The sequence below is a fragment of the Hyperolius riggenbachi genome, chromosome 5 (genome assembly GCF_040937935.1).
Source record: "Hyperolius riggenbachi isolate aHypRig1 chromosome 5, aHypRig1.pri, whole genome shotgun sequence".
Classification (NCBI taxonomy): Eukaryota; Metazoa; Chordata; class Amphibia; order Anura; family Hyperoliidae; genus Hyperolius; species Hyperolius riggenbachi.
In genome coordinates, this window is record NC_090650.1 from 376,350,760 (window position 1) to 376,494,938 (window position 144,179).

Sequence of the window (144,179 nt, forward strand, 5' to 3'; positions counted from 1 at the left end):
TTGACGTATTTCATTTAAAAAAATGGCTGACACCATAAGTACTTCCGGGGTCATGACCCTGCAGTGCCTCAGCTCTCTACTTCTCATCAGAGAGGTGGGAAAGTGGTGGGTAAAGTGCACGGAGAGGTGGGAAAAGGGCACAGAGAGGCAGGGAAAGGGCACCGGGAGGCAGAGAAGGGGCAGGGAAAGGGCACGGAGAGGCAGGGAAGCGGTGTTCCTAATTCCAGAGGGGGCATTATGCCGGAGTTCCTTTCCTGCAAAAGACGCTCCTTCCCATATTAGGCTACTGACAAGGTACTGTCGGTAGATTTGGGGGTGAAGAGGAGCAGAGAGAAGTGGGGCAGAGAGCGGTGACAAGAGGACACAAAGGCATGCCATGGAACAAGGAATGTACCTCTGTGTCTCCCTAAAATCCACCGCGGCCACACTTTCAAGTACAACTGAAGTCTAAAAAAAAGTTACATGCTTATCTCAATAGTGGGAAGACTCTGGATGGTCCAGACCCTACTGCAGCCCACCAATCCATCATGAGGTCCCTCAGTACAGGACAAATATCTTTCTTCCGGCTGTGCCTGGAGGAGTGCCTGTGGTGGAGAAAGCTCTGCGTTATTTTAATGGAAATCATCGCACCACAAACACGCCAGTGTGGAAGCGGCATTGGAATATAATTGCATCATAACTGCCTGTTGCACTGCAATGCTATGGATGTGATGTGAAGGGACCCTAACAATATGAAGCAAAGTCTTTAAAATAGTTGGAAATGCCGTCCTTATGCCTATAATTGTAGTGAGACAGGAGGACTCATGTGACCCATGAGGATTTTCTTACAAAGTCCAACCAAGCCATGCTGTCTTCCTGGACGAGGAGGCGTGGCCACACTGAGGCTCACCACTCATTCCAATGAGATTGCAGGAGGGAGGTGAGGCCAAGGTGCCAATCAACGCCTCTCTTGTACAGGTAAATGAAGGGGGTGGTGCAGCCAGGGGAAGGGGAGTAGTTTGGATTATGATTCACCCCTCCCCACAGAAATCAGCATGTTGGCTTAGAATTTGCTTGCCGTGACAAATAAGCTCACTTATTTTACTAGTATTTGTTCAAAACCAAACTTTACGAGAAGAAGATTCAGTACATGTGAGCAGCTCCCTGTCCAAACACTCAGTTAAGCAATCTTTCTGATCAATTTCCTATTGGTAATCAGTCAGACAGGATTGCCAAATCAAAGTGCACACACATTCAATGACTCTTCCGTCTGATCTTTCAATCCTGGGACGTTCCCTCAAATTTCTTGCTCCTGTAACATTACAATGATTGGTCATACACACATGAAGGATACTTGCAAGCATGTCCAATTTCTCAAGAAGCCAATAAAATGATAATTTATTGATCATTTCTGTTCTGTAATTAGGATAATTCACTTCTGGCCCTGGGTGGCATGGTGATGTAGAGGCTAAAACACCCATCTTGCAGGTCCCAGGTTTTAATCTAGGTCAGGACACTATCTGCATGGAGTCTGGGTTTCCTCCCACTTCCAAAAACCTTATTGGTAAGTTGATTGGTTCCCTAAAATTGGTTTTAAGGTACCCACTCTAACGATACAATGTTGATTGTACAATCTTACCACCTCTATGTAATATGAGGGACTACCTAAAGTATCTGTTCATAGTATATTCACCTAATTAATTATTCTACTACATAGATTTGGTAAGACTGTACAATCAAAATTGGGCAACTTTGAGGTACCCATACATTACTCGATTAACAGCACTGATATCTTGCGGATTCATCATAATGATTGAATCTGGCAGAGATCGATTGAATCTGGGCTGTGATTTATTTCTGGCCAGATCGATTGAAGCAATCGATCTGGCATGCTTGAATGATCTCGCTTGAAAAAGCTCGTTCGGGTGCGTGGCAGTGACAGCGTTTGATATTTCTATAATCGAGAGACCCAACGGACACCATGTCCTGGTCTCCCTCATTGTAGTGTGCCCCCCCCCCCCCCCCAGCCAAAAGTAAATTTGTAAAAAGCTCACCAAACCACTGTGTGTCTTCTTCGCGTTTTTTCTTCATTGCTGGGGATACCTGCACCCCATGAAATGCAGAGAAGACACTACAGGAGGCACGTGGCGGTTACGTGAGCTGCCTCCACACTTCGGGCCTGGGAGGGACACATTACATTCAAAAGGGCCTGGCAGGTGGAGGCGGTGGCGCTAGGGTGATTTCCGATAGATTTCATGCATGTTGGAAATTTGTCTGCAGTGTGTGGGCAGGCAATAATAGATACCTCTCTGAACAGGTTTGATCACAAAGGGACCTATCAGATGGTCGATCTGGGCATCCATGTAATAAAGGTGCCTGGAAAAAAGGGCGCAGGGGATTGCAACTAGTACAATATCAGTAAAATCACCGATATTGTACTACTTACAGTAATTCTCATAGTAAAATATTGGTAATCCTTATCGATATTTTCCTAAGAATTAGCTTAACCCTACTCTCACACAGAACCTTGCTTCTATCGATACCTAACCCCTAACTCTCCCAATACCTAAACTGTAACCACCCCCCTCTGCTGGTGACATCTAATCTTAAAGGAATACTGTGGGTGGGCCGAGGGAAAATGAGTTGAACTCACACTGGGCTCCTAATGGTCCCCCGCAGACATCCTGTGCCCGCGTAGCCACTCACCGATGCTCTGGCCCCACCTCCGGTTTACTTCTAGAATTTCAGACTTTAAAGTCTAAAAACCACTGCGCCTGCGTTGCCGTGCCCTCGCTCCTGCTGATGTCACCTGGAGACCATAAAAGGTGACATCAGCGGGAGCGAGGATACGGCAACGCAGGCGCAGGGGTTTTCAGACTTTCCAAAGTCCGAAATTCCAGAAGTGAACCGGAGGCGGGGCCAGAGCATCGATGAGTGGCTGCGCGAGCACAGGATGTCTGCGGGGGACCATTAGGAGCCCAGTGTGAGTTCAACTCATTTTCCCTCTCGCCCCTCCCCTCCGCGGCCGCCGCTCATGTTACCTTATGAGCGAGCGGCCGCTTCCGGATTCCCCCAGGCGCCTCTCTCCTTCATGCAGCATCTCCGCTAACAGCGCGTCTTGCGGAGGAGGGAAGGAGGCGGGGCAGCGGTTGCCATGGTAGCGGCGTAGCATATCGCCGCTACAGGAAGCCGCTGCCCCGCCTCCTTCCCTCCTCCGCAAGACGCGCTGCTGGTATCAGAGATGAGGCATGAAGGAGAGCAGCGCCTGGGGGAATCCGGAAGCGGCCGCCCGCTCGCTCATAAGGTAACAGGAGCGGGGGCACCACCTACCCATACTAGGGCACTTTACTGGGCACTATACTAGCCACGCTGGGCACTATACTAGCCACGCTGAGCACTATACTAGCCACGCTGGGCACTATACTAGCCACGCTGGGCACTATACTAACCACGCTGGGCACTATACTAGCCACGCTGGGCACTATACTTGCCATGCTGGGCACTATACTAGCCATACTGGGGTACTGTACTAGCCATGCTGGGCACTATACTAGCCATACTGGGGCACTATACTAGCCATGCTGGGCACTATACTAGCCATGCTGGGCACTATACTAGCCATGCTGGGCACTATACTAGCCATACTGGGGCACTATACTAGCCATGCTGGGCACTATACTAGCCATGCTTGGCACTATACTAGCCATACTGGGGCACTATACTAGCCATGCTGGGCACTATACTAGCCACGCTGGGCCCTATACTAGCCATACTGGGGCACTATACTAGCCATGCTGGGCACTATACTAGCCATGCTGGGCGCTATACTAGCCATACTGGGGCACAATACTAGCCATGCTGGGCACTATACTAGCCATGCTGGGCACTATACTAGCCATGCTGGGCACTATACTAGCTATATGGGCACTATACTAGCTATACTGGGCACTTTAATAGCTGTACTGGGGAACTACCTACCCATACTGGACACTATATTAGCTATACTGGGCACTATACTGGGGCACTACCTACCCATACTGGGACTATACTAGCTATACTGGTCACTATACTAGCTATACTGTGGCAACTAGCCATACTGGGGCAACTAAACTACCTATACTCGGGCAACTATGCTAGCAATGCAGCTGCACCCCAGAACCCCCCCCCCCTCCCCCCGTAACCCGCTGCGCACGACACTGTTCACTAAGTCGCGCACCCCACTCATCACCCCACAACCGCCATTCCCCCCCCCCCCCCCCAGAAAGCGGTCCCCGGGCCGGAAAAGGTTGGGGACCCCTGCTTTAAAGGAAAGGTCAAGGGAGCCTAAAAATAAAAAAATCCATTTACCTGGGGCTCCCTCCAGCCCCAGGCAGCCATACTGTGCCCTCGCCGCAGCTCCAGTGGCTCCCGGTCTCCTCCGGTGCAGGTTCCAATCTTGCCAGGTCGGCATCTACTTGCGCTCCAGCGTGCGGCTCACAGAACTACTGCGCATGCGCAGTACAGTCCAGATGACGTCAGCGCGACTACGTGAGACGCACGTTGGAGTGCAAGTAGGCCTCCTGTACCGGAGAGGACCTTGGGCCACCGCTGGGGACAGAACTGCGGTGAGGGCACAGGACGGCTGGCAGGGGCTGGAGGAAGCCCCAGGTATGAGGAGTTTTTATTTTTAAGCTCCTTTAACCACCCTCTTCCTGTCACCTAAACCATAACCTCCCACCCTGCTGCAAAGCTGCAATTTGTGGCAAAGTAAGAAAATTTGGGTTACCAGAGGTGAGTGAGCTGCAATTTGCACAGCAGGAAGACTCGGCTCCCACTATACATTTTTGCACCTATGGCGGCGCGCTTCTTTACAAATCGCCTGCAGCGCCCTTTTTATCTACTTCGCAATTTGGTGGCCATTGACTTTAGACTGTCTGTTAGTGATTAAAGATAGTTGATGAGATGTTAATAATTCTGGTTTGCATGCAAATTGCATGCAGCTTGGAATTGGTCCAATCAAAATTGTCATTAAAACCACGTGACTAGCCCAAGTCCAAGCCGAATATGATTTCACTAAACCTGCAAGTCTGAAAGATTTGCATATCAATGGCCATTTCTTTTAGGATCATTAACCACTTCCGGACGGCGGTGATTGATATTGCCGTTTTGATGCTGTTATTCCTGTCAGGGATTTCACCTCACCGCCGCCACACGTTCTCGCCACTCTCTGCCTGCCGCAGCTCACTCACCCTGCCATCTCTATGATGGCAAAGAACTAGTAGTGGCTGGATAGTGTACTGGTTAAGGGCTCTGCCTTTGACATGGGAGACCAGGGTTTGAATCCTGGCTAGGTCAAGTACCTATTCAGTAAGGAGTTCAAGGCAAGACTCCCTAACACTGCAGCGTGGCGTCCTAGTGGCTGCAGCTCTTGAGCGCTTTGAGTCCGACAGGAGAAAGCGCTATACAAATGTTCAGATTATTATTATTATTACTCTAAGCCGGTCAGGAACCGATTTCATTGGCTCCTGACCCTGTCATCAATGTAAGCAACTCCCATTGGCTCACATTGATCACACGGCCATGAGCTAATGAAAGCGTCTCCTGACCGGCTCACAGAGCTCTGCTTTCATAGAGCTGGCAGAGTGGGTGACCTGAGGCGAGGGTGTGCTGCGTGGATGGCGGTAGCGGGCGGTATGTGCGGCAATTGATCGTTATGCTCCAGTTTCTGGTACCAGCAATCTCTGGTTCTTAAGGGGCTGAAATTGGTCATATGTATTGTTCGGACATGAAGCAAGATGTCAGGCAGTCATGGTCTAATGGGTGCGTGGTGGTGAGGGCAAGCGATATTGGGACAAGTGACGAAACCCCAGCGCTATTCCCCTTAGTGTGTAAATGCAGGGCTGTGGAGTCGGTACAAAAATCTTCCGACTCCAACTCCGACTCCTCAGTTTATGAAACCACGACTCCGACTCCAACTCCGACTCCGGGTAACCAAAATGGCCCCGACTCCTTGACTCCTACTCCTTAGTCTAATATTTAACAGGGCTGTGGATTTTGTACAAAAATCACCCGACTCCGACTCCCGACTCCTCAGTTTATGAAACCACGATTCCGACTCCAACTCCGGGTGCCCAAAATTGCCCTGACTCCGACTCCAACTCCGACTCCGGGTGCCCAAAATTGCCCTGACTCCGACTCCTCGACTCCGACTCCAACTCCGACTCCACAGCCCTGTGTAAATGTGCACCCCGCTGCTCCATTAGCACTATACATGGCGCTGGTGTATAACACATGGCATGTGAAATTGATCGCCCAGTTTCAATCAGATAGAGATTTGTCTCTTGGTCGAATGTGCCCATCATTGCTAGATGTATGGCCACCTTTAGGCCTCGTTCACATCTAAAATCGTAATCGCAAACGCAAGCGTTTAGAGACTTTGTGCTGCGTTTTTTTCTCCCTTCCGGCGCTCCACTGCGCGCTGCGATTTTGGTAAAAGCGCTTTTCTAGTGTGGTTTTTAAATTCACTCCCTGTCGCAAGTCAGGAGGTGAACTCTTTGACGCGGAAAATAATAAATACAATGTATTTATTCTTAAAAACATGAATGCAATCGCTGCATAAAGCGATTTTGTGAGCGTGTGCGTTTTTCCTATACCTTCTATCGAGGCAAAATCGCCTCAAAAATGATACAGGCTTTGCTGAGCGGATCGGAAACGAACCTCTCAGATGTGAACTCTCTCATGGGGATTAATTGCACAAGCATTTTTAGGGCGATTTTGAAAAACGCCTGCGCTTGCAAAAAAAGTCAACAACGCCCTTAGTGTGAACGAGCCCTAAGACTTATTAGTATGGTAGGAATTAGATACTGAGCTCCTACCACAGACAAAATAGCTACTTGATGTATATAAGACATTATAATTGTATTCAGATCAATGGACAATCTGATAATTTTGGAAGTGAATAGGATGTACAAGTCCTGGCTCTTTAACAATCATAAAAAACAAACAAATAAGGCATGTAAACCGGAGATAAACCTGCAGCATTGTAATCTCACTGCTGCTGATTAGTGAATGGAAAAACAGCATAAAGTTTTAAAAGGTTAAAGTTTATCTGGTAATTACTTTTTTCCAGTCAGTCAGCAATCTCCAGCCATAAGACAGCAATCAGCCATCTAGGAAAATGAGCATGAGGTACCCGGTAACCTATAATTCATTCATAATTCCAACCTATTCTCACTTAAGGAGGGGGGACGGGACTCTTCTCAGATTTCGTGCCAAGATTCCTCGTCCTCCGTCCGCATGTCAGGCTGGGGGGAGCGGGCTGCGCAGAGATCTGCAGGGCTGGGGACAGAGGTGAAAGGAATCAAGGTGAGTTTTTTTAGCCATAAAAAGTGGCAGAAGAGGCGTGGCCTGCGCTGTGCAGTGGGCGGGCGCACGCTGCGCTGTATATAGACTGCAGGGCTCAGCTTCGCAACTTCAAGTCAATCAGGCGTTCAGCACCGAGGACAGCGGCAGCCGCAGCACTGTGACCATGGCAGAGACTCACCTCCAAGGAGTGGAAATTTCAGCCTCTCAGTTTCTGGAGATCTGGCGTCATTACGACACCGACGGTGAATATCTTGATTTACCTCTAAAACACTAAATCCCATTCAGTGTAACCCTTTCACTGCCGGAGAGATGCAATGCCCTGGCATGGAAAAGGTTAAAGCAATTTTTTTTCCTCTCTCCTTTCTTTTTGCTTATATTTTTTTAACACACCTCTCACTTTTTCTCATTCTTTTATTCAACTTTGATTCTGTGATGTGTAAAATTACGCAGTCCAGCTTCAGCCACTGGATTCTTTTTTTTTTTTCTTTTTTCTCTTTTTTTTCTTTTCTTCTTTTTTTTGCATTATTGTTTGGTGCCAATATTATCAGCGGAGATGATCTCATGTTGTGTTCTTGTTTGCAGGGAATGGTTTCATTGAAGGGAAAGAATTACAGAACTTTATTCAGGAGCTTCAGCAAGCTCGCAAGAAAGCAGGACTGGTATGTTGGTGCTTGACTTTTATCTCTTCTTCTCTGCAGTGGAGACTTTGCATCATGTCACTGGTGGTTACTGATCATTTTAGACAACTGCCTCTTCTTCTATCTACAGTCTTGGTGTGTTAGTAATAGTTTAGTCACTCCTTCCCCCCCCCCCCCCCCCCCCCAGGGGAGAAGATTCAGTCATGTCTTTTGTCACCCTCGATAGCAGTTTGCATTTAACTCCAAAATCGATTTCAACTGCAGCGTCTAATTAAAGTATCAAATGTCGGTGAAATCTGTCCCCCAGGGTCCGAAGTGGCAGCCAGTACTGTGGATGTGATAGCGATCCACATCATGTCCTCCCATTCTGGTTTCAGATTCTAAAGGATGGGTTTTTGGAAAGCCTTAATCCCTATTTGGGACAGACATTTTTATTATAATAGCACCTTATTATGAACGTGACAATTAGAGAGCATCCTAAGAGGACTTACAAGCCTTTCTGACTTTCTCTACTTTGCTGGTGACCTTAATGATGTCACCTTGTAAGATCTCTGTTTGAGCTCCTCCATAAGTAGTTAATTAGACTGCAGCGACAGCTGAGTAAAGTTACAGCATGCACATGCAGGTCTAGTAGCCCGAGTGAAAGGGGATCATGTGAATTATTGTGCATTTGTCAATTATTAGGCAATAATAATAAAACATAATAATAATAAAAAGATATTGGCCAAATTGGACACGGGATGTTTAGCGAATCAGTCATTAAACTGTCACTGACAAATAACCCATATATTTAGTGGTGTAACTGAGGAGCTTGGGGCCCCAGTGTGAGTTTTACATGGGGCCCCTAGCACAGTATTGATATGGAGCCCTAAAACCAACCAAGGACAGCTGCAGTGTCAGAGAGGTGTAATCAGAGGAAGGAAACGGTTTGTTAAGGGTTACCACTATGCAATGCACATATAGGGGGGTTCATTACCAGCATAGCACCAATGCAAAGCCAATGCGGGAGAGCCCCTAGCGGGCACCTCTAGTCCAGGGACCCCAGTGCGATCACAACCTCTACATCCCTACACAATTGCATCCATTTAATAACACAGAGACCTGATTTAGTAATGCATCTCGAGGGAACTCCAAGTATCTCAAGTAGGGACACCACGGCACATAGTGAATCAGCACTGTACGGATTACGCAATGTCAGCTTTTAAGTGGCTAGGATTTGCCTGCCTCACCTGCATCATATCAGATCATCATCAGGGTTGCTAAACACTTTGTGAGTGGAGAGGTTTGCAGCCGGAACAGCAGTAACTGTGTTTATTTTAAAAAGTCAGTTCTTGATGAGGGTGCCTGCATGACACTGCAGTCAGTTACACAACTGTTCACCTTTCGGCTTCCACCACTATGCTAAAGGGAGCCCCCATTGGCACTCCTATTGGCGTCACTTCCGCATCCCCTGAATGGAGGAGATGGGCGGATGTGGGCGGAATGTGGGCATGCGAGAATCTGCAGCATGCTGCAGATTCTTTGATCGCTCCGCACCGCTCCGGATAACCAGCAAGCAATGGAAACTGTTCGATTGCCGTGCTTTGGTTACAGTTTGGCCGCGGTGCATTCCGTGTAGTGGAAACGTGCCCTTAGTGTGGGAAGCAGGAAATTTGGGCGCATGAGGCAGGTGGACAAAAAGGGCGCTGCCATTCACTCCCATAATAAATATCGTTTAATGGGCGCCCAACAGGAAAAAAGGGCGCCGGAGAAAAATAACGTTTTAAAAGCGGCGCCCGGAGACTTTTAATGTTTTATAACTGCTTCTCATGATTACCCATTATTTAAAGGGACTCCGAGCTCAGAAAAAAAAGGAAAGTTGTACTCACCAGGGGCTTTTTCCAGCCCAGTGCTGGTCGGGAGGTCCCACGCCGGCGTCCTGGCTCGCGCATGCGCAGTACTTTCACGCCGGCCGCCGTGATGACGCGAGGCGGCCGGCGTGTGACGTAATCCGCGTCATATGCGGAAGAAGCAGCCCGACACTCAGGAGAGTGTCGCCCGGGCTGCGGCCTGCCAGCCATTCCGGAGCGGGGAGAAGGAGAGGAGCCAGGACGCCGGCGTGGGACCTCCCGACCAGCACTGGGCTGGAAAAAGCTCCTGGTGAATACAACTTTCCTTTTTTTTCTGAGCTCGGAGTCCCTTTAATGATTTATAATTTTTTAAACATTATTTTTAAACGAAAAACAGTACAATATGTTTTAAAACATTACTTTTAAACGAAAAACCGTACAATTTTTTTTTTAACATTTTTAAACGAAAAACCGCACCATATTTTTTTAAAAACGTTATTAATGCTTATCACTGGGGGGTCTTAGGTTTAGGCACCACCAGGGGGGTCTTAGGTTTAGGCACCAACAGGGGGGTCTTAGGTTTAGGCACCAACAGGGGGGTCTTAGGTTTAGGCACCACCAGGGGGGTCTTAGGTTTAGGCACCAACAGGGGGGTCTTAGGTTTAGGCACCAACAGGGGGGTCTTAGGTTTAGGCACCAACAGGGGGGGTCTTAGGTTTAGGCACCACCAGGGGGGTCTTAGGTTTAGGCACCAACAGGGGGGTCTTAGGTTTAGGCACCACCAGGGGGGTCTTAGGTTTAGGCACCAACAGGGGGGTCTTAGGTTTAGGCACCAACAGGGGGGTCTTAGGTTTAGGCACCACCAGGGGGGTCTTAGGTTTAGGCACCAACAGGGGGGTTTTAGGATTAGGCACCAACAGGGGGGTCTTAGGTTTAGGCACCAACAGGGGGGTCTAGGGGTTAGGGATAGGTACAGGGAGGGTTCTGTGTGAGAGTAGGGTTAGGTATAGCGTTAGTAAAATTCTTATTAATGTTTTATAAAACGTTATTATAAATTTCACTTTTTAAACAGGGAAGATTAACGTTTTTTTAAAATTGCCGATTTCATACACATTATTTAATGATTTATAACTTTATAAAACATTATTTTGAAACGAAATATAGCACAAATTTTTTTTAAACGTTATTCATGATTATCGTTTAAAACCCTGCACCCTTTTTTCCCGGCGCCCTTTTTTAACGTACGCCTTAGTGTGTACCAGACAAGGGGTTGATTCGCTAAAGAAAATAGCACGAGTAGCCTCATGTTACTCGCGCTATTTCCACAGCGTGCCTTAAAGAGAAACCGTAACTGAACTTTATCCCAATCAGTAGCTGATACCCCCTTTTACATGAGAAATCTATTCCTTTTCACAAACGGATCATCAGGGTTCTCTGTATGGCTGATATTGTGGTGAAACCCCTCCCACAGTGTGATGTCAGGACCATGGTCCTGACAGTTTCCTGTCTGTGAACCTCATTGCATTGTGGGAAATAACAGTTGTTTACAGCTGGGTCCGACTGCCAAAAAAGCAAGCAGCATATCCTTCCAGTGACATCACCTGCCTACAGTAAAAATGTCACCATGTGATAAATGTCAGAATGTAAATCAGGGAGAGAAAATATTTTACAATGGGCAAACACTGACTAAATCATTGATACGTAATTATTGTAAAAATGAAGCACTTTTCTTATTACATTATTTTCAATGGAGTTCCTCTTTAAATGTAATAAGCTGCACGCTACACGAGCTACTGGCCGTATAGTGCGCGTAATCACAGGAGTGCACGCTATGCTGCCGGTAGAGCAGCATAGCGAGTGCTAGTAACTTACGCTGCCTCCCTGCAAATGAGGAGCACTCCTCTCCCCTTAAAGAGAACCCGAGGTGTGTTTAAAGAATGTTATCTGCATACAGAGGCTGGATCTGCCTATACAGCCCAGCCTCTGTTGCTATCCCAAACCCCACTAAGGTCTTCCTGCACTCAGCCTCACAACACGGCTGTGATTTATGAGGGATTGCAGTGTTTACATCTGGAGTGTCAGTCTCAGCTGCTCCCCCGCCTCCTGCATAGCTCCAGTCCATGCCCCCGTCCCTTCCCTCCAATCAGCAGGGAGAGAAGGGATGCAGGCGGGGACTGGAGTTCTGCAGGAGGCGGGGAGAGCAGCAGACTGACACTATAGAGATAAACACAGCCAGCTCTGACAAGCTGTGTGTCAGCAGCATGGCTGTGATGTATGAGGGATTGCAGAGTGCAGGGGGACCTTAGAGGGGTTTGGGATAGCAACAGGGGCTGGGCTGTATAGGCAGATCCAGCCTCTGTATGCAGATAATATTCTTCAAACCCACCTCGGGTTCTCTTTCAGGTCCAATCACTGGAAATAGCGCTAGTAACAGTAGGTTAGTTGCACTATTTTCTTTAGTGAATCAACCCCAACTGCAATCTGTTATCACATCATGGCAGAAATTAAAAATGGACACCAGTTTTGCAGGATTACTTATGATATTACTGGAGATGCTCGGGAATCTCTGGAGATGTGTTAGTAAATCAGGACCAATGACTGTGTAGAACAGGCAGACTGCAATGACGTCCTCAGGCCACATTAGCAGTGGTGCGCTGCAGTGCGGCATAAAGGCCGCTTTGTAACATTGCTTTGCACACTGCAATGCACCACATATGCAGCATTTACAGTGTTGCGGTAAAACAGGTTGCGGTATGGTAATGCACTGCATGCAGTGTGTTACCGCTTAAAGAGACTCTGAAGTCTCCTAAAAACGAGGTTTTAACTTTAAAAACCTCTTTAACCTAATTGCCCCTCCTAAAACGTCACATCCCTGTGGCTGACAATGCCATAAATCACCCCTAATTCCCCTCGGCAAAATCTACGACTTTCTTGGTCGTGGATTTTTCTGCCCAGGGAGGCAGAGCTTTCAGTTTCAGCTCTGCCTCCATGCACGTCAATCAGCGCGTATCTCCACCTCTACCCCGCCCCTCTCAGGGGAAGACTGAAAGGTGGCGGGGAGAGGCGGCGATCCGCGCTGATAGACGCGTGTAGAGGCAGAGCTGCAGCTGAAAGCTCTGCCTCAATGCGGAAGGAGCCCCTCGATGTCCGCCCGGTAATTTGGCATTGTCAGCCACGGGGATGCAGCGTTTTAGGAGGGGCAATTAGGTTAAAGAAGTTTTTAAAGTAAAAACCTTGTTTTTAGGAGACTTCAGAGTATCTTTGACGCATACGTTAACAGGTACAGTAAAGCATACTTTTCATTGACTGTATGCGATGCAAGGCAGCCGTAACGAGCGGCACAACTTTTTTGTTCCACTGCCTTCCATTCCTGTTATACAGGGAACAGAGTGTAATGTCCCACTGTAAACGTGGCTTATATGTGTTTAGATACAAAGCAAGCTACAGCCTTATGGTGCCCATAGACTTTTCCTATTAGATTCCCTGCTGATTCGATATATCCACAAGGAATCGATTCCACCAAAATAATCGATTGATCAACTTCCGGACGATTTTGGCCAAACATCGATCAAATGTATTTTGCCTATAAAGGGCAACACTAGAAAACAGCTGTGCCCTTTTGCGCACGCACGCACACACACACACGCACGCACACACACACACACACACACACCTACAGCACAAAATATTCTGCACAGTCTTTGTGCCTTGTTTGTACCTTAGGGGTTGATTCACTAACGTAACTAAGTAACGGCCGATGGTTACAATAACCGCACGGTAATGATGTATCACTACCACAATACTTCACTAGTGCGGCAACTACTATGTTGATTAATATATATCACTACTGCATAGCTATTGTAAGCATTGGTCGTTGATTAGTTACGCCCGCTACGCTGCCACTAGCGCGTGTAGTATGCCCAGCAGGGACATTAAGTCGCGCTAGTTTATTAGCGCTCGGAAGGGGACATCATTTGCGCTGTTCCAGCATGGTAGGATTAGTGAATAAACAGTCTCTTTGTCCTACTCATAGCTGTTACTACACTAACCTCACAGTATACACCAAGATCAGATTATTTCCGGCTGGTTGCAGTCAGTTTCCTAGTTCTGTTATTGGTTGCAAGCCCAGGGCATGAGAAAGATGGCCTAGGCTGCTGTGTTGCTGAGGAAACGATGGAATCAGGAATAGGAAGTTTCATGGGAGCTTCTGGAGTAGCTGTATAAGCAGTAAGTAATAAGATGCTCTTAGGGTATGGTTAGTGTAGTACAGCGTTCGCAGAGTAAGGGAACGGGGGTTTCTACAGTGGGCCCATTCACATCAATGCATTGGGTCTGAGGTGCATCAAGTTCCGTCATAATATTGTAAGTCGAGCTGTGCGCAACCAGCCAACTATGTCCAAGACAGCGCGTCTGTGTTACAAATGAATGGTGACAAGGTACGTTACGACGCGCGCTGGAAGACCAACGCTTGGGTTACCTAATTTGGAAGACTTTTGAATCTGTAAGGATGCGCATGCTCAGCTCGAGTCATAACTATGGAACCTGATGCACCGTGGACGCAGCACGCAGATATGAATGCATCGACTGTGGGACCATTATAGCGTGTTACTGTGCAATTATAACTTATGTTAAAATGCCCCATAATGTGCATAGTGTGAACGTACCGTAAAAAGCTCTCTGTGAGAGTTGCTAGCTTTGTTAAGCCTGCAACATACTTTCAATTATGATTGGCCAATCAATGACCAATTTTAACAGCTCCATGTGGTATGAGAGTTTACCTACAAAATTTGCTCATCGTATTCAATATCTCTTGACCTTCATTTTACATGGAGGTGGTAAAATTGGTCAGTGATTGGCCAATCATAATTGAAAGTGTGTACCACGCTTTAATGAAAGGCTAAATGATTGAAGCTTGGAACACACCTTCAATTTTGATTGGCCAATGATCGGCCCATTTTACCACCTCCAAGTAGCATGAGGGCCAACAGATTTTGAATACTATGAACATATTGCACAGAAAAACTCTTACACGGAGGTGATAAAATTGGTCAGTTATTGGCCAATTAAAATTGGACATGTGTACCAGGCTTTTACAGTGCCCTATAGCAACCATATAAAAACATCCTTTATTAGACTATTGTCTATTGCTTTCACTTCTTTAACACCTGAGCTGTTATTGGTTGCTGTATACAGTAGTATAATGCAGTCTCACACACACTGCAGCACTTTTATTGCATTACAAACGATTGTGTTAAGCATTACTGGTGTACTTGTATCTCAGCTGAATGGAAATAGGAAAAGGAAATCTCTAAAAAAAATGTTTTTATATATACAGATCAGTTTAAACATCCATGCTATGCATGCAATTCATAGAGTGTAATTTTTGGACTAAAAGACTCTCTTTTTCTCCCCCAAAAGTGGGGGGAAAAGTCACTGCGTCTTACAGTCCAAATGCAGGGAACGCATATTGTGAACACCTTCCAATACAAACCTCCAACCTGCCGCAATGTGGAGGGCTCCCTGTACTGCACCCATGCAGAGGAGGACACAGGGGGAAATGTGAAGGACACAGGGGGGCACAAAGGGCATAGAGGGGGAAACAAGGAGGACAGAAGAGGACACAGGAGGACACAGGAGGGACAGAGAAGGACACAGGGAGACACAGGAGGACACAAGAGGGACAGAGAAGGACACAGGGAGACACAGGAGGACACAAGAGGGACAGAGAAGGACACATGGGGACACAAGAGGTGCAAGGGGGCATGAAGTACAAACAGGGCATAATCCACAAGATGCCCCTTCACCATGGATGCAGCAGGTTTAGTATATATTTTTCCCCTGGTATTTGTCCTCTAAACCTAGTTGCATCTTGTGGTCTTATAGTCCGAAAAATACGGTAAATAAAACACTGTGTTCACAGAAAAGGTAAAAAAAAAACCCAACATAGCTGCCTGATCGATCTTTCGATTGATTTCCATCCAAAATCAGTTGAAAGGATTAATCGGGCATGGCAGAAAACTTTAATAACAAGAGCTCAATCAGGTGCACTGCAGTAACAGCATTCAACTTCCCAAAGACTGACGGACCTCATTGGTGCCCCCTCCTCCTAAGTGTATGCGTGTCTCCCCTCCCCCCCATGCCAGTGTGCAGTGTTGAAGGCTCACCTGTGATGCCGGCTTGAATCCTGGCCTCCTCTGGTGTCTGGCATCACAGCGAGCGCCTGTACTATGTGACACTGGCGCATGCAGCAATGTCATGGTGCATGTAGCAATGTTACTGCATGCGCCGGTCTCACCTGGTACAGGCAATTGTGGTGACGCTGGACACTGGAGTAGGCTAGGATTCAAACTAGCGGACATATACACTGGAGGAAGGAAGGGCAGCAGTGGCGCTAGGATGATTTCCAATAGATTTCATGCTGAAATCTATTGGAAATCGGTGTGCAGTGTGTGGGCAGGCAATAGATCCCTCTCTGATAAGATTTGATCAATCAGAGAGGGATCTATCTAATGGTCGATCTATTGGCTGATTGAGTGGTGTATGGCCACCTGAAAGAGGAACTGTAACCAAGGATTGACTTTCATCCGTATCAATAGCTGATACCTTCTTTCCCATGAGAAATCTTTACCTTTTCTCGAATAGATTATCGAGGGTGGTCTGTTTGGCTGAAATTGTGGTGAAATCCCTCCCACAGTGTGACATCAGGACCATGGCCCTGACATTTTCAGTCTGTGAACCACGTTGCATTGTGGGAAATAACATCTGTTTCCAACTTCCAAGCATACAATATCTCCTTTGCAGAATATTAGTTTACTGAGAGTTCTATGTACAGATCACCTGGCAGAACTAAAGATGTCGCCACCAGTGATAGATTTCAGAATGTAAATCAGAAAGAGGAAAGGTTTTACAATGGCCAAACACTGAGTAAGTAATTTATAAATTAATATTGTAGAAAAATAGGCAATTACATTAATTACGTTATTTTCACTACAGTTCCTCTTTAAGTTATCATGCCTGCATAATCTTCAGCCAGCAAGTGTAACCTCTTTATGCTGCAAAGCCTATGTCAGGAATCAGTACTGATTACCAGCTGACATTCCTAATCCTGTAAAGTAACCCCAGCTGTGATCTCTGGCAGCTCTACTATCTCCATGATTTCCTCCTCAGCGCTCACACAACCTTGTATTACCCCCAATACACTTTAGCTTTGTGCCCTGATTTTTTTTTTTATTTGGATGTCAAAGTTATGTTCAAGCACATGTCATTGTGAAATTATCTGTGGATGTTTGCAGTGTTGGACTGGGAGCTTGAAAAGTTGAGGAAATCCATTTGCTGGCCAAGCAGCAGTAATCAGGTGTTGCTGCTCTCAAAGTGAAGACTTGCTGCAGATTCCTATTGGAAGTGATAACACAGGGTTACTGCTGCTTGGCCTGCAGGTGGATTTCCTTAGTTTTTCCACCTCCCAGTCCGACACTGGATGGTTGTAAAATGTTTCAAAATGTCTGCAAAGTCTTCCTGTATTTAGGAGCCGATGTTACAAGTCTCCTCCTCATTGACACCCCCCAGTCTCTCTCTGATCCCCTGACGCCCCAGCTTGTTCGTATGGTAGACTTTAACCTGTCGCACTTTACCATATGTTGTTATGTCATGTTGTTTTTGCACTATGTGGTTGTTACCTGCACTATGCTGTTGTTATTTGCACTACTTGCGCTATGTTAACTGCTGTGTGTACCACAAACAATTCAGGATGCGGTGTCTTTCAAACTTGGTAAATAAAACTGATTCTGGTTCTGTATTTCTGCTGTGGAGCGTTCACCGAGGGAGCCATTAAAATCTTAGCAGCATCATCCCCTAGGCAACATAGGCAGGTGCCTGGGGCTAGTGGGTGCCAAGAGGCCCACCTGCCACCTTCTCTGACCTCTCTCCACTTCAACTTACCAAAAGGACCACAAGGGGCCCCAAATCTACTACCTTGCCTAGGGCCAAATTACATCTTAATTCATCTCTGATTAAAATGCTTTGGGTTTGGGAAGTGTTACACTGGGGCCCATATAGATGGCACTCACTACGATCCTCAATGACAAGAGATCCTCTCACTAGTCCAGAATTTCGTAGCTGAATTTTTTTTTATCTCTAAGGCCCGGTTCACATTTGCGCTGAAGTGGCAGACAAATCCGTGAAAACGGATCTGATCACCGGTCGATCGGATATGTTTTCACTCCATTGCCACTCTGTTTCTGTTCCGCAGCTTCCGTTCTGTTTCCACACATTCCCTCCCACCACAAAGTGTATTTGTCTATTTAGAACAGTTCATTTCTTCACCAGTGTGAAGAAATGTTCCTTTTTCTCGTTGCTCCCAATGCAGGGCTTCCGTTTCCGTTCCGCTGGGCTCAGTGGTCCGGAAAAATTGGTGCAGCAGGTAACTTGCAGTCCGTTCAGCGGATTGTGTGGAACGAATCCGTTTGAACGGATGGATGTTAACGGATCCATAGGGTAACATTGGACCTATTCCCATCCATTCAGATCTGTTCCCTTCCGATCCGGGAACGTACCGTTTTTTAACTCTAATGTCATTTGGGCCTTAGGCAGAGGACACACTTGTCTTTCAGTTTTCTGCATGTGTTTTTCTGCATACATTTTCTGCACACCATGTATGTTTCTATGCAGAAAAACATTTTTTTCTTTCACAGTGGCTAATGTAATTGCTAGAGAAAACTGACAAAATGTGCAGAATGATCATGCAGAACGTCAGGTTTTTTTTCTACGTGTGAAAAACGCATTAAGTGTGAGCTAGCCCATTGGTTAACATGGGTTTTTCTGTGCAGAAAACGCGTACGAAAATAGACAAGTGTGTTCCCTGCCTCAGATATGTAAACTATAGATCTATAGATTCAATGCCATCTTCTCACACACATCCGCGGTATCAAGTGACACAAGTGGAGGACTTTTCCTGTCCCGATGGAGTGATACAATTTGTTCCCTATTTGCAGATTGCTTTGTCCCAGCGACGCTTAGAAGTCCATTATGTTATCATCCGTGACCTGTAAATCCGCTGCCTCTGTCTTTCCTGCTCTGGTCAGGTCACTCCTTGCCTGCTGTGATCTACTAATCTCTCAGTCAGTGTGTCCTTTCCTCATTTACCTCCTTCTCTCCTCCTCACCCACCTTCTCTCTCACTGTCCCTCGCTTCAGGTCCTAATGTCTTTTGTCTCTCTTAAATTATTATTTTCATCTCTACCTCCTCTTCCCCATCTCCTTCTCCCTTCCTTTTTTTTAAAGAACCACTACAGTGAAAAAAGAAAGTAGTATCTGAAAGAACTGACAGGTTTTGGACTAGTCCATCTGCTCATGGGCGATTCTCAGGGTTTTCAAAAGCATTTCCTGAATCCTGAATTGTAATTATCTCTCTGTGTTTTTTTCCCCTCTCCCCCTCTTCTTTTATTATAACCCCCTTCTCTCACTCACTTTGTTCCTCTTATTCCATCTCTTCTTCTTCCCTATCCTGTTCTTTGTCACTCTCCTTGTGTCACTCACTCTGTTCCTCTTATTCCACCTTTCTTTCTCTAGCCAGTTCCCTCTTTCCTTTCCATACTGCTAGCGCTGACTCTCTTCCTTTCCCTATCAATCTCTTGCTTCCTCTGTCTCTTTCTTTTTCTCTCTCCTGTCACTCCACCCTCCTCCTCATTTTTTCCTCACTGCCTTTCATTTTATTCCTTCCTCCTATTCTCTCCCTCCCTTTCCCTTTCGCTGGCTCTGACTTCCTCATATTCTCTCTCTCTCTCTCTCTCTCCCTCTCTCTCTCTTACCCTCCTGCTAGTTCTGACTTCCTCTTATTCTCTCTCTCTCTTTCCCTCTCGCTAGCTCAGACTTCCTCTTATTCTCTCTATCTTTCACTCTCCTTCTTTATCCCTTTCCCCCTTGCTAGCTCGGACTTCCTCTTATTCTCTCTCTCTCTCTCTCTCTCTCTCTCTCTCTCTCTCTCTCTCTTTCTTTCCTTCTTGCTAGCTCAGACTTCCTCTTATTCTCTCTATCTTTCACTCTCTCTCTTTCTCCCTTTCCCTCTTGCTAGCTCTGACTTCATCCTATTCTCTCTCTCTTTTTCTCTCTCCCTGTCTCTCTTGCTAGCTCTTACTTCCTCTCTCTCTCTCTCTCTCTCTCTCTCTCTCTCTCCCTCTCTCCCTTTCTCTCTTGCTAGCTCTGACTTCCTCACCCCCCCCCCCCCCTTTCCCTCTTGCTAGCTGACTTCCTCTTATTCTCTCTCTTGCTCTCTCTCTCTTTCCCCCTTGCTAGCTCTGACTTCCTTCTATTCTCTCTCTCTCTTGCTAGGTCTGACTTCCTTTTTTGCTCTCCCTCTCTCTTGCCAGCTCGATCTTCCTCTTATTCTTTCTCTCTCTTTCCCTCTTGCTAGCTCGGACTTCCTCTTATTCGCTTTTTCTCTCTTTCCCTAGCTCTGGCTTCCTCTTATACGCTCTCTCTCTCTTTCCCTAGCTCTGACTTCTTCTTATTCGCTCTCTCTCTCTCTTTCCCTAGCTCTGACTTCTTCTTATTCGCTCTCTCTCTCTCTTTCCCTAGCTCTGGCTTCCTCTTATACGCTCTCTCTCTCTTTCCCTAGCTCTGGCTTCCTCTTATACGCTCTCTTTCTCTTTCCCTAGCTCTGACTTCTTCTTATTCGCTCTCTCTCTCTCTTTTCCTAGCTCTGGCTTCCTCTTATTCGCTCTCTCTCTCTTTCCCTAGCTCTGGCTTCCTCTTATACGCTCTCTCTCTCTTTCCCTAGCTCTGACTTCTTCTTATTCGCTCTCTCTCTCTCTTTCCCTAGCTCTGGCTTCTTCTTATACGCTCTCTCTCTCTTTCCCTAGCTCTGACTTCTTCTTATTCTCTCTCTCTCTCTCTTTCCCTAGCTCAGACTTCCTCTTATTCGCTCTCTCTCTCTTTCCCTCTTGCCAGCTCTTCCTTCCATTTATCTTCTCTCGCTCTCTGATTGTTCAGTCCCATGCAGAATACATTGATAGTTTAGGCTTATTTCATTCCCTGTAAGCATCTACCATCATTTGAGCCGTTGTCTCCCCTGATCACTTGTATCCTCCTGGATGATTGAGGAGGGTAATAATTGCTATTACTTATGCTGGAGACTGGAATCTTCTAAGTTCCTCATTTAGATAACTGAACATAGTGTTTAACCTCAGAGCGCAGAGCTCAGGAAATGATTACTGCAGTCCAGAGAAAACAGGTGACTCTGATTATATCTGCAAAATATGCCATAACCAGCGTGTCTCAAGTTGTATCAAAACTTCATTAACATTCTAGGATTTCAATCATTTGCACTTTTCATCAGATATAACGAGATCATTTCAATCCAAAAAGATGCTCATTGGAATGTATTGTAGTGCAGCACAGCCTGGCGTGATTATAATAATTATTAAACAATAGTCTCTTTTTAATCTGCATTTTGCATTCTGGGAGATGAGACTTTTTCTAAATTGTACTGCTGCGGTACTATATAACTATAACAGTGCTACTGCATTATATAAAACGTACCAAAGGTATATTGCTCGTAAAGAGGACCTGTAGTGAAAATAGCGTCATTAATAAAATAGCTTATTTTGTTACAATATTAATTTATAGATTATTTAGTCAGTGTTTCTCCATTGTAAAATCTTTTCTTACCTTCTTGATTTACATTCCGAAATGTATCACTGGTGATGACCACTTTAGTCCTGTCAGGTGCAGCTCTGCGGAGTGTTTGTTTACTAAGCGTTCCAAAACCAGTGCTAATAATACCTGGTCTCCCAGAATGCTGGTTTCCCAGAATGGGAGGAGAATTCCACATAGCTAAACAGCCTAGGCTAAGCATCACTGGGAGGACGGGGCTACATGCCAATATACAGCAATATATAGATATAGGAAGTGTTTCTGATGCTGAATTACTGTAAAAGTGGGTATCCTGAATAATTTACTACAGTCTATTATCTGTGACTACAGAGCCTCCTTAAAGCAAATCTGAAGCAATGCTGAAAAAAAAAGTTAGATACTCACCTATGTAGAGGGAAGACTCTGGATCTCAGAGAGTCCTTCTGGTCCTCTTTCTTTCCATGCATTGGGTCCACCGCTGTCTCTGTTGAACTTCTGCACCTTTGGAACTCCTCAGCAAGATTCGGAAGCACTCGCCTCCTTCAGTGCTTCTACAGACGTGTGCATCCATACTGCATATGCGCAAGACTGGACTCACGTGTGCCGTATGGACCTGTTCGTCTTCAGAAGTACTCTAGGGTGCAAGAACATTCAAAGCCTTTACAAGAAGTTCCGAAGGTGTATTCGTCCAGTTGGTAAAATAACTTCAGATGGGGGATGGTGGTGGAATGAGGGCAGGAAGAGAGGACCAGGAAGGTTCTATGGATGTTACATAAGTGATGGACCTGTTGACCGTGCCACCGAGGTGAGAGTGTTCCAAGAGCATGGAGCCTAGGTGACCATGGGTCTTCATCAGAGCGCCCCACAAGGAATGATGAAACTTTGCTGCCTAGAGCCCACCAGGTCGCATTCAAGGTAACCCAAATAGTGGCTAAGAGAACAGGCAACACCACAATGTGGAGAGGTAAGTAGAATTAATCAGAATCCAGTAGACAGGCCAGGTCCAGAGGCAGGCTGATAGCTTCAGAATGATAAACAAGCTGGAATTGGGGCAAGAACTGGAGTTTTAGAGTATGTATTCAGGCCAGGGTCGGGGCAGGCAGCAGACAGTAAAACCACAACTAGCCGGGATCAAAACCAGGGAGGGAAGATCAAGGACAGTCCAAAGTCCAAGCTGGATCACAACGAGGAATCAGATCAGAAAAGGCCATGCACAGCACAAAGTCAGGCATTTCCACTTAAAGGACCTCTGTCGGGAAAATCTTAAAATTTAAAATATATGTAAACGTATACAATTAAGAAGCAGTGCTGCTCGGATACCCCTTTTCAAAATCCGGATCCGATTCGGATCCGGATACCCCGCTATCCGATCCGGGTCGGATATCCGAATTCAAAATTTTCCGATCCGAATCCGATTCGGATATCCGACCCTAGTATCCGATCGGATTCGGATATCCGTGTTTAATCCCGGAAGTGGCCTTTAAATTGCTTTAAAAAGGTTTTTTAGGGTATATGAGGCATGTAGCATCATAATTTTGAAAATGGAAACACTGATGATGTGGGGAGTGGACTTAAAATCCCCCCCCCCCTAAAAAAATGGCTGTCAATCAACATCAGAGTGGTATCAGGAAGCAGTCGTACTGACGCAGTTGGGGCCTCCCCACAACTCGGACAGCAGACACCTCCAAAAAAAATTACACAGCTATTGTGTTTACATAGTTGACCATGGCACTGTTGTAGGTACCACGGCACAGTAAAAAATTAGGAGAGGTTCCAGGAAGCGGTCGGTCGTACTGCCGCAGTTGGGGCCCCACAACTCGGACAGCACAGACACCTCCAAAAAAATTACACAGCTATTGTGTTTACATAGTTGACCATGGCACTGTTGTAGGTACCACGGCACAGTAAAAAATTAGGAGAGGTTCCAGGAAGCGGTCGGTCGTACTGCCGCAGTTGGGGCCCCACAACTCGGACAGCACAGACACCTCCAAAAAAATTACACAGCTATTGTGTTTACATAGTTGACCATGGCACTGTTGTAGGTACCACGGCACAGTAAAAAATTAGGAGAGGTTCCAGGAAGCGGTCGGTCGTACTGCCACAGTTGGGGCCCCACAACTCGGACAGCACAGACACCTCCAAAAAAATTACACAGCTATTGTGTTTACATAGTTGACCATGGCACTGTTGTAGGTACCACGGCACAGTAAAAAATTAGGAGAGGTTCCAGGAAGCGGTCGTACTGACGCAGTTGGGGCCTCCCCACAACTCGCACAGCACAGACACCTCCAAAAAAATTACACAGCTATTGTGTTTACATAGTTGACCATGGCAGGTACCACGGCACAGTTCAAAAAATAAGAACCTGGCTTCATGAAGATGGAGTCAGGAGGTTGTGGTGGTAAAGGGTGGTTAAGCAGCAAGCAGGCATAGTGATAACCACTCAGCCACTTCATTTCCCCCTCTTGCCAACAACAGGGGCCAGGAACTCACCAATTGCCCAAGCCTCGTTCATCTTTAAAAAAGTCAGTCTGTCCACAGACTGGCCTGACAGACAAGAGCGCTTCTCAGTGACCACGCCACCGGCCGCACTGAAGCACCTTTCCGACATAACGCTGGAAGGCGGGCAGGACAGCACTTCCAGGGCGTATTGCGCCAGCTCGCCCCAGATATCCAGGTGCTTCACCCAGTACTCCAAGGGGTCCACAGGGGTGTCGGTGTCAAGCCCGCTATAGGACCCCATATAGTCGGCCACCATCCGGGTCAGGTGCTGGTTCTGGCTTTGAGAGCCGGATGCTGCTGCAGGCACCTCCTCTGTAGGCAGCGGTACTGGTGTGGCATAGAGCGCCTTTGTCAGAGACAGCAGGTTTGTTGGGCGCCTGCTGATGCTGGATGCAGGCACCTGCTGCTGTGCTGGCTGGACTGAGACAGCAGGGGGGGTGGGAGTCCGGGGGAAGGCTTCCTCCAAGCGCCGAACCAGAATCCGCTGCAAGTCCCTGATTCGGCGCACAGGGTCTCCTCCTACAGGCAGGAACTGAGCCAGCTTCCCCTTCAGCCGTGGGTCCAGCATCAGGGTGATCCAGATGTCCTCCCGAGCACTCATCTCCTTCACCCTTGGGTCTTTGCGCAGGCACTGCAGCATGTGCACTGCCATGGGGAAGAGGGCTGCCATCTCTGCTGACCTATCATCTTCTGCACCGCTGACAGTGCTGTCGTCCTCCTCTGATTCCGGAGCCTCATCTTGCTCTCTCCACCCCCGCACTACTGCAGCTGCACTCCGCTGTGCCCCCTCCTCTTCAAGGTCAGGGACCTCCAACTCCTCAAAGTCCTCCTCCAACTCCTCCGAATCCTCCTCCTGCTGCACAGAGGTGGACTGTGAAGTGTGCTGCTGCTGCTCCTGCTGCTGGATCAAGGCTTCCTCTCCCACTTCCAGCAGAGCATCGAGGGCCTTGTCCAGCATGCACACAATGGTCAACCACTCACACAGCGACGCATGGTCCCGGCTGACCATGTTGGTGGCCTCCAGGAAGGGTGCCAGCACAAAGCACACCAGCTGCATTTTTCCCCACTCAGCAGGGCGGATGATGTCTGGGAGGTGGGTGGTGCCGGTCCCCAACAAGTTGGCATCCATGGTGGCTCTGGCCAGGTACAGGTTGACAGCCCGCCTCTGTTCAACCAGACGTTCCAACATCGCCAGGGTGGAATTCCAGCGTGTTGGAACGTCTATAATGAGGCGGTGCTGTGGGAGGTTCAGCTCCATCTGCACGGCTGTAAGGGTCGCTGTGGCACCACCCGAGCGGCGAAAATGACCCACCGTTTTCCTTGCCGCTCCCAAAAGAGTGTCCATCCCCTGGTAGGTGTGCAGGAATTTCTGCACCACTAGGTTCAGGACGTGGGCCAGACAGGGGATGTGGGTGAGGTTTCCCCGCTGGATGGCGGCAACCAAGTTTGCACCATTGTCGGCCACCACCTCTCCGACTCTGAGGCCTCTGGGGGTCAGCCAACTCCTCTCTTGCTCTCGGAGCTTGGCCAAGACGTGGTCTGCCGTCAGCTTGTTCTTGCCCACCGTGACCATCTGCAGCAGCGCTTGGCAGTGGTGGGCCTTCACGCTGCTGCTGAGGCGGGGTTGTTTGGCGGCGGATGGAACCGGATCAGAGCTGGAAGCTGCTGCACTTCCCCTGACCCTGCTGCGGGGTGGCACCACCCACCGTGGTGATGATGCTGCTGTCTCCTCTTCACCCCCTTCCACCAAACTGACCCAGTGCGCGGTGAAGGACAAATAGCGGCCTGTCCCGAACCGGCTGCTCCATGAGTCCATTGTCACATGGACGCGCGCACCAAGCGCATGATCCAGCCCACGCTCCACGTTGGCCTTTACAAAGCAGTGCAGTGCTGGGATGGCCTTGCGTGCGAAGTAGTGCCGGCTGGGGATTGGCCAATCCGGCGCTGCGCACTGCAGGAGCGCACGCATCCGGCTCCCCTCCTGCACAAACGAGTACGGGAGGAGCTGGGAGGACATGGCCCGTGTAAGCAAGCCGTTCAGCTGGCGTATGCGACGGCTGCCGGGAGGCTGAGCCCTGACCACAAAAGAGTCACTCAGCAGGGTCTGGTGGTGGGGGCGTTTTAGGCTTGCACGGGAAGCTGAGGAGGGAACAGAGGAGACCACTGAGGAGGACTGGCTGCCTGAACAGGCCTCAGTGTCAGCAGGAGTGGCAAAGCTGGTTATAGTGCTCTGACCTCTGCAAGGGCCAGCGCCAGCTTCCTTCAGCAGCTTGAATTCCTGATGCTCAGGTTTGTGCTTATTGCCCAGATGGTTGATGAAGCTGGAGGTGCCATAACTGGAGGGGTGAGACCCTCTGCTCAGCTTCACATGGCATAATTTGCACGTTACAAATTTGCTATCCAGTGAGGGCAGATGGAAAAACTGCCATATTGGGGATTGGAGTTTTCCCTTACGTGGCTCAGAACGGGATGCTGCTGTGGATTTTCTCCCGGTGGTGGTTGGGGCCTGGGGTTGAGTGGTGCGGCTGGTGGTAGTCGTGCCACTGACAGATGGAGCAGCAGCCTGCGGGTCACGTACTCCATGCCCACTGCTGCTCCTGCCAATCCCTGCAATGCTCAACCTGCGTGCCATACACACTGACTCCTCCTCCTCAGAGTCAGAGCTGACATGCCCCTCCGGTCGCTGGTAGTCCGGGTCCTTCACCTCATCATCAAACTCCCCTTCGTAAAACTGCTGGGATGATGAGCCCGCCTCAAACTCCTCTTCTGCTGACACATCATGGACGGGCTCCCCCCCAACAATTACTGTCAGCATCTCAGACTCTTCTGTAAAGCCAATTTTGCTGAGAATATTTTCTCTAGGGCTAGGGCTGGTGGTGGTGGCCTCACTGTCACTGGCTTGCTCCTCGTCATGCGCCATCTGCTGCATCACAGACGCGGCGTCCTTCTCCTCCAATCTGCGCCGCTGACCCTGCTTGAAAATTGACGCAACACGCTGCTGCGTCTCTGCAGCGTGACTGCCAGTGGGTAGCGGCGGAATGACTGATGCGGCAGAACTGCTGCCAGAGGCCGCAATGTTGCTCACTCTCCTTCTGGCCTTGCCCCTCCCCCGTCTCACACTGCCAGTGCCAGACATAGTACAAGACTCACTGTCACTGATGAGTCGACGTCACAGATGATGTGTGTGGGGTACTTGGTGCACTTTTATTATTGGCGGCGGGCTTGGAAATGATCAGCAGATTGACAGACAGGAGTACAACAACTAAACACACTGACACTGCTCACTCAGCAGCAGCACAGCAGCAATAATCTGTAGTACTAGCACTGTCTGCAACTACACAATATAAAACCACAGTAGCAGTAGTAATAGCAGCCCAGCCAGCAGCAAGGAGCCTGGAGTGTGTGCACACAGACACAGCACACACAAAGACACAGGACCTAGTAGCAGGCACAGGCAGCTGCTGCAGCTGAAAGACTGACTGACAAGACTGACTGACACTAACAAATTACACAGACTAGCTAAGCTAACTACAACACAGTAAAACAGTAAAACCAGAAGGTGTTTTAGTGTTAAAACGCTGGGTTATCACTGGGATAATGTACTTGCTTCAGCCAAACACACTGGACAAACTATCTCAGTGGCAGTCACAAAGCAAGGACGAGATTCTTAACATGCCCCCCTCCTTATATACAGGAGGGACTGGCCAAGGTTCCCCTCTGTGATTGGGTGCTTGGGCTTAGGCTGGGAGCGCTCTGATTGGCTGAATGACGTCATGGACATCATGTCCATGGTTACAGTACCCGGATTCGGATATCCGATCGGTATCCGCGGATATCCGGGTTATGCGACCAACTATCCGCATAGAGCTATCCGGATTTCCGTCCAGCTATCCGGAATCCGGATCCGATCGGATAGGCCTAAAAAGTTCGGATATCCGAGTCTATTCGGATATCCGGTATCCTGATGAGCAGCACTGTTAAGAAGTACGTTTCTCCAAGAGTAAAATGAGCCATAAATTACTTTTCTCCTATGTTGCTGTCGCTTACAGAAGGTAGTAGAAATCTGACAGAACCGACAGGTTTTGGACTACTCCATCTCCTCATACGGGGTTCACAGGGATTTCTTTATTTTCAAAGTGTAGTTAGTGAATGGCAGTTGCTCCCTCCAACTGACAAAAAAGTGTGCAGCAAGCAGGGAGGCTGGTCAGCATCTTTGTATAAATCTTTTTCAGGGAGTGTCTTTATAAAGAATAAAGGCCATGCTGAGAATCCCCTATGGAGAGTTGGACTAGCCCAAAATCGGTCAGATTTCTACTACTCACTGTAAATGCCAGCACCATAGGAGAAAAGTAATTGATGGCTCATTTTAGTCAGGAAGAAACATACTTCTTATTTGTATGTGTTTTAAATTTTAAGATTTTTGCGACAGTTCCTCTTTAAAGGGAAGGTTAAGGGACTGTTTAAAAAAAATAAAAATCCGCATCCACTTACCTGGGGCTTCCTCCAGCCCGTGAACTACTGAGCCTGCGCAGTAAAGCCCGGAGGACGTCCGATGACGTCAGCGCGCCACGGTGAGGGGCATTTTGGAACGCGGAAGGAGCCCGACCTGGCCACCGGCCTGGCCAGGTCGGGTCGGCCACCGGAGACCACCGGCAGCCTGCGGATCGGCGCCGAGGGCACCTCCTGCCTGCCACGGGCTGGAGGAAGCCCCAGGTAAGTGGATGCGGATTTTTATTTTTTTTAAACAGTCCCTGAACCTTCCCTTTAAGCTGAAAGAGGATGCAGCACTGAGCCAAAGGAGAAGCTGCCTATTATAGGCAGACCTGCTAATTGGCGTGAGTTTTCGCTCAGGCCCCACGCATGCACCTGCAGAAGCCTATGACGCACCACACATACGTGCGCACACTCCGGCCCCAGGTACACACCAACAGTTGATGATGCGCACGTGCGCTAACCCACCTGGAAGTTGCGGCTGGTGTGTGGCCAGGCAGAACTAATGGTCTGGCAGGATCACAAGCAGGTGAGACTGACAATGGGATCCAGAACCTTCCCTCAATAAAGGTTAGTATCAATTTTTTGCAGGGTCGCTTCAGATTTGCTTCAAATTATGATTCGGGCCATGCAACTTTCTAAATGTTGAGCTAATTAAGGTAAAGAAAAAAATGCACGTAGAAAAGCAGCTGGCACCATAATGTGCCTGGTCCTCTGTAACTTACCTAATATAATATCCCCAAAGCATGTCACTACTCCTGCCTGTCAATCCACTTCCTGGCTGTGTGCAGGAGGTGCTTTCCCTACATAGCATACATAACCCCACATAACCTGACTACTGGCATCATGGGACAATAGCCTGGTTATGTGGATTAACGTATGCTAGCTGAAGAATGTGGTTGTACTAGTGATGAAAGGCCTATAGAATATAGCTAGACTTAGGCCACCTAAACCCAAAATTCAACAAGGCAAATTTTAATGCCAATGGTTGTCAAATTTCACAGCTCTCATCTTTTCCCGTTGGTTGACACCAGCGGGCGGGCTAATTTAGTGTGAACATGAGACACCCCAGGTAGGAATAACATTAGATACCGGACTACATATCCCAGAAGCTCTGGATTTCAGTGGAAAATGTTTCATTTACATGATTTTAAGTCACAGGACGTAGGTTTTTGGCAACTAGAGGACCCGCCTACAGGAAACTACCCAGGCGCTAATTAGAGATGGCCCAAACATTGGGCCAGCAGTATTCTGCGAACATCAGCTGCTCGTATTGGCTGCAAATACCGAACATTTGGCCTGTTCGATTAACCCCCTATACATTATCATTTAGCTAAACTTTGACCCCTTATCTCACAGTCAGCAGACACATAGCAGCCAGTCAGCTAGCACCCACTGGCGTAACAATAGGGTCTGCAGCCCCTGCTCCCGCACGGGGCCGTTTTGTGGGGGCTGGAGGGGTGGCAGCATGAGGGGAAACCCGTGGCCACAGTCGGCGGGGAGAGGGGAAGTTCCTCCCCCTCTCCCTCACCTCGGGGCTCTCCCCTCTGCGCTCCCCTCCAGCTTAAATGTGTGTCCGTGGGCAGCGGCGAGCAGCGACGGGCAGGAAACATATGCATATCTTCTGTGCGTTCCAGCCTGCGTTCCTCTCGCTAGCCTCTGACGTGACTTCCTTTTATACCGGAAGTATAGAAGGGAGGGGGGCCCACTCTGAAAATCTGCAGGGGGCCCGGTGGGGCCTAGTTACGCTCCTGCTAGCACCCCTTCCTAAACCCCCACCTTCCTATCAAAAAGCAGTTGCAGTGTCCATATTGGATCAATTCTCTGCTGGCTGCTGACTGTTAGTGAGAGCAGGATCAGACTTGCTGCAGATAGGTAGGGAAAGCATTAGCTAGGCCTGTGTTCTTGTTCCTTACTTGCTGTAAAAGCACTTCAAACAGCCCTATTGAGGGCTAGCACATTGGTCTCCTGTGTTTTTTGTTTTTTTTTGCGTGTGTGACACTCCACAGTCCACTGACACCCAGAGCTGAGTGCACACTACTACTGTTGCTTCATTAAGTTACAGGCACAGAACCACTCCAGTGCATTATTATTTCACTGTATTCTGATAGTACTATTGCATTTCTCTTTTTGCAACACTCCACAGCCCACTGACACCCAGAGCTCTCTGCATAATGTGATTCCTGCCCTTTAGGGATTAAAACCCGACTTTGGGTCAACTCCGTAATATTTGGTGAGACTTTTGGCATGGATCCCCCTCTGGAATGCCCCTGTCCAGGTGTTAGACCCCTTGAAAAAACTTTTTCATCACTTTTGTGGACAGAAACAATCTTTGTAGGTTTTAAAATTCGCCTGCCCATTGAAGTCTATGGCGGTTTGCCAGATTTGCCTGTTCGGGAACAGTTTTTGGAAGTTCGCGTTCGCATTTCGCGAACAGAAAGTTCTATGTTCGCAACATATCTAGTGCTAATCATCTCAACTCTATGTGGATAGCTGCACAGCTGCTGTCAACCATTGCTACACAATGAAGTGCAGTTCTGTGTGGTAGTTAAATTGCATAGTGTTGCTTTGTGTTATAATTGAATATTTGCATACTTGACATTTGGTTAAGGAAGCTTTTGTAACAAGAGTAGAATGTAGATTGGCACGTGTTATACTGCTGTGATACTGTATGATTGCATGGGATCACTGTTCCAGACTTCTTCATTCCTGTTGCTGTACTGCTGTCTGTGTGTACTGCATAAAAAGCAAAGCATGGCGTGATGTTTACAGGAGTGCAGTAACTTGTAAATAAACCTAGTTCCAGTTATTCTGCATCAGTGATTACTGAACAGAACACGTTTTAAGTCCCAAAAGTAATATTTACAATACAATTAACTCAGTTGCTATGAGATTTTGATCATTTTTTGTGTTTAGTTAGGTTTTAAATAATACTTTCTTTGTTGCCTTCATTAGTGCCTCCTGTATCTTACCTTGAAGTGACAATTGTGCATCAGTAGCAGATTTTGTACATATAAAATTGCTTTATGGTCCATGCTTTGATCCAATACTCCCATTGTCTCTGTGGGTGTCCTATTTAGCTCAAAGTTCTCTCTGTGCGGATCTTTCTTCCTTATCTGAATTATACTGGATGATTGTTAAAGGGGCACTATAGAGAAAATTAGGCTACTAGGATAACCCTGGTAGCATGTAACTAATATTACAAACATCAGATACTAAGCAATTTTTTTTTTTTAAATGTGTGCTTAAAAGTTTATATAGAGAATATGCAGTGGTCCTGCCTGTCCTTCCCGTCTGACTCAGGCTGCGCAATAACAGCTCTCCTCTCCTCTCTCCCTGCTAAGCTGAACTGGAATGTGAGTGGTGTGGAAGACCAATAAGACTAATAAAGAAATTAGCAAGATAAATTACTTATCTACACCTCTTTTTCCACTGGATTGCAATGGAAACATGGAGGCACCAGCAGAGTAAAAATTGATCATAGGTAAAAACAGATACAAATTGGGGGGCAAGGGTGGACTTACCTCCCCAAAACCAAACACAACCACTATGTATGGTTTAAACACGATTTAATTCATTCTCCAAAACAAATGCATCGCGTTTCGCGGGTCTCTAGCCCGCTTCCTCAGGCAATAATACAGATAGGAGTAACTCAGAAGTTGTGTACAGAAGTCTTTTGACAGAGGCACTGTACCTGGCTACACAACTTCTGAGTTACTCCTATCTGTATTATTGGCTAAGGAAGCGGGCTAGAGACCCACGAAACGCGTTGCATTTGTTTTGGAGTACGAATTAAATCATGTTTAAACCATACATAGTGGTTGTGTTTGGTTTTGGGGAGGTAAGTCCACCCTTGCCCCCCAATTTTTATCTGTTTTACCTATGATCAATTTTTACTCTGCTGGCGCCTCTGTTTCCATTGCAATTATTGTTATCCACTTGGTGGATGGGTGAACACCCCTTCTTTCCTTCTACAGAGAGCGACTTTTTAGCCTGAGTGGGGACAGGCCTAATATCCCCATAAGAGCTTTAAGTGGTTGCCCGAACCCGGCAACCCATACTTGTGAGTATATTTCTATTTGCTGCTACCTTGGCATTCCTTTATCATCAATAATACACTATTGGGGGCTCTCGATTGTGTTTTTTCCTTTCTTTTACATCTTTTTCCACTGGGCTCGGCTCCTTCTGCTCCCAGTGCTACGATCTTCCCCAGCACACTCCGAGGACTTGCTGAGCAGCCTGCATCTCCCGAACAGTTTCAGCAGGGAGAGAGAAGATGAGAAATATGTTACAGCACAGCCTGAGTCAGCAGAGGGTTTAGTACATGTCGCATAGCTTGGAAAGCGATAGGTAGGATCAGGATCTCTGCATATACTCTCTAACCTTTCAAGTCCACATAGAAAACAAACAAAAAAACCACGTAGTAACTTATGCTCTTAACATGCTTAGTACATGCTACCAGGTTTATCCTAGTAGCCTAATTTTCGCTATACTGCCCCTTTAAATCTTGTTGCATTACCTAGATATAAAACATAACTGTCCTCTATTAGACATGAGATAGATGTAAAAAGGATCTGAGGGATATTTCTTTTGAAAAGGCAGGAAATGTTTCCTTTGTACCGTACATTCCTTATGTTTTGTGAAAAGAGGTGTGAATAAGTACTTCAGTTTCAGGCAGAAAAAGCCATTGCAGTTCTATTTCCAAGTCAAGTGGATTCGCATAACAGGTTGGAGAAAAAGGAGTCCTCTGTGAGCACAGCAATTACAACGCTACTTATTTGGGTTGTGGAATACAGCTTTCGCTTTGCTAAAGTGCCAGCGCTCAAAGGGAACCCGATATAAAAGTGATATGGAGGCTGCCATATTTATGTCCTTCTAAACAATGCAAGTTTCCTGGAATGTAGTGTCAGAATCAAACCACATTGGCAGCATGAATCCACTGACCCAACCTGCCTCATGTCAACAAGTGTCCAGGCTGGTGGTGGTCTTTTGAGAAATTCATAGCATGAACCTGTAGCTGACAAATTTGCAGAAACTGTGTGATGCTGTGGGCCACAATCTCAAAGGAATAATTCAAAAGCCAACATTTTGTGGAATCCATGCCAGGATGCAATGAGACTGCTTTGAGGGAAAAGGGAGGCCATATGCAGGGATGGTCGTAGTCAGCCAACTTCGCTACGCTGGAAATACGCGTAGTTTTACGTAATTACGCTTCGCCAAACTACGGCTTCGAAAACAAATATTCGCTTCGTATGCATTTCGTAGAATACGCGTTAAAATACGCAATTACGCGTAGTGGGAAGCGTAGTGTATGCGGATAGTTATGCCCGTATGCAGAAAATTGTACGCATTAATTTCTTTCGAAAGGCATATAATGGTAACCCTTCTATGCGTACATTCCCCTTTCCAATGCGTAAATTTGTATGCATACAATCGCATGCGGAAAATTAGACGCGAGTAACGCATTCGTAGTTCACTACGCAATACACATGTTAACTACGCATAGTGGGCGTAATCTACGCGTAGCGGTACTTCGCTACGCGTAAATTCGCAAGCGTAGGTTTGAAACTTCGCCTATGAACTACGATGCGTAGATGCGAACTACGATGCGTAAATTCGCATTGCCGTAGTTTCTGCTCATCCCTGGCCATATGCATTATTATTATAGTGTTCCAAATAAAAAATAAAGTGCTTGGTGAGGGTAACTACTGCCAGGGCCCACGCTTCCATAGAGACAAAGGGGGCAATTTCCCTAAGGCCCAAGAGCCTCCCAAGGTGCTCCACCTCCCCTCCAGGTATGGTGACCCATGACAGAGGGGATGCTGTGTGTTTACTCTGTATAGGAAAAGAAGAGGTGAATAATGGGAACCCCCAAAATGCTTTTTAGGGGACAGACAATGGACATCTAGTAATATGGAGGGAAGAATTGGATCAGGCCTGGCAGCTGGCTCAGGGTACCTGGGGGTGATTTGGCTGGAAGGGGGGGTGTTAGGAGGGTGTGAGAAAACGCGGAAAAGCCGCCGCGTGTGCTCAGAACAAGGCAGCTGATTCCGCATCCAACGCGGCGGTTTGCACGCGTAGGCCTACATCTGCCAGTATGGCTGAACGCGGAGAAACCGCCACATGCCCTGATAGCGGTGCGGCTGGTTCCGCGTCCAGCGCGGCGGGTGGTATGCAACACATGTCTGGTGTGGCTGGGACTGATAGTCCACACAGGTTCAGAAGGACGCGCATGCGCGCTGAGAGGCAGAACTTTTATGACAGCCAGAAGGGAGTCAGCTGACCAAGCCGGTCAGCTGACGATTCAGCCAGTTCCCATTGGTCCAGCACTTAGGGGAGGCGCTGGAGAGCGCTGTGATATATACCGGGTGCTGGTCATTCGCTGGTTGTCTGCCGTTGCGATCACTACGTGGAAGCACTCAGACCTTATTGTCAGAATCTGTGTTACCATTCTGTTATACTTCAGACTAGTTCCAGGGTGTTGATGATCAAGGACCTCACACCCAAGATTAGGGACTTGTGTTATCATTCTGTTATACTTCAGACTAGTTCCAGGGTGTTGATGATCAAGGACCTCACACCCAAGATTAGGGACTTGTGTTATCATTCTGTTATACTTCAGACTAGTTCCAGGGTGTTGATGATCAAGGACCTCACACCCAAGATTAGGGACTTGTGTTACCATTCTGTTATACTTCAGACTAGTTCCAGGATGTTGATGATCAAGGACCTCGCACCCAAGATTAGGGACTTGTGTTACCATTCTGTTATATGTCAGACTAGTTCCAGGGTTTTGATGATCACGGAGCTCACACCCAAGACTAGGCATTGTTTATTATCTGTTATGACTTACTGCTTTCCTGACCACTCTTCTGTTCACTGATTCAGTACTTCGCTATATCTGATACTCAGTTGCCAAACCCTGCGTGCCTTAGGATTACCAAATCAGCCTCCTGTGTTTGTACTTTGTATGTCCGTGTGTTGCCGACCTGGCTTGTCCGACCTTGAGAGCTATCTCCTCAGTTTAGAGATAGTTCACAGATCAGTCAGTGACACCCTCCTATTGGTGTCACTCTCGCTCTGGTCCTTTCCTCTCCCAGTCTGACTCCTCCCTGCGGGAGATTCTCAGGCGGCTGAAAGGTACTCATTCCCTAGTGCAGTATTCCTTACTGCCTTTGTACCTGTCCTCCTGATATTGTTCTCAAAGTATTACTGTTGCACCAAACACTCATATTACTCAGGTGTCCAGAGGTTAGTAATATATCTGATTATCGGTGATACTGCAGATCATCAATAATCAGGTATATATCTGTATTTTTGGTGATACTGCAGATCACCAATAATCAGACCCTCTCTGTGTTACACCGATCGTTACAGAAGGCCTTCGAAGTCATTTTTGCCCTAGGGCCACATCGTAGCTAGAGCCAACCCTGACTACTGTAGTGATGTGATTTGTGCGAAGGGACAGAGGCATAGACAGCACAAAAGCCTGAGTGCCCTCTGATTGAACATATACATTACAAATGGCCTCTTTGTTTTATTTTACAATTCAGATTGACTTTAACCAATTTTCCTCAGTGATGGAAATATACAGATAATGGGAATTCAAAATAGTCTGTTTTACTATAAACGATATGCATAACCAGTTGTATTTTTTGAAAAAAGATATACCATCAGTAATGCATATAATGATGATATTGCATTACTGATGAGTGCCTCAGTTTAACGGAATGACGACACAGTCTTATCTGCCAGACTCCTGTCCAGGTTGTCGGAATTTATATCTTCATGCAATGACATTTTCTTTAGGGGCAAAGAAGTTCTTTAACGACGTGAGGGCTGAATCATAACTTTTGTCTGATACCGTTAAAGTGTAGAATATACACTTCTCTTCTAGGTAGCGAATTGACTAAGTGCGCTTTTTAACATTGAAGCAAAACTGAAGCATTCGAAAAATAAAAAAACAGATACTTACCTAAGGAGGTAATGCTCTGGGTCCTATAGAGTCTTTCCGCTCCTCTCTTGGTCTCCTCATTCCAGAGCTGTCTACCCCCGTTCAAATCCCCTGCCGCGGGAGGCTTTGGGCTCCCAACGAGGGGTGGTTCTATACGGTGCATGCGAGAGAGAGAGAGAGAGCTTGCTCACGCATGTGCATTATGGAGCCGCCCATTTTCAGGAGCATTCCGGATCCTGAACATTTCCGAAGCCTCCTGCGGCGGAAGAGAGCACCCAGAGCCTTCCCCCTCCTTAGGTAAGTATCTATTTTCTATATTTTAAAAATGCATCAGATTTACTTTGAGTAAGACATTTTTGTTAGCAGCGTGTATGTAATTCTCAGATATCTGAAAACAAGCAGTAAAGTGCGTTTCAGGCTCACTTAGGTGTGGAAGTAAAGGTGCAGGCTACTGTAAGGACAGAAGAGCTCTTCGCCAATATGTTGTGTTCAGTAGTCACGGAGGCAGGATAAGTGAAACTAGGTTTATTTACAGGATCTACCAACTCTCTACATAAGCAGTGTCTTCACTCCATGTTGCTAGCCAGAGCATTACAGGAACCAACAACCCACAACAGTCCAGATATGCAGGCATACATGTAGAACAGTGCCATCTTCAGGCCAGGTGTATGAACTCCACAACTCTCATCGCTGGCTAGTCTTGTCATGTCATGGTAGCCTAAAGTTATTGGATTGATTGATTCATTCAAAATCATGCAAAGGAAAAATATATGATGTTTTCATAACAACTACTCAGATGGTAACCTTTATTTTCTTGGTCATAGTAAACCCCTAGCACAGCTTGATCTCCATGGAATGACAATTATTCATTGTTATGAAGTGATCCGTGCTGTCTATTATAAGATGAAGCCACTCTTCATATTGGAAACTAATGAACATGGATAGAAAGCTGTAATCATAATTTATTTATTTTTGCACTTGAAATACTCTAATTAGACATTCAATAAAAAAACAACCCTAAAACAATTATAAGGAGATGTACAGGGGAGAGAGAATGTGGAGAGCTTTGTAGGTTAGGGTTATGAGTTTGAACTGGATCCCCTGGTTAATTGGTAGCCAATGAAGAGCTTGACAGAGAGCAGAGGAAGAGTGAAAAGAAAGATACATTTGCGTCCGTAATGAAGGAAACATGAAATTTAGAAAATGTCGGCTCAACACTACAACTTGCCCATGCTTAAAACCGTTTCTGAGTGTTTGCATGAAAGCTTGGCCTTTAGCAGATGAAGTCTATAGTGGATGTGCCAGAAAATGATGTAGAAATGGCTGGAGGTATGCCGAGGTTGTAACTTTTTTTCTTTAAAATCAACCCATCTTTCTTTCTTAGATAGTTGTAAATACACAGTGGCGTAGCTAAGGAGCTTTGGGCCCTGATGCAAGTTTTACAATGGGGCCCCCAAGCACTCTATACATAAAAATTGATACGGTGCACCAAAACCTGCCAATGGCAACTACAGTGTCAGAGGTGCAAGAAAGGGATGGGGAACAGTTTGTTAATGATTACCACTACTGAAAGTATCTATAGAAGTGATTATTATGAGCACAGGACCAATAGAGAGCTAATACTGTAGTAGAGGGAGGGCCCTTCGGGGCCCCGATGCGGTGGCTACCTCTGCACCCCTATTGCTATGCCCCTGTAAATACGTGAGGTGACTCGGCCAAACTCGTTTTGTTTGATCCACTTTGCTCCTTTGCTCAATGAAGCTTTGCCATCAAGTAACTTCAGTTTGCTTTCTGATTGAGAATTGACTGGCAGGGATGGACAGAACCAGAAGCTAGGGAGGCTTCATCCTTAGGTGCTCCCAGTGAGGTTAGGAGGCTTATTTGAATCAGTGTCGCCGTGGTTAAGAACAACTGCACAGCAGAGAAATGCGCCACCCAGAATAGCCCAACCCTGCTCTCATCCAATTTGCTGTCACTGTGCGGATCAGAATAAACACGTGACCTGACAATCAGACCATCACTATATTCACTCTTAGTGTGGTTTGCCTTCTTAAAACGGAAGGTATTTGTGATAATTCAGCTTTAAGTGTGTAACGGTAGTTACCCACAATGCACCACTACTGAATATGCAAATTATCTCTTTATGCCACTGAAGCCAAGCTGCACATCCAGAACCGCTGGCGTATAGCAAACCTATAGCTCATAAATTTCAGAGAGCCACATCAACTCAACAGGCATACATCCTGTTTCATACTTATTGGCTCCCATTAGTGCATGTCAGGGATTGATGTGGCTCTATGGGATAGGGCTTAAAGCAATACTCTGTGATACTAATGGTGCTGTTAGAGGAGCAGGTGGTCATGTGGACTAAGAGGGGAGGGCTCTTTTTAGCATTTGATGGAGGCATACTTAAGCATCTCTGACTTGGGCACTGGTGAACCTTTATCCCAGTAATCACAGTGACAGTATCAGTGAATATGTATTGGTCTAGTGGTGGGACAGTCAGCAGTTGCACACTTTGCGTTCAGCATCATGCAGAGAAAAACAAACAGAAAGTTACTACGATTAATTATTGATCAGACCTCTGCAGTTGCTGCGTTACTACTTGCTCCATTATGATTCCTGATTCCATGATCCATCCAGATTGATCACTAGATCAGACTGCTGTCAGATTGGTAAAGGAGATCTTCGTGAAATGTAATTGAACTGTGAATTCAACAGGAATGGCAATTGTAATACATAACTTTTAAAATAAATTGTCCTGTAAAAATTATCATATACAGAGGTTTCATTTAGACCCTTTTGAATATACAGATGTATCAATCCCAGTATGTACAGTATAAGCTGTTACACTGCTTATACTATCGTAAACAAGCTGCAGTCTGTGCTGGTCTCTGCTTAAAGGGTACATGAAGTGAAACTTAACATAATGGTAGAAACATTGGTACATATAGTAGCACATATAGTAGTAGTCCTACTAAGAAATTGAGGTTCCTTTTTGCTTTCCTGCACAGCAAGTGCAAATCAAATATATTCCGCTGCCCTTAAAAGCAGAAGGAAAAATGCTTGTATCAGGGTGAGGAAGTTTAATTTTGTTAAGGTTTTTAATAATGTGCATTCAAGCTGTTTCCACTGCTCATGCAGAGGAGACCGGCGGCAAGTGATCTGCGATTGGAATGGCAGGAAGGTGAGTTGCTCTATTGAACGCGATAACGCTGCAGCGGAGGGGGGAGCACTCAGGGCGGCCGCACAACCTGCACACCTCTAGAAACAGGGCTGTATACCTTTAATTTTCTTCCTTTTCTATACAAAACTGAGTGATATGTAATAACTGGATTTTATAGTGTTTATATTGAAAACAATTTCACTCAATAAAAAGAGTTAAAAACAAGGTAAAAAGAGTTAAAAACAAGGGGAGAGGGGGAAAAGTAATATATACACAAATCTTACATACTTCAAACTATGATGACCGCACTGGTCAATTTAGGAGTACAGCAATAAGAAGCTTTTACACTGCTAGTTGATAAATCACTTGTCTGTGCTTAGTTTGAGGGGAAAAAAGTGCCAGATTGTCTTGGCCAAGCACAGGCCAAACTCATTGTTGCAGTTCTTACCTTTCTCACTCTGTTATACACCGCGATATCGTTCCTCTGCCCCCCCCCCCCCCCCCATAGCAACAGAATGAGTTGTTAGCCTCTAGGTTAGCAATGATGGAGCAAAGCGTTTTCTACACGCAGATAGGTGCCCAGTATAACAAGTTTGAACTCTTTACTGAGGAAAAACATGCAGAGATTAATCATACACCACCATCAGGTAATGCAGCTTACTTAGAACAGAGAGGTACATAGAATGAATACAGGAAATATCAATGCCATAGAGATCATCATTACATTTTACACACAGTGACATCTTGTGGTTGTTTTACTATACTGCAGCTTAGGAAATAAACCTGTTGATGCTTCCAACAAGCAACACGTCTGTACAAAGCTCGGCCCCTAATTGTGGGGGACCAGTCCTCCTTCCTCTCCCCAATTTTATGCAAAGTAGCGCAGCGGAATATATTAACCTGCTCTTGTCATGTCTCCTCCTCCTCCTACTCTCCTTGCTCTATGCTGCCCCCTCTGGCTCCTGATTACATGACATGCATTGGGAGGCAGGCATGCGCCAGAGCGAGAATGCCAGGACTCGGGATCAGAAGAGGAGACCCGACAGAACAGGGTCAAGTAAATATTTTCTTAACACAGCGATCCACTGCGCTCATTCTGCCTCTACAGGGGGGAAGGGGGTGGAAGTGGACCTAGGGGAAGGGGGGTGCAGTGCTCTCGGAGGACCCGGGATAATCTGTTTGCTGAGGAGTGTTGTTACGCACCTGATTCAGGCCCATTTCATACTACTAACCTGCATTTTGGTTGTGGTGCGATCACATGATTGCACCGCAACGCTAACCTCGTAGACACTGACATTAATGCACGCTGATGTCACTTTTGTCAGTAATACAATCTATACGAGTAAGTGGGGCTCTCTAGAGCTCACTTCCTGTGACTTAAATACGAAGTGCAGGAAGTGTATTGACCAAATATGCTTCTGCGCATGTGCAATGCGAACACGAAACAGTTTAAAATATCAGGGTGCCATTGACTTACATGACTTCCGGTCACCACACATCGCAGCGGATGTCGAGCAGTATCATGCTGATGCTTTTCCGTCAGATCGGACGCTTCCGGCGCATCGCACCGTGGCAGGTGTGAAATGCCCCATAGGTTTTCATTGCTTAGCGTTACCCTGCGGTAAAAAAGGGTAACGCAACGCAATGAAATGTCCCAGTGTGAAAAGAACCTCAAAGAATAATGGCGACACCCGATGCAATACAACGTAGGGCAATACTTCAGTTTAAACCATGCTGAAGTTCTATACAGTAATTCAGCACAGAACTATTTGGGAGTGATAATGACCTATCATTTTAGATCTCACCTGCAGCTCTGTTGATTCTGAGACATGGTATTACAGCCTAACTGCTCCACTATAATGATACTCGTAGGAGTAGCTACCCGGGGTACAGCAGCTTCTGGGTCCATAAGGTCGAGAGACCCCACTGTGCTGGCCAATTCCTGTTATTTACTTGCCATATGCTCCAAATACATCATGAGCAAAATACATCAACATTCTTCTTCTCTTCAGACCTCTTTATTTGCTTTCGTAACTGCTGTTTTGCTCTGTAAGATCACATTCTGGCTTGTTCTACTTCTGTAAATATATGTTGTTTGAGAATCAAGGGAACAGCTATTAAAGCTCAAGCCACAGATATACAGTAGTTGCTATAATATATGTAATAGCCTTTTGGAGCACCAGTACCTCTACACCTCTAGATCAAAAATAACAGATTTCACACCTGTAGGGCAAAAGCTCCAGCACATCCACACCTCTAGGGCAAAAGCTCCAGCACATCCACACCTCTAGGGCAAAAACTCCAGCACCTCCACACCTCTAGGGCAAAAGCTCCAGCATCTCCACACCTCTAGGGCAAAAGCTCCAGTACCTCCACACCTGTAGGGCAAAAACTCCAGCACCTCCACACCTCTAGGGCAAAAGCTCCAGCACATCCACACCTCTAGGGCAAACACACCAGCACCTCTACACCTCTAGGGTAAAAGCTCCAGCACCTCCACATCTGTAGGGCAAAAGCTCCAGCACCTCCACACCTCCAGGGCAAAAGCTCCAGCACCTCCACACCTCTAGGGCAAAAGCTCCAGCACCTCCACACCTCTAAGGCAAAAGCTTCAGCACCTCCACATCTGTAAGGCAAAAGCTCCAGCACCTCCACACCTCTAGGGCAAAAGCTCCAGCACCTCCACACCTCTAGGGCAAAAGCTCCAGCACCTCCACACCTCTAGGGCAAAAGCTCCAGCACCTCCACATCTGTAAGGCAAAAGCTCCAGCACCTCCACACCTCTAGGGCAAAAGCTCCAGCACCTCCACACCTCTAGGGCAAAAGCTCCAGCACCTCCACACCTGTAAGGCAAAAGCTCCAGCACCTCCACACCTCTAGGGCAAAAGCTCCAGCACCTCCACACCTCTAGGGCAAAAGCTCCAGCACCTCCACACCTCTAGGGCAAAAGCTCCAGCACCTCCACACCTCTAGAGCAAAAGCTCCAGCACATCCACACCTCTAGGGCAAACACTCCAGCACCTCTACACCTCTAGGGTAAAAGCTCCAGCACCTCCACATCTGTAGGGCAAAAGCTCCAGCACCTCCACACCTCCAGGGCAAAAGCTCCAGCACCTCCACACCTCTAGGGCAAAAGCTCCAGCACCTCCACACCTCTAGGGCAAAAGCTCCAGCACCTCCACACCTGTAAGGCAAACGCTCCAGCACCTCCACACCTCTAGGGCAAAAGCTCCAGCACCTCCACACCTCTAGGGCGAAAGCTCCAGCACCTCCACACCTGTAGGGCAAAAGCTCCAGCACCTCCACACCTGTAGGGCAAAAGCTCCAGCACATCCACACCTCTAGGGCAAAAACTCCAGCACCTCCACACCTCTAGGGCAAAAGCTCCAGCATCTCCACACCTCTAGGGCAAAAGCTCCAGCACCTCCACACCTGTAGGGCAAAAACTCCAGCACCTCCACACCTCTAGGGCAAAAGCTCCAGCACATCCACACCTCTAGGGCAAACACTCCAGCACCTCCACACCTCTAGGGTAAAAGCTCCAGCACCTCCACACCTGTAGGGCAAAAGCTCCAGCACCTCCACACCTCCAGGGCAAAAGCTCCAGCACCTCCACACCTCTAGGGCAAAAGCTCCAGCACCTCCACACCTCTAGGGCAAAAGCTCCAGCACCTCCACACCTGTAAGGCAAAAGCTCCAGCACCTCCACACCTCTAGGGCAAAAGCTCCAGCACCTCCACACCTCTAGGGCAAAAGCTCCAGCACTTCCACACCTCTAGGGCAAAAGCTCCACACCTCTAGGGCAAAAGCTCCAGCACCTCCACACCTCTAGGGCAAAAGCTCCAGCACCTCCACACCTCTAGGGCAAAAACTCCAGCACCTCCACACCTGTAGGGCAAAAGCTCCAGCACCTCTAGAGAAAAAACTGCAACACCTCCACCACCTTCTCCCACCTCCCAGCTTTACCCACCTGCACATGTCATCTGCTGTGTGCAGGATGTTTTCTCAAAAATTCAATTCTGAGTGTCGCTACGGGACAGTGGCAATTAGTGGTGCTCGGATATCCCCAATCACGGATTCGAGTAAATCCGCCCATGGCAGTACCAAAATCCGGATAGGCCATGATCGTGATCCGAAATTTGAAACGGGATTCCGAATTCGATTCGGATTTTAGCCATGATTGCATGTAGAATCCATGATCACGGATTAGACTTTAACGTTAATAGCACAGCCCCCATACATGCTACAACTTAAAAAAAAAGAAATTCAAAAAGAACTTTTAGTTTTTGAGAAAATCGATTTTAAAATTTCAAACAAAAAAAGTATTCGTGATTAAAAACCCGCCAAAACCCGCCAAATTTAGCGGTTAATAGCAAACCCCCTTACATGGTAGAAACACCAAATTGATTTTAAGCCTTCCCCTCCCACCCTAACTACCCCCCACCCCCACTCCCAGGAGCCCTTGTCCAATCCATGGACAAGGGGCTCTTCCCCACCTCCGGTGCCCCAGTAGGAGGTGGGGCGACGACTCCCTGGGGGGTGGAGGCCAGCGGAGATCTTCAATCAACTTCAGAAAATCACAAGATAGAGGATATTGGCATGGGAACATTTTTTTAAAGGTACAGGTAAGTATTTCTGGTTAATTAAGAATACTAAAATACTTTTCTCATTGTTGTGTTTTTATTTCATTTAACCCTTTGTGGAAATGGGTAAGGGCTACTTAGTACCCCTATACTCATTTCTCCTGGGAGGGGAACGGCATCTGGAGTCCCCTTCTTAAAGAGGTCTCCCAGATGCCACCATGCAGTGAAAGGCTTGGCGGCCCCTCTCCCCCGGAGCCCCCCCATACCATGGACCATGCGGGCTGGTATAGCTCAGGGTGCGAAGCCCCACTCAGCCGGGGGCGGCGTTCTGGCTATCCCAGCCTGGGTGGGGTTAAGGGGTTAAATATGCTCGGTAGGGGGGACCCCACCTCATTTTTATTATTTTATTTTTATTTCACACCCTCTGAACATTAAAAAAAAAAAAGTTAAAAAAATTGGAAAAGATTATATTTTTCCACTGTTCTTTTTAACATATCCTGCAAATTTGGTGTTTCTAGCATGTAAGGGGGCTTTGCTATTAAACGCTAAAGTCGGTGGGGATCCGTGATCACGATTCGGATTTGGACCACGATCACAGGTGAATTCGGAACTGAATCCGTGATCGAGAGGCGATCACAAATTCAGAATCCGACCTTGTGATCAGGAAAAACTGGTTGCCCGTGATTCCGAGGTCGTGATGAGCAACACTATTGGCAATTATTCAATTCACTTTTTCCCATACGTTCTCTCATAGGAGATCATTTTTCATCCTTTGTCTAAAATAACTTTTCAGCACTCTGCAGTTGAAAAAGTACCAAAAAATGGTGAAGAATTACTGTCAAAATTTTGAGCATGTTCTTGCTTGCTGGTGTCTTAAAGTAAGTCTGAACCAAAAAGCCCTGAAAATTTACTGGATAAACTCTCAGGGAGCAAAGGAAGGGTTAAAGCGGACCTGAACTCAGAACTTCCTCTCTGCTCTAAAAAACTTTTAAAGGAAAACAATTTCTTTGCTACAGCTGATACAAATCCTAAAATAAATCTGTGTCTACTTCCTGCTTTAATGGAAGCAGACATATTGTTAACATCCTGTGCTGTCAAATGAGCTTATCTGCCATCTCTGCCATGGCAGTCATGGGACACAGGGAGAGATCAAATTACAACTTGTGATTAGACACAAATGAGGGGGAATGTAACAGGCTAATCTCTCTAAATACATACTGGGTGCATTTCTGTATTTTTTTCTTCTGTCCTGTGCAAAAGTTCAGCTCCACTTTAAAGCATCTGTCTTTTCGTGTACAGCCAGCACTGCCAGTGCAGAGGCGCTGTGAGTCATGCCTACTGATTACAGTACACACTTGTTACACTCAACTTTAGCTAAATAAACAAACACAGCTCAGTGCAGCTGATTTCTACAGCATTTCTATGTGGAATGAACACTTTTCAGTCTGTTCTTTTCAAGAGCTCATTTTATGATCACTTATTTTTGTATTTTTTTAGGATTTGTCAGAGAAAATGAAAGCCTTTGTAGAAGAATATGGCCAGAACAGTGATGGGAAGATTGGAATAGTCGAGGTAAGGTTTACCTGCTGCATTGAAAACACATGTATTTGTTTAATGAGGTTGGCGTCACTGCCAGACTGATGATTAAAGTCAGAGAGATATTTCTACTGCTCTGCCAAGTTGGAGAATCTGTTGTTTTTCTAGATGGGTGAAGTTCAGCAATTTGGACTTTTCTCTCTGAGTATGGAGGAGGGACCCTGCAACAAAGCCTACTGATATAGGGCCTCAATTACACCTTCAGAGCCAGTAATATGGGCATGTGATGAACCTGTACAATGATTCTTCATGACAAAGGGGTTCCTGGAGGACCAGGAGGAAGTGGCTTTTAGTGGTTTAGTAATTTTTACTTCTTCTACCAAGATCATTTTTTTAAATAATACTAAGGGAGAGTGAATACTATTTAATTTTCACCTGTTTTTGGTGCCTTTGCCTATCTTCAGGAACTGTGCAGTGCCAATGGGATTGTGGGAAGTTTTTGTTTTGTTTTTTTGGCTACAGTAACAAGCGTATCACAGCATTTAAAAAACAGTTAGCTTCCTATTTTGGATAAGATAAGGACACTATGACCAGAAGGTAATTGAACCCCCTCCCCCCACCCACCTTTGAAGAGTTTACATAGTGATGTAAGCCTGTTGGGAGAGACAGTAAGCTGAGGCAGTTGGAAGGGAAAATGAACACTGAGCTTGGTTGAAGAAAAAAAAAAAAAAAGCAAAGGGCAGAAGTGATGCCATTTTTGGCATGACAAAGAAACAGTGAAAATGGAAACCAGCAGAAATATATTTTCCTTTTACATATCACATTTCTCCTAAGTCTGACTGAACATTAAAACAACAGGATGGTTAAGCTAAGTAAGTAATTTCTTACTGCATGATTTTTTTTTTCAGTTAGTATGGAGTTTCATCCACAAGGAAGAGGATATATGTGGCCTTGTTTTAGGAGAGCTGATGGATGTGCCCTAATGTCAGGTTGGGACAGCGGCGTAGCAATAGGGTATACACATTTACTTATGCTTTACATACAAATGATTTGAACTCTGCAAAGTAAACAGGCTCCAGCTCTGAGCTTTGGCCAGTCTCCACCGGCCAAGGACATGAACTGACAGGAGAAGCCTTTCAGTTCACTGGATGGACTCCACAGCAGCGTCTGCAGGGCTGGATTTACCTTAAGGCACTGTAGGCATGTGCCTACTGGCGCTTTATGTTATAAAGGGGGCTCACTCTACCGCGTTACCTATGCAGAGTTCCGAGTGAAGTGTAAATGAGAGGTTACTCACCCGGATCTCGGCATTCCACTGACCAGATCCCTTCAGTTGGGGTCACCTAATACTTGGGGGCACCTCTAGCTACTTAGTGCTGAGGGTTTCTCTGGCTACCTAAAACTCAGGGGCACCTGTAGCTACCTATGACAGACAAGGGAAGTAAGATAGAAGTGACAACTGGGACAGCCAGCACACTTGCAGTGCGGTTCAGAGGGGGTTTGTAGGTTCATGGAGGGCAACGTCTAAGGTGCCAGGACATCTGTGCCTATAGGCTCCTGTGAGATGAATCCGGGCCTTAAAGCGGATCCGAGATGAAAAACTAACTATAACAAGTAACTTGTCTATATATCTTATCTAAAGTTTAGATAGTTTACACAGCAAATCTAGCTGCAAACAGCTTTAATAAAATATTGATTATTTCTTCCTGTGATACAATGACAGCAGCCATGTTGTTTGTAAACATTACACAGAGGCAGGCTTATCTGCATCTTGAGCACTCAAGACCTAATCCCCCCCTCCTCCTCCCCTCTGCCTCTGAAATCAATGGCTAGTAACACCTCCCCCTCCTCCTGCCCAGACTGAGCTCCCATGAGCCCTTGCTACTGCCAAGGCTCTCTGAAAACCTATGGGCGTGGCTTGTTTAGTTTATAGGGAATTGGAGTATTAAAACAAAAACAAAAAAGTATTTGGCTTAAAGAAATGCTCTATAAACCATAGGAAAGGAACACAATTATGCAATGAGTAAAAGTTTACCTCGGATCCACTTTAAGGTCTGAAAATTATATTACCTGTCCACAGTAAGATCACTCTGCTGTCTTGAGTGAATTTATGATGCTTCAATGTGGCAAAAGACTGATGTAAACATGAGCATGAAAAATAACAACATAAAGCTGGTAATAGCAAGCTGTATGAATGTGATGCTAAATTATACTGTTGGTCAGCTTTGTGGTCTAGGGTGACTATTATTTACAAAGTTCTCTTAATAATATCCTTGATGTAATTATGCCCAGGATGTGATGATGTGTTAGTTCTGTCTCTGTTATTGTACCTGGTAATAAGAGTTCTGGAAGTCCACAAAACTATAGGTTGCAGAATCTGTTATTAACATGTTTGCATGCAGTATGGCAGCTATTAGTTTGCTGAATTCTATTCCAAATATTCTGTAAAAACAAGAGCTTGTAGATATACGTAGATGTTATAATAGTGAGGCTTAGCTACGAGATCAGATAGGAAATGATGACTCCTGTTATCATTTCCTGTTCAAGGGGTTCCTTGAATGTACAGCAAAAAAATGGAGTATTACAAACAGCGTATTTATCATTAGGCTTTGTTTCACATTGGATTGCATTGGATTTACACAAAAAGAAAGGGCAACATTGCATGTGTGGAGGAAAGCACAGATACGTGAATGCACCAGCTCACTATCATTGCACTGTAGAGTGAATGCGTTGACGCATGCATGGGAAAATGGGCAAACGGAAGACAGTCTGAACAGTGCCTTGGGCCAGGTTCTTGGGGCAGAACACTGAGGACTTAAAGAGACTTTGAAGTTTCTTTTTTCCCCTGCTTTTGTCATAAATTCCATTTAAGCATGAATGCCCCCCTTGAATTGCCGCTTCCCCCGACAGATGGGTGATTTATTACAGTGTAATTGACCAGCAAAGTTCTACGACTTTGCAGGTTGCAGATCATGCTGCCCTGACAGGCAGGGCTTCTCTTCCTGGAGAGGCTGAGCTTCAGGCTGTAGCACATCTCTGCCTCCTCTCAGCCCCTCTCAGGGAAAGGAAGCCTGAGAGGGGCGGGGAGAGGCGACGATCTGCATAGATTGACTGCGGAGGAGGCAGAGCTACAGCTGAAAGCTCTGCCTTATTGAGGAAGTGAAGCCCTGCGAGCAATGGAGCTCTGCAGGGCTATTAAACTGTAATAAATCACCCATCTGACGCAGGGACGCGGCGATTCAATAGGGGCATTCATGCTTAACAGGAATTTATGACAAAAACATGTAAAAAAAGAGACTTCAGAGTCTCTTTAAGTGTACCTGAGACAATGTAAGTAAAAGGATTTATACTTACCTGGGGCTTCCCCCAGCCCCCTTTAGGCCAACAGCTTGTTTACCATCCTCTGGTCCCCACCGCTGCACCACTGTCAGCCTCAGTGAAGTCCTGAATGAGCCAGTTGGGGACTACTGCCCATGCATGGTCAAGGCCATGTGCACCTCCTTCCTGTGGCAAGGAGAACACCCATACACGAATAAACAATCACACATCCTCTGAGAATGTTCAGGTGCGTGGCAAGGTTCATGAACTCAATGGAGTGGTGATCAAGTAGTCCCGGTAGTTTAGTCATTCACTGAGATAGGTAAACGATCGGGGAGGGAACACAACAGGGGAGTATCCTGCCCAAAGGCTTATAATCAGGAGGGGGGGGGGGCAGAGTCAGGATACATTTGCTGGATGGCAACTATCCATGTGTGGATTGTTATGTCTGCTACACCATAGCAGTTTAAAATCACAGGTATTTCAAGCTATATGTGAGATCCTAATAATTCTGGTCTGTATGCAAATTGAATGCAAATTAGTTGCTTAGAACTGGGCCAATCAAAATTCTCAGGAAGTACCTCTCATTGGCCCCATTCCAAGCTGGGTACAATCTGCATGTAAGCCTAGGCTGCTAGCCTCTCATTGACCATCTCTCTTCTTAACTGCCAGCGATTGGCTGAGACTTGCTTGTAGGGAAGCAGAACATTTGTAGAAATGTGACGGACGCACACAGAGCACTGGAGCAGCTTCTAGTCTCTCATTCTCAAACACTCCAGCAGAGCCCAGCGAATGTTCCGAATGTTCCGCTGAATAAAAAGGCCATGAAGCTACTGTGGTAGAAAATATTTGTTAAAGGTCAGAAAAACAGGCCATGCCTGGAAGCCTGTGAAAGTCTCCGAGGAACTCACATGCGAAGCTGCGAATGAGAAGATGTAAAGCACAGGAAGGGAACGGTTAACTACCATGGAACCATTCATTTTACCATATAGACCTTACTTACTGAGGCTTTAAGTGGAATGAAACGCGCCCATGTGGATGATGCCGGATTGAAATAACTCTAATCATGTCTTGGGTGCTGCCTTTGGGCTTTCACATAAATATCAGCTTCTCCTTCCTCCGTTTTCCTATTAGGCTTCCTAACTGGAAAATGATATTTTACATAATTTTAGACCACAGCTTTGTGTAAAGTGGATGATGGATTTCAAACAATTACATTTCAGTCCATCCTATAATTATATTCTGTCTTGGAGGACTCGGAGATCTGTTAAAGTGGTTCTCTGAAGATTGGAACTCTATAATGTCACTAATAAACTACGTTCTACGTGGATGTGATTGCCACATTTGTATTCTGATCTTCAAGTGACCTTCAAGGACAAACGTGTCATTGTTTCCTACTTCCGCATAATGTGTACCTACCGGAACAGGGCAGAGAAATTATATTACACCATGGAGCGTCCTATTAAGGTCCATTAGGTGATTGTTGGACAATCTACTACTTAGTGATATTGTGTCCTTGCCAGTTCTGCTTTTGAAAGGTAAATCTACCTGTTTGACAAGTGTTAAGCAAGAACAGTGGTCTAATGGAAAAGTATAACATTGTGTTAAGGTGGAAGGCTGTTAAAATCCACCGACCTTCACCTCTGTATGGTTTCTCTTGACATACACAAGTTACACTAATAAGTTTAGGTTAATGTGAGCATGCAGTGCATACATTTGAAATCGGCGCCGGTAGACTTGGGCGCAGGATACAGCCGGTATATGGCTGATCCTGCTGCTGCACAAGTCCCGGGCGTGTTAATTACTATTCATCCTCCAGGCTGCCATGGATGGTGGGGGATGATATAATTTGGCTTCCAGCTATTGCTGGAGGCCGAATTATTGTGTTTTAAAAGCAACTTCAGCTCCGTCTTCTGACGCCGCCGACGTTACTCACTGAGCGCCGCTATAGATGTAATTCCTACTACAGTTTATGGTGGCGCCGGCTGCGCCCAAATCTTCCTGCGCTGAAAAGCACTGCTCCGCATGCAGTTGGTGTAAGGTTTGGAATCAAGTCTCATACACAAGTATGAAAGATTGACGCCTGGTAGGGATTGGGATTTGATCCCTCAGGTGACAGCTGGGTGTTGAGGTTATACAGATGCATCGCTAGCCTAAAGGCTAGTGACATATCTGTTGCTGCTGAGAGAGGAGGATAGACAATGACTGAGCAGCTTCTGGTGGTTTGGGCAAGATAAAGAATTATGCTCTTGGAGTCGGGCATCGGACATCGTTTAAGATGCGGCATGTCGGGTGTTAAGGCGATGCGGGGGTGTTCCTGTCACATATGATAGATTCTCGTCTGAGGAGGTCTTTATTGGCCACCTGGGCTGTAGCTTTAGATTAGGGTAGTGGTTAGGGTTAGTGATATGAACAGTGCCAAGCATACAAATAACTAGGCTGTGTTCCTTTTCTACTTTCTCTGCCTGAAAGAGTTAAACATCAGGTATACAAGTGACATTATTTTCCAAGTAGATGGGGGCATGTAATTCCGGCGCCAGGCAGTTTGGCACAGGGCAAGCCGAATGACGGCTCTCCCTGCTGCTGCTAAACTCCCTGGTGGCGTTAAATACTATTACCCCTGTGAGTTGTTGCAACTTGGAGGGAGATGCAACCGCCAGAGCCCCAAATTACCATTACGCGGGGCGCTCAGCATAGCATTGTTGCTATGATGGCGCCCAGCTTCGACGCTCACCCCTCACCTCCGGGCGCCAAAATGAGCTGCTTCGAAGTAGGACTATAGCATAATCCTCACTGATAAGGAACTGCAGAATTGCAACCATAAGACTCTTTCCTGGAAGAGAATAGCTTCTGAGCGCAGGTTAGGGATACAAAAAGGTCATTAGTTTATATATTTTGGCATAGAACTCTGTCAGACTGTGCGAAAGACTGTATCATTCAGTATCACTCAGTTTAGACAATTTAACATTAAACCTAAAAATTCTACATGGAGGTGGTAAAATTGGTCAGTGATTGGTCAATCATAATTGAAAGTGTGTACCAGGCTTTAGTTCACTCTCACCATTTTGGTAATTGGCAGGTATCCAGCCCAGAAACTCTCCATCCAGATATACACATTTTTTCCTTTTGTCTACTTATTGCTATTCAAACTCTCATCTACATAAACCAGATATTTTCAGACCTGAATATTCATAATCTACCCCTCACCTCCTTGTCCTATTTTCTGCTTGTAACACTCAGTGCACACCCTGCAGAAATATCCAGCTTTTTTTTGAAGGCGTATGTCTTTAAAGTTGTATGAAACTCAGCATTTCCTCTGTTCTAAAAGATTATTTACAGCATAAGACCTACTGCCACAAACAAAATTGTAGCAGAACAGCATTCAGACAGTTAAACACAACACTTTGTTCTCCTTGTTTCAGTGGGCAGCTTCTGGCCACGTCCGAAGAGGTAATAACATTTTCTTTTGTTTCATCTTGTTCAGGTAGCTAGAAAAAGTACGTTGAAGAGATAACAAGCAAAGATTTCTCACCCACTCCTATGATTGCAATGCTTTGGTACAGACATCCAGTCGTGTGCTCCGCAGAAGAAAAAAGCAGCAATAGGTCACTACATTACATATTTGGAGAATAAGGAATGTGTGCACCTTCTGTCCGTGAACAGTATAGATTTATTGCACTTTCAATATCTGCCTGGATTGTATCCCAGGAGGATTAGCCAGTGGTGCTGGTGTCCAGTTAAAGTGGTTTAAAACCCTGACATAATATTCAATAAATACATGTTTTCCTAGTTTTTATACAGTATGCCTTACGGTTATCATATTTGCTTTTGTGCATAAGTATTATTATTCGTTTAGAAATTACAAGTTCCCAAAGTACACTTTTTTGCTCTGAGAGCTGACTTTGCATTTTATTCATAACTGTTATTTTTCATCTTGAAATATAAGCAGAAATGCTTTCTGAGTGTCTGTCTGTGTTCAGGAGAGTCTGCAGTGTCAGAGAAGTGTTTGTTTACATTCCTCACTCGAAACAATTAAATACAAGATAACATTATCTCCAGTTCGGATGCGTCCAGCTTTCCCTGCAGGACCCTGTGTTTAACCCCTTGAATGCTGTTCTAGTAAAAAAAAAATGGTGCTAGTATATACAGTAGTGTAAAAAACTATTTGTCCCCTTCCTGATCTCTTATTCTTTTGCATGTTTGTCACACTTAAATGTTTCTGCTCATCAAAAAACGTTAACTATTAGTCAAAGATAACATAATTGAACACAAAATGCAGTTTTAAATGATGGTTTTTATTATTTAGTGAGAAAAAAAAACCTCAAAACCTACATGGCCCTGTGTGAAAAAGAAATTGCCCCCTGAACCTAATAACTGGTTGGGCCACCCTTAGCAGCAATAACTGCAATCAAGCATTTGCAATAACTTGCAACGAGTCTTTTACAGCGCTCTGGAGGAATTTTGTCCCACTCATCTTTGCAGAATTGTTGTAATTCAGCTTTATTTGAGGGTTTTCTAGCATGAACCGCCTTTTTAAGGTCATGCCACAACATCTCAATAGGATTCAGGTCAGGACTTTGACTAAGCCTCTCCAAAGTCTTCATTTTGTTTTTCTTCAGCCATTCAGAGGTAAATTTGCTGGTGTGTTTTGGGTCATTGTCCTGCTGCAGCACCCAAGATCGCTTCAGCTTGAGTTGACAAACAGATGGCCGGACATTCTCCTTCAGAATTTTTTGGCAGACAGTAGAATTCATGGTTCCATCTATCACAGCATGCCTTCCAGGTCCTGAAGCAGCAAAACAACTCCAGACCATCACACTACCACCACCATATTTTACTGTAGGTATGATGTTCTTTTGCTGAAATGCTGTGTTACTTCTACGCCAGATGTAACGGGACACGCACCTTCCAAAAAGTTCAACTTTTGTCTCATCGGTCCACAAGGTATTTTCCCAAAAGTCTTGGCAATCATTGAGATGTTTTTTTAGCAAAATTGAGACAAGCCTTAATGTTCTTTTTGCTTAAAAGTGGTTTGCGCCTTGGATATCTTCCATGCAGGCCGTTTTTGCCCAGTCTCTTTCTTATGGTGGAGTCGTGAACACTGACCTTAATTGAGGCAAGTGAGGCCTGCGGTTCTTTAGATGTTGTCCTGGGGTCTTTTGTGGCCTCTCGGATGAGTTTTCTCTGCGCTCTTGGGGTAATTTTGGTCGGCCGTCCACTCCTGGGAAGGTTCATCACTGTTCCATGTGTTTGCCATTTGTGGATAATGGCTCTCACTGTGGTTTGCTGGAGTCCCAAAGCTTTAGAAATGGCTTTATAACCTTTACCAGACTGATAGATTTCAATTACAGTACTTTTGTTCTCATTTGTTCCTGAATTTCTTTGGATCTTGGCATGATGTCTAGCTTTTGAGGTGCTTTTGGTCTACTTCTCTGTGTCAGATAGCTCCTATTTAAGTGATTTCTTGATTGAAACAGGTGTGGCAGTAATCAGGCCTGGGGGTGACTACAGAAATTGAACTCAGGTGTAATAAACCACCTTTAAGTTATTTTTTAACAAGGGGGGGGGGGGGGCAATCACTTTTTCACACAGGGCCATGTAGATTTGGAGTTTTTTTTTCTCACTAAATAATAAAAACCATCATTTAAAACTGCATTTTGTGTTCAATTAGGTTATCTTTGACTAATAGTTAACGGTTTTTGATGAGCAGAAACATTTAAGTGTGACAAACATGCAAAAGAATAAGAAATCAGGAAGGGGGCAAATAGTTTTTCACACCACTGTAATATGCTGTAAATAATGTTTTAGAGCAAAGAAGAAATGCTGGGTTTCATTCCGCTTTAAGGAGGGTAGTTGAGAGGTGAGGGCGACGGGCACCGATGTGGGCAAGTGGCGGCCGATTCGCGTCTAACCAGAAGCTTGGTCACACTGCGTTCCACAATAGACAGGCGCGCACTTGTGGGATATAATGATTTTAAGGCCCCGGAAGTGACACGTCTCAGTGTGTTAGAGCCACTGGGGACGCCAGTAGTGGAAACGGCAAGGTACAAAGAGGAAAGGAGCTACCAACGGTGTCCCCATTGGGACAATCCATCATCGTAGCAAAACGCCTGGTCTACTGCCAAATTTTGTGTAGAAGACCGGCGCCAATGCGGAGAATGATCCGCATAGTATCTGCCTAATGCTGCTCTCACATATACCCCAGATGGCGACAACATTTTTTTTGTTTACATTCCTTTGTCAGATACATTTAGTAAATATTAGCAAAGTGCTGAAACTGAACTGTACTGAGCTGAGAACCAGAGAGAGGTGTGAAGTGATCGCTAAATTTTGATATATAAATACAGCAGCTATACAATAAAATGCAATGGCAGCTTTCAGAGCAGATAAACTGTACTTTGGGAACTTGTAATTTGTAAACAGGCAAGATTATTTGTGCACAAAAGAATCTATGATAACTATATGGGTGATATAAAGTAGGAAAACACATTTTTATTGAATGTTATGTCAGAGTTTTATCCCACTTTAAGATCAAGATACAAGATATGATCTCTGTTTTTGTCACTTAATTACTTGGGATATGTGGAGCTAATCACTGCAGGTCTTTATGGAATTGCATTATTTTCATTTCCAAGCTCGCTAATGCAGCAGCAGCAGAAGCGCCCAGCCAGATTGCCTTACAAGTGTCTTGGATGTAGCCGGAGGTGATTTGTGTTACACTCCAAACCAAACTGTGCCTGACCTTCCGGCTTTTATTTCCGCAGAAGATAAGAGCCTATCTGGCCTTTAATGAGTGGCAGCAAGGGACTGCTCTGGTCCACTATCAGGAAATGAGGCCAATAAATCTGCTATTCACTCCAGAGAATAAAGCATGATTCAGGAGTTTATTAGCGACCGAAACCAGTTGGGAAAATAATGAAATCATTTTATATGCTTTGATAGGTGAACTACATGTGTTGTCATTTCAGAGCCTGTTTCACAAGCCCTGTTTACAGACAGCCTGTCATGTAAGAGGATCAAATTGTTGTTGAACAAAAAGAAGCAAAGTGGAAATCAAATAATGTTGTAGATTTGATCTGCAATTGGTGAGCATTGTGGAATTACAGAGTAATAGGCGGCAAAGTCTGGGCATCTCTGCATTGATTGTGTAGCCAGTGCTTAAAGTGACACTGAAATGAAAATAAACTAATGATAAAACTAGTCGACCTAAGCCCGTTTAGACATGGAGATGAAGGTTCTTATTGGACATGAATAGGGAGGTTAGTGTTAGGCATGGAGATGTTAGTGTTAGGCGTCAGAGAGGGGAGGTTAGTGTTAGGCGTCAGAGAGGGGAGGTTAGTGTTAGGCAGAGAAGAGGTTAGTGTTAAGCATGGAGATGATAGTGTTAGGCGTCAGAGAGGGGAGGTTAGTGTTAGGCGTCAGAGAGGGGAGGTTAGTGTTAGGCAGAGAAGAGGTTAGTGTTAAGCATGGAGATGATAGTGTTAGGCGTCAGAGAGGGGAGGTTAGTGTTAGGCAGAGGAGAGGGGAGGTTAGTGTTAGGCAGAGAAGAGGTTAGTGTTAGGCATGGAGATGTTAGTGTTAGGCGTCAGAGAGGGGAGGTTAGTGTTAGGCTTCAGAGAGGGGAGGTTAGTGTTAGGCAGAGAAGAGGTTAGTGTTAAGCATGGAGATGATAGTGTTAGGCGTCAGAGAGGGGAGGTTAGTGTTAGGCGTCAGAGAGGGGAGGTTAGTGTTAGGCAGAGGAGAGGTTAGTGTTAAGCATGGAGATGATAGTGTTAGGCCTCAGAGAGGGGAGGTTAGTGTTAGGCAGAGGAGAGGTTAGTGTTAAGCATGGAGATGATAGTGTTAGGCCTCAGAGAGGGGAGGTTAGTGTTAGACAGAGGAGAGGTTAGTTTTAGGCAGAGGAGAGATTAGTGTTAGGCATGGAGAGGAGAAGTAAGAGTTATGTAAAGGGAGCTGCGCTGAGACCAAAGACTATTTTCAGTAATCACTAATGTATACAAAAGTTATTATTACAGCAAAGAAGCTACTTGTACCTAGCAGAGTATTTCTTTAAAAATGTTGCACTTCCCCCCCAAAATCCCATTCTGTGTTAACTAGAGCTCCACTTCCTATCTGTACATGCTGTCCTGGCTTTTTATGTTAATACATATCACAGGAAGTGTAAGGAAAAAAAAAAATCTACATGTCAGGGTATTTATATTTGCTTTTGTGTAACTTTCATCTACTTGTGATTAATTGGCACAGATGGCCATTACCTTTCACTGGGCTTCAGCAAAACGTTCTTCACAACAGACGGCTTTCCTGCTCTCATAGCTCGTTTTACCAATAACCATATCCTATAACAGCAGAGGAATCAGAGTCCTCCTTACCTCGAGAACTGTAGCTAGGAACATGCAGACTTCTAGCTGGATGCCCCGAGGCCAGCTATGCAAATGATGGATGCGCTGTTATGTTACTTCGACTTCAGCAAATGCATTCTGTGTTTGACTTGTAAATCAGGAAAACCATGAAGTGTGACAATGGCCTCTGCTAGTTGGGTGACTCCTGATGTATTTAATGCAGAGCTGGACATTCCTGAAAGTGAACTTGAGGTGAAAATAAACTGATGAGATACTGTAAACAATTATATTTATCCTCCTACTCCTCAAAATGACTTTTTTAGGTATCCCATGGTTTTCTTTTATATTTAAACATTCACAATGTAGATTGGATGTTTTTAATGTCTTTAATCAGTGGCAGCCTATTAAATAGAGCCTGAAGCCATTTTAAAAAGCAGTTTTACCTCTTATTTAGCTTAAAGGAAACCAGAGATGAATGCTTTGGCACAAAATAAACATATCCCCCAATAGATTTTACAAAATAAATACTATACTTGGTATTTTTGACGCTCTGGAGTGCCGTTTTTTATGTTGTTTTTTTTACTAAAACTCCCTGCAAAACACAGTTCATCAGAATAGCATATTATTTAGTAGGCTTTGTGCAAAATGAAATCACCATTTCTAAATACCTCTTATAAGTAACAAATATAGATAAAAAAAAAGTTTTTCAATATACCCTTACATTAGCAGCTCCTCCCATTTCATCACAGCTCTCTGTGATGCTTTGAATATACAGACCAGGAAAGCAGAGCCAGAAGGGGCAGGCTTGGGCTTGAAAAGACATCAGAGAAGACAGACTAAGCTATAATGATTCCTGAGCAAAGCCAGACTAAATGCTCAGTCGGGGATTTTATCAGGGCTGATAACAAGCAGGCTGAGCAGTAAAGGATGAAACAGAGAGCAGGGTAGGTGTTTTCTCTAATGTTCCCACTGATATATATGGTGAAATACATAAGGGTGCTTTGTCTCTGGTTCACTTTAAAGTTGATTGCCAGACCTAAAACGCCACATTCCCGTGGTCGAATGAGGGTTTTATAACCCCCAAATCCCCGGGGCAAAAACCCAGGGAGCGCTTCCTGGTAGAGGCAGAGCTTAGGGCTATAGCTCTGCCTCTACTCGCATCAATCCCCGCTGATCGCCGCCCCTCCCCGCCCCTCTCAGTCTTCTTTCACTGAGAGGGGCGGGAGAGAGGTGGTGATCAGCGGTGAATTGACGTGAATGGAGGCAGAGCTACAGCCCTAAGCTCTGCCTCCCCGGGCAACAAAATCCACGACTTTGAAAGTCGTGGATTTTTGCCCTAGGATTTGGGGGTTATAAAACCCTCGTTCTGCCACGGGAATGCAGCGTTTTAGCTCTGGCAATCATCCTTAAGCTAAGTAAGAGGTAAAAACTACTTTTTAAAGTGGCTTCAGAGTCTTTTTAAGTGTCCCAGAATTAGAAAAAGGTCTATGTACTGTATCTCTCCCTGCCCTCAGACGTTGTAGTCTGCTTTATGGCTGTAATTTGCTTATCAGTGATGTTCACTATATTCCCGCCAAGGTACCGACAAGACAGAAGCTGTCACTTCCAATAAAACAAGCAAAGCATCCTGGTTATTAGTATCTTTTGTACTGTACATACACATGCCTATCTCATCGTGTCACATATCGTCTCAGGTACACTTTAAAATCAGGGTATCTGTAAGTGCCAATGCAGAAGCGTAACTACAGGGGAGCATCCCTTGCAACTGCAGGGGGGCCAGAGGTGTAAGGGGGCCCCTACTACTACCTCACTCCGTAGATCAAGGGTAGGTATGTATGACATAGTATGGATACAGAGGTGCCAGAAGGATAAAAAGATCTAAAAGTTTAAAAATGAGGAAGTAGTTGTGGACTTACCTCCTCCGGGCAGACACAAAAAAATGCCGATCCATTTTCAGCAAAGCAATTTATTTACATACTCCAGTAAAATTATTGCCTGAGGAAGCAGGTCACTCCCGCAAAACGCGTTGTATTTTTGCTGAACTATGTACATAAATCGTTTTGCTGAAAATTGATTAGCATTTTCTTGTGTCTGCCCGGAGGAGGTAAGTCCACCACGACCTCCTCGTTTTTAAACGTTTAAGATCTTTTTATCATTCTGGCGCCTCCGTATCCATACTATGTCAATGAATTATGTTAAAGCTTCAAATGTAAGGAGCGATAACTTGACTGAGTAACCCTGTATTGAATTATTTTAATGGGCATATATAGTATGTTTTTTATTTATTTATTTATTTAAATATGATCAGCAGTACTACAATATTTATAGATATCTGTATTTTTAAGTACATTTTCAATCTTACATAGGAACATTTATAATGTTTTATTTATTATAATTATAGCCTCATGGAAACCAGTGTATCTTTGACTTTAAAATGGAAGTTGTGGTCACATTACTTTGGGTGTTTATACTTTAAAGTGGGGTGAAACTCTATACTAACTGTATACAAACTAAATAAATCATCCAAAAAGAAATTCTTTATTTAGCTTACCTTTTTTACCTATTTTACCTTTTTCCTGTTTTGAATGTTTGTGTCATGATCGCTGCTGCAGCAGGTGCTGTTGGCAGTAGTAGTGCTGCAGCTCAGGCAGTTCTGATCTCTTTCCATGCAAGCTGCATAGCTTTGTCTGCCTTTCCCTGCTGTCAGCTTGTGACTGATTATCATTCACCTGTGTGGGAATCTGCATGTCTGCTCCCATTGGATGACCTCAGTATAAAGATCTGCTTCCTGCAGGACTCATCGGGTTATCATAGCTTCAGTTTAAGCCTGTCTTGCTGTTGCTTCAGCCCCCGATCGTGTTTCTTGTTCTAAAGATACTTTGCTGGTCTTTGCATCATATATTGGTTCATTGCCCATATACTGTATATGCATACCAGCACGTTTATTATTTTCCATGTATTCGTGTTACGTTGATACATCAGTGTCGCTGATGTATACGTACACGAACTGTTTATATCCTGTGTGCAGTTAGTCAGCTTTCCAGCACGTTTTGGTAGGTTGCGCGTATCGTGATCACCCGTGCTGAGTTAGTTACCCTGCTCCTGGTTCTGTTTGTGGATTGCGTTCATCTCTGCAAAGAGATAACGAATCCTTCTGAATCCTGTTCTGTTACCGTTTGTGGATTGCGTTCATCTCTGCAAAGAGATAACGAATCCTTCTGTATCCTGTTCTGTTACCGTTTGTGGATTGCGTTCATCTCTGCGAAGAGATAACGAATCCTTCTGAATCCTGTTCTGTTACCGTTTGTGGATTGCGTTCATCTCTGCGAAGAGATAGCAAATCCTTCTGAGTCCTGTTCCCTGTATTACTCCAGTCCTAGTCAGTGTTCCTGCTTATGTCATATATCGGTTCATTGCCGATATATACATATGTTAGTCAGACGTTACAAATAGTTTAATTGATAGCTGTAATTGTAATATGCTAGGAAAACATACTTATTGTATATTTGTCTGTGTTACGTTCATCTATCTTGATCCTGCTATTTCCTGACTATCCTGTCCTGTCTTTGTGAGGCACGCCATCGCTGCAAACACATTGGCTGCCTCATTCCAGTCTGTCTTGTTTTGGACGCTTGCTGTCACTAAGTAGCGGCTAGCTAGCAAGCGTTCATTCTGTCTACCTGTCCTGATCTCCTCAGTTCTGGTTTATGCGCTCAGCGCTACTTTGCGCTGAGACGTTATAGCGAAAGTATTGTTTGTGGCTGTCGGATCTGCACCGGCTCTGTGCGCCACAATCTCCTATTGGAGTCAGTCCTCCCCTCCACTATACTAGGGATAGCCTGTTTCCTTGTGCTAGTGTGTGTACCTCCTTCACGTCAGCTCATGCGTTGCATGCTGACTGTGGAGAATACACCACCAAGCCTTACAGTTTGCTATCAGATTTAAGAGAAATGAGATATAAAAAAAGAAAATAATATTTCTGCTGGTTTCCAGTTTTACTGTTTCTATGTGATGCCAAAAGTGGCATCACTTCTGCCCTTATCTTTCTTTTTTTTACCCAGCTAAGTGTTCATGTACTGCTCATTTTACAGGTTATTGTCCCTCTCACAGCAAACATCACCTAGATAACAGGCTTACATCACAGTGTAAATTCTTCAAAGGGAAGAGGGGGATTCAATTACCTTCTGGTCAGTGTCCTAATCTTATCTGAAATGGGAAGTTTAGCAAAGTCTGATAAAAATAAAATAAAAATTAGGGCACATATAGGGACCTATTGTAGAAAAAAGGGGGTTTACCTATACGGTATATTTGGGTCACTATTTTTAGACAATTTTTCTATTTTTGGATGGTATAAACCCCTTTAAAGGGAACCCGAGGTGAGAGGGATATGGAGGCTGCCATCTGTATTTCCTTGTAAATACTGCCAGTTGCCTGGCAGCCCTGTTGATCTTTTGGTATAAGTAGTGTCTGAGTCAAAACCCTGGAACAAGCTAATGGCTAATCCAGTAAAACCTGAGTCAGCTGAGTCAGAGTACCTGATCTGCTGCAGGCTTGTTTAGGGTCTATGGCTAAATGTATTAGGGCTCGTTCCCACTATCGCGAATCCGCATGCGTCCAATGCATGCGGATTCGCACATGTAATGCAAGTGGATGGGCCTGTTTCCACTGTAGCGTTGTTGAGGTGCGTTTTTTTCAGCGGTAAAAAAACGCACAAAAGAGCCAGCGAATTCGCCTGCGAGTGGAATGCATGCGAATCGCCGCTAATGTATTTAATAGTAAAAACGCATGCGTTTGTTACATGCGTTTTTACCCGCGATTTCGCGTGCGATTTCGCACCTTTTTCAATTTTATTTTGCCCTGGCAGTGTCATGGTTAATTTCGCATGGCACCCTGCCATGCGAAATCGCACGCGAAATCGTGGGTAAAAACGCATGTGGAAACGCATCCGCATGCGTTTTTACAAGCGTCGGAATGCCGTCGAAATCGCGTCGCAACAGTGGAAACAAGCCCTGAGAGACACAGGATCAGGAGGACTGGCAGGCAGCTGGTATTGTTTAAAAGGAAATCAATATGGCAGCCTCCATATCCCTCTCACCTCAGGTTCCCTTTTAAAGGCAACCTAATCTGAGAGGGATATTGATGTTTCCTTTTAAACGGTACCAGTTGCTTGGCAGTCCTGCTGATCTCTTTGGCTGGAGTAGTGGCTGAATCACACACCTGAAACAAGCATGCAGCTAATCCAGTCTGACTTCAGTCAGAGCACCTGATCTGCATGCTTGTTGAGGGGTTGTGGCTAAAAGTATTAGAGACACAGATGAGCAGGACAGTCAGGCAACTAGTATTATTTTAAAATGAAAAATCCATATCCTTCTCAGTTTACATAGGTACATAGTTATTTTGGTTGAAAAAAGACATACGTCCATCGAGTTCAACCAGTATAAAGAGTTTAGGTTCCCTTTGAGGACTCTGACAAACCTTTCTTCTCCAAGTGCCAAGTTTGATGAGCAAGACTTCTCCATTTTGGCTCTGCAGGAGTTAAATGGGCACTTTGGGCTTGATTCACTAGCCGGCGCTAAGCCCTAATAGATAGTGTGGTTTGCGACCATAGGACCCCATACAGTGCGCGCAGCGCGGCAGCCTATGGTTAATGCGCAATGCAACGATAACATCGCACCAGCTGCCTTTTAAACGTCGTAATCGGGTGGCCGCCGCTTTGGTGCCACCCGATGTGCCGTTTTCATCGCACTGGGAGCGACGTTTAACCTTCCTGGCGGTAAGCCCGAGCTGAGCTCGGGCTATGCCGCGCAGGAAGATTTCTCAGGCCCTGCTGGGCCGGTTCGCATAATTTATTTTTTTGGTACACACAGCTAGCACTTTGCTAGCTGCGTGTACTGCCCGATCGCCGCTGCCACCCGCCGATTAGCCGCCGATCGCCGCGCCGCACGGCCCCCCCCCTACCCACCCCAGACCCCGTGCGCTGCCTGGCCAATCAGTGCCAGGCAGCGCTGAGGGGTGGATCGGGACTCTCTTAGACGTCACGACGTCCATGACGTCGGTGACGTCATCCCGCCCCGTCGCGGACGGGGGAAGCCCTTCAGGAAATCCCGTTCTTTGAACGGGATTTCCTGATCAAAGATCGCCGGAGGCGATCGAATCGAGCGGGGGATGCCGCTGTACAGCGACTATCATGTAGCGAGCCCTAGGCTTGCTACATGATTTAAAAAAAAAAATTAAAAACAGTGCTGCGCTGCCCCCTGGCAGATTCTAATAGACCGCCAGGAGGGTTAAAGGGCAGCTGGTGCGACGTTATCATCGCATCGCGCACTAACCATAGGCTGCCGCTCTGCGCGCGATGTGGGTGGTCCTGTGCGCGATGTAGCTTTGCGGGCTATTAGTGCCCGCAAAGCTACTTATGGGGCACAAAGTGGCTATTCACAGCGGCACTAAGACTTAGCGCCGCTTTGTGAATCAAGCCCTTTGTCACAAATGGCGAGCCTAGTACTGCCTGCATAGCCGGGAGGAGCTGGAGGAGGAAGCTGCACCAGTGGTCACACGGCCACAACTCTCTGTTATATTAAAGATATTCCAGTCGACTTACTTTTCTACCTGTCCATAATTGTATGAATATGGAATAATCATAGTTCATATTATCTGAGCAGAGATTTCATAAAATGAATCTTTGCGTGGCTTGAGAACCCCATCCTGTAATCTGGCATTGTTCATTCATACACTAGAGGAGCGGGAGACACTCATCCGCCACAAGTCTCTCTGTCCTTTCCACATGCTGCATATAATTCCTACATTTCTGTGACTGCTGAATGAAGGTTTCCTGGCCAGATTTGCATCTCATTTCCATTATCTGCCCTTTTGCAGCTCGCCCAGATCCTTCCAACCGAGGAGAACTTCTTGCTATTCTTCAGACAGCAGCTGAAATCAAGTGAAGAGTTCATGCAGGTATTTCTGAACTGCTTATATACAGACCATTGCACAGAAGCGCCACATCCGATGCAGCCTGTGAACCACGACACACGGAAATACAGGCGTTTGTCTGCATGAAACTCACTTTTTACAGTAACTGCTGGTGCCACGTTGCCGGTCACCTCTGCCTCTTGTGAGAAAGTTCTAAAACACCAGGCTAAATATATGCATTTATTTAAAGAGGAATTGTCGCGGAAATCTTAAAATTTAAAACACATACATAATAGAAGTACATTTCTTCCAGAGTAAAATGAGCCATAAATGACTTTTCTCATATGTTGCTGTCACTTACAGTAGGTAGTATAAATTACCGACAGGTTTTGGATTAGTCCATCTCTTCATGGGGGATTCTCAGCATGTTCTTTATAAAGACATTCCCTGAAAAAGATTTATACAAAGATGCTGACCAGCCTCCCTGCTCACCATACACTTTTTTGGCAGTTGGACGAAGCAACTGCCTTTCACTAAGTACTTTTAAAAATAAAGAAAACCCTAATAACCCCCTATGAGAAGATGGGCTAGTCCAAAATCTGTCGGTAATGTCAGATTTCTACTACTTACTGTAAGTGACAGCAACATAGGAGAAAAGTAATTTATGGCTCATTTAACCCCGGAAGAAACGTACCGTAACATGTATTTTAACTTTTAAGATTTTCGCGACAGAGGTCCTTTAAGGTTTCCTATAGGCTTGAGATGATAATTGTGACACTTCCTGTAGCAGAATAGAACTGTGACTGCTGGATTTCACTAGCCAACCCCTACTGTATTCTACTACAGATAAAGCCCTGTACACAAGCTACGTGAGGCTCTGCCGAAGCGGGCAATTACGACCGTCTCTGCCAAGAATTCAGCGTGTGTACAGTAGCCCCAAACGCCCCTTAGCTGGTCGGCCATCAATCTGCCTGGCGTATTTATTCGATGAGTATTAGCAAATGGCATTGTACTCCAAACTCACCTGGCTACCGCGTGAAATCACTCTCGCAGTGCCTTGTTGGCCCTTCTTCCTCCATATAGCCTCGGCCCAGCAATATTGCCCAAGGGATCATCCATTTAGCGTGTGTAGCCATCTTCTGCCCCTCTCTCCCCTTTCCTCCTCCACAAGGATTTACAGTATATGTACAGTTGGCTAAGCTGATCCGCTGCAGTCTGTCTACAGAGGATGATAGTGGGATTCTGCTCTGCAAAGCCAATTATCACTTTACATTTGTAAGAAACTTACAAAAATGTGTAAAGTCTAAAATACATGTAAGCCTAAGTATAATATGTCCAGCTTTGTCCCAGAGTAATATGCACTGTAAATATATAGATATGTTTTCCTATGTGTTGATGTTACTGACAGTAGGTAGTAAAAATCTTACAAACCTGGCCACTTTTTGGACTAGTCCATCTCCTCCAGGGGGTATCTCAGGGTTTTATCTATTATTTTAAAAGCACCCCCTGGACAACAATTGCTCAGGGCTAAAGGCAAAAATAGTGTGCAGCGATTTGGCCTGGAGGCTCGCAAGCATCTTTGTATAGATCCTTTCCAGGAAGTGCTTTTGTAAACAATAAAGAACAATAAAGAAAACCCTGAGAATCCCTCATGGAAAGATAGCTTAGTCCAAAACCTGCCAGATCTGTCAGATTCTTACTATTGTAAGTGACTGCGACATAGGAGAAAAGTCATTTTTAGTCTATTTTACCCTGGGACTGTACCTAGGAATATGTGTACAAATGTTTTTTTATATATATATATATATTTTTTTCTAATAGGGATGATAGTAGTGTAACTGAACTCTGCATAGTTTTTAAATTAGATATCCTTGATTCTTTTATCTTCAACCCTGTGCCACCCGCTCCATGTAATGTATTAAGAGCTATCTCAGAGATGCTTACAGGGAGAAATGACCTGTTTAGAGTCAGGAAATGATTGTCAGATGCAGATAATGCCATTTATGGAATTTGCAATGAGCAAGATGATTTTTAGTTCTACACTAGTTTACAGTTTGTTATCCCAGTCCAGGATGTTTTTCACATAAGATTATGAACTTTCTGCAGGCATGGCGGAGATATGATACTGACCACAGCGGCTTTATAGAAAATGATGAACTTAAGGTAATGTGTGCTTGGCTCATGTTTGACGTCCCTATGCGTTCCTGACCTGGCTTGTTTGACTTCATCTGATCTCCTGTTCCCATAGCCAACCTCAGTCTGATTACTGACTGTCTTGTATGACACCAGCTGCGACTTCAGCCTGATAACAGACCTTTCTTTTTTGCTGCCAGCCATGGACTGTGGCCTGTATTATTGACTCCCTCTCTACTGTTATCCTCATCGCCTGGCTGCATTCTCTCACCCGTGTCCTCCTTATCACTCATAGTCATGGGTCATACTTAGGGGCCACGATAAGGTAGTCACTTGCAGCAAAGAAGTACTGTGTCCAATAGCGGTGGCAGCCCATCGACCCTTGTGGATGCTCTGGTGAAGGCCAGTGGCTAATTCAACTCTGCACCCTCAGAGAGTTCATGCCTCCCACTGGTGTAAACTGCTGCATTTGATTGGTCCAATTCCAAGCTGCATAAATCTGCATAACATTAGCATATTATTTGCATAAACTTAAAAATGATTAGCATCACATAGATCATACCTAATGTTAGTACAATGACAATCAGTAAGGTCTGTACACACGCCGGACTGGAGGCAACGACGGGTCCGTCGTCACCTCCCGCTGGGTGGGCGTTCCAACAACAGTCCGGCGTGTGTACGCACTGTCGGCGGACTGATACGGCTGCTTCTGAGCGATCCACCTGGCGGATCGCTCAGATACAGCCGTATCAGTCCGCCGACAGTGCGTACACACGCCGGACTGTCGTTGGAACGCCCACCCAGTGGGAGGTGACGATGGACCCGTCGTTGCCTCCAGTCCGGCGTGTGTACGGACCTTTAGTTGAGTTGCAGCTGCACCTGAAAGAGCCTGATGAGAAACCACACGAAAGAGGAGCAAAGAAAAGCGAAACTCAAAAAGCGCCACCAGGGGTGTAATAATAGCCCCCCCATAATCCCTAGAGTGGCAGGGGGCTCGGGTTATTGGGGGCCTTCTCCTTCTCCCACCCGCCCTGCATAGCATTAGTACAACAAAGCTATGGGCTATATTTACCTTATCCCGCTGCTTTGCATCTCTTCCATCTCCCAGCAGCTACTCGCTCTGTGCTGAATACACGGCTCCCAATCATGTGACATTGTATGCAGCACAGAGCGAGTGGCTGCTGGGAGGAAGAGGAGACGCAAGACAGCGGGATCAGGTAAATATAGACACATAGCACAGCTATCTGCTTCTCTGGCTACTTCACAGGGTGACATTCACGGGGAGGGGTGGGGAGGTTGATTTTACCGGTATTCTACTATATTCTGCTGTGTACTGTAGAATATCGGTAGTGTTACTAATATTCTACTACTGCTTATCTCAACCTGTTCCCACCCTAACCTTCCCTGCATTTATGCCTAACACTAACCTATGCCCCTTATTTACGCTAATTTACCCCTTAGCCACACCTAACTCTAACTCTACCGCTGCTTTAGAGTGGATAACTTATCGGCTGTGATGCTGCACCGCTGTCCCCGCTGTCCCCTCTACTATTTTATCCACTACAGAGTTTTGTTACATCGAGTTTTGCTCTGTGCCGTCACTGCAAGTTCTGCTACAATGTAGTGGAGCTTCTTTGTGGCTGTCTTCTCAGGCGCCTTCAGAACCCAAATTTATAGCTGTTAGCACTTATTCATCATTGTAACATGGGGACCTATGGCGGTGCCCACTACTCCCGACTGCGATCGCGCCCAAATTATCCAATAAAAGGTCTGCAAGCAGTGGGCAGAGACTGACACAGGCAATTCTTTCATTCAGGAAATAATAGGGCCTGTTTTGCTCGGTTTACCATGAAAACGAATGCTTGTCTGAATTGCTCCTGAGGTTCTGATGTTTTTATTTCTACAGAATTTTCTGAAAGACTTGTTACGGAAAGCAAACAAACCCTATGAAGAATCAAAATTAGAAGAATACACACAAATCATGGTGAGACCTTCCTTTTGTTGGCAGTATCAACTGAATTACTTTAAAGTGCAGTATAGTAAAGCAACCACAAGATGTCACTGTCTGTAATGTGAGGTGATGATCTCTATGGTATTGTGATTTTCTGTATTCACACTGTTCTCTTCTCTGTTCTAAGTGAGCTGCATTACCTGATAGTGGTGTATGATACATCTCTGCATGTTTTCTTCAGTAAAGACTTCTAACTTGTTATACTGGGTGCCTATCTGCATGTACAGACCGCTCTGTTCCTCACCTTTGACTTAAGTGTTTTATGGGCAAGCAAAAGAACCACTCGTGAATGTCTGTGTGGTACTGAACATGAATCGGTCTGTCTCAGAGAATCTGTGTGTGGCACCACATCACGGAATCATTTTAAATTCAACACACTGAGGATTTAACTTGTTCTATCCTCAGTACACACCCATAAGGCCTCATTCACATCATGTAGCGCAGATTGCTGTTCGATCAGAACGCAACGCGTACAATTATACGCCATCTGTGCTGCTTTGCGCTGCGCTGCTGATCCCATTCACTACAGTGAATAGGTCAGCGCTGCGATTCTTGAGATATGCATGCAGCAGTGCGATTGCACATGGCATGATGGGAACGGTAGAAGAGCTGTCTATGCCCTTCTACCATTTTTGCGTGTCGCACACTATACGCGCTGCCGAAATGTGCACAACAGCGCATATAGTCTAAACGAGGCCTAACTCTTGTTATTTCCAGCAGTTGTCTGTTGAGGCCTACACAAGTGAAACCTGCTATCTGCTCTGGCCATTTTAACCTCCTTAGCGTTCTGGATGAGCTGAGTGATGCCGGAGGGCACCGCTCAGGCCCTGGTGAGCCAATTTGAATTAAAAAAAAACTTTGAAACACGCAGCTAGCACTTTGCTAGCTGCGTGTTTCTCTGCTCGCCGCCGCTTGCCGCTGATCTGCCGCGTAATAGGGCCCCCGCCCGAGACCCCGTGCGCAGCCTGGCCAATCAGTGCCAGGCAGCGGTGAGGGGTGGATCGGGACTCCCTGTGATGTCACGACATCGATGACATCATTCCGTTCGTCGCTATGGTGAAGGGGAAGCCCTGAAGGAAATACCGTTCAGAACGGGATTTCCTGATGGGCATGATCACCGGTGGCGATCGGGAGGGAGGGAGCAGGGAGCTAGCGCTAGGCTAGCTACATGATTAAAAAAAAATAGGTTACAAAAACCACCCACGGGACATCAGAACGCCAGGGAGGTTAATATATTTTATACTATGGAGGAGGTAATAGGAGTAGGAGTAGCGAATGGGAATATCTCATGGAATAATCTCGCTAGTTTACTGATAGTGGCACAGGTACTACTGTGCAGGCACACATCTGGCGCCACGGCTTCTTATCTGTTGTATGCAAAGCGCACGCGCAATATCTATGAACAGTTATGCACATAAATCTCACACGTATCCCACTGCATGTGTAGCCGCATGCAATCCCAAATGCGTCTTCTATGCACAGCAGTGCTTTGCTGTGACTTCTACAACTACAGAGTAGCACTTCAAAGACACTGTGATTCTGCCAATTAATGTATTCCTTTGTATAACCCTGGCCTGTATACCCAACTACATCTGTTTGCCAAAACCCAAACCCTTCCTAGGGAACTGATTACTCATGGTTGCCGTCATCCCCTATCCTCTGCTTGAGTTCTTGACTACGTTAGCCTGCCACCAGTCCTGACCTAGTGCCTGTTTTACTGACCACATATAACTTTTCAATCTCTAGCTTCTCACCTAGAAGCTCTGCCTCTGCTCCTGTAGAATACTTGGCTTTCTTAGGCACAGATGGCACAAACCTGGGCGTCCCAAACCTGGTAGTCACACATGGCAAGGTAGTCCTCTACCCACTAAGGGTAATGACTTATAATCCATTGCGGGGTGCTCCAGCGATGAATGCTTATACTCCATGCCCTGGGACTATGGAAAACTCTGAGTGGACAGGAACAGAGCCAGAAACTATGGCATAGTCATCTTTACTGCTGTCCTCTCATGTGCATGGACCTTTTAACACATACATGTTAAATTCCAGCCCGCGGGCCAAATCTGGCCTGTAGAGCCATCAAATTTGGCACTGAAGTGGTTTCCCCTTTTTGCATTATGTTTGGCCCACTTTATAACACCAGGAAAGTTATACTGGAAGTGAAGCCCTAGATCACTAGGGAAGTCATATAGTGGAGGAAGGGGGAAAGCTCTAGACACCAGGGAGCTGTATAGGGGAAGTAGGACCACTAAACACCAAAGAACTGTATAGGGGAGGGAGGACCACCAGACACCAGGGAACTGTATAGGGGAGGGAGGTCAATTAGACACCAGGGAACTGTATAGGGGAGGGAGGGGGCACTAGAAACCAGGGAACTGTATAGGAGATGGAGGGAGGCCATTACACAGCAGGGAACTGTATAGGGTTTGGAGGGGACCATTAGACAGCAGGCAACTTTATAATCGAGGGAGGTGACCACTAGACATTGAGGTTGGCCCGGGACTTAGTCCCAGTGTTCAATTTCGGCCCACTTTTTATTTGAGTTTGACACCCCTGTTTTAACAGAAGTAAAATAACTGGTTAAAGTGTAACACAATGTAAAAAGGTCAGAAGAAATGTTTTACATAATCCGAAAAGTTTAAACATACATATTAAACAGAAATGTCCTAAAACTTGAGCGCAGTAATTGCTTCTGTGGAAGAACTTGGAAGTAGCCTGATCTGGTTTTTCATTTCTTTTATGTTTAAAATACCAATATGACTGCTTATTACTCAATGCAAGTGGCACAGCTAGAAATAACTTAGAGTACTAACAATATTGTAATGAAGACATGATTAACATGTATATCTAATTCTTGCTCCGTGTCGACCTAAAGTCTTTGTAAGGTTATTGTGAAATGCATAATGATAAAAACAAACAAAAAATGGATTCTAGCTTTCCATTTAAAAACTTGGCAATGCCAATCTCACCTTGCCCATAGCACAACTGTTCACGTCATTGCCTGACATCTAGAATTAGTAACCACTGAGGGGATAGACATTGGACATGCTGACTACCAGTAACTAGTCACTAATGAAATTTTGTGAAATGTGACATCATCCTAGCCTGATATGCAGTAGTAGCCAGGGGCGTAACTCGAGGGGAGCAGTCCATGCAATTGCAGGGGGGCCCAGAGCTGTGAGGGCACCAACTACTAACCTTCCCTTCATCTGACACAGGGGTCCATCCTGCAGATCAGGTGTTCTTGTTATGGGTGTGAAGATTATGATGACCACCCTTTAGTGGCGGCTCCAGGAATTTTTTCTGGGGGGTGCTATGCAGGTGCTGGATAATTTTGAAGGGGGGCTAAGTATTGCGGCGCGCGTAGCCAAACCTTTTGAGGTCGTGGCCAAAAAGAAGGTGTGGCCAACAAAATGGGGCGTGGTCATCAATAGAGGGGCGTGGTAAAGTGATGGAGTATATTACAGTGCTATATAAATACATAATGATATGGTAGGATATAAGAGTATGGTCGGATTAGATTGTGAGCTCCCACAGCTCAGCTGTCCCACACAGTAAACAGAGGCAGACAGGCACCGTCTGGCAGCCAGGCCCAGTGGGCCGGGCTGGCCCTGTGGGGCCCATGTAGCGGCAGCCGGGCGGCAGGCAGGAAAAGACCCCAGCCCAGTCCCCAGACCCCGGGCGGGATCCTCTCGGCTCTCGTCTCTGCCCTCACCACGCCAACACACGCGGCGTGCGCAGTTTTATGCTGCCTGGCCGAGTGATGTCACGTCAGCGTGCGCTGCGCACGGAATGTCTGACGTCGGCCGCACACAGCAAGGACAGCGCGTGAGTGCCATGGAGACGGGGCTGGGGCCTGGGCTACAGGGATAGTGACTGGCAGGCAGGGCTGGGCCGGCTCAAATTAAAGCAACAGAGCGGCGCCAGCTGCTGCTACGAAATAATTTTTTTTTTATTTAAATCAGCCCCGTTTTTTTTAGAGGGTGCTAATAGGGTGCTTGGACAAATTTAGGGGGTGCTTCAGCACCCAATAGCACCCCCCTGGTGCCGCCCCTGACACCCTTGTTTTCTGACCCTTGTGAGATGAGCCTCAAGGCTGTGAAGGGCACCAAGGGAGGCCAGAGAAGGGTTGTGAACATTGGGGGGGCCCCATCAAAGTTTTGCTGAATGCCCCATGAATTGTAGTTACGCCAATGGTAGTAGCAAGTACTAGTGGGTTCTTTTTGGACTAATAGATGGGACAGGGATGAAGGTGACTGGAGGTAGTAGAAGGTTAGCTGCGATAATATCAGCAGTAGCAAGGACAACCCTACGGCATCATTGGATTGCTGCAGCCCCACCCACGTTGCCTCAATTTAAGAGTGAATTGTATAATTCTTTTCCTAACGGATTGGACAGAGGCCTCCTTGCAAACAGAGGAGAAAACCGGGCGATCTTTTGAGGTTTGAGAGAGCTTCATTGACTCTCTTGAACAAGAAACAAAGCAGAAGATAAAAAAGTACTTTGAGCACCACCACACATGGGACAAGGACCATCAAAGATATACAAGGCTTGTAAATGCCAAAAATGATAGTCAATTGTGTGCAGAACGGCCAATAAGTACAGTGAGAGCATCAGTGAGAGTCAGCTTACCAGTGGAGGACAGAGCGAGAGGGCACAGACGTGCCAAGCCGTCGTGATTTTCTGCAAACTGCGGCTTCCACTTGCCCGGAAGAAGCCACAGTTTGCGTCGAATCGCGGCGGCTTGGCACGTCTGCGGCTTCTCGCTCTGTCCACCACTGGTAAGTTGACTCTCACTGATGCTCCCACTGTGGTGGTATCACGTTAGGTCCGTCTTTTCACCTCTGCATTCTCTCATTGGCATTGTCACTTGTATCTAGCCGTCATACACACGGTTGTTACTTGTACTGGTGCGGTGCACCAGTTCTTTTTTACTGTTTTTCACTTTCATATTTCAGCGCTCATTCACTTTGTCAACACCCGTGCATATATTATGCAGGGTGATTATGTACATGCTGTACCTGTTTATTAGCTGTCATTAGCTGTCTGCACTCACTTCTTTCACGCTTCTATACTTCCTAGTGCATAGAGGACTTTGCTGTTGTATCATTGCTGATTACTCATTTAGAGATCATTATTAATTGTACACCCGAGGGCTATTATTTATTGTGCCATTGTTTTTATGGTTTTAATTTTTATATGGAGTTAATAAAGGCTTGATTATTCTTGAATATTGTTGTGGTGCGGTTTATTGAGGGCCATTCCTTCTTCTTTGCTGCTTGATAAAAAAAAGTACTTTTCAACTGAAACAATGGTATTTAGAACGTGTGATAGGGTTGATCCACCGGTAGCGTTGTAGATGATCCTCGAGTATCATTGGGTCTGAGGTTACGAGAACCTGTAACTAATCCGTTTAGGTATGCACTGGGAGGAGGCACATGTTCGGGCCAGATTTATATTTTTTGTGCCCCTGGACCAAGTATGATGTGGCTCTTCTATCAGGTGTAGCAGCACCCCTACCATTCCATGTGCAGCCCCCTCTTCCATGTGTATTATCCATGTACAGAAGCCCCTTTCTTTCATGAACAGCTTCCTTGAACATCAGTTTCCTTTTTCATGTCCTCCCCCCACACACTCATTTTCAGCTTCTACTTTCATATGTAGCAACTAGCAACCTGTCCAGGTGCCCCCTTGGGCTGTAGCTCTCCAAGGCCCGTCCCCTTGTGGCCTTCCCAGAAATCCCAGCCCTGCACACATTATTGCAATCAAGCAAACCTCTTTCTGATTTATTTGTTTATGTATTGAAAAAGCCATTTTGATGGACTTTTAATGTGAAGGTGGCCACCAACAATCCAATTTCTAGCAAAAAATAGTTAGAGCGATCAGAAATTCTGATCGGATTGGTTGTAAATAATCTCTGTTGATGGGCACAATCAACGAATGATTATAAAAACAGTCGTCCGATTGAATTTTCATCCTACCCAAAATTTGGATTTTCTTGTTGGTTGTGATAGATAGGAAGCAAAGATTGGTTCGTTGATGGTATAGTGAACGATTTTACTTCTGATCAGAATTTCAGATCGTTCAAACGATTTTTTGCTGAAAATTGGATCGTTAGTGGCAGCCTTAACCACTTGCCGACCGCACACTCATACCGTGCGGCGGCAAAGTGGTAGCTGGAGGACCAGCGACGCACATCTGCGTCGCCAGGTGCCTCCCTAATTAATCAGGAAAGGCCGCTCGCACGAGCGGCCGTTTACTGTTGGATCACGGAGCGGGTCTCCGTGAATAGCCTGCGAGCCGCTAATCGCTTATATAAACGCTTGTCTCCTTTGTTTACATTGAACGGCGCTGCTGCTACAGCAGCGCCGTAAGGCAGATCGGCGATCCCCGGCCAATCAGCAGCCGGGGATCGCCGCCATGTGACAGATGACAGCCTGTCACAGGCTGCACAGGACGGATAGCGTCCTGTGCAGCCCCGATCACCAGGGGTGAGAGGGAGGAGAGGGAGGGGGGAATTCCGCCATGGAGGGGGGCTTTGAGATGCCCCCCCCCCCGCAACACCGAGGCAGGCAGGAGCGATCAGACCCCCCCTGCACATCATTCCCATAGGGGGGCAATCTGATCACTCTGCCTGCAACCTGATCTGTGCTGGGGGCTGTAGAGCCCACCCAACACAGATCATAAAAAAATGCTGGTCCTTAAGGGGGGGTAAAGGCTGGGTCCTCAAGTGGTTAAGGATGCTGCATGTCTTTGGATTGAATGTTATGTTTCTGTTATCCATAGGCCTCAATTGTCTTCAGTTTAATGTATGATTACTGTCTGGTGGTTATTATTGTATCTGATCACGTTTCTTCAATGAAAAATTGCTTAAACTAGAAAAACTATGCTAAGACGTAGGTAAAACTTTCTATAGGCTTAGCAATATATTTTCAGAAGTTAATTTCAAGAATGCACTGTTCTCTTTCACTTCTACAATTCTCACTTAGCTGCCTTATTTAATTTATTTTTATAATTATTCTTCATAACTTTTTAGATAATTTATCTTTTTTTGATCAACTATTTTTAACTTTTTTCTTTACTCAGCTTTATTTGTGTCACCTTTGATTATTTTTTGATCATCAACATTTACCTATCTTTTTTGTTAATCCCCTTTTTGATCATCTGCTTTTCCAGTCATTAGCGTAATATTTTTAATTCCATCAACTTTGATTACTTTTTTTGATAATATATATTTTGGCTTTTTTTGATCATCTTTATTTTTCATCTTTATATCTTTTCCTTTGTTGTATTTTTAACTTGTCACTCGTTTTTTCACTAGTCTCTACTGAGCTATTCCTGTTCTATGTTCTGCATTGTTCTTACCTATTTTCATTAGGTTTTCTGGTCCAGGTATTTACTGTGACACAATCTTTTAAATATTGGTGGAGTTTTGGGGCATATGCACTTTGTAGTTTTGTATGTGCATGCAGCTAGTTGTAGGTCTAAAATACGGCAGCTGGTGTACTTTGTTGGGCCCTTGTTTGGTAAAAGAATTAAAGGGACCCTGTAGTGACCATAAAAGTGTTAGACCCAGATAGATGGGGAGAGGTACTTGCGATATGTAAGATCCCCCCCCCCCCCCAAAAAAAAAAAACTCATTAGTATTGTAGTAGTATCTCCTAGGTTCCTATCTGACAACCTGCTAGGTCTAAAATGGCTGATCCTTTGGACGATCGATTCTCCGATTCAGATTGATTCCATAATTGTGATTGAATTGGATGGCAGCTATCCTGCCATTAATAGGCCTGAACGATCAATTCTGATTGATCGTTCAAATAATCATATTGTTAATGGCCTCCTTAAAAGCCCATACACACCTACCAACAATCTGTCCAACTATCTTCCAAACTTTTCAGTTGGAGGATAAGTTGGGTGTGTGTGAATGGCTGGCAAAGAGGTGCAGACAGCTCACTCCAGGGCTCACACCACCTAGAACAAGCCACCCACCACCCGCCTCCAAAGGGGGATAGAAATGAAATGAAACTTGGTGTTTGAGCACGCATACATTTTCTCATGGAAAGCATGTTGTGCGGTTGGTTGTGCATTAAGTTGGACGTCTGTATGAGCCTTTAGGAAGACTTTTGTTTGCTGCCGATCCTCTGCATTTGTTTGCTTTTGGTGGGACTTCATGTCCTTCCTCACCACACCACCCTGTCCTGTGTGTGCAGCTGGGGAAGTACAATGGTACATTACTATCCATATACTATATAGCTGCATATGCGGATGTAGCTGCTGAGTGGCTGAATATGACAGCAGAAATACTAAGCGAATAACAACAACCATGGACTGGCTGGCTAGGCGGGAGCACATCTGATGATAAGTGGCTGAAGAGAACATTGCTACCTGTGGCTATGGAAACACAGATGTGGAGTGGCTGCATATTGTAGCCATGGTCTGAAATATTTAAAAACCTCACACTGGCACATTCATTTTGCCCGCTCATTAAACTGCCCTCTTGGTGCTGCTGAATGATAGATTATGTGTAGCAGGGTTTAATAATAGCACCACAGTAATAGATTTAGAAGACAGCCAAGATGCTGAGCTCTTGTAGTTAATAGGTGTAGTGAGAGGAGTCGGTTTTATGTGAGCTCGATGCTCAGACGGCAAACTCATTACAGGCTGCGACACTCCTCTCACAAAACCATTCTCTGCTATTATTAAGTGTCCTAATTTCTAATGAGTAAAAATGCATGTAATTTGGGAGCAGCGCGCACTCGAGACTCCAGCTCCCACCAGTCCTAACGCAACATTCTTCATTTCATCTTCCAGAGACCTACTTTCTCAGCGACACCAGCTTTATACACTGCCCAGCACTGGCAGACGGACGTCCGACACGCCCAAAACATAGATCCATCCCTGATGGGAATCTGATCGGAGCGGCACCTGTCACAGAGTATCAGGCAAATTGGGCGGTACATGCAGCTTTTAGACAAATCGTGTGCCGGCATAGACTTTAATTTAAAATATCGGCAAGCTGGTGCCAAAGGGGAAATTTGGGGGCCAGGCCACACCCGAAGATTATCTTTTTTTTGCAGGGTTCTTTCTCGAATTTTCCCAGTGACAACGGGAAAATTCAGGCGCTAGACAGTGCCCCGTAATTATAGTTTTTATATATAGTTTAGGTGTGTGTGTGTGTGTGTGTGGGGGGGGGGGGGGGGGGGGGCGGCGGTTAGGTGCTCTGAAGGTGGTTGTACAGGTTGTACAGGGAGGGTGGTAAGGGTTAGGCGTCAGGAAGGGGGTTTGTGCAGGGGGGGGGGGGTAGGGTTAGGCACCACTGTTGTGGATCAATAATATATACAATATTATTAATACTGTAATATCAGTTGTCTGGCAGTCCTGCTGATCCCATTGGCATCAGTAGTGTCTGAATCACACACGTGAACCGATAATCTTCTCAGATTTTAGGCAGAAACACCTGATCTGCATGATTGCTTAGGGTCTATGGCTAAAAGTATTAGAGGGAGAGGATCAGCAGGACAGCCAGGCAATGTGCATGGTTTATAAGGAAATACATAGGTCAGCCTCCATATGTATTACACTTTGGGTTCCCTTTAAGCACTTTAGGTTTGTGTCTGTTGGTCTGTAGAATTATGTTGCTCTGTTGTTCTGGTTTAAAAGCTATGGAAAACAAAAATGTACTTTCTTAAAACAGAAAGTATTTGCGATAATTCAGGTTGGAGTGAGCTCCGAGATTTCTTATTTCTTTCAGTACATCACTGCTGAAATATGCAAATGATCCATTGTTGTCCCTGGAAGCTAGCCACACCTCCAGATACGCTGGAATGCAATGATGTGTCAGCTTGTTAATATTACAGAGATTACGGTAATAAAAAAGCTGTATTGTAAAGGTTTGTACACACATGCAGCTTTTCTCGCCAACTATTGTCCAAACTTGGTCTGTTGGGCGATTGTTGGGTGTGAGACTGTGTGACAAACGACTAGACAAGCGACTGATAACAGGCGGTTTGCTCACTCACATGACCATTGGGCTGATATCGTGCAGTTGGTCGCGTGTGTACAAGTTGTTTGAACGACTTGTACTTGTTTTGAATGCGGCCATATCCATGTCCATTGTTCCACTGGCATGCACAGTATGCAAATGAGTTGGTCATTTAGTTGGTTGGTGCGGGTCGTGCAATCGGTCAGTCAAGTTGCCGTGTTGGTCACGTGGAAAAGTTGCAGGAGGGACGAGCCTTAAAGTGCCGCTCAGTGTGGTGATCTGCGATGTTGTGTAATGTGCCGCCTCCCGTTCCAGCTGTTGTATTAATGAGGTACGTTATCTGCTGCTTAGCAGCCAGGCGCACTCCTTGAATAAACATGAGCAGCTTGTGGACTCGGAGTACAATGGCCCATTACAGCAGTGTGGCTCCCTTCTTCCTCGTTTGCTAAGATTCTCAAGCTTTTTTCTCTTTATTATTATTTTAAGTGCCGCTCAGAAGTGATTCTTCCTCTCCTGTGGCGGTGATGGTCGCTCAGCAGCTCCGCTGTTCAAAGGCACCGCGTGTCGGAATCCAGCCAAATGCGGCACTGCTTTCCCGACAATGCCTCTATTGACATTGAAAAGATAAACTTGTGGTGTGCTTTAAGTGTTCGCACGACAGTTTCTACAAACAGCAGTCACACAAGACAGCCGCATTTATTCCGATATCACTCGGATTCCCTCATCTCAGATTACTTTAAAGGGACATTTTTTATTTTTATTTGGAAACGAGGAAATCTTTGCAGTTCATCTTTCTATTTTGCAAGGATTAAGGACAAACATTATTTCAGCTTCCTCACCTGGAGCCTTCAAAAGAACCATTTATTCTGTGGGGCCTCTTCATACACTGGCAGCCAGTCAAGGGCCTGAAAAAAAAGCATTGTAATTCCTGCGTGCCAATTTTTATCTCTTTTTTTGCATGTGCATTTTTATCATTTTTTTTAATACTGAGAGACAAGGCTGTGCAGAGGCTCCTTAAAGGGAAGGTTCAAGCAAAATAAAAAAATGAGTTTCACTTACCGGAGGCTTCTACCAGCCCCATGCAGCCATCCTGTGCCCTCGTAGTCTCTCACTGCTGCTCCAGTCCCCCGCTGGCAGCTTCCTGACCTCGGAGGTCGGCGGGACGCTTTGCATACATTTTTACGCATTCCCGATAGTGCAGGAACATTAACGCATACATTTTTACGCGTTACTGGTTCAATGCGTAAATTTTTACGCACTAAACCAGTAATGCGTAAAAATGTATGTGTTAATGTTCCTGCACTAGCGGGAATGCGTAAAAATGTACGCAATGCGTCCCGACGACCTCCGAGGTCGGCAAGCTGCCAGCTGGGGACTGGAGCAACAGTGAGTGACTACGAGGGTACAGGATAGCTGCATGGGGCTGGTAGAAGCCCCAGGTAAGTGAAACTTTTTTTTTTTATTTTGCTTGGACATTCCCTTTAAAGAGCGCCTGGGGTGGGCTCATGAAATAATTAAAAAAAAACTAGGCTAACAGATTTGGGGGGCTGAGCGGATCAGGTAGCCTCCGCACTGGCTCACTTTCGTGACCTCTGGGTCATGATGCTGGAAGGAGAGATTCATTCTCTCACAGCGTGCAGGGAGGTGGGGGAGCGGCAAGGGGCGTGGCTAGGGAGAGAGAGCTGCCCAATGGCAACTCTGGAAACCCTGCAGGAACGCCCCTGGCAGGCGTTTTGAACAGGGAATCCTTCTCCTCAATATTTACCCTTGAGATAGCGACAAATATTGTCGCTAAACTCGGGGGGGGGGGGGGGGGTAGGTCTAGGAGCCATAGCGCGGTGGTGGTGGAGGACAGAGGGCGGCGGTGTGGGGACACAGAGGCATGTCATGAGGCATCTGCCCCCCAAACAACCACCTTGGGTTCTCTTTAAGTGGGGGGTGCTCACATTAAAAAAAAGAGCCCTACCATATGTGTGCGTACTCCCATCACGCTCCCTCCTCCTCTTTTCAGTCTCCTTGTCTCTCCCTCTGGCAGCCGCATGTCCGCTGTTATGTGACATCAGGATGGCAACATTAAGTAAGCCGGTTGCCATGGAGATGCCAAAGCTTTGAGGAAGTTTCTACTTGTTAGCGCCTGGGTCCCTGCATCGGTGGCAGCGGCTAGTGAGTATAACTTAATACAAGCCAGCTACAAGCCTGCAACAGTCCACAGACTCCACAATCCTTATAAGGAGGAAGTCCAGGGGAGGGGCCAGGGTAGTGGGACACAAATGGGGGTGTTGAGCACCCAGAGCCCCCCTGTGCCCGTGTCTGCTGAGAGACAGTAAGGGCTGTCTTTGCTTACCTCCGTCTGAAAGTGCTGGCATAGGGCATAAGTATTCAAAGTAATCCCTTAATATTTTTACAGTAAAGAAGAATGAGTATGGAGATCAGGTGTTCTGATTCCCTTTCACATAGTTATCATTAGTTTAATCTGGTAAGAAGAAGACGGATTCCGGAACTCCAGTTGCATAAATATTTTATTCAAGCACGGTCAGATTCACAGCAGATTACAAACGTGCCAGTGTCTTATTATGTTATCATTAGTTTGGTCGAAAAAATGTAGTTCAACAAGGAAAAATCTCTTGTCTAAACTGGCTTTATGCTTTTAACATTCAGAAGAACCCGAAGCTAAAAGATCTGCATGACAGCCAGGCAGTTAGCGTTGTCATGGAATGACGTTAGCGATGAGCCTCTGAGTGTTGGTTTACCCTGCAGTTTTTCTGCTGAAAATCGTAGCTTGGCCACTAGTAACACAAACACCCTAGTACTGTATGGAATTGCTGGGTAAAGAATACGTGTGTGGCATTAGTGACATTTGAATGCTGTTATAGTGATTTAGTGGCCAAATAACAATCAATCAACCATCATCTTATTGGTGGCGACCACCTCTGAAATGCATATTTGTAAAAGTTTTCTTGCTCACATTATTTATGACAGTCTGCACGGTCTATCAAATGTTAAGTGAACCCTTGGACAAAATGTAAAAAAAAACAAGGTAACTAAGTAAGGAAACAAGCAAAAGCAGTGAGCAGTTGGCAGCAGCTGAGATAACACGATAGCAGGTTGCGGCGACAATCAGTGCAGCCATGTAACAGATACCATCAGGGCCAGCGCTTCCGTAGAGGCAAAGGAGGCAATTGCCCCAGGGCCCCAAAGCCGGTGTGGGTCCCCCAAGGTGCCCCCATCTCCAGCTATGGTAACCCCTGACAGCAGGGATGCTGTGTGTACACCACTCTGTATAGGAAAAGGAGAAGGTGTATAATGGGAACCCCAAAATGCTTTTTAGGGGACATATTATGGACACCTAATGATACTGTGTAGTTAGGGGGGGGGGGGATTTGACCTAGGAGATGACTGGCAGAAGGCTCAGGGGCCTTGGTAGGGATTTGGTTCCAGAGGTGGTATCAGGGGGGCCCCCAGTTACTTTTTGTCCCAGGACCCCATTGTAGCTAGGACCGACCCTGGATGCCAGGCAGTGGGGAGCTGATCACTGAGCAAGGCACTGAGGGAAGTTGGTCCTTAGCTGTGTCAACTGGTCGACACAGCTAAGGACCATCTGGTGTGTGTACAAGACTATAGATTCCCAATACAGGTCCATTCAAGCCCAACATGTAGCTAAAGGAAATCTGTAACTACCATTGCTGTCATTCTAACTTCTTTATTTCAGTAATTTCCAAATTTCACACATTCCGTAGAGAAAAATAAGGCTGCCTTGACTGAGGTTCATGGAATGAACTCAATATGACAACACAAAAAGATGAAGTACATATAAATGCACTGGAGAAATGGAGGATGAAATCCGTCTCCTCACCTACGCAGCATCGGAGCCGCAAAAGTTATTTTTAAAAGACAAACAATATAAACAATACGTTATTGAAAAATACTTTTATTATGGTCTTTTCAATGTTCAAAACAAAAGGAAACATCTATCCTGGACCATACGGTCTCTGATGAAGCAGGCTGTGAAACACATGTCAGGTAGGGTTGACTGTGTTTTAATCTGGCCTACACAGCATCAGGGCCACAAGACAAGCAATATGATCGTCATTGAAAAAGAGTGTTATTTTGTCCTATTTAATGTTCAAGGCAAAGGGGAACAGACAGTTTCTGATGAAGCAGGCTGTGAAACGCACGTCAGGCAGGGTTGATGGTGTTTTAATAAGGACTTTTTTTAGATGGTCTTCTTTAATGAATGTTCAACACTACTGGTTTATGGGAGTATATAAATTCAAATAAAAAATATGTAAAAGAAATTGTAATAAAGTATTTTGACATACATGTAATAGGGCACAGTCATTATTAAAAAAAAAAAACACTCATAGCACCAGTGCGACATAGGTTTGGAGACCAATCTCACCCCTCACCCCTCCCAAGCAGATTTTATAAGCAAGTGCAATATTTGCAACAAGCATGCAGCCAGTGGAGTTAGAGTACCGAGTCTTCATTCTTGATCAGTAATCACAAGTAGCATCTTTTAAAAGAATTCCATCGATATCACCCTCTGAATGAGTAACTTGCACAACTAATTAGGCAGCATTTGTTCCGGGAAAACAAAAGCCTAACAATGTTATGATTATGCCCTTATTCAATTCACTTTTTCACCTGTTTTTTTCTAGAAAATAAGTTTCATTGTCTGTTTTAAAATGTAACATTTCAGCACTCTGCAATTGAAAAAGTACCAAAAAGTAGGTGAAAAAGTACTGTTTTAGGCAGGACGTGCCCTCGACGCCGCTCCGGAGACTCCCGGTCTTCTCTGGTGGCTCACCCGACCTGGCCAGGCTGGCTTCCTGGTCGGGCTTCTCCTTGTGCTCCAACGTGCATCTCACGCGGTCGCGCTGACATCATCGGACGTCCTACGGACTGTACAGCCTGGAGGATGTCCGTTGATGTCAGCGCGACCACGTGAGATGCACGTTGGAGCGCACAAGAGCGCGACCTGGAAGCCAGCCTGGCCAGGTCAGGTGAGCCACGGGAGAAGACTGGGAGCCTCCGGAGCGGCGTTGACGTGCCGTCCTGCCTGCCACGGGCTGGAGGAAGCCCAGGGTAAGTGGATTAGTATTTTTATTTTTTTAACTAACTCCGTGAACCCTCCCTGTAAAGAGAAGATGAAAATTATCTTCTAGGAGAAAACTCAGGTGAAAATGTTAATTGTACTGTATATGGGACCTTGTCAATAAAATGCCTTTTGAGCCTCCAGCAAGCAAAAACATATTCAAAAAGTGCAGAACATTTATTTTTAAAAGAAGTTAAAAAAAAATTACCAATGAGAAAACTCAGGAGAAAAAGTGAATTGCATATGGGCCCAGCAAGTGTTGTCAGACAAGCAGGGCCGGGCCGAGGCATAGGCTGGAGAGGCTCCAGCCTCAGGGCGCAGTGTAGGAGGGGGCGCAGAATTCATTCAGCTGTCATTCCTAATTGTGTTTGAAGCAGAAAGAAATAAGAAAAGGGGATACATGGCAGTGACTGCAAGCCAGATAACTAGAGATTAAGGTGTTAGGGAGGTTGTGGGCCCTGTGGCACCTCTTAGTCTAATAGCAATCAGTGAGTGACGGCTGGGGTGGGAGGGATGGAGGGGCGCACTTTGGTGTCTCAGCCTTGGGTGCTGGAGGACCTTGTCCCGGCTCTGCAGACAAGTACATTAAATATGGGACAAGTTTATCGGTAGAGGTTTTGTTTATTTACATAAGGCTTCTTTCAAACATCTACTGCACCGCCTAGGCACTTGTTGGACAGACGTCCCCCCACAGCCCTCTGCCACAAGCGCTGATACACATGCACCTTAATGGCACTCGTGGGCGGCAGGCGGGACACCGTACTGCCCGAAAAGACTGCAGTTCAGCCTCCCCTCTGAAAGAAGCCTAACAATGTTTCATTTTCTCTTTTTTTCTCCTTATTATAAGTGCACTCCATGCAGCCTAGTTACCACATATACAGGATCTTCTCAAAAAATTAGCATATTGTGATAAAGTTCATTATTTTCTGTAATGTACTGATAAACATTAGACTTTCATATATTTTAGATTCAAATACACACAACTGAAGTAGTTCAAGCCTTTTATTGTTTTAATATTGATGATTTTGGCATACAGCTCATGAAAACCTAAATTTCCTATCTCAAAAAATTAGCATATTTCATCCGACCAATAAAAGAAAAGTGTTTTTAAAACAAAAAAAGTCAACCTTCAAATAATTATGTTCAGTTATGCACTCAATACTTGTTCGGGAATCCTTTTGCTGAAATGACTGCTTCAATGCGGTGTGGCATGGCGGCAATCAGCCTGTGGCACTGCTCAGGTGTTATGGAGGCCCAGGATGCTTCGATAGCGGTTTTAAGCTCATCCAGAGTGTTGGGTCTTGCGTCTCTCAACTTTCTCTTCACAATATCCCACAGATTCTCTATGGGGTTCAGGTCAGGAGAGTTGGCAGGCCAATTGAGTACAGTAATACCATGGTCAGTAAACCATTTACCAGTGGTTTTGGCACTGTGAGCAGGTGCCAGGTCGTGCTGAAAAATGAAATCTTCATCTCCATAAAGCTTTTATCTCCATAAACATAATTATTTGAAGGTTGACTTTTTTTTGTTTTAAAAACACTTTTCTTTTATTGGTCGCATGAAATATGCTAATTTTTTGAGATAGGAAATTTGGGTTTTCATGAGCTGTATGCCAAAATCATCAATATTAAAACATTAAAAGGCTTGAACTACTTCAGTTGTGTGTATTTGAATCTAAAATATATAAAAATCTAATGTTTATCAGTACATTACCGAAAATAATGAACTTTATTACAATATGCTTATTTTTTTAGAAGATCCTGTATATAGTAGTAGCTGAAGACCCAGCATTGCTTGGGTATGTATTTGGTTGTTGTTGGCCCTGCCTACTCTTTGTCCTCAATAATGTGAGAAAAGAAGCAGTTCATCAATCAAACAAATGTAATTGGCTGTTGTTTGTAGCTCCACCCGTTTTCTGAATTTGATCCCCAGCACGCAATGACTGACTGTAGCAGGTTTGAGGCCTCTGCCATTAACAGTGTAAAAATGACAGCAACTTAAATATTCCCCTTGAAAATCAATTGGTGAATTTTGATTGGCTGTTGTAGGCTCCACCCGCTTTTCTCAGTGGTCAAACAGTGACCAACTGTGCCAAGTTTAAAAACCCTGCCATTAACAAAGTAAGAATGGCTGCAGTTTACATTTTTCTATTTAAAATGAATAGGTGATATTTGATTGACAGTTTTATGCTCTGTCCAATTTCCCTAAATTTTTCACCTCAGTCACCAAGTGACCAACTGTGCCAAGTTTGGGGATTCTGGCTTTATTACTGTGAGAATGGCAGGCTTTTACATTTTCCCATTGACGTGAATAGGTGAAATGTGATTGGCTGTTTGTGGTTCCGCCCAGGTGTGCAGGGAGGGTATGAGACCCCAGAAAATATCATCCCAGGTAGTAAGGCATTGTTAAAAATTACATTGGAAAAATACTATACTGCACAAAATTTTAATTCAGTTGTGAAACAAATGCTGTAAGCTAACAATGCTATTCCAAGTAGAAGTGTTCATTGTTTATTTTTAACCGTTAACAATGCAAAGTGAATGAAAAACAAAAGAGGATTCTTAGGGCCCGTTTTCACTGGGGCGATCAGCAAGCGATGCCCATTAATCCCCAAAGCACTAGTGCAATGCTTACTAATGGTGGTGATCTCACTGCCGCAATTGCTGCCGATCGCGGTTGATTCACGATTAGCGGCAATCGCAAAACGCGGTACAGCAGTTTTCTGCGATTCTAAAGCGATTGCGATACAGTGCTTAACCACTTAAGCCCAACTGGACGAACATTCGCGTCCAGTTGGGCTGCGCGCACTCCCGCGGGCCGCGCGCGCTCCCGCCTCCAAATAAAACATTGGCGCCATACATTGTGATAGGGACATAATTTAAATGGTGTAATAAGCGGGACAAATGGGCAAATAAAATACATGGGTTTTAATTACAGTAGCATGTATTAATTTCAAACTATAATGGCCAAAAACTGAGAAATAATGATTTCTTTTCATTTCTTTCTTAATATTCCTGTTAAAATGGATTTAGAATAAAATAATTCTTAGCAAAATGTATCACCCAAACAAAGCTTAATTGGTGGCGGAAAAAAACAAGATATAGACCAATTCATTGTGATGAGTAATGATTACGTTATTGGCAAATGAATGGGAGGTGAAAGTTGCTCAAATGCAAAAAATAAACAACCCTTCGGGCTTAAAGGGAAGGTTCAGGGAGTGGGGAAAAAAAATAAAAATCCATATCCACTTACCTGGGGCTTCCTCCAGCCCGTGGCAGGCAGGAGGTGCCCTCGCCGCCGCTCCGCAGGCTCCCGGTGGTCTCCGGTGGCCGACCCGACCTGGCCAGGCCGGCTGCCAGGTCGGGCTCTTCTGCACTCCAACGACGGGCTCTTCTGCGTTCCACGCGGGCGCACTGACGTCAGCGGACGTCCTCCTGGCTGTACTGCACAGGCGCAGAACTACTGCGGCTGCGCAGTACAGCCTGGAGGACATCTGATGACGTCAGCGCGCCCCCGTGAGGCGCAGATTGGAGCGCAGTAGAGCCTGACCTGGCAGCCGGGCCTGGCCAGGTCGGGTCGGCCACCCGAGACGACCGGGAGCCTCCGGAGCGGCGGCGAGGGCACCTCCTGCCTGCCACGGGCTGGAGGAAGCCCCAGGTAAGTGGATATGGATTTTTTTTTTTCCCACTCCCTGAACCTTCCCTTTAAGTGGTTAAAAAGCGCTAATTGCGATTGCTCAAAAAATCACAAGAGTGTACAGGGATTTTACCGCACTAATCACGGTAAAGTCACCCACGCAAAACGCTAGCGCTTGCGACTACAAGTGAGAACGGACCCCTTATGCTGGGCATACACGGTACGTTTTCTACCATGTAATTGAGACGCTGATGGCTCGATTGATCATTTCTGACGTGTCCGATACCCCGCCGGATCGATTCTGCGCTCGATACCGGAGGACAGGACAAAAGAAGAAATGAGCGGGAGATAAGGAAGTGCCCGCGGGGACGAGCGGGAATCGATACGGGCGCCCACGGGGACTAGCAGGGATGTGCCGGAATGGAGCCAGCGGCTCGATTACACGGTAGAAAACGTACCGTGTATGCCCAGCATTAATCTTGGTGTAACCATCCTTTACCGCCAAACAGCAACGATTCTTCTACTCAGACTTGCACACAGGAATTTATTAGAATGGAGAATGAGTTTGTGAAGATGTATATCACCAGAACTGATATCTTCTTTTTTTTCCCCAGCTTAGGATGTTTGACTCAAATAATGATGGAAAACTAGGACTCACAGAAATGGCACGGTAAGGAAGACAAAGCCCATCGGGTTTCATATGTTTACTATCTTTGCTCCAAGGTTACAAGAGTTCTTCTGAATAGAGATGGACAATGGCCTCAATTCACTAAGATCATGCTCGAGATGATAAGGCAAGAGAAAACTTACCTCCACACAGTGAGAGAGTTATCTTATCTCTTCATTCCTTACGTTAACTCCTCTGTAGTTCATTTATCTCCTCTGTAGTTATTTTCACACACAGTTAATTAACAGCCTGTCTTTAACTCTGGAGTTATTTTAAGGATTGGAGAGTTAACTTAAAGACAGAAGAGTTAACTTTAGGTTTGCCTGAGGTAAAATGTTTCCTGAATACTACATGCCTCGTCACCATGGTGATAACTATAGAAACGTTATTAAAGACAGGAGATGAGCTTAGTGAATTGAGGCCATTGAGATGTACAGAATTCTGTCATAGGGAACCTTAAGAGAGAAGCTATGGAGGCTGCCATATTTATTTAATTTTAAACAATACCTGTTGCCTGCTGTTCTTTCATGCATCAGTAGTGTCTGAATCACACACCTGAAACAAGCATGCGGTTAATCTAGTCAGACTTCAGTCAGAGACATCTGATCTGCATATGCTTGTTCAGGGTCTATGGCTAAGAGACTCAGATATGAGTCATAAGGCAGTTTTTTTACTTACCCGGGGCTTCCTCCAGCCCCATAAGTATGGATGTGACCCTCGCCGTCCTCCTGCGCTCTCCCGTTCAGCCATGTGAGCCCCGGTAATGAGCTCAGTCGAAGCCAGTGCATGCGCAGTAGACCCGGACTGACGTCACTAAGCCTGTTACCGGGGCTCACTGCGGCTGAACGGGAGACAGCAGGAGGAGCTGGAGGAGGCCCCGGGTAAGTAAAAAAACAGCCTTATGACTCATCTCTGAGTCTCTTTAATGCTCCCTGCACACTACATGCAATTCCGATTTTGATTTTTAATCAATTTTCACATGCGATTCCAATTTTTAATCGATACTGCATGCTGCGTTTTTTTCTGTGTTTTTCTTTTGATAGCATCCAGTGCAAATTGGAATCGCAATTGCAAAATGAATGGAAGCAGTTCTTTTACCAATAGTGTGCGCGTTCGTTATCATTTACCATCGTTTGTGCGATCGCCGTGTTTCCACGTCCCCAATTGCTGAAACCACTGTCCTTTGCAGATGCTGCATGCAGCGTCTGGAACCCCAATTGTTGCCGTTTTTTAACAAAAAGCTGGACCAGAAACAACATGAACTGCCTGCTGCTGGAGGATGCCTAGGCTAAACATCACTGGGAGGGTCAGGCTACATTCAGCATACATCTATATACAGATATAGGAAGTGTTTTTGATGCTGAAACCAGGAAAATCACACTAAATTGGTTATCCTGAATGATTTACTGTTATTTTTGAAAAGTAGGAGGGACCACAAAACAGGGGTGTTGCTAGGATCCTAAAGGTGGCCATACACTGGTCGTTTTGCCATCAGATCGACCAACAGATAGATCCCTCTCTGATCGAATCTGATCAGAGAGGGATCGTATGGATGCCTTTACTGCAAACAGATTGTGAATCGATTTCAGCATGAAACCGATCACAATCTGTGGAGCTGCCGCCGCCGCCCCCCGCTAGCTGTACATTACCTGCTCTTCCGGCCGGCGCGAGTCCCCCTCTGTCCCCGCTGCTCCTTCTCCGCTGGGTTCTGGACCGGCTGGCTTCACTTCTTTCTGTCCGGGGAAGTTTAAACAGTAGAGGGCGCTCTACTGTTTAAACTTCCTGTCGGGACAGGAAGTAAGTGAAGCCAGCCGGAACCCGGAACCCAGCGGGGACAGAGGGGATACGCGCCGGCGGAGCAGGTAATGTATTGCCACTAGCGTCGGTCGTCGGGCATTCGAACGCCGCTATTGACGCACTCCCGACCCGCGGGCGATTGAGCAAAATCTTACGCACGGACCGATCGACGGGAACAATTGATTTTGGACGGAAATCGGTTGTTCTGTCAGCGTTTGCGCAACGATTTCACAGCAGATTCGATCACAGTGATCGAATATGCTGTATATCGGCGGGAAAATCGTTAGGTGTATGGGCCCCTTAAGAGAACCGGGGCACTTTTGGGCACTCCAGATGAAAAATAGGTGTGGCCATGCGCCCAAATGTGGGTGTAGTCAGAAGTGGGACCAAATTTACATGAACTTAACAGCGGTCTATGTAGGCCTGCCAAGCAAAATGTTGAATAAAGCCCCCCTCTCCATTAATCCAGAAAAAAAATAAAATGCAGCACATCACATAAATAAGCAGTGTCACTTAAACATATGGGACTTGCTGGGTGCCGTGGTAACGCTATGGGGCATGCTGGGTGTTGTAGTGACATGCTGAAAGCTGTGGAGCCTCCATAGGGAGCATGCATTGTTGTGTGTGTCCTCACTGTTCCCTCTCCCTGCCCCCCCCCCCCCCCTCCTCCAGCAGAGTGGCACAGCAGGAGGAGCTACTGATCTCCTCCATTCACTCTCCAAGTCTAGAGACATCCTCTGTAGCTGGCGATTCTCCCACTAGCATCCGAGAATCAGACGCTAGGAGCTCTAGTGTACGATTCTTTCTCAGACGCTAGGGGGAGTAGCCCAGAAGAGATGTCTGCAGAATCCGGAGACCAAGCGGCCGGAAGTGAGTACTGCCATCTGCTGCCTGGAGGATATCCGGGGCACTCCAGAATAAATCCGGGGCACGTGCCACTGATCTTTGGGGCTAGCAACTCCCCTGCCACACAAAGAAATGGGGAGAACATACAACCTCCACACAGACAGTGCCCAGGCATGGAAGCTGGGACTGAAGAGCTTGCTGGAGAGACTGATAACCACTGTGCCACCATGCTGCCCAGCATCCCATAGCCGTAGGTGCAAGGAGGAGAATGTAATCATTTTGGGGAGTTTAAGAGCACTGTGGTCAGCTGCAGGTTATTAATACGCCATTAGCTGAAGGCATCCTGTATTTTTAAATCTTTTAGTAACGTGTTGTGTTCTCCTCCTAGATTACTACCTGTACAAGAAAACTTCCTTCTTAAATTCCAGGTATGGGCCGTGGTTCACTTATACACAGTAGTCTCTCTTTCTGGATTGATAACAGCAGGTCTGCTAACCGTATCACTCTTTTCCTCACTTTTCTAGGGAGTCAAGATGTGCGGCAAAGAATTTAATAAGGCATTTGAATTATATGATAAGGTACAAGATCATTTATTTCTGCCTCTTTACTCTGAAATGCCGGTGTGTGCTCGGCTGTGCTGCTGCCCCTGGGTGTTTTTTTTGTTGCATGGCCCATATGCAATTCACTTGTTCTCTTGTGTTTTCTCCTGGGTGATATTTTTAGACTTGTCAATAAAATGCGTTTTAAACCACCAGCAAGCAAATAATCAAAATTATTTTAATAGTAATTTTCACCTACTTTTTTGTACTTTTTCCATTGAAAAGTTAGTTTAAATTGAAGATGAAAAATTATGTCCTAGAAGAAAATTCAGGAGAAAAAGTTAATAGCATTTGGCTATTAACTTATTTGAAAAAGAAAGTGAACAAATATTTCCTAGGAGAAAACCCAGGAGATAAAGTTATCTGCATATGGGCCATGGGGGCCCATATGGGCTGCATGGGGGCCCATATGCAGATAACTTTATCTCCTGGGTTTCTCCTAGGAGATATTTTTTCACCTTCTTTTTCAAATAAGTTTTCAGTACTCTGCAACTGTAAAAGTACCAAAAAGTATTTGAAAAAGGACTATCAAAACTATTTTGAGTATTTTCCCGCTTTCTGAGGATTTAAAATGCATTTTATTTACAAGTTGTGAAAATATCACCTAGAAGAAAACTCAGGTGAAAAAATAAATTTCATATGGGCCATGTGTCTAGCAGGAAAACCCCAGATCAGCTGAATTGGGCAAGCAGCCCATCGGCTTTACTTGGCGGTGCCATAAATCGCAATTAAAGTTGTGAACCCTAAAAACCAAGCTGGCATATTGAACCGGCTGGCATGTGGAATCGGAGTCGAGGAATATGAGCAATTTTGGGTACTTGGAGTCGGAGGTTTCAATAAAGTGAGGAGTTGGATTATTTTTGAATCAAATCCATAGCCTTTGTAAAAATTAGACTAAGTTGTCGGAGTCGAGGAGACAGAGCCAGAGCAATTTTGAGTACCTGGAGTCGAGTCGGTGGTTTACTAAACTCGTCGAGTCGGAGTCGGATGATTTTTGTACCAGCTCCACAGCGTTGATATTGAACATAAAAAAATCAATAGCAATCGAGCACTGTGCTGTCGTCCATTCTCCATAGCAACTGAACACATCACCAGTCTGTTGGCTATTGATGTGTTTAGAGCCCTGAACTTCAGGAGCAGTTGTCAATGCTTGACAGCTTCTTCAATGTGAGGTTTAAAAAAAAATAAAACAATTGCCCCTGCTTTATCTTATAAGATTTGATGGAGATAGGGCCGACTTCCACTGCAGAAATGCGAGTGCACATCCAAACGTCGTAGCACTGCTGCTGCCGCCCCCCCCCCCGCAATGGTATGTGTGCTCCCCTGTGCCCGTGGTAAGTGTCCAAGGCTCACCTGTCCCCTGGAGCAATGCCTGGCATCTTCTGGGGTCACCACGAGCGCATGTACCACATGACACCAGAGCATGTAGTGCCATCGCTACCTGTGCCGGTGTCATGTAGTACAGGCGCCTGCAGTGATGCTGGACACCACAGGAGGCTAGGAGTTGCAGCAGCGGATGTGTGAGCCTTCAACACTCACCTCACCATGGGTACAGGGAAGGGACACATATACACTTTGGGGAACACCGTCTAGGAGTCCTTCGGCGAATCAGGCACCCAATCAAACTCTTGCGACCGAGATTTTCCCACCAGATCCTTTTGATTAAGTAGAACATGCTGGTTGTGGCAGAACCCATTTGGCAGCCTATAGCTGGTGCGCTCTTCTTGCATTCCATATCACTCCCATGCTTCCTCCTCCCTGGTTTGAAGGAGGAAACAAGGGAGTGACATGGAACACAATTGGAGAGCATCAGCTTAATTCCCCCTCTGCCATGGCCAGCAAGTTGTACTCATAATTTCAATCATGAGTGGTGGAGCTACACTTAGCTCACCTCTACTGGCCATAATGCAGTGTTGACTCTCCTCTGATTGGATAAAATTATTGGATCGAAAGCTCGATGGCATGGAAACAGGCCAGCAGTGGGAATACCAATGAATGTTGACCCAACCTGGAGAGATACCCTCCAGCAGAAAACATCATCTGACCACACCACGATGTTGTCTCATTCTGTGTTTGTTGCCAGGTCCCCCCGCCTGCTGCAACTCTCTGACGGCCCTCACTTCCAGGTTTCATAAAACAAGAGACTTCATTAAACTTTACAGTCCATTAATATGATGTCAGTAAAACTCTTTGCTTCTCTCATTTGCATGAAGCTGAGACTGGAAGGCAGCGGTGCAGCACATTAAACGCACGTCTTTTCACTTGACGCCTTTCCATTTATCTTGCAGGATGGCAGCGGTTATATAGATGAAAATGAATTGGACGCCTTGCTGAAAGATCTCTGTGAAAAGAATAAAAAGGTAAAGCCCTGGCTTTTATTTTTGGAAATGGTAATTTGGTTTTAAATTAGATTTCAAAAATCGGACTCATTTATGAAGGAGAATGAAGGGACACCCACAATTGGTGAAAACACATTAAGTCTACTGAGCCATGGGGTGTTGCATTAAAGATGATTACTTGCTGCTTAAACATCATGGAAAAAGCAGCTCTATTTTGACTGGCAAGGGACAGAGTAGACAGGTCCTGCTTATTCCAGGGCAGAAGATCAGGAGGAGGCTACTAGGAGGAGGTCCAGGAGGTTTGGGATCTCCAGTAATTAATGTCACTCTCCAGTATCAGGTAGAGGAAGAGGCAGCTATTCCTGGGAATAGAGGGACAATGGAGCCCAGGCTGTGAGGGTCACCAAGGAAAGGCATGGGAACGTGTAAACATTAAAGGGCTCCATCATAATTTCGCTGGGGGGACCCATGGTTTGTAGTTATGCCCCTGAGAGTACCTCTACTTTTAGCAAACAGCAAAGTAGGAGGCAGCTGGTCCAAGTAGTGAGGGGTCAACCAGGAGTACTACTGTCACGTATTTATCAGTAAAGCTAATGGGATAATAAGGACATTGAGCCCAGTCAAGAATGCTACCAACAAAGGCTGAGGCAACTAGTCTGAGGCTTAGGAGGTCACTGGCCAACCATGACCGACACTCTCCATTATTTACCAGCTGTGTATTAGAGTTATACTCCATGTACAATTAAGTACCCTTTTGCATTCCTTCCATATCCCTTTTTGTTCTCTGACCTCCATCGTGAACGGATCATTGATTTTAAAGAACTGAACAAAAGCAGTGGCATAACTACAATTCATGGGGACCTCCAGCAAACCTTGATGGGGCCTCTCCACTGTTCACACCCCTTCTCTTGCCTCCCCTTGGTGCCCTTCATGGTGACCTTGGGCCCATCTCACAAGGGTCATAAAATAAGTGTGGCCATCGTGATCTTCACTCCCATAACAAGTATAGCCTCAAAAACAACTGATCTGAAGTATAGTCCCCTGTATCGAAGGGAAGGTTTGTTAAAACCAGGCAGAGATTGAATATATCAGCCAGGGATTTCTGTATGATCTATGAAGAGTTCCAGTTAAACCTTAGCAACAGTGTTTGACTATGCCATAATGATTTAGGGGTTTGTTCTGAACATCTTTGGCACCACTGATAGGACGCTCCTTCAACAATATGGTAGGGCTGATTTCCAACATGGCCTCTTTGTAAGCTCTGAACACTTTCAAACTTTTCAATACTGCTGACAATGATTTGTCAAAAGGCTAATAGATGCATCAAAAAAACAATGAAGAGCAATAGGCCCATTAACCGGGCAGTTGCCATGGACACGTTAATTCCTATTACACAAAACAAGCATCCATTTAGGCAAAGTACATTCCATAATAAAGTTGCCAGAAGCACTTGAATTAAGTCAAATAACAATTTATTAAGGAACGTATCCCAAAAATTGAAAAACGATGAAAAACGTCAAATACACAGGAAAGTAGTTGTCTTCACAATAAATTACAACGTAGTACACAATAAAGAAATCATGGAGATGAGACAGGGTATAGACCCAATTGTGTGGACTAGCGATCAAAGAATATATATCCTTCCATAATCATAAATCAAGAGCCGCCAAACAATTGGACATTGCTGATAATATAACAACTTTATGAATAATAAAGATAGTCCTTACCCAGTGCTGCAACTCCTAAGTGGTGACTGCTACCCACCTGAACCCCCTTCACGCTTTCCATGACTCCCGTCTTTTCTCCAGAAGGTCGAAGAGCTTCTGGTGGCTTACTATGGAATGTACTTTGCTTAGATGGATGCCTGTTTTGTATATAAAGGCTAATAAAAACGACCACAATTTCAAAATATTTGTCCGCCCCAAAATGTGTGTTGCAAGAGTTCTTTCCTAAAATGATGGACAGGAGGTTGGCCAAGAGGGTAACATAAGCTGAATAGGGAGGATGTTGAAGCAGTTCAAGGCTGCATAGGTGGCAACAACTGCTGACGTCTAGTTTGGAGAACATACCTTACTTTGGGAACAAGGGCGTAGCAATTGGGGGTGCAGCGGTAGCGACCGCATCGGGGCCCTTGGGCCAGAGGGGCCCGAAGGGCCCTCCCTCAACTACAGTATTAGCTCTCTATTGGTCCTGTGCTGATAATAATCACTTCTATAGATACTTTGAATAGTAGTGATCATTAACAAACTATTCCCCATCCCTTGCTTGCACCTCTAACACTGTAGTTGCCATTTGCAGGTTTTGGTGCACCGTATCAATTGCTATGTATAGAGTGCTTGGGGGGCCCCATTGTAAAACTTGCATCGGGGCCCACAGCTCCTTAGCTACGCCACTGTTTGGGAAGTTTCCGAAGACATATCATCAAAGGTTGTTTAGGTGATACCTTAAAGTACACCTGTACCTCCACACAACTCACCTACTCCTGGGTCCCTTTGCTGTTTTTTCTTCCCTATCAGCTCTCCCATTCCGCTGCCGTGTATCTGCTATCTTCACCGCCGTGTCGCTGACCCGCCATATCGTGAAGAAATACATGAGGACATGGTGGAGGAACGGAAGAGCTAACAGGGCAGAAAAGACAGCAAAGGGATCCAGGAGTAGGTGAGTTGTGCAGAGGTGACATTTTTTTCTGCAGGTCTTAAAAGGTTGTTAGTAAAAGGGGGGCGTGATCTGGGAGGATAACTGCCATTTCCTCCCCAACCATATTCCACAGGGGGCACTGGACTGAGAGATGTGTGCTATGACATATGTCACGGGACCATTCAAACAACGGCACCCAGAGCAATCAAACCCCCTCTCAGTTCAGTTATACTTTAAATGACTAACTGTACACGATATCTTCACAAGCCTTTGAAACTTTAAGTTTCTTCAAATAACTGGATCAAAAGAAAATTAAAGTTTCAAAAGCTTGCAGAGAAATCTAGTATTGTTAGTCATTAAAGGTATCACCTAAACAACTTTGTTTGATATGTCTTCTGTCCATGACTTTTACACTGGACCACATCCAACTGGCTTTGGAAAGTTTTTGTCTTCATTTATCCTTCACAGATGAGGTTTCCCATCAGGCTAGCACACAATGCTCCAGTGATTATGTGACCATCGCCAAGTAATCTATCATCACTCTTCCAAACTAAAGTGATAATCCATCAACACCCTGCCAGCTAAAGTGATTGAGCCGTTTCTTTGACCTGAGTTAGCTGAGTGTTAACTGTAATGATTGTTGTTTTGACATTGGGGTATTAAGGTATTGTTATATATGGTCCACTAGTGTTAATGGAATTGTTGCAGAAATGTTTTTGAATTGGCCTCAAGCAGTGATTGATTGTCCCATGGCCACTTTGAGACAACCTCAGAGCTTGACACATGCCATTTTTCTAGCCTGACAGGTTCCTTTAGAAATGTCATGAACATTGGCCTGTATTTTCGCTAGGGATGATCACATGATTAAGTCAACTGGATTATAAAGCCTAATCTGCTCTTTAAATAGGACTTAGACAGCGGCAGCATCCCAACCTACAAGAAGAGCATCATGGCTTTGTCAGACGGAGGGAAGCTTTACAGAACGGAGTTGGCTCTAGTCCTCTGCGCTGATGAAAACTAGCAACCTTCCCGTATCTTCCACTAACTCGACTGAATGGGCACTAGAAGGAAAATAGTCTTTAACTTTGCTATTTTGTATCTGTAAATCTAAACCACATATAGCAAATTAGCCAGAATGTGCTGCAAATGACTTTTCATTTCTTTTTTTTTTTCATTTGGGTTGTTTCTATACCGTTTGTAATGTACAGTTTTTGTAACTATAAGAGGGAATTATAAGAGAATGTCTTTGTCAGGAACAGAATGTATATCTGTGAACAGATTCAACGGGAACGAGGTCCTTTGCTGTACTATTTTGCTTTGCAAAGAACAGCGTGTATAAAAGTTTTGATAAATGCGGTCATCTTTGGCTTCTCCAAGACCGCAGCTGGGTCTAGGTTAGGGATACAATGACTTGCCTCCATATCCTTATGATAAAGGAAATATATTTAATATGAAAAAAAAACCTACTACATTCATTAAAGTAAACACGGGCATTTGTTACAATCTGGCTCCGCACACTGAACGCAAATCTGAACTTAAATAAACGTATGAAATAATGAATTGTATGTGGAGTTGTAATGCTAAACAGAGCTTTCCGGGAGTGTCATATTCTTATTTTCAATTTAATCCTCTATAGAGTGATCTTGTTTGATATAAATCCACTGCTTTTGACCTCAAATTTCACGGAAACTGGGATTATTGATTATCTCTGCTTATTGGGAGAGATTTGCCAGCCCCACTGGGGTCATAGAGAGAGTTGCTGAAAGGAATGAATGCAACTTGCACATCAAGAATTGTTTTATTTATTTGTATTATAAGTTATCAGTGCTGGCACCTGCATTAGCCTGCAGTCACACAATTGCTAATTTATTAACCCTTCAGCAATTCCGACTGTGTTCCAATATAACCCCCACTGTGGAGTAGTCACCCTTTTACTATCTAATGCTGGGAATACACGGTTCCTTTTTGAGGTGATTAGATTGTTCCATAGATAATTTCCGACATGTCTGATCTCCCTTTCGATTCTTTCGCCGCTAGATTTCTAATAGAAGTGAACGAAAAAAGATAAGAACAACGAGCGGAAGATAAGAGAATCTACTGCAGAATCGAGCAGCAAAAACGATCGAGAGGAGAAACGCACGGCAGAAACGAACTGTGTATTCCCAGCATAAATCCAGTTTTTCAGAATCCTTAGTTAGATCCGATTTCACTGGAGGCCCTTATTCAATTCACTTTTTTTTCTTAAGTTTACTTCAAGGAGATAACTCATGAAAAAGTATCTCCTAGGAGAAAACTTAAGAGAAAAGGGCCCATATGCAATTCACGTTTTCTCCAAAGTTTTCTCCTAGAGGGTTAATTTTTCTTCTCTTTAAAATATTTTTTCAGCATTTTACAATTGAAAAAGTATCAAAGGTATTAGAAAAAAGTACTTTTAAAAATTATTTTTGTATTTTCTTGCTTGCTGGGGGTTTAAAAGGCATTTTATTGACAAGGGCCCATGTGCCATTCACTTTTTCACCTGAGTTTTCTCCCAGGTGTTAATTTAAAACTTGTCAATAAAATGCCTTTTTAAGCCACCAGAAAGCAAGAAAATACTCAAGATATTGTTGATAGTACTTTTTCACCTATTTTTGGGTACTTTTTTAGTTGAAAAGTGCTGAAAAGTTATTTTAAATAAAAGATGAAAAATTATCTCCTAGGAGAAAACTCAGGTGAAAAAGTGAATTGTATATGGGCCAAGGTGTGAAAATATCAACTTGGAGAAAACTCGTGGGAAAAGGTGAATTGCAAATGGGCCAAGAAGAGAAAAGGGCCTATATGTAATTAACTTTTTCACCTGTGTTATCTCTTAGGATATAATTTTTATATTCTCTTTAAACTAACTTTTCAGCATTTAACAATTGAAAAAATGCCCAAAAGTTGGTGAAAAAGTACTATCAAGTTTATTTTGAGTATTTTCTTCCTTGCTGGTAGCTTAAGAGGCATTTTATGACAAGTTGTGAGAAAAAACTCTGGAGAAAAAGTGGATTGCATATGGGCCAAAGTGAATTGAGTTTTTCTCTCAAGTTTTCCCCTAGGTGATTTCTTCACACCTTCTTGGGCCATATGCAATTTACTTTTTCACCTGAGTTTTCTCCTAGGAGATCATTTTTCAACTTCAATTTATAAAAACTTTTCAGCACTTTTCTATGTAAAAAGTACCAACAGTAGGTGAAAAGTACTATCAAAATTGTTTTAAGTAATTTTTTTTTTATTGGTGGTTTAAAAGGTCTTTTATTGACAAGTGTGAAAATATCACCTAGGAGAAAACAAAGGAGAAAAGGTTAATTGCATATGGGCCCTTGTCATAAAATGTATTTTAAACCATCAGCAAGCAAGCAAATACTCTGAATAATTTTGATTACATTTTCACCAACTTTAGGTACTTTTTTAATTGTAAGATGCTTAAAAGTTATTTTAAAGAGAATATGAAAATTATCTCCTAGGAGATAACTCAGGAAAAAAAATGTTAATTGTATATGGGCCTGCTGGCCATATGCAAATCCCTTTTTCACCTGAGTTTTCTCCTAGGAGATACTTTTTCATCTTTGATTTAAAATAACTTCCCAGCACTTTTAAACTAAAAAAGTGCCAAAAAGTAGGTGAGAATGTACTATTAAAATTATTTTGAGTATTTTCTTGTTTTCTGGTGGCTTAAAAAGGTATTTTAATTGACAAGTTTAAAGATATCACCTAGAAGAAAACTCAGTAAAAGGTTAATTGCATATAGGCCTGTGTGCCTTTTCAGCACTACGCAGTTCAAAAAGTACCAAAAAGTAGGTGAAAAACTGTAGTCAAAATTGTTCTGAATATGTTCTCTTTCTTTCTTTCTGGTGGCGTTAGAGGCATTTTATTAAAGGACAACTGCAATGGAAGGGATATGGAGGCTGCCATATTTACTTCCTTTTAAGCAGCAATACCAGTTGCCCTGATACTCTGCCTCTAATACTTTTAGCCATAGACCCTGAACAAAACATGCAGCAGATCAGCTGTTTCTGACATTATTGTCAGATCTGACAAAATTAGCTGCATGCTTGTTTCTGGTGTTATTCAGACACATCTGCGGCCAGATAGATCAGTAGGGCTGCCAGGCATCTGGCATTGCTTAAAGAGAACCCGAGGTGGTTTTCTGGGGGCAGAAGGGACACAGAGGCATGTCTTCTGCCTCATGACAAGCCTTTGTGTCTCCACACCACCACATTCTGAACCTGCCCCCCCGAATATTTGTTGCTATCTCGGGGGTAAACATAGAGGGAGAGGGATTCCCTGTTCAAAACGCCCCCACCAGGGGCGTTCCTGCAGGCTTTCCAGAGCTGCCATTGGGCAGCTCTCGCCCTGGCCACACCCTCTGTCGCCCCCCCGCCTCCCTGCACACTGTGAATGAGAGAATTCATCTCTCATTCCAGCATTGTGACCCAGGAGGTCACGAAAGTGAAAGTGGGCCATTGCGGCCTGCAGGGAGCGGCGGTTATGAAGGCTACCTGATCCGCTCAGCCCCCTGCATCAGGTAGTCTAGTTTTTTTTTTTAAATTTCATGAGCCCACCTCGGGCTCTCTTTAAAAGTGAATAAATATGGCAGCCTCCATATACTTCTTACTACAGTTGTTATAGGTGTGACACTATAAACAAGAAGAAAACTTAGGAGAAAAGTTAAGATATGACTGTGGGCCCTATTCAATTCACTTTTTCTCCTGAGTTTTCTCCAAGGAGGTGTTTGAAACCTTTATAAAATACATTTCAAGTTCCCACCTAGCAGTACATTATTCTAAATAAGGTTGATATTATTTTTTTTAAAAACAAAGAGAAAAGAGCCTCCAATTACGAGGTAACCTTTTTGATTGATCTAACAACATTTAAATTGCATAAATTAGATTGTACATTTAAATTAGAGGCACCCTCCACTCCTCCGTAAGTCGAGCACGTATCCGAGCTTGGAAGACTCCTAGGTTCACTCTCCATACTGGATCCATGTGCTTTTTGGGGATTTTACTTTTTTTTTACCTGTTATTAAGTGATGAAAAGTTATTTTTTTTTAGATATAATTAAAATTTATCTCTTGGGAGAAAACTCGGTAGGAAAAATTAATTGGATAAGGGCCACAGAGCCTTAATCTGCATAATGTTTGTTCAGGCGGTAATGTATATGAAGTGAAATGTAAAGTTCATGTGTCACTAGAGACAAATAATAACACTTGCCTTTAAGGAGAACTCCAGATTGCATTAAATAAACCAATCCTCCAAGTTCATCAGCTCTGATTACATTATTCTGTGTGCAATCTGCTTTGGGCTCGTATACACGCCTGACTAAAGATGGCAGAGGGGGTCATTAACGACTGCCTCAGCCGATAGTCAGGCAAGTGTATAGCGGCCCTCAATCTGCAAGATCAGCTCACCCCCACGATAGCCGATCGTATTGTCTATGCCGCTACCCCGCCCTGCTACGTCGTCCCTCTGCCGCGGCATAGCTGTCAGGGGGGCCTGATCCCCGGTCGGCGACATGAGTCAAGAGGTGTGTATGTTCCTTAAAGGATACATCTGGCAAATTAAATAAAATCAGATTTACTTTCCTGGGGCTTCCTCCAGTCCCTCGCCGCAGCTTCGCTCTCAGGCAGTATCCTAGGGTCCCCTCCTTAGCAGCCATTGACCCTGCCAGGTCTTTTAAAGGTCAATAAAAAAAGTTTTTGTGTCAGTTTTGTAAAAAATTATAAAACAATTTGTTCCAGACAGAACCAGGCTGTTCAATTGTCTCCAGAACTGTCACATTCCTAGGATAGTGATGGCTATCCTAGGAAATAGGCACTCCAGCTGTGATGGAACTACAAGCCCTATGAGCAGGCCCGGATTTACCTCACAGGCACAGGTGTCCTCACACCTTAGACTTCGCCCTCCATGGACCTACAAACCCCCTTTAAACTGCACCGCAAGTGTGCAGACTGGCCCAGTGGTTACTTCTCCCTTACTTCCCTTGACCCTCATAGGTGCCTTATAGTATTAGGTAGCCAGAAGTACCCTCAATATTAAGTAGCTAGAGCTTCCCCTGAGTATTAGGTAGTGTGAGGAACCTCAGTATTAAATAGCTAGAGATGCCCATGACTGAAAGGAAATCTTGTCAGTGGAATGCAGAGAGCTGGGTGAGTAAACCTCTCATTTACTCTCTGCTCAGGAGTCTACATAGGGAAGGAGAGAGGGAAGCTCTCTGGGAGGGAAATAAGCCGCCTTTCCATCATCAGGCATCTGTAGGCACGTGCGTACAATGCCTTATGGTAAATCCGGCCCTGCCCATTAGGCATTGCAATACTCTGACAGCTCTAAACATAACTCGGGGAGGAAGAGGCATGATGGGATTTGTAGTTTTTGTCACAGCTGGAGTGCCAAGGTTAGCTATCACTGTCCTAGGGGAAAGGAGGTCTAAATTGGAAGAAAACAAACAAACAGATACTTACCTAAGGAGAAGGAAAGCTCTGGGCCCTAAACAACTGCCCCATTCCTCTCACAGTCCCCCTTGTTCCAAGGCCATCATTGCCGTTCCAATCTGCCTCTGTGGGAGGCTTTGGAAGTCTTTGGGAGCCCAAGTGACCCGAAGAAGGGCGTCTCTGAACTTCGCATGCGCAAGCTATGATATTTTATTCCATCTTCAGACAGTTAAAGCACCTTGTGTTATGTCCTGGAGTATGAAGAAATGCTGAACATGGGGCACACAATATGCAAGTAATACTATGGTCCAGAGTCAAAGGTCCAATATCTTCCAACCCAGCTCTGAACACCCACAAGGCACACACAGTGGCGTACAACCGGTTGTAACCACAATGGGCCCTTGTATCAGAGGTGCCCACTAAGGGCCCTACCTCAACTGCAGTATTAGCTCTTCATTGAGTAATGCTGGTAATGATCACTTCTATATATGTTTTGAATAGTGGTAATCATTAACATACTGTTCCCCTCCTCTACTTCAAGGTGTTCTGTGGAGGGTTTAAAAAACAAAAGACACTTACCTGGGGCTTCTATCGGCCCCCTACAGCTGTCATGTCCCGTGCCATCCTCCTATGATTCTCCGTTCCCCGCCGCTGGTCCCGGTCTAATTATTCGTCTAACTAGACGAATACTGCTCGCTCCCGCTTGCGTCTCTCTGGGAGCTTACTGCACAGGAGTAGTTGTGGCACCATATGAATTGTTATGTATAAAGTGCTTGGGGGCCCAATGTAAAACTTGCACCGGGGCCCAAAGCTCTTTAGCTACACCACTGGGCACACATCTCTGGTGTTTAACCACCCTGGCGTTCTGATTAAATCGCCAGGGTGGCTGCGGGAGGGTTTTTTTTAAATTAAAAAAAAACTATTCCATGCAGCCAACTGAAAGTTGGCTGCATGAAAGCCCACTAGAGGGCGCTCCGGAGGCGTTCTTCCGATCGCCTCCGGCGGCCAGAAGTAACACGGAAGGCCGCAATAAGCGGCCTTCCGTGTTTCACTTACCTCGTCGCCATGGCGACGAGCGGAGTGACGTCATGGACGTCAGCCGCCTCCGATCCAGCCCTTAGCGCTGGCCGGAACTGTTTGTTCCGGCTACGCTGGGCTCGGGCAGCTGGGGGGACCCTCTTTCGCCGCTGCACGCGGCGGATCGCCGCGCTGCAGCGGCGATCAGGCAGCACACGCGGCTGGCAAAGTGCCGGCTGCGTGTGCTGCTTTTTATTTCATTGAAATCGGCCCAGCAGGGCCTGAGCGGCAGCCTCTGGCGGTGTTGGACGAGCTGAGCTCGTCCAGACCGCTCAGCAGGTTAAAGCATATCTGTAGCAAAGATCCAAAATTCAAAATCTAGGTTGAAAATGTAGTATACTCACCTCTTGCCTTGTAGTCTGAATTCTGGTAGATGTGTCAGTGTCCCACACTGCTGCCTCTCATATTGGGATGGCGCCAGGGCTAGATTTAAGCCAAGGCCACATAGCCAATGGCCTAGGGCACCACAGGATCAAGGGCGGGTTGGCAGCAGGCTATAGTAGGGAGAAGGGAAAGGTCACCTAGCTACCTATACTGGATGGATCGAGGGTCATCAGGCTACCTATGCTGGAGGGAAAGGTCAATGGGCTGCCTATACTGAAGGAAGGGGAAGCGTTATCTGGCTAACTATACTGGAGGGCGGGGGGAGGGGATCATCTGGCTGTCTATACTGAAGGGGAGCGGCTTCTGACAGTGGCCTTGGGAGGTAAAAAGTACAAATCCCTGGATGGCGCTGCCCATACCTCTGCATTGTACCTACTACACAAGAACCAATGGGCCCGATTTAATTCACTTTTCCTTTTAAGGGATACATTTTCATCTTCTGTTTAAAATAACTTTTCAGCACTCTGAAAAAATGCCAAAAAGTTGGAGGAAAAAGTATCGTCAAAATTATCCTGAGTATTTTCTAGCTTGCTGGTGGCTGAAAAGGCATTTTATTGAAGGTGTGAAAATATCACCTAGGGGAAAAGGTAAATTGGGGCCAATGGCTGTCAGCTGAAACACTGAGGGAATCTGTCAGCATTTAGGGAGGAGGTGAGTATACCCTGCTCTCCCTGTGGCGGGGTTTTGTCTTGAGATCCTCTTTGAGGAAGCATAACATGGTTTGTGGGATATGGGGGGGGGGGGGGGGGGGATAAGGGGGCAGAAATCTAATAGGAAGCAGTTATGCTTTACTGAGGTCTTCACCCGAGTTCTGGTCATTTCCATGGAGCTTAAAAGGGACTCAGAGCTCAAATAAATAAAAAGATTTATACATACCGGAGGCTTCCCCCATCCCCATCCGCTCGGATCGCTCCCATGCCGCCATCCTCCGCTGCCCACAGCTACGAGAACCGTGTCCCCGCACTTAGGTCAGTCGGCTCCAGTCTACGCAGGAGAAGTGCGCCCTCTATGTATCTCAGATACGCAAACCGCGCACTTCTCCTGCATAGACTGGAGGCGACTGACGTCAGTGACGGAACCCGGTTCCCGTAGCTGTGGGCAGCGGAGGACGGCAGCATGGGAGCGATCCGAGTAACAAAGTAATGTTTTTTCTTTCAGAGCATATTCACAGTGGGATGTTACGTTGTAATGCAACATTAAAGTCGCAACACAGCATTACAATGCAAAAAAAAGGTGGTAACGCACATTAACGCTGCATTACCATCACATATAATAGATACAGGCAATGAAAAGTATGCCTCTCTGTATCTGTTTAACGTCTGCGTTTAGAGGTAATGCACTGCAAGCAGTGAGTTACCATAACGCAACATTTACAACACGATGTTAACGTCACGCTTTGAATGTCACATAGGCTTAACATTACAGTGCATTATCCTGCGTTATAATGACTTTATAACGCAGGACAATAACGTCCCACTATGAATGAGGCCTAAAGGTTATTATGCTGTTGCTCATCTTTTAGAGCAGAGAGGAAGTTCTGAGTTCAGGCCCGCTTTCATTGCTGTGCCATTGCAATCTACAAATCGTGTCCGATCTGAAAGTCGAAAGCGGCCCTGATAATTCTGCCTGGCGCATTGTTTTGCTCTTACAGCTGTTTTGATAATTTCAAAACTCTCATTTAATATTTGCCCATCAGTGGCTGGCAGCAAATAGCTGATAGGCATAGGGGTCCTCTATTCCACCAGCTGCTGGAGAGCCAAATACAAACCATATAGATCAAGTTAATAGAAAGTCACCTTTATGTTCAAGCTGCCTCCCTTTATATACTTCACGCCAGCTGATTGAAGGTGATGAGAGTTTGGGGTTGGCAGCTGCACGCTGTCTGCCTTTGTTTAAAGACGCACAATTTATGGCTGATTGTGCAAACAGACCGCGATAAGGAACACTGCTTATTAATGGCCTCCTAACTAAGCTCACTTTCTTGTTCCATTTTAGTTTCACTGATGCGTTCAACTGTTTTATTATGTAGCTGCAATAATTCCACTATAGGACTCCTGCTTGTATCACAGTGATGGACAGACCCCTGAAATGTCCACAAAGCTAAGGGAATATAGAAGAAGCATTAACTGTATCTCACCAGGAAACAATATAGTGACCATTCTGAAGATATAAGCAAATCTGGTGTGGTATATGAAAAATGCTTAAAGGACAACTTAAGTGAGAGGTATATGGAGGCTGCCAAATTTATTTCCTTTTAAACAATACCAGTTGCCTGGCAGCCCTGCTGGTCTATTTGGCTGCAGTAGTGTCTGAATCAGACAAGAAACAAGCATGCCGCTAATATTATCAAATCTGACAATAATCTCAGGAACACCTAAACTGCTGCATGCTTGTTCAGGGTCTATGGCTAAAAGTATTAGAGGCAGAGGATCAGCAGGATAGCACGGCAACTGGTATTGCTTAACCCATTCAGGTTCCGTGGTTTTCACGTGAGAAATGTTCACCTCCCATTCATTAGCCTATAACTTTATCACTACTTATCAAAATGAACTGATCTATATCTTGTTTTTTCCGCCACCAATTAGGCTTTCTTTGGGGGGTACATTTTGCTAAGAGCCACTTTACTGTAAACACATTTTAACAGGAAGAATAAGAAAAAAATGGAAAAATTCATTATTTCTCAGTTTTCAGCCATTATAGTTTTAAAATAATACATGCCTCCATAATTAAAACCCACGTATTGTATTTGCCCATATGTCCCGGTTATTACACCGTTAAAATTATGTCCCTATCACAATGTATGGCGACAATATTTTATTTGGAAATAAAGGTGCATTTTTTCCATTTTGCATCTATCACTATTAACAAGTTTAAAATAAAAAAAATATAGAAATATTTCGTCTTTACATTGATATTTAAAAAGTTTAGACCCTTAGGTAATTATTTACATGTTTTTTTTTTATTATTGTAATGTTGTTTTTTTTTTTATAGTAAACATTTTATTTGGGTAGTTTTGGGAGGGTGGGGGGTAAACAATAGATTTATAATGTAAAATGTGTGTTCATTTTAATTTATTTTTATTTTCAGTTGTAGTATTACATGACGTCACTCTAAGCGTAACACACGCTTAGAGTGGCGCATCGGGGAGGGAACGGCCAGAAAAGGCGCAGCTTCCGAGAGAAGCTGTCGCTTTTTCAGCGGGGGAGAGGAATCAGTGATCGGGCACCATAGCCCGATACATTGATTCCCTGGCTACCAAATCCGCGGCCGGGATTGCTACGTCCAGGAACCAAAATAGGTTAAAGTAAACTGGAGATTATAAAATACACAGAACCGATACTTATCCGGAGCTTCCTCCAGCCCCATAAACACGTGTAAGTCCCTCGCCATACTCCCGCGGTGTGCCGTTCAGCTGCGATCAGCCCCAGTAACTGCGTCAGTCTGGGTCTTTCGCGCATGCGCAGGAGGTCCACGCATGCGCAGAAGACCCAGACTGGACCCAACTGAAGCAATTACCGGGGCTAAACGGCACACCGCGGGAGGATGGCGAGGGACTCGTGTTTATGGGGCTGGAGGAAGCACCGGGTAAGTATTGTCCTTTAAAATCTGTTTTAATTTTTGAGGCTCCATTCACATTGGGGCATTGTGGTGTGACTTTATGGAGGCATCATAACACAGACAGTTACAATAGTAATGGGTGTAACTACAAAAAATGGGGTCCCCAGCAAAACTTTGAAGGTACCACCCGGATGTTCACTCCCTTTCCCTTGCCAAACCCTGGTGACTGTCCCAGCCTGGGGGCCCATCTTCCAAGGGTCATAAAACAAGTGTGAACATCATCATTGTCATACTGTTAACAAGAGTAGCCCTCAAAAACACCTGATCTGAAGGATGGACTCCTTTATTGAAGTACTTGTGGCCCACTTGCAGCTCCAGGCCCCCCTGCAATCACAATGGCTGCTCCTCTGCACTTAGGCCCCTGAATAGTAAGTATATACGACGTTCACAGTGTATCGCTCCACCGCGGCGAATCCCCCTCCTTGAATCCCTCCACTGGCTTCCTATCCAGTCCAGAATCAGATTGAAGATACTGTGTCTGACCTACAAATCCGTCCACAAAACCTGTCCAATCTACATTTCCGATCTTACTCAGAGATACATACCAAGCCGCTCACTCTGCTCTTCCAATGAACTTCGCCTGACCACCCCCCGCATCACCCAGCCCCATGCATGCCTCCAGGACTTCTCAAGAGCTGCTCCAACACTATGGAACTCCCTACCTCCACCCATTAGGGTTTCCCCCTCCTTCAACATCTTCAAGAAGGCCCTCAAAACTCACCTTTTCACTTTCCTCACAAGTGCTCTAAACCCACAGCTGAACTCTGGTCCCCTACCTTTCGTGCCCTTACCTCTCCATTACTGTGAACCCATGCTATGCATTTGAGTGAACCTAACTTGCCTAATGCTCCCCTCCAGTGACTAAGCATTATCTTGTACTCATACTGTGCTGCATGATCTGGTCTTGTATTCATGTATTGTTATTTTGCTGTATGTCACCCCTAAATATTGTCTGTAACCTAAACTAATGTCCAGCGCTGAATAATATGTTGGCGCTTTATAAATACAATAAATAAATAATCGGATGCAATCCAATGGACTACAGTATCCCAACGCAGTGCATTACTGCATAACGCAGGAGTTATATCAGTAGCACACGATTCATTGACTCTCTGTTCCACTCTATGCAGCAGAACGGTCGTGTAAGGTGTGGTGCTACTTTTTTGTGCTGTTCCGGTGTTTACAGGAAACGCAGTTTCCACTGTGAAAGAGACCCAAGTTCAGCATCCTATCCAGATCTGTGAAAAATCTTCATGGAGAACAGATTAGAAAGTTGTGGAGCACCCCAGCTAATATTATCTGAGATATACAGTGCAGAGAGGCAGCCGGGAGGTAGTATCACAAAGAACCGCAGAATAATGCCAGTGAGGGGCGTAAAACTAGACATAATATTCCTCATAAGACTTTGTGTGCACTCTATACATCAATAGCTGATGAACTACTGACATTTAAAGTGTACCAGAGACCTAATTTACTAAAGATTTGATGCTTACCCGGTGCTTCCTCCAGCCCCATAAGCACATGCGAGTCCCTCGCCGTTCTCGGTCTGCCGTTCAGCTGCGACCAACCCCAGTAACTGGCTCAGTCGGACTCGGGACCAGTCTGGGTCTTCTGTGTATGTGTGGACCCAGGGCCGGGCCGAGGCAGAGGCTGGAGAGGCTCCAGCCTCAGGGCGCAGTGTAGGAGGTGACGCACAATTAATTCAGCTGTCATTCCCAATAGTGTTTGAAGCAGAAAGAAATAAAAAAAAGGGGATACATGACAGTGACTGCAAGCCATATAACTAGAGATTAAGGTGCTGGGGAGGTTGGGGGCCCTGTGCCAGTGTGTGACGACTGGGGTGAGAGGGATGGGGGGGCGCACTTTGGCGTCTCAGCCTTGGGTGCTGAAGGACCTTGTCCCGGCTCTGTGTGGACCTCTCACTCATGTGCAGTAGACCCGGACTAATGCGACTGAGCCAGTTACCAGGGCTGATTGCGGCTGAACAGCAGACCGCGGGAGGATGGAAAGGGACTCACGTGTTTATGGGGTGGAAGGAAGCCTCGGGTAAGTATCAAATCTTCAGTTAATGAGGTCTCTGGTTTACTTTAGGTAGCAGTTTTTGTTCCCATGTTTCAGGCTAGCTTCTCAGGTTCCCACTAGGTTACAGCAAGATGTTCCAGCTTCCAACGCAAAAATGCAAAGCCCGAATTTATACTTTTTTTTCCCGTCCCTAGGCCAACCTTCTTGTTGCTCCCTATCCATGTGCAACAGTGCCCTCTTATTCCATGTACAGCCCCATTTGCTGTGTAATCTCTTTAATGTACAGCTCCCCTGGACAGCAGCACCCCTCTTCCATAAGTTGCGCCCTATTTGCAGCCTCCCTTTTCCATTTGCAGGCTTTTCTTCCATATTCAGCAACCTTTTTTCCATGTTCAGCAGCTGCCCTTGGACAACAGCCTCCCAAGGCTTAGTGGCCTTTCCAGAAATCCAGCCCTGTCCTTTTTCCCAAAATCATGCCTTCATAGTTGTGATTGGCTGGTTGTGATCAGACGCCATGCCCACAACCTGATCTATAGCGACCAGAAGTTACAGAAAGATCAGCTCCAATAACGGTTTTATTTGTACATATTACACACAGAAACCGTCTGTACATTCTAGGAAACTGTTTTATTATATTGCCAGAAAATAACATTTGAAGTCTACAGTATATCTATATTGCTTGGAAGAATCTTTGCACTTTTTGCTGGGGGTCAAGAAAATTCTGCATGATAAACTTCTTAAGCGGAATGGTAGCACCGCTGCGTTTAAGTAAATTACATGGCCTTATAGAGAACAAAGCAGTGCCATACAACCAAGTGAATTCCACCTTACAGCAGTCTGTAGTGCTATGGACAGCAAATAGTATTTTTCATTGGTTGATTTGGGCTTCTGCTGTTTGCACATGTAACACTACATTGAACCAATAGAAAGTAAAATGAATCAGGTGACACTTCTACATTACAGCAAGCCCCTTAACTTATCCTGATATACTCTAATAGTCACTTACCCTGCACCATGCCTAGTCCTAAACTTCCTCTTCTCCTATGCTTAAAGAGGAACTGTCGCAAAAATCCTAACATTTAAAACACATACAAATAAGAAGTACATTGCTTCCAGAGTAAAAGGAGCCATACATTACTTTTCTCCTATGTTGCTGTCACTTACAGTAGGTAGTAGAAATCTGACATTACCGACAGGTTTTGGGTTAGTCCAACTCTTTACGGGGCATGGCCTTTATTTTTTATAAAGACATTCCCTGAAAAAGATTTATACAAGGATGCTGACCAGCCTCCCTGCTCACCGTACACTTCTTTGGCAGTTGGGTGGAGCAACTGCCATTCACTAAGTGCTTTTGAAAATGAAGAAAACCAATAAGAAACCCCCATGAGAAGAAGGGCTAGTCCAAAATCTGTGGGTAATGTTAGAGTTCTACTACCTACTGTAAGTGACAGCAACATAGGAGAAAAGTAATTTATGGCTCATTTTACTCTGGAAGATAGAAGTCCTTTAACCCTAATCAAAGCCCCTTGTTGCCGATACCCTCTGGGATAGCGTACCTATGAAAGAGCCGCATGTAAAAATGGGTGCAAAATAATGGCAATAGAATATTGGTCATTTTACTGATACTCTATTATCCACTATAATTGAATATCGGTAATGTTGCCAATATTTTACTATGACCCAACATAACCTATTCTCACCCAGAAATCTCCCTCTTAATGGCCAACCCTAACCTCAACCCCCCTTATGCCTAACCCTTAACTCCACCCCACACCTAACCCTTAAGACACCCCTCATACACACAAAACCCTTAAGATTTGCCCCTTGCCTAATCTTTAAGACCCACCCCCACCTAACCCTTAAGACTCTGTCCCCATTCTTACCCTTATTGGGTGCCACCCTGCCCAGCGCCCATTTAAATATCGGCATTGAGGGGAAATTTGAGCACCCTCTGCACCCGATAAAGCCCTGTGCCCATTGTTGCAAATGTAATTCATCCACTAGAAGGACAATGCTGGTGCATACTGTTAAATTTGGGTGCAGGGCCCCAGTTATTGGCTTGTGCCCATAACCGATGCAATGCGCCCAAATTTGACAGTATGCACCGGCATTGTCCTAATATCAGATAAACTAGATTAGCAGCTTACCAGTTCCCAAATCCCCTCACAGGTTAATTGTTGGGATAGTCCTAACCTTCACCTAGTGCCTACCCTTAAACCCTTCCATGCCTAATCCTAACCCTATACCTTGCCCAATTTTCATCTCCACTCTTGAATGATGCCTAACTTCATCTCAGTCTATCACTATCCCTATGCTGTATGCTGTCTTCATTCTTGTTGTCACATTTCTTGAAATACATTATTTGCATAGACGATAGGCCAACCCCTTCTGAAGGAGGATGCTGATTGGTCACAAAGTAAGTTTAGCAGGTGGGCGGGGCGTGTCTAACCCACTATATATAAAGAAGCTGTGGGATACATTGCAGGCACAAAGATTGTGGTGTCTGCTTTAATGTAGCCGTGTCAGTCAGTAGAAGTTGCACTGTCTTATAGTTTACGTTGAAGTTAATACAATCATCTTGTACAGTTCAAGCAGTTTTGGCTGAAATATATATTGTAACATAAAAGCACATATGCCAACATAACAACCGAAAATACTAACAGGAGTTATGTGAAACAATATTACCAGCCACGATCATGGGATGGTGTGTACAGAATTCAGAATAAGCTGATCATTAAATTATACAGTCCTTTTCTACTGAAGAAACTTTGCAAATGCGCCTCTTACAAATCATGTCGGTTGAGTAACTTGAATCCATTTCTTCTATGATTTGCATTGATCTGCAGGTCGTACTCCAGTGATCAGATATTTTGCACCATGTCCTCTGTATTCTCTCATTAAAATTCAGTGCACAAAACCCAAACCGTGGTCATTGTTGTTGTTGTGTTTCGTCTGAGTACATGGTTATTATTGCTTATTATTACTGATTTATACAGCTTCAATGACTCCAAATCTGTGCTGCTGTACTCAAACCAAACTATGCATGAATCATATAATAAATAAGGATAAAACTGATAAAAGACATACAACCAGGGCTAGGATAGTTATAGGCTAGTTCTACACTGGTGCATCGCCAGGGCAGGTTCTAGTAACAACTAGACCCCAGGCAATATTAACCTGGGGTCCCCCTACAGACCCCCCCCCCCCGACCAAAAAGTGGCATTAGCGGCCCTTTGTTGCAGCCAAATTTGCCCCCAAGGACCCCTGAGCCGGCTACCCCCCTCCCACCAGATCACGCTCCAACGTAACTGTGCCCTTGGGCCCCTACAATGTCCTTGGCAGAGTAGCGTTTTGCCTTTCCCGGCAGGCACGCTCAGTCCTTCATTGCTCCATTGCAAGGTCCCCGGGGAGCACAGATAAATTGGGGGGAGACACCTTGGTGGGCCCCTGCAAGCTCTGGGGCAATTGCCCCGTTTGCCTCTATGGCGTTACACTGCATTCCGTTATAACCTACGCATAACGCAACCGAAAGCATTTGCAGCGGCTTTCTTTGTAACACAGGCAAAGAAGCAAATGACCACCAATGGGTCTCATCATTGGCTAGCACCGTGTGCGTCAACGTGCAATTATTGAGACGCACAGCATGTTTAGCACGACTGATGAGATGCCAACTGTTCATAGACTTACTTATAACCATGTCACGTTTTAGTGCTCTTATTTTTCCATTACAGCATGTCAGGGTGAAAGTACCCTTAGGAACATAGTGCACTGGGCAGTAGTTGAGCAGGGAGACGTCCCCTCCCCCCCAAAAAAAATCCCATTGAACCTTTTTAAAAAAGGAGTCATAAATTAGACGTATTTGTGCATTAAATAGCATTGTGCATTTGGTCATGGAGTCTTTCATACAACATAGATTTCACTCCATACGATTTGCACCATCTAAAAACGGTCCTTTATTGAGTTTTCCATCAAAAGTTACAGCGTTAAAAGTTACATCTGTGGGTAAGTCACAAGTGATGATGCACAGGCGTTTCGGGCCATTCTCAGTCCTTTCTCAAATCAGGACAGACCCACAGAGCCACCAGAGACCCGGAGAGGAGCCAGGAGGACGCTGGGGGACCTCGCGACCTACGGTGGGGGCTAGAGGAAGCTCCAGGTAAGTACAAATTGTAATTTTAAAACCTGCTCAGTATCCCTTTAAATTCTTTTAGGACAGTGGTCTTTTAACCTCTTGAGGACCACGGGTTTATACCCCCTAGTGACCAGGCGTTTTTTTTTTTTTTACAATTCAGCACTTCGCCACCTTAACTATTTATCGCTCGGCCATACAACTTACCACCCAAATTAATTTAACCTCCTTTTCTTGCCCCTAATAGAGCATTTTATTGGTGATCTCTGATTGCTGCTGTGATTTTTTTTTATTAATTTAAAAAGTAATTTTTTAAATAAAATATCCTATTTTTTTTAATCTCCCTCCCCCATAAACTGGCCCTGACTGCCATCCTTACACAATAGTAACCTCTCATAGGCATCAGCCTATGAGAGGGGTAAGATTGTGAGCCACTCCTGGGGACAGTTAAGTGACTGGGCTGTCACCTGTACAGAGCTGCACTAGATCACAGCACTGTACAAATGTAAATAGCCTTTTTTTTCTAACAGCCTGCCACTTCCGATCGCGGCTGGCAGACTGATCACGGATCCCTGCTCCACGTCTTGGCATGGAACACGTGGACGTGCACACTGCCTGCTAATCCCCACCTTCAGGACTTGACGCCAATCAGCATTAGGTGGTCCTGGCGGCACCACTCTCCCACTTCCAATCGGTGTGAGGCGGTTGGGAAGTGGTTAATTAAGGTTTGGTTTGGATTCGCACTCAAAAAAAAAAAAAGAAGTAAAATAAACAAAAAATTGGGGATGACAACTTATTGGGTGCATCTAATTATAAGTTTTGCTTTCTCACAATACTGATAAGAAAAGACAGCTTGGCGTGGAAAAAAAATTAAATCTGTTAATTTTAGATAAACAATCTGCAGCAATTGCCTGTATTCTATAAATATAATGAACAGACAAAGCTGAACAATAAAAAAAAAGAGCGCCCTGTTTATGATGTTTTTAATTCTTAATCAGGGCAATCCGTGGAATGTAATTATCTTCCTGTAATTACACTGAATATGTGCGGCTGTTTACAGAAAACACAATTTGCATAATAACTGCTGGGAAGCGTGCCAGGACTACTTACCTCACTGTTCCGGGTATTGTTCAGGTAAGAAAAGTGCTTCTTTGTGTCACAGGAAGAGATGGCAGCCAGAGGTAACAATGACAACAACTGCAAATTAAAGAGACACCTCTGCCGTACACAGGAAGCTGGGGACACACAGGCAATGTTAATGCTGATCAAGAGATATAACTCCTTGTTGACAAGTGCATCATTTCAATTCAGTCTGCTGCAAATAAAGCAAATGCATCATGAATTATCTCAAACAACAAAACACTATCCACTGCAAGTTAATGAAGACTTTTTAAAGTCAATCTTTATTTGAACACTCTAATCATGATGTTAACAAAAAAAACAACAACAAAAAAACCATCAAAAACCATTGGCAGTAAGATTTATACTTGCTTTATGGAGTTCTTGAATACATTCTTTATCATTAAGAATTAGCCTTACGTGTGTGCCCATAACTGAGCTTATAGACTGGGAGGACATGTATTTGCTGACCCACAAAAGCTCAGTGAATACTTCCATTCAGAAAGTTAACTATAAGATTCTCACATGGTGGCACAAAACACCAGAAGTGATTAACAAAATTCTACCATCATACCCTGCAGATTGTTGGAGAAGTGGTCATACTCCGGCATCCTTTGATCATATTTGGTGGGATTGCTCCCATATCAAGTCCTTTTGGACACAAATACATGGCCCCTCAAGATCTCCTCCCTGACTATACCTTGCACTAAACTGGCAATGCTATTGTACCATAATGACGTGTGAATGAAGACATACAAGAACTCTTTGCCGATTCCCCTCCTTAACGCTGCTAAGTCACTGCTGGGACTCCTGGGAGTCTGCAAGGGTCGCCACATTGAAAGAGTGGTTGGTGAAGGTTTTACTTTTACACGATGGAAGAAATAAGGGCAGTTAAATTGGATAGAAACCATTACGCTTACACTCACCTGGGTTCAATGGGTGGATTTTAAAGATTCGGATGAATATGCTATTATTATGTTCTAGTATACAACTCTGTCTAATGTATGTAATATACAGTATGTGTGTATTCTGGGTGATAACATTCCTTCTCATCACTGTTTGGGAATCTTATGCTATTCTGAGTAGGATGAGCTGTTAATACCTCTCCTGTACCAGAAATACGTTATGAGAAGTGATGATCCTCTCTATTGATCTAATCGACTGGATGGAGATAAGCCTGATTAAGGTAGAGATGGGGTAATCATAGGATAAGAATATTGGAATTCACAAGATACACGGTTATCATGCTGGGATCATTGGTGGCGCTACACTAGGGCACTGCCCCCCGGCAATCACTGTGCCCCCCCCCCCCCCCCTCACTCAGTAACATACAGTTAACGGCTTCCAGGCTCCAAGAGCGTACAGTGAATAGGAGAGAGTCTGTAAAAAAAACTCTCCATGTCAGCTTAAGTCTATGTAGGCGGTAAGTAAACCGCAGAGCTTATCCATTTGCCACAAATACCTCAATCCTTGCAAGATCCCTTGTAATGAATGTATCTAGATCATACTTATATTTGCTAAATAAATCTCTCAACCTTCAGATTGTATGTTCTAACATTGTCAGTCAACACGAATAGAGTCTGAAGGAGGCTTCGAAGCTGAAATCTTACGGTTTTTCTTTTTTATATTGCTTTAAGAGACATATGTGTTTTCAGATACAATGCTTGTTTGAGAATTTTGGAAGTATTTCTTGTCTATTTAACTATTTTTTGCCTCAATAAAATTTTTGGGGGAAAAAAACAAAAAAAACTGAGCTTCACCAAGGGTGAAATCCATCATAAACTTTCCAGATGTAAAAGGGATCTGAACTCAGAACTTTCTCTCTGCTCGAAAAGGTAAGAGACCTCAAAATAAATAAATAACCTTTAAAGAAAAACATGTATTTGTTAGAGCTGATAGAAATCCTGCTATAAATCTGCAGTGTCTACTTCCTGCTTTAATGGAGCCGACATAGGGTTAACATCCTGTGTTTACATATTAGCTGCTTGATTCCTTGAGCTGACACAGTTAAGAGATCAGATTACAATTGTGATTAGTCACAAATGAGGCTAAAATCACTAAATACATACAGGGTACATTTCTCTAGGTTCTCCTTCTGTCCTGTGCAAAAGTACAGGTCCACTTTAAACCCGCAGAGAACAACGCTGAGCATTGCTGGTAGTTTGTTTGATGAGTGGAAGTGTATAAAATGTAAGAAGCCCATCAAATTCCTTCCATTTAATATAGTTTATTCACCGCAATTCATTTACTCAGTTCCTAAAGGACAGGACATAAAGATCAGGACTGGAGATGCAGAATGCAGCTGAACAATAAGAGTAGACTAGAGCTTAGAATTCAGGCATGGGCAAACTTGTCCATCCAGCTGTTAAGGAACTACAAGTCCCACAATGCATTTGCCTTTATGAGTCATGACTGTGGCTGTCAGACTCCTGCAATGCATTGTGGGACTTGTAGTTCCTTAACAGCTGGAGGGCCAAGTTTGCCCATGCCTGGTTTAGATCCACAAGATAACATTCTCACCACCCTCAACAAGACAGTCAGGTGTTCCAGGCAGCAAGTAATTCCTCCTCATCTCAAGTCCCAATGGAAAGTAAAACTGCTGACATACTTTATTAAGCCCTAGATGAGAGATCATAGAATGTGTGATAAAATCTAAGCACTGAATACTTGTACATTTACAGATTGGTAGTGGCCACCAGGGGCGTAGCAATAGGGGGTGCAGCGGTAGCGACCGCATCGGGGCCCTTGGGCCAGAGGGGCCCTCCCTCAACTACAGTATTAGCTCTCTATTGGTCATGTGCTCATAATAATCACTTCTATAGGTGCTATGGATAGCAGTAATCATTAACAAACCATTCCCCATCCCCTTCTTGCACCTCTGACACTGTAGTTGCCATTGGCAGGTTTTGGTGCGCCGTATCAGTTGTTATGTATAGAGTGCTTGGGGGGCCCCATTGTAAAACTTGCATCGGGGCCCACAGCTCCTTAGCTACGCCACTGGTGGCCACCAAGACATAACAAATCTATTCATGGCAGTGCCCAGAGATGGGGTCACTATGCAGATGATGAGAATGGGAATGCCATCCATTTTCAGAGAACAGAATATCATAAGTGTGTGTATCAAGGCTTCAGTAAGAGAGATGGAATAAAGGTGATAATATACAATAGCAGGGCTATCTGTCACAACTTATAGAACTGATAACTGGTGTGCTATAAAATCCAACAGTTCCCCCCGATCCAGCACAACTCAGCAATATTCTGTAACAGAATTCATCATCTGCTGGATTTACATAATGTACATCTATATTATTAACATTCAGGCTGAACTCCAGACAAATGAGGAAGATTAAAAAAAAAAAAAAAGAGAAAGATGCTATATCGCTTTCCTGGCTGGCTATTTTTTTTTTTTACAAGTACTTCCCCACAGAGGTGTAGCAATACTGCGCTATTATTCTGGATCCACACTATGGGCTTGATTCACAAAGCCTTATAACTCATACCACGGTCGCTTTAGTGATTTGCGCGCACTATAAGGCACGTAACAGAATTTTTACGTGCAACCGTGAAAATTCGCGTTAGTGCATGCAAATTAGCAATTGCACAGGAAAACTGTTACGTGCGTTATAGCGCATAAAAACACTAGTGCGACCGTGACATGAGTTATCAGGCTTTATGAATCAAGCCCTATAAGCGCTTTTCTGAGCACTTGTAATTGCCGAGCGCTTTCTGAGCACTTTTTAAAAATCACTCCCTTTCACTTTAAAATCGCAGTACAAATCACTGCGATTGCGTAATTGCACACGCGGCGATTTTTACTGCGATTTTAATGAAAGTGAATGGGAGTGATTTTTAAAAAGCGCTCAGCAATCACAAGCGCTCAGCAAAGCACGTATACAGTGTGGATCCAGCCTTACAGAAGTATTGTTCCAAGCTCAATCTCCACAAGCCCACACAGCTCTCCTGTGTGCAGTAACAGTATATTGGGAACCATAAGCGGTGAGTGAAGGGAGCGTTCCTAAGGACGGGCAGAGAGGAGAGGGAACTACCACTGACTTGTTGAATATTACGGCTGAGCATAGCAGGGACCACAGGGGGGCGCTGAATGAGGAGGATGGTGCTGCGACATATGTCACAGCACCACAGATAAAACATAATTGAAAGTATGTTCAGCATCACCCAGTTCAGGGGTACTTTAAGGCCACCACGACATGACCAACACCACCACAAACCGTTTACACAATTTGTCTATTCCTTGCACCAACCAACTGAATGACCAACTCATTTACCTATTCTGTGTGCAAGCGAAACGACGGACTGCACAACATAACTGCATTGAAAACAAGCACGTTGTTCAAATGATTTTTTACACACGTGGCCAACTGCACAATATAAGCCCAACAGTCATTTGAGTTTATACGCCAGATGAATTGGCGATATCGCCTGTTATCAGTCGCTAGTTTAGTTGTTTGCCACACGTACACACGCCTGATTATCATCCAACAGACCAAAATCAAATCAGGCAGCTTGAGCATGTGTACCTGCAAAAGGACCGCTATCGCGAAAAAAGTAGGCAGTTAAAATCTGACAGAACCGACAGGTTTTGGGCCTGTCCATCTCCTCGTGGGGGATTCTCAGGATTTTCTGTGTTTTCAGCAGCATTTCCTGAACAACAGTTGCAAAATCTAACTGACAAAATAGTGTGCAAGTGATTAGGGAAGCCGGCTGGTATCTTACTATTTTGGAAGTTAAACTGTTGTTCAGGAAATGCTGTTGAAAACAAAGAAAACCCTGAGGGCCCGTTTCTACTTGTGCGGTGCGAATTTGTTGCGGAAAACGCGAAAACGAATTTGCATGTGGATGCAAATTTTATTGCAAATCCACGTATGTTTTCGCGGTTTCTTTAAAGTATGCGAATTTAACCACGTCAGTGCCTGTGTGCTTTTACATTGATTTTAGGAGAAAACGTACGCAAATTCGTAAAATTTGCATCCGAAAACATGCAAATTTCCTATAAAATTACATTGTATGGGAATCGCACACCTCCTTGCAGAGTGCGAATTCTGATGGCTCTGCTGTGAAGATTTTTCCTGCACAGAAAAACGCTCTGTTTTCCTGACAAGTGTAAACAGGCTAATTAATGTATTGGTTGTGCGAATCTGCGTGCAGAAACCGCATGCAGATTTGCGATAGTGGAAACGGGCCCCGAGAATCTCCCATGAGGAGATGGACTGGCCCAAAACCTGTTGGTTCTCTCAGATTTTAACTGGATACTTTTTTTTCGCGATAATGGCCCTTTAAACTCCCAATTGCGTTATTTGAAGTAGATGATAAAGTTGTCTCATTTGGGCTTTGCCCCGGTAATAAAGTTACTCCAATAAAGTTTTTTCTACTTTTTGAACTTGAGGTCTCATGTCACCTTCTTTTTCTCTTCTTTTATACCTGTTTATATTACTAGCTGGAGACCCAAGAATTATTGTACACACGACAGATGGGTGCAGTTGTCACACAACTGCCAGGGTGAAATAATTATCAAAAAGAGAGAGGACTCTTTTCTTTAAATTTTTTTGTAGTCTTTGCCCCGGTAATGTCATCTTATGCTGGGAACAAACGATGCAATTTCCCATCCGATTGACGGGTGATCAGGCAGGAAGTTGTACCGTGTGTACATGTCCAAACGGCTCCCAATTGATAAAGGAAACGATTTTCTGATAACTTTCAAAATTGTTCCCTTTCTTGATCGGCAACAGATCGGGCGTGTCAGAAATGATAGCCCGATTCTGGTCAATAGGAGGGGAAATTGCAATGTGTATTCCCAGCATTACATGCCTGGCTGTACTTAGAAAGTACAGTAATTCCAGTGAAAACAGAAGTTGAGAGGAACGTCAAAATTATTTTGGTCATTATTGGGGACAGACCATAAATTGTCTAACAAAAATGTAGATGCAAATGTGAGGCTTATTAGCGCTGCTTGATACAAAAACATGAGGAGGGTTTCTATATTTATCCCCAGCGCCAGTACAGTTTATATTTACATATGGTATAAAATATTTCTGCTACCGTAACTAAATTCAGAGCTGAACCATTCATCATCTCGCGCTACCACTTGCCGGCGTTCACAAACAACTCATAAAAATACAATTATCCATCCCGATCTGCGGATGTAAAGTGACCCGTGAAATGTCTGTCACTTCTTCATTGTCCTCTTAACTCACAGATCCGTTTGTCATTTCCATCTATTTACCTGCCTGGCCTGCTCTGGATTTCCATAATGAGGAAGCTGGAAGCCCCGTGCCTTGTCACGCCTGCATGGCATTAACCTGTCTCTTCTCCGCAAAGCCGCAGTTCTATTTACATCTGCGCAGCACAATTACATGCATGTTTCATGTCACCATGCAAATGCGAAGGCCACAGAGTACAGCATAACTTCACTGCAGATGTGCTGCTCACGTGAGGCAGGAGCCGCAATGGCTACAGAACAATGCTTGTTTGCACCACACATTCTTGTGGCATCTGATGTACCAACAGGAGAGACTGTTGGTGCCACTATGTGGTGGTGCATATAACATGAGGCACACGAGTGATGTCACACATACGCGCCTGGCAGCACATGGGGGTCAGTGGAGGAGACCAGGAGTCGATGCAGCTGGACAAGTGCGATTTACAATGCATGGGCGAGTGGGGACATTTAAACTTGGGTGGACAGCAGGGGGCAGTCAGTTCCATTCATTGATCGTCGCAACATTGCATTTAGTTACAGCCAGATCGACCATGCCAGAGAGAGACTTTCCAGCCGGCTTTATCAATACATTTCTCCTTTCTATCAATACATATCTCCTTTAAGAATCACGGTTGATCCTTTGGGTGACACTGCATGCAACGAGCGCTATACAGACACACTGCACACGAGCGGCATGTACCATTTGTATGGCGAGGTGAGGACAGACAACGGGGAAGTGCATGGTGGAGCAGCTTCTCGTAGGATGGGTGATTCTTGGCTAAGATGGCCACTAGCATTCTTCCTAGCGAGTGTACAAGGCTTTAGTGATGTTTTTAGCTGTAAAGCAAAGCTCCAGGCCCAGTCTTGTTCATACTACCACGCTTTAAATCAATGTTAGGTGTATCCCATCACCACCACACAGGCAGATTCTTAATCAAACTATAGTGACTTGCACTTTTTTATAACCTCCTTGGCGGTGTTTGGCAAGCCTGACTTGTCCTGGGGACAAAAAAAACCAAAAAACTTTATTGATGTTTCAGGCTCGTCCAGCATTTTTAAGGCAGGGTTCCATTTTTTCGCATATTTTTTTTATGTACTAAAAGTGATCTGAAACTCCAACATAACATTCAACAAAAATGTGTTTTCCTACTTTTTATTACTCATACAGTTATCATATTTGCTTTTGTGCGTAAGTAATATTGTCGGTTTACAAATTACAACTTTTCAAAGTGTAGTTTATCTTACCCTGAATCCTGCCATTGCATTTTATTCAAACTGCTTTTTATTATAGATTAACATCTTCTAATTAGCGGTTCTGAGCTGTTTGTGTGCTTGAAGCACAGAGAGCTTCACAGAGAGCTCAATTTTACTTGTTACACTGTGTTTACAGTTTACTTCAAGAAAAGTGCCAAACCAGGTCACCAAGCCAGGTCACAGGCATCTCCCTCTCTCGTCTTCCAGCACACACAAGCTCCGGTAAGGCTACTTTCATACACATTTTGTGCACTTTACTGCATATTTTTGCCTAAGCACTTTCTTCAGCAAATACTTTTCACAGTGGCGTTTTTTGCACAGGTCTTGCGTGCGTGCGTGTGTGTGTGGGGGGGGTCTGTGTGTATGTACATCTCCAGGTTTTTTTTTCCAGGAGTTGGATATGCACGCAACGCGTACGTTAAAAAAGGGCGCCGGGAAAAAAGGGCGCAGGGTTTTAAACGATAAGCATGAATAACGTTTAAAAAAAATTGTGCTATATTTCGTTTAAAAATAATGTTTTATCCTACTAATATAATAAATGGGAAAGTTCGGATGTTTGTTACTCGATCACGCAAAATTGGCTGAACGGATTTGAATGCAATTTGGCACACACATAGTACATTACCTGGAATAAAGTATAGGATACTTTTTATTACCATAACCAAAAAGGGGGTGGAGACAAATACAAATTTCACTGGAAAATGTAAACTGCAACCATTCTTACACTGTTAATGGTAGGGTTCTCAAACTTTGCACAGTTGGTTACTGGGTGACTGGGATTAATATTCAGGAAAGTGGGTGGAGTCTATAAAAGCCAATCAAAATTAACCTATTGATTTTCAAGGGGAATATTTACATTGCTGCCATTCTTGCACTGTTAATGGCATAAGCCTCAAACCTGGTACAGTTGATCATTGGGTGACTAGGGTTCAATTTCAGAAAGGGGGTGGAGCCACAAACAGCCAATTATATTTGTTTCATTCCAATGCAAATCATTGATGCCAAACACCGCAAAGCTCACAAACTTGGTAATTGAATAATTGATTAATTGTGCGTTAGGGTTAGAAAAGTGGGCACAGCCAACACCAGCCAAATACATAAGCGGGTAACGCCGGGTCATAAGTGGGCGGAGACAAATACAAATTTTACTGGGAAAATGTAAACTGCAGCCATTCTTACACTGTTAATGGTAGGGTTCTCAAACTTTGCACAGTAGTGTTACTGGGATTAATATTCAGAAAAGTGGGTGGAGCCTACAAAAGGCAATCAAAAATTACCTATTGATTTTTCAGGGTAATATTTCATTGCTGCCATTCTTGCACTGTTAATGGCACAAGCCTCAAACCTGGTACAGTTGATCATTGCGTGACTGGGGTTTACATTCATAAAACAGGGTGGAGCCACACACAGCCAATATGATTTGTTTCATTTTAATGCAGGTTATTGATGCCAAAGATCGCAAAGCTCACAAACTTGGTCATTGAGTAATTGATTAATTGTGTGTTAGGGTTAGGAAAGTGGGCGCAGCGAGCACCTGCAAGATACATAATCGGGTAATGCCGGGTCATTAGTAGGCGGAGACAAATGCACATTTCACTGAGAAAATGTAAACTGCAGCAATTCTTACACTTTTAATGGTAGGGTTCTCAAACTTTGCACAATTGGTCACTGGGTGACTGGGATTAATATTCAGAGAAGTGGGTGGAGCCTACAAAAGCCAATCAAAATTCATCTATTGATTTTCAAGGGGAATATGTAATTGCTACCATTCTTGCACTGTTAATGGCACAAGCCTTAAACCTGGTAAGTTTGTCATTGGGTGACTGGGGTTCAAATTCAGACAAAGGGGTGGAGCCACAAACAGCCAATCAGATTTGTTTAATCTCAATGCAAATTATTGATGCCAAAGACCGCAAAGCTCACAAACTTGGTTATTGAGTAATTGTGTGTTAGGGTTAGAAATAGTAGGCGGTGCCAACACCAGCCAAATACATACCTGAACAATGTTAGGAAATAAGTGGGTGGTTCTTACACTGTTAACAGTAGGGTTCTCAAACTTTGCACAGTTGGTCACTGGGTGACTGGAATTAATATTCAGAAAAGTGGGTGGAGCCTATAAAAGCCAATCAAAATCCACCTATTGATTTGTAAGGGGAATATTTAATTGCTGCCATTCTTGCACTGTTAATCACCTGTACCTGGTACAGTTGGCCATTAGGTGATTGGGGTTCAAATACAGAAAAGGGGTGGAGCCACATCCAATCAGATTAATTTTATTTCATTGCAAATTATTGATGCCAAAGACCGCAAAGCTCACATACTTGGTCATTAAGTAATTGTGTGTTAGGGTTAGGAAAAGTGGGCAGAGCCAACACTAGCCAAATACATAGCCAGGCAGCGCCGGGCGTCCAGCTAGTAAAGTTATACATCATTAAATAATGTGTTTGAAATCAGCAATTGTAAAAAAGTTAATCTTCCCTGTTTAAAAAGTGAAATTTATAATAACGTTTTATAAAACATTAATAAGAATGTTACGAAAGCTATACCTAACCCTACTCTCACACAGAACCCTCCCTGGACCTATCCCTAACCCCTAGACCCCCCTGGTGGTGCCTAAACCTAAAACCCCCCTGGTGGTGCCTAAACCTAAGACCCTCCTGGTGGTGCCTAAACCTAAGACCCCCCTGGTGATGCCTAAACCTAAGACCTACCTGTGATAAGCATTAATAACTTTTAAAAAAAAAAAATTGTACTGTTTTTCGTTTAAAAAATTATAAATCATTAAACAATGTGTAATCATGAGAAGCAGTTATAAAACATTAAAAGTCTCCGGGCGCCGCTTTTAAAACGTTATTTTTCTCCGGCGCCCTTTTTTCCTGTTGGGCGCCCATTAAACGATATTTATTATGGGAGTGAATGGCGGCGCCCTTTTTGTCCACTTGCCTCATGCGCCCAAATTTCCTGCACGCAGTGTGCCCTTATAGTTATAGGTTTATGTATATTATCTATTGTGAAGTTATGTTATATATCTTTCACAGGCACGAGGTACTTTATATTTGAGTGTATTGTTGTATTTTCCTTTTTTTTTTTTGTAGTTTTTCCACAGGTTGCATTTGCTTAGATTCAGATCAGCACTTAACTTGTATTTGGCTCCTTTTTTGCACTATATTTTAGTAGCCTGCTGTGTATGCTCTTTACATATGATTGTACGTATTATACTATATATTTGATGTGTGCTGGAATACCAATAAATCATTGGTTTAAATCGGGAGTTTTTAATCTGTTTTTATGATTGTTTTTTATTGGATTGTTTAATAAAGCTTAATGAATTTTTTTGCACCATATATGTGTAAATTTATAATTATTGGACATGCACTGGTGACCTTGTTTGGCACTTTTCTTGAAGTAAACTGTTAGTCATTAGCCAAAAGGGTAATTTACCTTGATCAGTTATATATTGGGCCCTAGGGCCCTTATCGCCTTTTTCTCTTGAATACACTGTATTTACACACATGTATCAACATTGGAATGCAAACAAAGATACTGTTCTCTCCAGTTTGGATGCGGATTTGAAGCTTAATAGCAGGACAAAGTGCTTTGTTTAACCATTTCAGTGATGTTCTGCTTAAAAAAAAAATCTGGGATATTAGCTTTCAAGCTGTGAGGAATCTTTTAGAGCAAAGTAGAAATGCTGACTTTCAGACCACTTTAAAATTTGGAATCATATGAATTTTCACAGGCTCTGGAAACCTGCATGCAAAAATTCACACACAAACGCAAATTTTAATGCAAACAAAAATGCTAATTTTCACCCGGAACGCTGAAGAGTGGGGAAATTGTGGTCTGGCAGAAAGGAAACATTTAAATGAATGTATATTTTGACATGGTTTTGTGTTTGAAATGTTTACTATACTCAAAATGTATTATCAGACCTTTGCTTTATACATTTTGTTAAGTTACAGGCAAAAATTCATGAAAATTAATTTACCAATTTTTGCACAGAAATCCAGCAGAAACTGAACACCAGGAAGGTTAAAAACATGCTGTATTCCACACACTAAAAATACAGAACTTACATAATGAGTCCATATGGCAAAAGAACCCAAATCACAATCAGCGCATCAAACTAAAAGACCATCAATGTCACTTAAAGCGGTTTAACACCCAGCATTACAACTTTGCTTTAAAAGATTGCTTACAGCTTACAAACTATTATGCCAGATTTTTTTTGAAGCAGAAATTCACTGAATGGGTTAAACATTTTAGTGTTGGATTTAACTAGGAATCCGCATCCGTTCTTATCTGTAGTTACAAATGTATCTTTATTTGGAATACAAATAGACCTTTGAAAAGCCTGCCGGGGAAGCCCTCTTTGTTCTCTCAGAGCAGTGTTTGTTTGTTACATTGTAGATAGATACATTTGTAACTAAACAAGCAAGCACGAGGAGCATTTCTAGCTAAATGCAGCACTAAAATGTCATGTTTAATCCATTCAGTGAATTTCTGCTAAAAAAAAAATCTGGCATAATAGTTTATAAGCTGTAAGCAATCTTTTAAAGCAAAGTTGAAATGCTGGGTGTTAGACCACTTTAAGCTGTCTCCCAACTAGTTTCGCTCAGGTAAAAATGACTGGCAGCTGGAACCTACTGCAGATCACTGTACATGCATTTTGAGCCAAGCAGCATCTCTTCCCTTAGGGCTGGTTCAGACGGACGACAGGGGGCGTTCAGGCGGCTGGGAAGCCGCGGCGGCATGTGATGTCTAGTTCAGGGGCGGCGGTACGGCGATTGTCGGCTTCGTGTCGCGATCAGTGTGTCGCGACATGAAGCCGCGCCGGCTAGCCGGCCCTGGACGCCGCATGCTGCTTCTAGGGCCGGCCGAAACTACGCGTTAAATCGGGATCGGAACGCCGCGTTTGTGCAATCGATGGCAATCGCCAGTAACCGCGCAATGCTAATCGCTCCCATTCACTTGAATGGGAGCGTTTAGCCAACAAGTCCCGAACACTTGGCGCTAAACACTGCCAAGCGTCCGTGTGAACCAGCCCTTAGTTCTGTTCTCAGGTTCCCAACAATTCCCAGTCAACCAAGTGTGCCCTCTCACCCCTCTTATACAACCAACTTTCCACATGGCTTTAATGAACTAGTACAGGCTAGACCCACAGATTTACAAGTCAAGAGTCTATAAACAGGAAAAGCCTGGCACCTTGATCCCGGGCCCCTGTCCATGAACACAAATCATGCCCCATCACAGGACTTGCTCCATTCCTTAGAAAAAAAGGGCAGATTTATCAAAACGAATAAGGAAAAAAAACTGTAGCAGGTCCTTAGAGTGCAAATTTCTCAAGGCAACCCAATGAAAATGACATTTTGATTGGCTGCTCTACTTTTACTCCACTTTTTGAGGTGTTTCATTCAATAGCGAACTGTGTGAAAGGGTGAGCAATGCACCCTAAGAAGAAAACACAGACAATGGGAGCCCAAACGGTGCAGTATCACAAAGTCTATAAAAATGAAAATTGGGCAAAATAAATACTTACAAAGGGAGGTTCCACAGGGAGCAACCAACCACTGGAAGCAGGTGGAGATGCACAAACATGACTCCACTCTGTTACCCAGAAAAGGGTGGTGATAGTCGCACACTTGAAAACAGCAGTAAGGTCCTGACACGTGGCATCAGCCACATGGTGACCAGACTTAACCCTCACAAGGAAGGAATACAAGCATTCAACAGTGATATCTCAAGTGCTGCCTGTAGGCACGTGGCCACCGTGCCTGATGGGCAATCTGGCCTTGAGAACCATAATTAGCTAAAATGTGTAATATTATTAAATATTTTGCTAATAACAGATTTTTTTTTGTTACATGCTTTTGTGGCAGATAAATGTCTGTTATATCATAATATTATGCTCTAACATTTCTCTTCTTCCTCTGGGTATAGAAGTAAAAGTGCGTCTGAAAACTGCTTTCATCAAGTATTATTATAGAGCCAACTTCAAAAGGTTGTTTGGACCTAAACGCATGATCTGTGCTGGCATCTGTAATAACTATCTGCGGTGTCTTAAATCTTCCTTTGTAGAATAAGACTTTGTTCTTAAGACACCGTTCCTTGATAATACACCAGTAATCCCCACTGTCTCTTCTTCCATCCTACAAAGATATACATTATTTTCCTTCGTAACTATGGCAACCCCTTTCCTTTGTCATTTTTTTCTCCCCCGGCTTCACAATCTACTGGCTACCTGCCAACAGAACTCCTGCACATTGTGACCTGTGTAGAATAAAGACACCGATACCTTTTTCTCTTTGTGAGTTCTAGTTATTGAAAGAGAATCTATTGACGTTTTGTTGGATAAGTATGGAACAGCCTATTAATGTATGTTGAATGTTTTGAGGTATAACTGCAGTTTTATAATCTGCAAAAGAATATAAGCCTCTGAACAGCAACACTTTTTATAAAATTAAGAAATGGCCGTTTATGTACCACTTTGAGGAGGAGGGTGGTTGTACATGGAAGAAAGCTGCTGCATGTGGAAGGGGCACATGGAAGGCCATACATGAAAAGGGAAGCAGCTGTACATGGAAGGGGAATGGCCACACATGGAAAGGGAAGCAGATGTACATGGAAGGGGAATGGCCACACATGGGAAGGGAAGCAGATGTACATAGAAGGGGAATGTCTGCCCATGGAAAGGGAAGCAGCTGTGCATGGTTGGGGAATGGCCACACATGGAAAAGGAAGCAGATGTACATGGAAGGGGAATGGCCACACATGGAAAGGCAAGCAGATGTACATAGAAGGGGAATGTCTGCCCATGGAAAGGGAAGCAGCTGTGCATGGTTGGGGAATGGCCACACATGGAAAAGGAAGCAGATGTACATGGAAGGGGAATGGCCACACATGGAAAGGCAAGCAGATGTACATAGAAGGGGAATGTCTGCCCATGGAAAGGGAAGCAGCTGTACATGGAAGGGGAATGGCCACACATGGAAAGGGAAGCAGATGTACATGGCAGGGGAATGGCCACACATGGAAAGGGAAGCAGATGTACATGGAAGGGGAATGGCCAGACATGGAAAGGGAAGCAGATGTACATGGCAGGGGAATGGCCACACAAGGAAAGGGAAGTAGATGTACATAGAAGGGGAATGTCTGCCCATGGAAAGGGAAGCAGCTGTGCATGGTTGGGGAATGGCCGCACATGGAATAAAGCTGGAAGGGGAATGGCCACAAATGGAAACAGCTCTACGTGGAAGGGGAATGACCACACATGAAAAGAGAAGCAGAAGTAAGTACATGGAAGGGGAATGGCCGCATATGGAAAAGGGAATAGCTGTACATGGAAGGGGAATGGCCGCATATGGAAAAGGGAATAACTGTACATGGAAGGGGAATGGCCACAAGTGGAAATGGGAAGCAGCTGTATATAGAAGAATGGCCACACCTGGAAATTGAAAACAGCTGTACATGGAAAAGTGAAGCAGCTGTACAAGGAAGGGGAATGGCTACGCATGGAAAAGAGTAGCAGCTGCACACGGAAGGGGAATGGCTACGCATGGAAAGGGAAGTGGCTGTACATGGAGGAGAAATGGCTGCAAATGGAAACCAGTATACAAGAAAGGGGGATGGCCACACATGGAGAACGGAAGCAGCTGTAGGGGAATGGCTGCGCATGGAAGGGGGATATTTTACCCCCCAAAATTACTGTATATTTCATATAAATGATAACACTGAGATAATTTACATTTTTTATTAGTGATAATAAAAAAAAAAAAAAAAGTATCACAATCACACACATTCATTGAAGCGGTTCATTTTGTTTTATGAAATTGGGTTTCTATAGCTTCTTAAAGATCACTGAAGAGTTTCTACGGTTAAATTCCCAGGTGTAGTTTATGGACGGTAGTGAACCAATTATAGAAAAAAAATAGTGCATATTTTTAATCATTTGTAGTTTATTTTAGATTTTATGACCTTTTTAGACTTCCATTTTTTTAAGCAAAACCCCCACAATTCCTGACATAATTCATTCCATCTCCGTGGCAGTACTTGCTGAAAACACTGCATAAGGAGGGTTTGGATTTTTGGTCTTTCTCAGTTCTGAAAGAATTCCCAGAGCCCTCCTGGCAATCAGCACAGAAGGAATTAGGATCCTTTAGTGCTACGGATTAATTTTTCCATGATGTCCCACTGTTCTTTTGTTACCTGTGTAAAAAAATGAAGAAAAACATTATTCACAGATCAGCCTATAAAATAGTAAATGATGTGTGCTAAAGAGCTTTGACTTGTAAGGATAAGCAGGATATTTTCCAAAGGTGCAGGTCTCCAATAACCCAGAAAGTGGAAACTGCAACCAAATGAAAGATACTAGCTGCCCATCAAGCTTAGTGTAAATACAGGTGTCAGCTGATTAACAGTTAGTGCTTATTTTGCCATGACTTTCACTTTGCTGGCAAATGGAACTTTGTTTATTAAGCAAATTTTCTGCTAATCTTATCTTTTAAAAAGCAAAACATTGGATACTTACCTCAGGAGAGGAAAGCCTTTGGATCCTCAGTGGGCTTTCCCCGTCCTCCTCTGCCAGGACATTCCAGTGCAAGCTGAGGCCGATCGGGTCCATACCAGTGTGCATTCGCAAGCCGTCCGCAAGGGCTTGTCGACTGTCTTTTTGGGGGATGTAGCACTGGAACATCCCGGGGTGGGGGGTGGAGACGGGGAAGACTCAGATATCTAGAGGCTTCCTTCTATTGAAAGGAGTACCCCTTTGGAGCACTTTTTTCCCTAAACTAGCAGTAGGGTACTGTGGCTCTCCAGCTGTGATAAAACTACAAATCCCAGCATGCATTTGCCTTTATTAATCATGACTGTGGCTGTCAGACTCCTGCAATGCATTGTGGGACTTTCACAGCAAATCAAATCCCTAAAATTCTATCACTTGATCATGAGTCTCCATGAGTTCTGAAACACACAATGGCAAGAGGAACATCAAACATTTTTTTTTTTTTGTGAGGCCCAATGTGACAAAGAAAAAGCATTAAAAAAGTAACGTAACCTCTTGCCGACCGTGTCACACTGACGGGCGTGGCCACGGCGGCAGCCCTAGTACCGCCTAACGCCGATTGGCGTAAAGTCCTGGGGCTCTGTTTTGCAGGAGATCGCGCACAGGCTGCGCGTGCATCTCCTGCTTGGGGGGCGGAGCTCCGCCCCGCCTTCAGTCTCCGAGCGGCTATTGCCGCTCAGGAGACTGTTAGACGGCGTGATCGCCGACTACACGCCATCTATTTACACTGTGCAGCGCTGCGATCAGCAGCAGCGCTGCACTGGGGACAAGAGAGCGATCGGCTCTCATAGGCAGAAGCCTATGAAAGCCGATCGCCGTAATTGGCCGGCTGTGGGGAGGGAGGGAGGGAGGAAACATTTTAAAAGAAACAGGGTTTTTTTATGAAAAAAAAAGCTACAATAACATTTATTAAAAAAGAAAATAAACATGGGGGGAGTGATCAGACCCCACCAACAGAGAGCTTTGTTGGTGGGGAGAAAAGGGGGGGGGGGGGAAATCACTTGTGTGCTGTGTTGTGCGGCCCTGCAGCTTGGCCTTAAAGCTGCAGTGGCCAATTTTACTAAAAATGGCCTGGTCCCTAGGGGGGGTTTTAGCCCTGCAGTCCTCAAAAGGTTAAAGAATAAAGATTGTATTGAAAATATATTGTGAACTGAAAATGTTAAAACTGGGCAAGATGGACATTGGTGGTAAATATTACCTTCCTCAAGTGATTAAATTCTCCAGCCAAGTTCACATATTCACCGCCATCAAATCTTATCACCTGTAACATACAGAAAGACATGATGAATAGGGAAGAACATGTATAGATGGTATCAGTAAATGTGGGTAGAACACACTGCAGATTTTACAGGTTGCACAGACACAGCAAACCCTGATGGCCATACCAGTCTGAGCCATGCTTGGAAACATTCACAGATCACTCACCAGGAACAAGTCCGCCAGTGTTCTGACTTCTCATCTACAGCAGAGACAGACGCTCTGCAGACTAAAGTGATATTTTGACTGACCTTCTGCCTACAGCATGTGCCAGTTCCTGCTTGCCCAGCCTGACCATGCTGCACACACTGTCCTATGCAGAGGGGAGTGTGAGAAGAAGTACCGGTAGTTTTTCTTTTGCAGAAAATCCATAAAATTGGGTTCCTGATTTGATGTTAATTTTGGAATTAAGGGTGCCAGGGCTTGGCAAGTATACTGCAAAGCTCCGGTTATCGGAATCGAGGCTTGATTATTACATAGAGGAGCCCAGAATATTGGTTTTGGCTAGATTCGTGAGCGGTTGGGAGCTCTAAATACTGCAATAGGGTTTATAGGTCAACGTTATGTTAAAGAGAAAATCCGGACTAGAGTTGGGCGAACTGTTAGCGCAACTGCAGCCGAACTGTTCGGCTGCCCAACCTGTCATGTGGCTGTGGCTCTTACTATTTCCGGGTCGCAATGACCCGGAGTAGTACGTCTGCGCTGGCCCGGCGGAGCGCGTCCTAGATCATGCTCCCGTTGCCGGGCACTCTCTGCGCATGTGTGTGACGTCATGAGTGACGTCACACACATGCGCAGAGAGTGCCCGGCAACGGGAGCGCGATCTAGGACGCGCTCCGCCGGGCCAGCGCAGACGTACTACTCCGGGTCATTGCGACCCGGAAGTAGTAAGAGCCACAGCCACATGACAGGTTGGGCAGCCGAACAGTTCGGCTGCAGTTGCGCTAACAGTTCGCCCAACTCTACTCCGGACTAAAAATCGACTCAGCAGCACTGAAAAGGCTTGGTGTTTCTTTAACAGTTTCACGGCATCAGAACTTTGTTTCTCTTATCCAATCCTCATTTTTAGCTGCACAGAAGAAAACTGCCCGGGCTTTTTTTCCCTGATGCTGTGCAAAGCATGATGGTATTTCTGAGGTTGTTGCTCTCGTTGTGCTGTTTTGGTGCAATTTTTTTTTTTTTTTTACATTTTGAATTTGACATTTGAAGCCTAGCACGTGCAGCTGGGAGGGGTGATCAGGACACAGGACAGTTGGAACTGTGTCTCTTGCTCCTTGTCACCTCCTTTCAACCAAAAAGATGGCTGCCCCCATGAATCACAAACATTTGCCTGTTCTTTTAAAACAGGGTGGGTAAAAAAATTATATTACCTATCTATTCTAATTAACATAACTAATGTAACTTAACCAGTTCACCCCCAAGGGTTTTTACTCTAACGGACCAGAGCAATTTTCACTTGTCAGTGCTCCTCCCTTTTATTCCCTAATAACTTTATTACTACTTATCACAAGAAAATGATCTATACCTTGTTTTTTTCACCACCAATTAGGCTTTCTGTGGGTAGTACATTTTGCTATGAATTTTTTTATTCTAAATGCATTTTAATGAGAAAAAAACAAAAAAAAAATAGAAAAAAAATCATTTCTCAGTTTTCAGCCATTATAGTTTTAAAATTAAACATTCTCCTGTGGATAAAACAAACACATTGTATTTGCCCAGTTGTCCCGATTATTAAACCATTTAAATTATGTCCCTATCACAATGTATGGCGACAGTATATTATTTTGAAATATAGGTGTTTTTTTTTTTTTTGTTCTGACCATAATTACAAGCCCCTATGTAATAAATTAAAATTAATTTTCCCCCATAAAATATAGATTAAAAAAAAGCTGAGTCCCTAAGGCAAGTATTTATTTATTTATTTTAAGCTGATTTTTTTTTTTTTTTTTACAAGTGTTTTCTTTTGGAGGGGTAGTGTTGGAAGTGTAATTTTATTACTCATGTGTATGTACTTTAAATGTATGTATTTTGTACGTGTCATATACTTTTTGGCCACAAGATGGTGCTAGTGAACACTCGTTATAGTAAGTGTTCACTTTTTTTTTATTTTTACACTTTATTTAATTGTTACATTTCCTGTTTTTGTGAATGGACGTAGCTGCTGTTCGCGGTCACGGTCATTCACTCCAGGCACTGCGATTGGGTAGAGGACCGTTTGGTCCTCTTCCCCAATCCCTCAGCACGGGATCCCGACGGAAACGGCGGCCGTAGCGGCGCGCACACAGCGGTAGCAGCGGCGGGAACGCGCGACTTATTAATACGTCATGTTGCCGTTAATAGGGTAAAGCATGACGTATGAATACGTTAGGATGCCACTAAATGGTTAATGACAGTATGTTTGTTTAGGCTGAAGTTCCCCTTTAAGTGGTAATGTTAGGGAATCAGGTAAGGGAGGACATTATAAATAGGCAGGGACAGGAGGTTTGGCAATTAGGTTGAAGTTTGCTTTGGGAGGTAGGAATAAAGATAAAGGGGTTTACAAAGGGGTTTGCTGAAGGAAGGGGGGGGGGGAGGGCGGGACCTTGAAGGGAACAAGCAGCAAGGTACTTTTGCAGAAGATACTTTATCTAACAGACTATTCACATTTCAAAGCTTTAATTCACTTCAGGTATCCATTAATGTCTGTATACACCCTCATATTTGTTTTCATAGCCTCTGCTGCAGTCAGGGCAATGCAGTTCTAGTGTTTTATCCCTTTGTTAACTCATTGCGTTTTTGCAAATATCCACAGTTTAACCAGTTTACAGGGCCATAAATCAATGCAGAGTGTTTAGGAGAGGGGAGTAGAGGTTGGTAAATTTGAAGACTTTAATTTTCATACCACCATACATTGTTGATTGTTATAGGTTGATTGTGAGGATAAGCAAGTCGCTACAGGGCATGCGCAGAACGCACCCAGCAACGGGAGCGCAATCAGGTGCCGCGCATACGCAGTAACCGCCACAGGGGTTGCTGCTGCTTGCTGAAGGATCCCGAAAGGATGGCACAGGATGACTGCAGGGGGGTGGCAAGAAGCCCCAGGTAAGTTAAACTGTTTTTTTGGCTGAAGTACAGGATGTCTTTTTTTTTCCCTTTTAAAATCGCTGATCTTACAGTTCAGACTCAAATAAGCGGAAATTTGTTTGACGGTAGAAAAAAAAAAACAAATTGGGGTACATCGAAAGCATCTAGCTTGTGGATTTCAGGTGGCATCTATTTCTGAAAAGTGACTTTTTTACATATCCAAAACGATTAGATATCAGTGCTATCAGTCAGACAATGGCAGCTCTCAGAGCAGATTCATTGCCTACCAGATTTGACCTCTCCCATAAAGCATTCTGGTATTTTACAAATTTTGTGACCAAAATAGCTCTAGGGGCTGTGAAAGTGCACAAGTGGCCTTGGTAGTGAGTATTAATAACAACAGTCTCTGAGCTGAGAATCTTTTTAACAGTAATAATATAAATGTGACACTGTATAAAATAGTGGCTTTTCTTCATTACTCACTTTTAGTGGTTCTGAGAAGATGTATAAAGAAACCTTTATATGCACCACAACCATCGCAATACATTTCACCTCATCTATTACTATAACTATACAGAGAATATAACAAAAGGGTCGAACAAAATACGTACTGCTCCCGAAATCCAGCTGGCGTAGTCACTGCACAAGAACACTGCAAGATTGGCCAATTCCTCAGGTGTTCCCAGGCGTCCAGTTGGAATTCTTTCCACCATTTCCCCTTCAAAGACTCCAGTGGGGTCTAGCCGGCTGAAGGCTCCCTGATGAATGCACAGAAAACTGAATGTAATAGAAGACCTGTATTATTTCCAAGGGCTCATACCTACTCAGTGATATTCGCAAATGATTTTGTGTGATGAACGTTTTTAGCACAATATCCCGCAACATTGTTCAATGAACATTTGTTAAACGAGGTTTAATGCCACCCACGCTGATCGCTACTTTTTGAACGACTGACAGGTCTGATTAAGTCATTGAGGCTTGTTCCGATCTATATTGACTAGCGTGGGTTTTATCACGATCATGCAGACGATCGTTTACACAATCATTTGGCGGTGCATCCGACGCTTGCAGATTCACACAGATGGATCAGGGAAACAAACGTTCGTCGGCAGAGATCCCCGATCCATCTGCCCGCATCTGCAAGTGGGTACACAGCTGCTCCAGGGGCGTTACCTTATATTCATCTATGCAAGGTAATGACAATATAATGGGCGGAGAAAATTGCTCTGGTCCTGAAGTGGTTAAGAGATCACCTTAAAAATGTCCACATACCTTGGTTTTGATGGGGCCTGGCTGTATTACATTGAAGCGCATTCCATATCCTCCCCATTCGCCAACAAGGGATCTGTGATGTGAGAGAATACATTGCATTACCTCTGCAACAAAGGCAAGTACTGAAAACTGGCTTGCTAATGAAATCCAGCATTTAGGGCCCATGCATTCGCTTGCATTGCATTTTACTAACCTGGGTTGCTCTCCGTTGCAGTACTGACCTCATTTATCTGTACTGAATGGGAGAGCTCTGGACTGCACACAAAAATGCATGTAACAGTGACTTGTCAGCATGCACCGCTGTGCAGCGCATAAGTGTCCCCCTCAGACAGTGCATAGACAGTACTGTCTGATATACTTGTGTATCCCACACTGAAATCAACTTAGCAATACAACAAGCCCTGTATACTATACTTTATTATTAAATCACATTAGGGTTAAATTAATAACAGCTGATAACTAAACCCAAAGGCCTGAACCGCAGCAGGAAATTTAGGTGCAGTGGCGATTTGGTAAAAAGGGGATGTCGCATAAAGACAATGTTAATAGTAGCTACTATATAGCGGCGCCCAGTGGGTAAACCTAAGTAAGTGGTGCAGATATATCATCGGAGGGCAAGTTTAGCGGTGAAGGCAGTGCTGATATGGGCAGAGATTGTGGCAGGGTGGTTGGTTAGGGTTAGACATTGATAGAGGGAGGGTTCAACTGAGGATAGGGTTATATTTAGCAATTGTAAAATATCAGTAAAAATTATTGATATTTTACTACTGTATTACCCATTGCCCAATAGTAGAATATCTGTAATTTTATTCCACTAGTGGCTTTCTCCGGTATCCAAATGACCGCTGCACCTTTATTTAGGTGTACGCACCCCTGAACTATGAACTTGCTACAAGTGTATCAGTGTAAGAAAATTGTGGTAATACAATGATGCAAGTGAACACATGATTATTACAAATCTAAGCAAAATACAAAAAAAAAAAGGAAATCCTAAAAGGACATCCAAGATGAAAATAAACTGAGAAAAACAATTGTATCTATCCTCAGTCTCCTAAAAATGACTTTTTTTTAGATATCCCACAGTTTTATTTTATATTTAAATCTAGTTTTTAGGTTTTTACTGTTTCATTGTCTCTGCTCAATGACACCTTCACTGTAGTATGTCAGAGCTGAAATCTGTGAATTATTGACTCTCTCTTTCCTGCTCTCAGAAGCCATTTACTGACCGGAAAGTGTTTTATGGCTGTAATTACTTAGGGAGGGTTACGCTATAGTCTGACCCAGTCCAACCCGGGCAGAAACTGTCACCTGCATACCTTATGTTTATCTTTTTCAGGCAGAGAAAGAAAAAAAAGGAACACAGCCTAGTCCAATCAGCGGGGAGGGAAGGGATGCAGGCAGGGAGCTGCGCTATGGAGGAGGCAGGGGAGTGGCAGAGACTGACACTTCAGATGTAAACAGCTGGCTGGCGACACGCTGCATGTCGCCAGCACGGCGATAGATTTATGGGGGCAACAGCAGAGCTCAGGGGGTGGACTGGGGCAAACAGTATAGCAACAGAGGCTGGGTATTATATGCAGACCCAGCCTCTGTATGCTAATTGGATTCTTAGAACCCCCCTCAGGTTCTCTTTAAAGGGAAGGTCCGCGCAAATAAAAAAAAAAAAAAACTCCACTTACCTGGGGCTTCTTCCAGCTCCTGGTAGTCGATTGGTGCCCTCGCCGCAGCTCCTCTCCCTCCCGGCGTCCAGCGGTGAAGAAGCCGACCTCGCAGGTCAGCTTCCGTGCGCTCCACGGCGCGAGTCACGTGGTGTAAGTGACGTCATCGGGTCTCTACTGTGCAGGCGCAGAACTACTGCGCCTGTGCAGTAGAGACCCGATGATGTCACGTACACCACGTGACTTGCGCCGTGGAACGCTCATAATGCCGACCCGGAAGCCGACCTGGCGAGGTCGGCTTCTTCACCGCTGGACGCCAGGAGGGAGAGGAGCTGCAGCGAGGGCACCGATCGACTGCCAGGATCTGGAAGAAGCCCCAGGTAAGTGCCATTTGTTTTTCTTTATGTGCGCGGATCTTCCCTTTAAAGAGAAACCATAACCAAGAATTGAACTTCATCCCAATCAGTAGCTGATACCCCCTTTCCAATGAGAAATCTTTACCTTTTCTCGAACAGATCTTCAGGGAGGAGCTCTGTATGGCTGATACTGTGGTGAAACCCCTCCCACAGTGTGATGTCAGGACCATGGTTCATGGATCCCATATATAGTCTATTTAGAGTATGAGAGTGATCTGGAGGCTGCAATACTTGCTTTCTTTTAAACAATACCAGTTGCCTGGCAGTCATGTTGATCTTCTTGCATCAATAGTGTCAGACTCTGAAACAAGCATGTGTCTAATACAGGCAGACTTCATTTAGAGCACCTGATCTACATGTTTGTTCAGGGTCTATGGATACAATTATTAGTGACACAGGATTGGGAGATAGCCAGGAGACTTGCATTATTATGATTTAATGGATTTATGTAGCGCCAACATATTACGCAGTGCTGTACAATACATAAGATTACAGACAATGATAACAGGGAAGATACAACAACACAATACTAATAAGCAATAAGATACACTATGCCAGATCCACTGGCGTGGTAGTCCCAATAATACAAGTTCACATAATTCTGGGTAGGGTGCACAATCAAGTAGGACACACAAGGGGAGAGGGCCCTGCCAAAGGCTTGCAATCTAGAGAGAGTAAAAAGGGGGGTAAAGAGGTGCCCAAGGTGAATAAAATACATTAAAAGCAACTAAAATATAAACAAATGAAGTGGCTTACCCCAATGACGACACACTTATATAGGAATTGATATGCATTAGTAAAAAAGCACAGGCAACGCGCCAACCTCCCCAGGCCAAAGAGAGGTGCCTTGAATCCGGCTACCGACATTTAGTGGTGCTTTGTTTGGCCTGAGGAGGTGAGCGAGTTCCCACAAGGCGCGTTGCCTGTGTTTTTTTTTACTAATAAAATATCCATTCCTATGTGGGTGTGTTTATATTTTAGTTGCTTTTAATGAATTCTATTCACCTTGGGCGCCTCTTTACCCCCCTTTTTACTGTGTCTCACCCCATTCGTGGGGTGCTCCTACACCTGACCACTGGTGGTCTCTGTCACCACTTCGTTTGTCGGTGTGTAAGAGTTTTTTTTCAAGAGAGAGACCTTCACCAGGTCTCCTGGTACCCCGAGTGGACTCGGGTTTGTGCATCTTTACCTGCCTGCAGTGGTCGGTTGCCCTTCTGCAACCCGCCTTTGTATTATTTCAACACCATTTAATGTATTCATTAATCTCTGTGAGGTACTGCACCATTTGGACTCCCGTTGTCTCTGTGTTTCTTTCCATAGGGTGCATATACTCACCCTCAGCCTTCTTGAATCTAGAGAGAGGGGGTGGTAATGTGAAAGGAGGGGGGCTGCATCAAGAGGTTCTCAGCAGAGAGCAAGGGCAGCATTGAGTTGGGGTTGGCCTCCTTGAAGAGGCGAGTTTTGAAAGCTTGTTTGGAGGTGTTGAAGGAGGAGCAAGCCTGATGGGCAGTGGGAAAGAGTTCCACAGTATAGGAGCAGCTCTAGTGAAGTCCTGTTGTCGTGTATGGGAGTGCGAGAGGCATTGATTAAAAGTAAATAAATATGGCAGCCTACGTATCACTCTCACCTCAGGTTCCCTTTCAGGAAATTCATATCAATGTAGAGATATTATTCAGAGGCTACCCAGATAGGTTTCCTGGCTCACATTGGGATTCATAACACAGTAATGTAGAACAAAATACTAGCTAAATAGCAAGACAGTGCAACTTTAAGGAAAGTTACACCTGGAGAAGTTGAGGCGTATTGAACGCCATACAGCACTTACTTGCACAGCGCCTCCACTCCTGCCTTAGCCGAAGCAGAGGGAACCACAAATCCAGAGCCGCTCTCTGCATAGATTGTAGTAATGGCCAGAAATGCAGCACCTGGAATCAGACAAACAGCACTTGTAACAGGCAGTAATCAATTGTACTGCAGGGAAAACTGTGACCCAGACATTCCTAATAAATGTCAATTTATCGTTTATTGTAGGAAATGGATTGGCAAGTGGGTGTTTACGGAATGCCAGGTCGCCGTAGCCCAGATGCTGCTGAAATATTAATATGGTAAAAACAAACAGTGATGCTTTTACTTCCTGTTACTGCAACATCATGCTCTATATATAGAAACCAAAACAACAAATATAAAGAAATGAAATCCCAATTCCAGGGAATAAAGAAAAATATTTCAGTTCTGGATAGTGTGCTGAAGGTTTAGAGCACACATATCACACTGTGGCCCCCAGAGCCATCACATATGGCCAAAAAGTGGTTTCTACACTTTGCATTATGTTTGGCCCACTCTAGATCACCAAGGAAGCTATACTGGAGGTAAAGGCTTACTTCACCAGGGAAGCAATATCAGGGATAGGGGAATACTAGGCACCAGGGGACTGTATGGGCTTGATTCACAAAACGGCGCTGGCTGTTAGCATGCAGTGAAAAGTGCTTCACTAGAAATTTCGTGTGATAACTTATCGCGTGCAAAAATTTGCGTCAACGGTCACGTTCGCGCGATAAATTTGTGCTAACGCGAATGTTAGCACGTGAAAAGTGTGCAAACACGAATTTTTGCTCGTGATAACCGTTTTTCACATGAAAAGCCATGCTAACAGTTAGCACCAATATGTGAATCAAGCCCTATAAGGGAAGGAGAGGGGCTCACTAGACACCAGGGAACTATTTAGGATTGGGAGGGGGTCCACTACACACTAGATAACTGTAGAGGGGAGGGAGTGGGGCCACTAGACACCAGGGAACTGTATAGGGGAAGAGGACCACATAACTGTACAGGAAAGGGAGTGGGGCCAATAGACATCAAGCAACTGTATAGGGGAGGGACTAAACATCATGCAACTGTAAATGGGAGGGATGACAACTAGACACCAGGAAACTGTATAGGGGAAAGAATAAGTGCCACTAGACACCTGGGATCGGTATTGGGGAGGGGGGGGGGGAGGAGACACTAGACACCGGGGAACTGTATAGGGGAGGGGAGCCATAAGACACTAGTGAACTTTTATAAGGGAGGAGGTGGCCACTAGACATTAAGGCTGCCCAGCAACTTTGTCCCAGTGTTCAATTTTGGCCCACTTTGTGTCGGAATGTGTCACCCCTGGTTTAGAACCACTGTTGAATCTTAGCAGCTATCCTGTGTTCTGATCTAAAAGAATTTCCTTACAAAAAGGAAGTGGGGAAATCTTTTCAAGAGTGATTAATATTTTGTAGATCTGGGAAGAACTACAAACCCAACTAGTTTTCATTGCTGTCCCTCATTTCCAGTCCCCAAGACCAGAAGATTTCATATACAATGGTTTGCAAAAGTATTCGGCCCCTTTGAAGTTTTCCACATTTTGCCATCTTACTGCCACAATCATTTTTTTAGAAAGTGGAATGAAAATCATACATGATTCCAAACTTTTTTTTTTTTTTAATAACTGCAAAGTGGGGTGTGTGTAATTATTCAGCCCCTTGGGTCAATACTTTGTAGAACTACCTTTTGCCTCATTTACAGCTGCCAGTCTTTAAGGCTGCTTTCACAGTGAGATGTTACAGGCACACGTTGGAGCAGCCTGTAACGCAGCCCACCGCACAGCAATGAAAAATCAATGGGCTGTTCACAGTGCCCATGTTGCGTTACATTGCAATGCAGCATGTTTAAAGAAAGTGCTGCATGCTGCACGTTATAGCGGCTTTAGCCGTGTTAGGCTGTTTGCACATGCTCAGTGATGTGTTTTTATTTGTATCTTCGGGGCAGGAGAGGAGGCGGGGAGAGTCCACTATAGCGGCCACCACATGGCTAATAAATATGCACTGCACTGCAGTGTTTACTTCCCGGAGCGGCCGCTTATTGGCTGGCGGGACCACGTGATGCGGAGTGTTCCGCTCACGTGGTCTCCGCCGGCGCATGCGTCAAAAAGTACGCATCACGGACGCATCAAGAGCCACTTAACACGGCTCTATGTAGCGTCCTCCAATACCATCACCATGCGTTGCGTTAGGGGCACGTTATGCGACCTTAACGTCGCATCTAACGCAACGTCTTGGTGTGAAAGTAGCCTTAGGGTATGTCTCTACCAGCTTTGCACATCTAGAGACTGAAATCCCTGCCCATTCTTCTTTGCAAAACAGCTCCAGCTCAGTCAGATTAGATGGACATCGTTTGTGAGCAGCAGTTTTCAGATCTTGCCACAGATTCTCGAATGGATTTAGATCTGGACTTTGAATGGGCCATTCTAAATACATGGATATGTTTTGTTTTAAACCATTCCATTGTTGCCCTGGCTTTATGTTTAGGGTCGTTGTCCTGCTGGAAGGTGAACCTCCACCCCAGTCTCAAGTCTTTTGCAGACTCCAAGAGGTTTTCTTCCAAGATTGCCCTGCATTTGGCTCCATTCATCTTCCCATCAACTCTGACCAGCTTCCCTGTCCCTGCTGAAGAGATGCACCCCCCGAGCATGATGCTGCCACCACCATTTGTGACAGTGGGAATGGTGTGTATAGAGTGATGTGCAGTGTTAGTTTTCCGCCACACAGTTTTGCATTTTGGCCAAAAAGTTCAATTTTGGTCTCATCTGACCAGAGCACCTTCTTCCACCTGTTTGCTGTGTCCCCCACATGGCTTGTGGCAAACTGCAAACGGGACTTCTTATGCTTTTCTGTTAATAATGCCTTTCTTCTTGCCACTCTTCAATAAAGGCCAACATTGTACAGTGCACGACTAATAGTAGTCCTATGGACAGATTCCCCCACCTGAGCTGTAGATCTCTGCAGCTCGTCCAGAGTCACCATGGGCCTCTTGACTGCATTTCTGATCAGAGCTCTCCTTGATCGGCCTGTGAGTTTAGGTGGATGGCCTTGTCTTGGTAGGTTTACAGTTGTGCCATACTCCTTCCATTTCTGAATGATCGCTTGAGCTCTGTAGGATGTTCAAGGCTTTGGAAATCTTTTTGTGCTTTAAATGTCTTGATAACTTTATCCCTGACCTGTCTGGTGTGTTCTTTGGACTTCATGGTGTTGTTGCTCCCAATATTCTCTTAGACAACCTCTGAGGCCGTCACAGAGCAGCTGTTTTGTACTGACATTATATTACACACAGGTGCACTCTATTTAGTCATTAGCACTCATCAGGCAATGTCTATGGGCAACTGACTGCACTCAGACCAAAGGGGGCTGAATAATTACGCACACCCTACTTTGCAGTTATTGCTTTGTAAAAAATGTTTGGAATCATGTAGGATTTTCGTTCAACTTCTCACATGTACACCACTTTGTATTGGTCTTTCACATGGAATTACAATAAAATTGATTCACGTTTGTGGCAGTAATGTGACAAAATGTGGAAAACTTCAAGGGGGCCGAATACTTTAGCAAACCACTGTAAAGACAAAAAGAATTCCATGGTGGTCACAGGCAGAGGAAGGGAATCTGAAGTGAGAGGAATATGGAGGCTGATGTAATTATTTCCTTTTAAACAATGCAGATTGTCTGGCAGCCCTGTTGATCCTCTGCCTCTAATACTTATAGCCATAGCCCCTGAACAAGCATGCAGATCAGATTTTCTGACCCACGTCTGACCCGTTTAGCACGCTTGTTTCTGGTGTGCGATTCAGACGCTACTGCAGCCACAAATAAATCAGCAGGATTGCCAGGCAGCTGGTATTGTTTAAAAGGGAAATAAATATGGC

General features: G+C 44.8%; 2 protein-coding genes across 2 annotated transcripts in view; one reads left to right on the forward strand and one right to left on the reverse strand.

Annotated features, from left to right (window-relative positions):
- Positions 1 to 7,421: 7,421 nt before the first annotated feature.
- On the forward strand, positions 7,422 to 97,517 carry CALB1 (calbindin 1). The gene is made up of 11 exons (XM_068237606.1): positions 7,422 to 7,565; positions 7,906 to 7,982; positions 45,611 to 45,685; positions 64,180 to 64,260; positions 66,322 to 66,378; positions 68,255 to 68,332; positions 87,687 to 87,742; positions 90,771 to 90,810; positions 90,907 to 90,960; positions 93,270 to 93,341; positions 96,865 to 97,517. Exons 1-11 carry the CDS (start codon positions 7,487 to 7,489, stop codon positions 96,976 to 96,978), a joined length of 783 nt encoding a protein of 260 aa, XP_068093707.1. The 5' UTR covers positions 7,422 to 7,486; the 3' UTR covers positions 96,979 to 97,517.
- Positions 97,518 to 130,163: 32,646 nt separating this feature from the next.
- DECR1 (2,4-dienoyl-CoA reductase 1) overlaps positions 130,164 to 144,179 on the reverse strand; it is a 76,533-nt gene continuing 62,517 nt past the window's right edge. The window contains exons 6-10 of the mRNA XM_068234871.1: positions 140,280 to 140,379; positions 136,381 to 136,453; positions 135,720 to 135,866; positions 131,987 to 132,049; positions 130,164 to 130,433 (exon numbers count right to left, since the gene is read on the reverse strand). Coding sequence (XP_068090972.1) covers positions 130,374 to 130,433; positions 131,987 to 132,049; positions 135,720 to 135,866; positions 136,381 to 136,453; positions 140,280 to 140,379 — 443 coding nt within the window. The 3' untranslated portion in view covers positions 130,164 to 130,373. The remainder of the gene's footprint in view (positions 130,434 to 131,986; positions 132,050 to 135,719; positions 135,867 to 136,380; positions 136,454 to 140,279; positions 140,380 to 144,179) is intronic.

What these genes read in the sequence shown, in the direction of transcription:
- CALB1 (XM_068237606.1), top strand. Translation starts at nt 7,487, where the DNA reads ATGGCAGAGACTCACCTCCAAGGAGTGGAAATTTCAGCCTCTCAGTTT. An exon ending in AAGAATACACACAAATCATG is followed by an intron (nt 68,333 to 87,686) that starts GTGAGACCTTCC and finishes TTTTTTCCCCAG; the next exon opens with CTTAGGATGTTTGACTCAAA. An exon ending in ACTTCCTTCTTAAATTCCAG is followed by an intron (nt 90,811 to 90,906) that starts GTATGGGCCGTG and finishes TCACTTTTCTAG; the next exon opens with GGAGTCAAGATGTGCGGCAA.